Here is a 138,930-nt window from a genome sequence, read left to right as displayed (position 1 = left end):
TTTAGCACCTGATTGTTCACTATCATCCTCCTCCTCCCCCTCATTTCGGGATGCCACTTCTTGTGTCTTTTCTGCATCCTGGCCACTAGCAGGCTCTACCCCTGCAGCGTTTTGGGCACAGTCCTCCTGTTTACTGGCGTCTTTTTGATCTGTTCCTTCCTCTTCTCCACCATCATTCAACTTTTCTTTGCTTGCAGTATTCTGCAGATTATGTTTTTTGCGCTTTGTCTTTTTCTTTTTTAAGCTATTGTTCAGCTCCCAAACTTTCAACGGATCGGTCCAAGGCAGTTTTTTAACCAAATCTTCCAAATCCTTTAGAGCATCTTCCTTTAAAAGACAAAAAAAAAAAAAGTTGTACTTTGAAGTCATACCCTCCTTTAAAAACTTTTTCAAGTCTCTCAAACTAGTTTCCTCAACATGTAACCCACTACACATTTAAGCAAAGCTTACAGCTTCCTGTGCTATTTTGCCATAACTAAACTGAACTGCGCTTTAAGTCACAGGACGCACAGCACTGCATCACTTGTCGCATAAACAGCTAAGGCTGAAGTAACCGATTGAAATGGCACTTCAGCGTCCTGCAGCTAAGCGTGACCCACAGGCGTGGTATCGGCTCTCTGCCCGGACTTTCCCTAACGTATACAGCCGAAGAAGTGATGTTAAGACACCACAACTGCACTTCCATTTAATGAGCCAGCGAAAAGGAACTGGGATAATACGACAAATAAAATTAAAATCCCTTGTTCATGAAACAGAGTACTTTCTGAAACTTAAATTTTAAAAAACACTTCAGAACTCGTAACAGACTGAAAAATAAGTAACTCACCTTGTTTTCTTTAAATTGATAGTCTTTGAACTCCTGAACAACAACAAATAAATTATCCACTGACCTTAGGCGATGGACCTAGAAGAAACGAGAAACCGTGGTGGCACATCACCAATCATGTATGTCTAGGGGACTGTGTTTATTGTCGTCTTACAGCTAGATGTAAGAGACCACATTTCTCCCCTGGGTCTTATCGCTCTGCATGCAATGCCAGACAGCAGACTTCTTTGCACCGACCCAAGCTGTCCGTCTGTCCACCTGCCCTTGCAAACACCAGTCTGCATGCGGCTCCTGCGCCAGCTCAGCCAGAGCGCAACTGGGAGCTGCTTCTCACAGCGCGTGCCTTTAAACCGAGCGTACTTCGCTCACGGCGGGCTCCGGCCGCGCCCTCTGCGCCCAGACCACCGCCAGCCGAGCCGCGGCCCCGCGGCGGGGGCGCGCAGCGGAGCGGGAGCGCGCAGCCCGCGCGGACCTGCGGCAGGCTCCGGGCCGGGACCTCGAAGTAGATCTTCCCGCGGTCCCTGCTGATCCTGGAGGCCGAGCCCAGCTTCTCCTGCACCTCCTCGGCCGCCGTCACCTCGAACCCGGTGGGCACGGTGGCGCCGATAACGGCCGCGAGCTCCGCGCCCTCCTCGGCCGGGCCCGCCCCGGCCACCGGGCCCAGCCCCGCGTCGCCGGCCGCCCCCGCCTCCGCCATGCCCCGCCGCCGAGGGACGCCGGCGACCGCCGGGCCGGGCCGCGCCGGGGCCTCCCGCCGCCCAACCGGCGCCGCCACCCGCAGCCCCACGCGCTGCCCTCGCCCGCTCCTTCCGCTTCCGGGCCGGGCGCCGCGCCCACGCCTGCGCACTGGCGGCGGGGCGGCAGCGCCCCCTGCTGCCGCGGGGATTCGGGGCTTCTGCGTGGCAAGCCCTGGCTGGCCGTTTCCTTTTTTTTCCCCTTGTTATAAAAAGTACTGAATTTCTTCCGTCTTCTGCCTATTGTCTTTGGCATGCTTCCTGCACTAGAATTGATTTTTAAATAAAAAAATAGCTAAACGTTTTTTTTCAGGAGACACAGAAAGAAAGAGAGACAGGCCACCCTGAATATCTTCCATGGCCACGACGGCAGCAGCACGACGGGCCGCAGAGGCACTATTTTCTCCTCCGCTCTTCACATCCCGTAGTCTTTACCTTTTCCCAGCATTGGGTTTATACACGTGAACACAACTTGTCCCTGCAGCTTGTTCTTCCGCAGTTGCAGCGCATACTGGCAACAGCACTCTTTATTTTCATTTTCCTACGTATGCTCTGATTCCGTTGTGACATTTTAATAATGAGCAGGATGCCTGAAGCACTGCTCTTGCCATTAAGCCTTCTGAAGCATCACTTTGCTTTCACATGAGAAGTATATGTGTGAGAGTGTGTCTCAGAGAGGGAAGGTGTGGGTTTATTCCATCGGTTTATTTTTAACTTGTGATTCAAGTCTGAAAATATAGAATTAAAACTATGGAATTTGGGTCATAAACATACAGGAAAAAGTTTCTGTGAAATGGCTTCTTTGGTGAGAACTTAAAAATAAGCTAAAGCAGACAGAACCACTGGGGCAGGTCTGCATCTTCTGACCCCCAGCTGGCACCCTGCAACATCTGTTCAGCGCGGTGACAGTGCCGCAATACGGGGTGTGATGGTGGCTGCACAAACTGTGTCCCCACGTGTTATGTCCGGGGCGACTGCTGAAGTAGCCCGTGACACTACGCCCTTACCACAGCGTTTCCCGTGTTGCAGACAACGTTAGCGTGGTTTGCCGGCTAGCGCAACAGAGATCATCCCGCTCACAGGCTCTGTGCCGACAGAGCGGCGCTGGCCTGGCTGGTGCAGCTCGCGGCAGCAGCAGGGAACCCAGGCAGGCCGTGTCCCGGGGTGTGTGCCTTGCTGCTCCCGTCAGTTTTTCAGCTCTGTGCTGCAAGGATGCCTGTGGCAGGGATAGCTTCATGATTCAAGTGGGATAACGAACTCGGCTTGCCGAGCTACTTTAAATAGCAGAATTTTCAGCATATTTTGGTGAAGGTGTTTGCCAGACTCTTAAATGAATTCCATACGTCTGGCCTGCCAGCCGCAGCTCTGACCCTTCCCAGCTGGTGGCAGATTGAAAGGTGAGAACCTGTAATCTGCCTGCTATGCTTCAGCTCTTGAAATCCGTCCGAGCACCACTTGCAGAATTATTTCCTGCCAGCGGCTGGGTTCAACAGTAGCTGAAGACATCTGTTTATCTAATACCCAATCGAGGCTGTTTCTTAGAACGATACCACGCTTCTCTTGCAGCTTTCCTCCTAAAAACCCCTGCTGTGCTCTGTAAGTGTGGAGCTGAAGAACCTTTCAGTTTACATAGGTGGAGGTGTTACCGTTGCGAATGACAGGCACAAACCCATTTAGACTAGCACCGTGTGGCACAACGCGTGACGTAGGCGTAAGCAGAAATGTCCGCCGAAGGAACCCTCCTCTGTGGGAGGCACACAGGCAGTGTCGTACATGTAACCGCATTAATATTTTTGTGAAGATCTTCTCCTGAGCAGGGTCCCATGCAGGGAATTAGAGGATAGTCCTCCCACGCCATCTGAAAGGTGCAGACTCAGCCATGTGAGTATCTGTCCTTGGCTGCCGCTGAGATCGTTGTATTTGTTGAACCCTTGTGAGAATTTTGCAGTTGCTTTCAGTGGGAACATGGTGACGCACTGTGGTGATGGTGTCTGCTCAGCACTTTATGGGACTGAAGAAGAAAGCTGACCGTGGCAAAACTCAGAATGGTTTCCGTAGAATCTAAGAATTTTAATTCTCATTCTTTGATCAACCATTGGTTACAGAAAGCTCCTGTATGTTTCAAAGCCTTCTTGAGTGAGCATGAGATTAAAACCCCCCTGGTTGTCAACCGTGCAGTATCTCATTTCTATCTCTTTCTGGAGAATCTGACCATAGATATCTTGGTAGTTGATGCTGCATAAATACGTAAGCTGGGACGTAGTGCCGCAAATGTAGGTAGAAAAAGGAGCTCTTGCCGTGCTATTCTGTGGGGGTCTGTGTGCGTTGTCAGGCTGGTGCCAGCATATGTATTCTCCTTTATCCAAACAGTGAATAGATTTTTTCCATATGAACAATATTTGATGTGTGTTTTGGTAGGAGAGAAAAAGAATGACAAACTGTCTTCAAGACAAAGCCAGAGCTGTATTTTCATGTCCATTATGGAGCCCCTTTCCCAGAGCCAACAGGTCGAATTGGCTCCTGAAGAAGCAGCATTCAGTTACAGCAGGAAGGTAGCGGTTGGGTAGATCTGTTAGGTCCGTTTACAGACAGCACAGTTCCTGATGAGCTGGCAGCATTGATTTCACGGCTGGTTTAGTACATACCTGGAGAAGAACGTTGCTGTCCATTTGTCTGGAAGGTTTTGTACGCCGGGTGAATTGGGTCTGTCCATTTGGAAGGCACGCTTCAAATAGCAGGCTGTATCCCGGAGGATACCGTGCTTTTCCTCACTCTTGCTCTTCAGGGTAGATAACAGAATGATGGAAATAGTGATGGTCCAGATACTATCCCAGAGTAAATTATTTGTCTCGCAATACTGGCACATAACTGAAGAACATTTGCAATAAACTTAGCTTACTAAAACAATAACTTATCCTAAAATTAGGAGTATAGGATGAATAGTAAACAAAAGAACAACCTGGATTGTGCGTTGTCCTGCACCTCAGAATAGGCACAGGACTGTGCGCAGCAGCTGGATGGTTAGTTTGCCGCTGACTTGCCGTGTGACTTTGGAAGAGTCACTTAAGCATGATTTGCAAATTTGTTTTAGAAAAGCATGACTTGGATCTCTATATGATGAATTGAGGATTTCTTTAATTTTTTGTTACTAGCTTTCTACATGAGAAAATTCTGGGTTTCTGGCTTTTTGGGTGTTTGGGTTTTTTTGAAGGTGACCTGTTAAGACAACTGGATGGATCCTTTCCGTTCATACCTAGAAAAGGCAACAGGTGACAAATCTTTCAGAAATGTACGATTTTTCAAAAATATTGTTTGACCATAGATAGCAAAGCAAGAAAACAAGGAAAAAAACCCAAAGAACCTCAAACAACTCAGCCAACTGCTTTCCTTTCTCAAAAGTTCAGTTGCCACTTTTGGACTGGTTTTGTACCACCATTCCCCTATTTTGCAGGGAACAGAGTTTTCTCCAGAAAGCCTCTGGAGTCCTTTGGTGAACAGTGCTGAATTTCAAAAGTGAAAATCAAGCAAATGAATCCTTGGTTGTCTCTAGGACAGTGTGAGAAGGATGCACTGTGTTGGGGCAAGATCATAAAATCATAGAACGGTTTGGGTTGGAAGGGACCTTCAAAGCCCATCCAGTCCAACCCCCCTGCAAGGAGCAGGGACATCTCCAACCAGATCAGATTGCTCAGAGCCCCGGCCAACCTGGCCTTGAACATTTCAGCACAGTTTTTAAGAAAGCATTAAGGAGTGCTAGGATCCCTAAATATTTGAGGCCATCACGGAAAAGCTAGAGGATGGGGAGATCTAATATCCATGACAGACCATCCTAAGAAATCTGCATTAAAAAAAAACCTTTAAAGTGAGCCAGCTGATCTTTTTCAGTGTCTGGATTTTGCTTCAGACCATCTCAACTTTTGCTTTGGACTAAAAACATAATGATTAATCCAAATTAAACATCATGATTAATCCCAGTCCTTGGCATCAGCCTTCACAGCAGAGTCTTGTGTGAGCTGCCACATGTCACTCCAGATGCGTTGGTCGTTCAGTCAAGTGAAAGCCTCTCTACATTAATGCTGTGCAGCCAGCACTTCTCTGGTATCTCTTGTCCAAAGGTCTCCTGGGCTTTATGTCGCAGCAGCAGTGTGTGTTGGGTGTTGCTCAGAGTGATCGGGGTGTTGCTCAGTTTTCGTGGTCTCTGGGTTCACCTGTCCCTGTGTCCTGGTTCTGGCCAGGATGAGTTAACTTTCACTGGAGCTGGGAGAGGAGCTGGTGGCCCCTGTGGCTGGGCACACAGCTGGGACAGGTTGCTAATTACCCCACAGCTGGGACAGGTTGCTAATTAGCCCACAGCTGGGACAGGTTGCCCAAATGAGCCCAGGGCTGGTCCATCCCCTGGACACCACGCTCTGCATATCAGTGAGGAGGGGCTGAGGGGGGCTCCTGCTGCTCTGGAGGGAGCTGGGTGTCAGGATTTGTGGTGAGCTACTGTACTGTGTTTGTTTTCTGTATCTGTTTTGTTTTTTTTCTGTTATTTCTCTTAAATTTATTTTTTGTTTCATCTCAACCTGTGAGTTTTGCTGCCTTTTCTTTCCCAGTTCTCCTCTCTGCCGCACTGGAGGGTGGGGGGAGCGAGCGAGAGACTGTGTAGCTTGGTCCTGAGCGGGGTTAGGCTGTGACACTGAGCTGGGCTGTGTTCTTGGAGCTGCTGGGAAGGATGAAGTGGTCCGGGTTTTCAGGGTCCTGCCTGCGGATAGCCTGCAGTGCCTGGTGGAGAAAACAAGCATCCTTGCTTCCAGGCATACTGCACCCAACGTGATTAGCAGAGGAGCTGTTTGTTTATTTTCACTATTTGTTTAACCTTATTTGAGGTAGTTTGTGAGGTAAACCTCAGGGCCAATGGAGCTGATAACCTGAAATGTCCTTGATTGGAAAGAAGTGTTTCAGCCATCCCAGAAATGATTCTTTGGCAGAATGGCTGGGAAGGGACCGCGGTAACAATGCCAGTTAGACAGTGGGGAAGGAAAACATGACCAGGCTAGAAGTACTGACTTCAGGGATGATCAGGACTATCAGGCAGCATTCTTGTCTTTCTGGCAATAACTGCAGATGACTTCTTAGTATCCTGTAGCAGCAGCACGCTAATCAGCACCACGCTGTTGCCTTTATTCAGTGCTGTGGTGGGAGCTGTGCAGATCTTACCTGGCTGCAGTACAAGGCTGTTCTGCGTGGGCTCTTCCTCCAGCTCAGGGCTGAGTGGGACCTTCTTTGTTTCTGGCAAGTCCCAAAGATATAACATTTTCCAGCTGTCTCTCTGTCCTTGTACTAGCACACCACACTGCAGGACAGAGCAGGATTATCTCTTGGTTGTGGTGACAACGCATTTTAGATCCAAGTTTGTGAATAGCAAAAACACAGTTCCACACATTTTCTTGTGGATATGTAGAAAGCATTCTCCCTCTGGTGAGCTCACTTAGATGTCCGTATCGGATCATACCGGCTTGCCGTCGGTGAGAGGTGATGCCCTGCCGAGCAGCGCACTGCATGCTTACACCGCACCCCGGAACACAGCAAGCTACTTAAAGCCTGAATTCCGGCAATTTTTGGAGCGTGGAGCTCCAGTGTGACCACACACTGTAAGTGGAATCTAGCCTCTTACGCCATTTAGACATATTTGAAAATATTATCCTCTCCGTCGCAGCGCTCCAGCTCTAAAACATCTCAAATGGCACTCCTCTACCTCGGCAGTTACGAGAAACTCAGTGAAACTGAAGCATGCGAATGCCGTGGTAAATAAATAAATACCTGAGGAAGAATAGTTCAAACACTTTTTTGCTCTCTACCAGCAACTCTGTATTGAGCCCCGGTGTGGTCTGGAGTCCTCTCCCAGGAGCGGCGTGCCCTGAGGGTCATCCTGTGTCCCTGCAGCGGTCTGACACCAGAAGGCACCGGGGTGGGTGCGGACACCCATCCCTGGGACCTGCGGTGGCGTGGCCCTTCCCTGCGCTCAGCTGGTCACCCACAGCTCCGCTGAGATAGCAATTATGCTCATGTCACAGCCATCGGATGGTAATTGCTCGCTCCTTCATCACTGGAGAACTGGTGATTAGCGGGTGAGGAGCCCGCTGAGATGGAGTCAGCTTTGACAGGAGGAAGGAGACTTCCTGCTTCCCTGAGGGAAAACTACACGAGCTGTAAGAGGACTGGATTTAATTGGATCCAGCTTGTTTTATTGGGAGAGGAAAGCAAAACAATAACCAGTTAGGGGAGAAATTTCAGAAATGAAATGAGGTTTGATCAGCAATTTAAAATGTGATTTAGTAGATTTCTTTTCCTAAAAGTTAATGCCAAACATTTATTCTGCTTCCTAGCAGTTTTTCCTTTCTTCCCATTGCAGGCAGCCTGCACGCTCTCTCGCCTTCAACCCGTGAGCTGAGGAAGGGTCTGAGCTGCTCTGGCTGTTCGTTTATGGGCTCAGTCCTCAACAAGTGCAAGAATTTCGGAGAACTTAGAGAAGGTAAGTTTGGTTTCCAGTGTTACCAAATCCATCTGTGAGGACTTGTAACCATTGGCCTCAGAGAGATAACTTTCAGAAATACAGAGTAGATCGTCTGTGGCTTCAAATTTGTTCTCTTGAAGCCATATGTGATGTCTCAAATGGCTGCCGACTGGCTCCAGAGGGTGCTTTTAAAAAATCTGTGTGTTTTAACAGCTTGAAGCTATTAAATAGGTAGTGTGAGCTGGGCTTTTCATTGTTTCACAGCAACACCTACACTGGTCCGTTACTGACGTCAGAAACTGGCACAGCGTGCTCCTTGTCAGAGTGCCTAACTGGGGCTCTTGCTGGGTAGCTGGAAAGTAGGTTTTGTCTTGGCCTAATGCTGGAAGGACAATCCAAGGCATGGATGTTAGAGAAGGGGTTCTTCCAGTTTGTGTTCAGACAGAATAGATCCCTTCACGTTTATTTTTATTGGAACCCTTAGTGACACTGAGAATGAGAACTGTGGGGGATCTTTCAGACAAAAATCAAGTTCCTTCACTACTGAGATGAGATGTTGATATATTTTATGACTGTGTGGGTTTGGCGTACTACGTTAAAAACAATGTAAAATTCTTTGAACTTCAGTTTTAAGGACAGAGGCACTTTTGTGACTTCTGGTTAGGTCTGCTATGTGAAGCTTCACTCAGTAACTTCTGCATCCAGCCTTTACCTTCTGTTTGCCTGTAGCATAGTTTTGAAAAAATGACCTTTACAGAAAATCATCAACTGGTAGAGAATCCTTCATATGCAAGTTAAACTGCTCCTGTGATTAATTGTTCTTACTGCGTTTTTTTACAAGGAACCAGCATTTTACAGGTCTGTTAAATACAGTGCGTGCGTGACGTTACTTTCCAACGCTTTGGAGCAGAGTTCTTTCTCGTGTTGTGCTGGGTAGAGTCCAAGTTGTCTCCTTGAGGAGTCATTTTATATGAAAAGGAGAATGTTCCAACGAGAAGAGCCACCCCCTGGATTAAGACTGCAGAATTCCTGATACTGCATCAGGCTCTTGGCCCCGGTAAGTCAGATCTCTTATACAGAGGAACATACAGCAGAATATATTTTCTCATTTCCCATATGAATACATCGCCAGGCTGTGACACGTGGCAGAGATTTTTTTTTTTTTTTTTTCTTCCAGCTCCTGCAGCTGATCAGGTTACAAATTTAAAGGTAAAAACTCAATTATTGCTTCACATCCACAAACGTTCTGAGTACTTGGGAACACTGCTCGGCCAGTTTTGGAGAAGGACATTCTGGGTGTTACTGAACTCTAGTTTTTTTTGTATTTCGTGTAACCTGTCAGTGCTTTCCATGCCTTCCTTGGCTGAGGAGAGCCTTGCTGTGCACTCAGTCACTGCTGTCAGTCACTTTCCAGTAGCTGCTTACAGGGGACAGAAGTTCTCTGCTACAGCAGCAACAGCAATAGTAATACCCACAGTGAGACTGTGAGTGCGGAGGGGAGATGAGAATACAGGACATCCTACACAGTGAGAAAGTCTGTCATGGAAATAATACTAATTAGGGTATGAGAGAGCAGAAATAAACTGGCAGCAGAGGACTACAGGACCTTGTAGAGGACAATGGACAGAATTTCCTTTGATTTTTGCATAGTCCTGTGCCCAGAGGCACCAGGGCACTGTCGTGTGGGTTTAGTGGCGATGTGTACAGTTTGCACTGCCTGTGACACTGGGGGATCAAACAGAACAGGTCTCAAGAGTGACAGCAGGGACTCAGTGCCTAGTCACAACTTCCCTCGTGTTTGTAAATGCGAGGGATTCCTTAGGCCAGAATTTCAGCTTGAGGAATTGATAGTAAAGAATGGCAGGTTCCCGAGATGAAATGGGCAATGATAATCCCTTCATTACCACAGAGAAGAGGGGAGAGGAGCAAAAAGCCCACAAACCATGCTCTGCTGGGACCACGTTGAATTCTCCTGGTCATCTTTTTGAAATAAGCTCTGTTTTTCTGAACAGAAAGGCTCCGAGCAACCTGATCTGGTTGGAGATGTCCCTGCTCCTTGCAGAGGGGTTGGACTAGATGACCTTTGAAGGTCCCTTCCAACCCTAACCATTCTATGACTCTCTATATTACCATCAAACATACCCAGGCCTCGCCGTTGTCAGTAGAGGAGGTCGTTAAATTCCTGCGGTGGGTCTGCGGTGTCACTGCCAGGACATGCCTATGTTTGTAGAACGTTCTCCGTTCTTGGTACTAGCTTGTCTGCTTAGGAGTTTTTATGGAAACAGCAAAGCATCACCAGGTGGCTGCTAAGAGAAGCACCTCCTCATTTCTTTGGGTTGTCACATCCTTCTGTCATCAGTCAAAACTTCCCCATATGACCAGCGCAGGTGGCTGCGAAAAACCAGTATTGGCGCTCGGAGTGTTTCTGTAAATGGCATTATGCTAGCTGCAGTGTTGTCCACAGCACTCGGAATTTGTTAAACTCTGTAAAGGTGCTGGTTCTTTCATCAGGAGGCTGTTCAAGTCTCCTGTCCGTGCTGGTCTATGTACTGCTGGACTTAGGGCAGAGTCCTGGCTTTCTGCGCCTGAGCGCGCGCAGGGTAACAGCGCGTCGCGGTGCAGAGGTGAAGGTGCGGTGCTGGTGCAGGGAGCTCATCCGCAAGGCCACAGTTGGAGGTCCAGCCCCAGGTGCTGGACTCCGTGGCTCAGCCCATGGGGTCCATGGGTATTGCCGTATTCCACTTTCACCCAAACAGACACGTTCCCCCGCAGCTCTCTGCTTCTGCCCCAGCACGATGTGGCCGTTCCCAGCTGTCTGGTGTTCGTTTTCATCCGCGGGAGCACGTGTGCATCACAGAGTTGCCTCCTGCTGGGCCACCTGAGTCGGGAGGGCTTTTCGGATCCTTCCTGCGGCTGAGGGCTTTTCATGTGCGTTTCAGCTTCAGTCAGCGTTTCAGACCGAGCCGGCTGCGTTCACGTGTTTTCCATAAAGCAGCTGGATCAAGGAGACCACATGCAGGAGATGGGCTGCAGGACGAGGCCGCTGCCACTGGCCGGTGGATGATTTAAAGGAAGCAAATCTCCTGCTTTCTCTCTGCTGCTTTCAGAAAGTTGTTTAATTGAAAGGTAATTGTAATAACGAGAATCTAAAGTGGAGATGGCTTGTCCCAGTTCCCGCTGTTCAAACTGCAGCCACTGGCTGTGTCGGTGGATGCGCTGTCACAGGACACACATTTCTGAAGCTGAAATCTGTTTAATTCTTCTGTGAGGCGAAGTTTGAAGGCAAAATGTTATCAGTTGGTCTAATCATAGCTGTAGTGGGAGGAGAGGGGAATAAAGCCCATGGAAACTTTTTGGTTTGAATTTTACACCCTCTTCTGTCCTCTAATAAAAGAAATTCTGCTAAATTGAAATCTTCAGAGCTCCATCCTTACTCCAGCTTTACTGCTAGCTCCTCTGTGGCTTCCTGCAGCTCTGGCGAGGGTGGTGTTTTGGCTGCGTGTAGTTGTGGTTGCCCAGGCTGTGAAAGGTGCGGTGTCAGGTGTGCTGCTGGGGCGCAGAGATAGCGGAGGAACCACGCAGCTCGTGTGGAGCTGCCGTCCTCGTGCCCAGCCAGCCTGCCCTTGCCCGCTCTGGGGAAATAGCGGCACTGAAAGATCTGCTGCGTGATGAAGGAGGCGTCTGCCTCTCCTCGCGAGGCTGACCGGGTGAAGGTGGCGGAGCTGGGCTGCCAGGCTCTCCCACAGGAGACTGTTGTGTATCTGTGGAAGAGAAATGAACAGTTTTGGAAAAAACCCAGAAATCGGTTCCCTGCATGTAATAGCAAAGTCCTTTCATTGACAGAAGTGATTTGTATCAGTGGGGGGCTAGCTGTGCCTGCTGGGGATCTCTTCCCCATCTGAACTGGAATACCATGCTAACCTCATTCCAGAGGAAACTAAGCCTGGATGACTTCTCCTCACTGAAACAGTTTCGTCTTCCGTGAAATTTCTGAATCTCTAAGTCACTGTAAACTTCTTCAGTGGCCAGAACTGGATGATTCTGTAGCAGGACAGGAGACCTCACAGATGTTGCTAATTAGTTTGATGAAGCATGAAATTCAGTCTCCTTTTTAGCATCCACTTTTATTTTTCCTTCTGCTCTTTTTATTCCAAGAAATTATTTTGAGTTTCGCTGAGTTTCTTCTCCTCTCATGTTCTTTGACAGTACGTTCCTCAATCTGATTGCATTTTAAGGGGGTAGGGAGCACATCTTCTAATGGCTGTTGAAATTTGCCACTGTTTTTATTTATTTACTTACCTATTTATTTATTTATTGTTGGTTTTGTTACTGCCAACATCATGAGCTTCCCTTCTGCCTGTCTTTGTCTCAGGAATGTTGGTTTTAGTATATTTTTGTAACATACCTTCTTTGTTTGCTGCTGAGGGTGAATAGTCCTGTTTTTGTCTGTTGTTCTGATCTCACCTTGCCTTTTCCTGAGTCCCCCTACTCCTACAACCCTCAGCAAGAAGCAAGCTGCCCCAAGCACGCGTGTTGCGCTGGGTTTGTGACCCGCAGGTGCGATCTGAACACCAGAACACGGTGCGTTGGCCTGAAGCTGGCTCCTGGTTCTCCCATCCCCAGGGCCCTTGTGCTGCTCGGTGATACCGGCCCAGGCGTCCTGCGGTACGTGATAAGAAATGCGAATGCTACTCGAAGAACAGAGCGGGCTTTATGTGCTGGTGTGGCTGCTGCAGTGTAATCCTTCTCTCTTACATGGCAGGCACGTGGAAATCGCGTGGCAGGGAATGAGTCGAACACGGACACCAGCTACAGAGGTGATGTGACCCAGCGCGGATGCAGGGCGGGGATGCTACGCGAGGTTACTCCATCCATCTGTGTGACGACCCAGAGCAGTCTGCACCATTCTCTATCCCCGTTACGTTACGTGGCATCCCACAGTCACACCCTTCTGCCCCGCTACCTCTGGTCAGTATTTTCATTAACGGCATGGGTGATAAACTAGAGAAAAGGCTTTGCTAGGTCTGCAGATAACTCTGAGCTTGAAGGGACTCCAGGAGCATTGGAGGAGAGGATTAGGATTTGAAATGAACTGAAAAGCAGAATGCTGGTCAGCAGGGCTGAGTGCTCATTTTAAAGACAGAGAGAACAGGGGAAATGTCCATTTTAAATTTTAAAAAAGTTGTGATATCTTTCTTGCTTTAAAAAACGAAACAAAACAAACCACCACCCACATGTGTGAATGGTTTTGGAACCTGGCTGCGTTGTTCTGAGTTTGAATGTCTGTTACAGTGGGGTTCCTGTTCTCAACCATCGCTTCTGCAGCCACACAAGGACGCTGCGACTGTGCTCTCTGCTCGCGTTCTGTATGAACAGCTCTGAACGGCTGCTGGGTAAATGCTGGCTTAAGCCAATTAAAAACCCAAAGACAGTGTTCAGACCCTGGTTGTCTCCTCTTGAGTGCTTGACAGTAAGCGGAATGGACAGCCCGTCGCAAGCGGGGCGCCCAGGACGTTGCTGTTTCCCCTCCCTGGGACAGCCGGGAGGAGGGCGCACACGGTCCCCGCCGCAGCGCAGGCACAGGGTCTGCCCGCCAGATGGGAGTTGCCCGTAAGGACCTGCTGGAAAGCTTTGGAGCAGCTGAGGAAAATCTGTGACTCTTTCCCCTCCCATTCCCTCTCCACCGTGTTTATTCCACGTGCTGGCAGCTGCTGCTCGAGTCTGTGCCTCGACGTGATGCATGTGCCTTGCCGCGGGGCTCTCCTCTCCCTCCTCCGCAGGCTGAGGGACTCTGCTCTCGATCTGGTCTGCGTTCAGTGCTGGTGTTGGGAAGGTGCCTGCTTGCCACGTGCTCCCCTTCTCCTTTGGCCGTGTTGCGTGGGGAGCATTGTGATGAGGAACAGCAATGTGCAAGCCCCGCCTTTTCTGCTCTTTGCTCTCTGCCAAAGGTGGTGGTTCCCTCGCGCCCCGGTACCCGCACAGCTCGCACGGAGCTGTGTGTGCTCCGTAGTTCTGTGGGTGGACACGCCTGCCTCTTCTAGGAAATCAAGTAATCCTGAATAGCACCTATGCTTACTGCTACACCTTCATCCTAAATCATTTTAAAAAGATGAGGATGTAAGATGAAATCTCAGGTCTGACAGTTAAGGTTCCACCCCACACCTGCAGTCACCATTGGCTCTCCTGAAGCACCGCTGATCGTTATGAATTCCTCATGCATTCACCTGCTCTTTTAGGCCAGAAACAACCTCTTGCGTGTGTTGGTTCATGTACGAACGTTTCAGTATTGTGCTGTGATGTTCTCTCTGAGCAGACACCTGACTGACCGCTTAGCAGGTTCTGCAGCACGGCGTTTTTAGGAGGCCTTCCCAGTTAGATGTTGCTGACCTCAATCTGTGAAATAGAGCCCCAGCTATTTGGCTTTAAATTATGAAGGTACTTTAAAGTGAAACTGGGAAAGTTGTGCAACTCCACAGGGAGCAGAGTCTAGAACCAACTCCAGCTCTACTTTTCTCACTGTTTTCTGCGACTTAGTGATTTGTTTGTTCTATATCCATGACTACGTAGCTGTTAGAAGCAGACCTTTTTCATCAAACGTAGCTCACAGGAAATAGTTGCAGTCGTCACGGTAATTCCCAGTTCGTTAGTCTCCTGGGCTGCGGATACCCAGCCTCTGGCCAGGCCGGCTGCTTCCCAGCGCTGCCCCGCCAGCACGCCTCGCCCTGAGCTGGAGGGGATCTCTGCAGCGCAGGACAGTGATTTGTCTTAGCCACAGAACAATGACGCCAGAGAATGGAGACTTGTGATTTTGGAACTCTGAAACATGACGGACCCTCAGGCTCTTTCATGGGGCCGGAGGTCGGCCCTTTTGGAGTAACGAATCCAGTTTCTGCTGGTACAGGCCATTCGCCCAGGTTCCCGTCTGTAAGGTTTTCTGGTTTGGAGGGCACAGAAATCCCCCCCGCAGACAGGGCTACCCCCGTTACCCGCGTGTGTCTGTTGCTTTTGCGGTTTGGTAGCACGCTGTTTTGTCAGGCGGGATGTGTGCTTTGGTTAACGCGTGTGCGGTACAGCTCCCGGGGACCAGCTTCCCTGTTTTGGTGAGGGCTGCAGTGAAAAACAACCTGCGGTGTTACGCTGCTGTACGGTGGGTGCGGCTCCCCAGTGAGAATGGAAAGCGTTGTTCCATCGGTTGTGCCTTGTTTTGTGGAACTGAGCTTTAGGAAGGCGCCAGTCTTCCAAATTTGTGACTTTCCATGCTCAGCAATTCACGAGGTAGGAGAGTGTGGAGGTGTCAGTCGCTATGTCTGCTGACCTCGTTCATCGTTTTTCACCCGGATGCTCCGTGACCTGGAGCTGTTTTGGATGAGAAGTGGCAGCTGAGGGAGCAGGGAGCAGCAGCTCTTCCCCATGTTCAAATGGAACCACACTTGCAGAGCAAGGCACGTAGGCATTCGGCTATTTAACTGTGTGCAGAATATGTTAAAGTAAAAATCTTGTAGTGTTGATGGAGAGTTTCTGTAGCGTTTTTAAAATGGTTGCAGCACTTTAAAAGCATTTGCAGTTGAAGGTCTGCAGTGTTTGCATGCTGTTCTGCTGTGGCCTGGCCGCAGTTTGGTTATGGAACGAGTGACACTGCCGCTGATTTTCTCAGGAAGCAGTGCTCCCTGCCCTGGCCTGGCTCTGCGCGTGCAGCGTTCTCTCTGTTGGGCTGCAGCGGGCTCTGATGCCGGTGTCAGCTCTGTTTCCTCCTCTTCAGTGCATGCCAAGGGCAAGATGCCAAAGGCTGGCGGTGAGACAGCTCGGGGAAGAACCGAGACTGGGAGCGAAAGCGGACGCGGGAAGGATGCCAGGGCTCACAGAAAGAAGAGACAGGAACTGCCGGGACGGTGACTGAGGAAGCACCGCGTCTCCCAGCGCTGTTTTCCTTACCCCGGTAGAAGGGAAAGGAGTTGTTCATACCAGAGACAGCTTCTAGTCTGTAGATATTTCTGGGCTATCGGTGAAGGAGAACGAGCAGATGAGCACACGTGAGAGGGGAGGGGGTGGTGCTGCGCGGTGGCTGCTGCTCGTGTGGCCGTGAGGGGCTGAGAGCTCCCGCAAAGCTCGGGCCACGCTGCCCGGCAGCAGGAGGCTCGAAACTTGTTTGTCAAGGAGGAAGGGAGGCTGAACGGGCCCTTCAGCCCGTGACACGAGGAGAGCTATGTAAGTACAGCTCTCTGAGTTATTTGGGAGAGTGAGTGTGAGAGAGAATGGAAAAACAATATCCTGAGTGCAGGTAGATCGGCATCTCGTGACAAGAATAAAGTGTGGGCTTATACGTACGACTGGGTTGCCGTTTTATGTGTCGTAGAGAACCCAGGCTGCAAGCGTTAGAAAATCACAAGTTAGTCCTTGAAAACCGTGGTGCTTCCTTTGGAGTAACGAAATCACAACTGAAACAGCAGCAGCTCAGGGCACTGGTCGTATTCGACACTGGAGTCTTTACTGTGCTCTTGGGTTATATTTTTAATGATTCTTCTCGCCAGCTTTGAGGCAGGGGAACTTAATTAAACACTGAAATGACTTTGTTATCACTGGCCGCCAAGCTCTGCCTCAGCCTTGGTCCCGGGGCCATCACGCTTTCTGCTGGCAGGTCGCCGTGTCTCGCTGCGTTCCCTGGGGCTGCGAGGTGCGACCCGCTCCCTGGCCTGGCCGGTGCGCCAGGCTCCGTGTCGGCTGCCGGTGAGGCTGCAGTGTAGGGCCGCCTGGCCTGGCCTTAGAGCTAGGCGTGGATAAATCAGCGTACATCCCTCATCTGACGCTTGCTGCCGGGCAGTGGCTCGGTTGGCGAGCGCACGCCTGAAGCTGGCGGCGTGGACCGAGGAGCAGGGGGTGCGGGACCTGTTCTGGGCTCTGCTGCCGATGTGCTGTGTGATTTTTAGTGAGTTTCGTGCCTTTGTTCCCTCTCACCTCATCCTGTCTGTTCTGATTTTCACTTTGTCAGGACAGGATTATCAGGATTATCTCTTTCTCAAGAGCTAAATACCTCTTTGAAGTATCCTAAATTAAAAAAGGAGCTCTTCTCTCTTCACTCCAGCCTTTAAAGTAATTCTGAATTAAAATCTCCCCAAAATGTTGCCTCTCATACAAATGATAACACTGGCCTCGAGTCCCTGCGAGCAATCAGGCTGTATTGTTGTTTGTGTTACTGTTGGGGTTGCCAGTTCGATCTGACAGCAACATTTTGCACCGATTCTGGGCGTGCGGACAGCTGGCAGAGCACCGGTGAATCCTGTTTTACACGTGTTTTCCTCCACTCCTCTGCTTTTGGAGCGGTTGCGTCTAGTGTATATCCCTTGAACGCCAGCGCTTTGCAGTGGCTGCCCCGCAACGCAGGGAGACGTCGTGTTCTCGCAGGGAGAGCTCGCCGGCGTCACGCCTCTGCGCGCTGTGAAGCTCCCGCGCAACGGGACAGGCACTCCTAGACCCGAGGAAGGTAGTCAAGGACGCTGCTGTATTTTCTGGTGGTGAGATGAACAAAAAAGCCCATCTGGCTGTTTGAGAAGTTGAAACCCAACGCACGTAGGCTGCGTTTTCACTGTGCCTTTGGAGATAGCAGACTCGAGCTTTCACTTTTGATTTTCAGGGAGGTCAGTGCCTTGATTTCTGGGCTGTGTTTTTGGAGAGTCCTCAGGAAATGGAAGCTTTCCTTTGTGGAGCACCGTAGTCCTGAGAGGTCTTCTGTGCCTTGGGAACGCTGCCACTGGCGTATGCACCCTGTCACTTTCTGTTTCAGAAGTTCTTTAACTTGGGGGAATCAAAAAACCGCAGCACTTTTGGGGAAGGTTTGGTCCTCAGCCAGTGCAGTGTGGTGAGCTGGGTCGCTGCGCTGCCGTGGTGCCAGCTGGAGGAAGAGGATGGAGAGGAACGGTGGGGAGGCACAGGCAGCGCAACCCTCCCGGCCGCGGTGTGACAGCGGGTTGCTTAGGCCCGGCGTGAAGCCACGCTGATGGTCTGCCGGGTCCGGCAGCTCAGCCCCCAGCAGGGGTTTGCTCACGTGCATCTCTCATTAAGTAGCAGCACCTTTGTTTTGCCAGGGGAATAAGTAACGGTGGCGTCCTGAACCCCTGTGCTCCTGCAGCCGGCTGGTTCATCACAGCAGCTCTGGCTCAGCTTTTCATTCCTCTGCAACTGCCTCTCTGAGCGTCGTTGCACACGGGGAGCTTAAAAAAAGGGAAAGGAGAAACCACGCATCAGGGTGTAACTGAACAGCAGGGCTGCTATTTTTGTCAGAACTCTTCGAGCCCTCCTGACGCAGCCCTGCGCGGCTGCTGCCGTGCCGGCAAACACGGCGCTTCCCCTCGGCGCAGCGCAGCTCTCCAGCCAGAACCTGCTCGAGTACAACTGGCTTTACTGCTCCTGATGAAAACCCCTGCACCCCTGGCTCTCCCAGCTGGGAAAGCCTCCCAGCTGATGGGTAGCGTGTCTGTTATGTGACACTGGTCTGTGCTCTGAAGCTCTGCCAGCCACGCTGGGCAGCGTCTCATCGCACGGTAAATCTGCCTCAGCTGCGCTGGAACAAAAGCCTAATGTAGTGTGCAAAACACAGAGGGAGGCAAAAGTGATAAAAATGAAATTAGGTTCACTGTGCACACAGGTTTTCAAACCCAAAGCAGCGTGATGCTGGGAATACAGGGAAGAAAACAGCTTTAGCAGCAAGGCACAAGGCAGATTCCTGTCCTTGCTTGGCTTCTGGAGCCGCTCTGCATTCTGCTGGCGCAGCCAGGGGACACCACAGTCAGGGCCCGGCAGATGTGCCCACAGCTGGCTACCGCGGCGGTTTGGAATGCCACTGCTGTTCCTCACCAGCTGGCCGCTCCCACTCCCGCGGCAGAGGCAGCGTCCCCGCGGCGGTGAGCGGTGCGGGGTCTGCGAGCCCTCGCGCTGTGCTAGCGCAGAGCCCGGCACCTGACGGAGCTGCGGCGTGCGTGAAGGTGCCAGGACGTACCGCGCACTGCGAGGAGCATCGCTGTCCTCACAGCTGAGGTGGGCGCCAGCGACCCCCATCAGAGCGGCAGCAGGTTGACCCCTGATTGCCGCAGACGCCTGCTGGAGCCCTGCTGCAGAGCCGGGAAGGGCGCTTGGCGAGTTCCAGGCGCGCTGAGGCAGCGCACTTTAGCAAAGCGCTTGTGTTGCCTCAGCTGTCCAGGGAAGCGTGATCATGCTGCTGCAGCAAACAGCCTTTCTTCTCGACGGAAAGGTCCGTCTATCGGCAGGACCCCGTTGGGTCCGGGCTTTCCCTTGGCAGGGCTGTGCCTCCGGGACGCGGGAGCAGAGCTAGCCGGCAGTGACCGCGTAACCCTGGCTCTGCTGAAAGGACGACCGCTTGTGTTTTGTTGCCTCAGTGTGTGGTTGGCAGAGAGCTGTAAATGGTGGCGCTCGGTAAAGACGTTTCCCAGATGGAAGAGAGGAGGAGAAGCAGCCGCTCCCTTGGAAGGGGCCACAAGACCCCCTTGCGGGATGGGGCGGGGGGTTTAGGCTGCCCTGGCAGGGAGCTGGCAGAGGCTGCTGGAGGGGGTGTGGGGTGCGGGATGGGGGGTGGATCCTGAAGTCCCTGTGCCAGGAGCCGCTGCCTGCCTCCGCCTGGTTAGGATTCACTGCCGTAGGACGGCTCGCGTGGCTTTGGCAGCCTCAGCGCTGGTTTGGAGAGCGGCTGGAGGGGTCGCTGCTTGGCCCGCGGAGGCAGCGGAGGAGACGCCGTGGAGGCAGGAGCGGACCCGGGAGAGGCTGTGCGGGCAGTGCGGGTTGGGCGCAGAGAGTGAGAGTGTTGTGTGGACCTTGTGATCAGCTGTGCCAACGCCAGTGTGTTACCCACCCCAGTGCGGTGCTGAGGGGGACAATAACACGAAATTTCTCATTTTGATCTCTTTATTTTCTTTGCTGCACTTCTTTTTCTCATGTTTTCCCCTCCATCAGTGCTTTTCACTGTCCTAAACATCACTGAAACCGTAACAAGAACATGGGCTCCTCTGTTTTAAGAGATGAAATTATTGGTGTAATAATTAAACAGGTGAGCAAGATCCTCTGTGACCATTCTTTCTCAAAAGAAACAAAAAGCGCTGAGCGCTTTCCTGCCGTCCCTGTGCGGTTTGCAGAGCTGCACGGCTGAGCCACGGACGGGAAGGGCTTCCTGCTCAGGCCCGTGCTACTGGGAAGGGGTGCTGCAAAAAAACCCCAAACCTTCCACTCTGTGTTGGGAAATGACGTGCCGTGCTGGCGTGCACAACGAAGCTGTGAATGGGGCTGGAGCGGGCCCCTTCGCCGGGCTGCATTCAGCTCTAATGAGAGCGCCGGGCTGTCCCTGAAAGGCGCGCTTTCCCCTGGCCCCTTCCCCTCCATCAATCGCTGTCACTTTGCACAGAAGGCCCCGCATGCGGCTTCCCTTTGGCTTGTGTGCCGCTCCGGGGCCGCGGTCACCGAGGACAGCCTGGCCTACTAAAACGCGTCCCTGAGCCCCCCGAACAATAGCGCTTTGTGTGAGCAGCACAGTGCAGGCTCAGTTTCCCAGGCTTTTCCTTTTCTCCTCTCCCCGCTCCTGCTGGAAGCCCCGCGATGCGGGCGCGGGCGGCGGCTGCGAACAAAGAGGCGAGGGGCTCGGGAGTCCCCGCGCGGGTCCCCTCCTCCCCAGCGCCTGGATCCCGCGGCGGGTGCCTGCGCATCCAACAGACCCTGGTAACTTCAGCAAGGAACGCAAACCAGGGCGCAAACAGGGCTCCAGCCATCGCGCGAACAGCGGCGCAGGCACTTGGGATGCTGTGCCCCCGGGGACAGGGGACGGGGGTGGCCTGGGCTCGTTTCAGCAAGGGTGGCGTGCCGTGGCACGCTTACGGTCTGCGCCCGTGAGCTGCGGTGTGGCTTGCCTCCATGGCTGCGGGTGTCCCTGCTCTCCTGATGCCGGGATTTGCTGCTCTGTGGCGATGTTCAGGGGCGCCCCGTCCCCTGGCAAAGCTCCCGCGCCGCTGCCCCCAGCCGTGAGCAAAGCGGGTCCAGGCTCTGGCCATCCTGTGCTTACGAGTTCTGGATCCCAGAGTGCTCGAAAATGCAACCAGTGGGTTTCATAGTGCAGGTGGAGACATGGAGCTCCTGTGTGAGGAAATTAACTGCAAATGATAAATAGCAGTGACCCAAATGGCAGAAAGCAAGTCAGCGCCCGCTGGCATGCTGGAGTGTTTCCTTGGCTCCAGCCGGCCCCGACGCGCGCGCGTCCAAAAGGCCGGCCTTGCGGAGCGAGCCCCGGAGCCGCTGCAGCAGTGTAAACGGATCAAGGAGTAGCTGCATCTCGCATATGATGCGAATGGGCTCAGTCCTATGGAGGGAAACTGCCGTCGTGTGAGCTAGAGAGCGGAGCTGCAAACGGGGCGCGTTGTGTGATGGGCTCCGTGTCTGCAGGGCCTGGCCTTGGCTCCGCAGCCGTTGGTGCTGCGGGCCGTGATTGATTGTCCACAAACTGCAATTCAGGGATGATAACAAGACGTTGTTAAAAGAGCAGCAAGCTCCTCCTCTGGTGCAAGTTCTTTTTTTGGTCTGTTGCTACAGCAACTCTCTGCTAAGAACAAAGATGACAGCAAGATATTAAATCTTGCAGCAACTGAATTGACTCTTGATTTGCCTTCTTTTTGCGTTCAGTAACTGAAGCCTACTCGCTAACTGTGTTAGATTTCAGGTAGAAATCATGCCTTCCTCTGACAAGAATTCCTGCCTTGCTTTTTCCTCCTTCCCCTTAGAAACCAATTAAATCAAATTAACTTATTTAAATCCAGCGGATGATTATCAACACTACATTTCTAGGCTTTATTTCTTTTGCATGGGGACATCATGTATTTTAAGCCGCAACTCACATTCTGCACCAAAATCCCCAAAGCCTTAGTGCTCTTTAAAAAGAAACGGACAGTTCTTGGCGAGTTGGGCTTGGCAAAGTTCAGTGTATGCCAATGGCGTCGATCAGAAATGTGCAATCGGAATTACTGCAACAGAGGCCGGCGGAATCTTTTAAAGCAATGCTGCATTTCAGTTCCTTTTCCCCCACCCCACAGTTTTCATTTCTCGTAGGGCAGCTGGCGAGAAAGCCACGGGACCCGCATCTCTGCATTCACTTCTGCACGCGCAAAATCCCCCCGTGATGGGAGAAAGGAAGGGGGGTTGTCCGTCGCACACGAAATACGTATGTATGTAGATTTACGCGTCGCTAGCGGGGGTGCGAACAGCAGCACAGCTCAGCTCGGCGTGCGCAGGAGGGACCGGCCCAAGGAGAACCCCGGGCCGCCATGGTTTCAGCACAAGATTAAATCTGAGGAAGCAGAGCAATGGGGTGAACCAGAAACGAGGTTCCTCTTGCTTTCCCCTGAAAGCTGTTGTGCAAAAGCACTTATTTGTGACTTAAGCAGTGCAGGGCACGGGACTCCAGCCTGTCCCTAGGACTTGGACAGCTACTTGGGTTTCAGATCTGCACCTTGGATATTAATACGCAAACGACAGCGCTGGGCAGGCCACGTCCTCCCCAAAGCACCCGGGACAACGGAGCCTTCCACTGCTGCCGGGCAGCGGTGAACATGCCTCTCGGGGAGGAAGGACGCGGGTCGGTCTGCAGGCTCCCGTGCCGCCCCCCAGCCGCCCTTCGCGGCTGCCCGCCGCCCCGTGCTCCATGCCGCCTTTCCCTGAAGCACCAGCAGAATTTGCAGATCGCAGCAGAGAAGTGAACGCGTGGCGTTGACTGCATGGTCGTGGTCATCTCCCCAGGGAAGTAAGAGGTCTCAGATCTTCAGCAGGAAACTGTCAGCAAGAGACCTTTCACAACTGCTTAAGCAACTGCAGCGCAACCCTGCCCTTGCGTAGTCACGCCCAATCCTGAGCAGATTGTGACTGAAATGCCTCTCACGGGAGAATTATAGCTCCTGGGAAGGGCTGCCGTTGGCAAGTTGTTTATCACAGTACCTTGCACTTTCAGTCACAAGTAAATATTCCCATTTCTTACAGTGATTGAATTATTGACCAGCCTGATGCTAAATGCTGCCGTTACTACAAAGGCTTAACGGCAACAGTGAGAAAAGAGAGGTATCCAAGTGGGCTCCTGGCTTCGGAGTGCTCTTTTTCTTCTCTGAATATTAACGTCTTCAAAGATCCTACACTCGCATTTTTTGAAGATAAGCTTCTACTTAGGACTGAGCTGTTGGAAGCCAAAATAAAATAAAAGTAAAAAGCAAACTTCTGGGATGCTGCACCTGAGAAGGAACACGTTGGCTCCCAAGTTACACCCTGCTGTGCGGCTGTCTGGGAGGCAAAGCAGCTCTCTGCTAAGGGCTCCCGGTAGAAGCAGGCTGCTTACCTGTGGACGCGAGTGAAGGTAAGCTGCCAATGACCTGGAGAATTGCTGCTGGAAGCAGCTTAGAGGAAATCTGCTGCACCAAGTCCTGTTTGGCACTGTCCACAGCAGATCGCTTTTCCAAGATTCCCAGCGCTGCGGTGTTGGCTCAGGGCCGTTGCTGTCGGATGCAGGGAGAGCTCCAGCACGGATGGGCCCTGACTCTGCCACCGGTTTTCTCACCGCGGTCGTGCTGAGCATCGCTTCCAGGACTGCTGAAGGAGGGAGTCTGGACCAGCTCACATTCTTCTTGCAGATCTGCACTGGCAAACCTGCCTGTTGGGAGAGAGGCCATGGGTGGGAGCGGCAGCAATTGCTTCTGCTTCCCTTTTTCCCCCTTACAGTTGCAGCTTTCCTTGCTCGTCACCCCACGGAGAGCTCTCTCCCGTGCTGTGTGAGGTCTGCACTGCCTCTCCAAGGTTGTGCTGCAGCAGTTACGGGGCTGGGGTCTCCTCGTGCTTCCTGGGGGCTGCTGGGAGGGGCTCCAGGATTCGCAGGCTGTGCCTAGGAGTCAGGGCTGGCGCCAGCGGTGGGCCCCGAGGGCAGGAGGCAGGCTGTCATGACCCTGCTGCAGCCGCGCTGTGAAACACGGGCAGAAAGCGGCTGCGTTTTCCTAATCTGCTCCCTTGGTTGTTCTTCCAGCTCCGTATCTGGTGAAGGAGCCATACCAGTACCGTCCTAGAGACACGCAACACGTTTTTCATCCGAGCGGCTCAAGAATGCCTTAAGCCTTGCAGCCTCCCAGGAAAACCTACGGCATACGGAAATCAAGCCTTGTCTTTGGACGCAGTTATTTTGGGTGCCAAGGCAGGACACATCGACGCAGCTCTGCCAGGGCCACGTTACTACGGCTCTTCACCACACGCAGATAAAACTGGGCACGGAGGGAGGACTAGGTCTCTTGCCTGTTAATATGACAAGATAACAGCGCTTTGCTGGCAGGAAAGAGTATCTCGGGTTCAAAACCCGAAGGTGACGCAGTGCAGTGCAAACAGCTCCTACATTACCTGTCTCCAACCAGTTACCAGCAGTTCAGCTAGATTAGTGAGTGCCCTGCAGAACCCGCAGAGCCGCCAGCCACCATCCCGATTCCCTGCCTCATAGTTCTGAGATTTTATTCCACAGATGATCCCACTGGAGCCGAGTGCTCGCTTTGAGCAATCTCTCCGAGTCTGGCGGCTCTCAGCGGTTTGCTGCCCGAGGAGGAGCCCACCTCTCCTGAGGAGCCGGAGCCCTGACCGGAATAGCTGCTCACACCAAACGGGTCTACGGCAGCTTCCCAGACAGGTCGCAAAGGGTCCAGCAGAGATCACAGGTAAAACTCGTCCCCCTTCCCTGAGCCATCAAACCAAGGTGTGGCACGGAGAGTTCCGCCTGTCAAACACCTCAGGAAGGCAGAAGGAGAAGGGCGGTTTGGGGCCACACGGCATCAGCTGCCTTTCTCCGGGATGGGTCGCCGGCGGCAGCCCTGCAGCCGTGAATCCTGCATGAGGCTTTAATGAGGAGCTCCGCGTCCATGTCAGCTGGGGCTCGGCATGCCCGCCCCGCCTGTCCCCAGCCCACCTTTCAAGGCCTGACCCACGTCAGTTGTATGGCCAGGGCTCTGCCCGACTGAGGGCACCGATACGCCAGCACGGCCCTGGGAGCGGTACCCGCGCGCTCTCCCGAGGCCGCTGCGCGTGTTAAACGTTTCATGAAACGCTTACGGTCTGAAGCCAGAAACAAAGAGTGCAAGACAGCTTCTGCCTAAAGAATTGTCCTTAATTTAGGAATTGCTTTAAGCAAACATTACCTCTGCTTCCTGAGCACACACAAGGCTACTGCCCTGGAAATAATCTGCATTAGCCTTACTGGAGTGACCACGTTGCCATAGTTACTGTTGGTTTCTCTGTTCTCAAGCCTGAAGTATTTATTATGATTAAATCCCATCCCATCCCATTCTTCATTTTAAAATTCTGTGTTGAAAGTGTCACCGAGTGAATTATAATGTAATCCTTCCTTTTAAAAAGCTGGTTTAAGTAGAAATTCCACAAATGATCTTAGACATTGATATTTATTAAAGATCATTAATTCCTGATTGGATTATTTTTCTTCAGACATTACTGCTTCTTTATTCTTAGTGATACCTGAACAGCAGCAAATCATGATGCTGTTATTTCATTTCATGATGGTCTGAGTTTTTTTCTTTCACTACGGCTCCGCGGACCATTCAGATAAAGGATGTCTAACACCCTCAGGTACTCAGCTTTGACCTCAGAGGCAGCCACACGTGTCTGAACCAATTTGGCCAGGAAACAAAACTCTGTCCTGTGGCACAGCTTATTGGAAAATGTTGGTACTCGCTCGCCTAACACCCGTGACTGTTACAAGGAGAAGTAGCTGCCTCTGGGGTTAATCTGTGATAACATGCTCCCTGCTTCTCTTCTTCAAGAAGCTCCGAGCTGTAAGGTCCCAACCACACTGGTCCTTGCTGCAAAGGAACACAACATCGTTAGCCCCGTGCTTTACGAGCACGTAATTGTTATCTAAGTTAGCTTTGGGAAATGACACACCAGTCTTGTATACGACAGATCTCGCCCCGCCCCAACGGCACCCTCTCCAGAGACCTCATATTCATTCTGACAGCCCTCAGCTTTCCCTGCGGCCCCTCTCCAGCCCCGCTCCGAACCCAGCCCCGGGCGCTTGTTTTCTCAGGAGGCCAACCCCCGGCTCGGGGTGGGACTCACACACGGCATCCCAGCCCCTTCCCGGGTTCCCCAGTGGGGAACGCAGCCGCCGTTGCTGATCACACAAAGCCAGGTTTCTGCTCAGCCGCGGCCAGCGGCAGCCCTCTGCCCCGACGGGCGCGTGGGGGCACGGGCCGGCAGCGAGGGGCTTCCAGCAAGGCCGACAGCTGCAGGGCTGGCACTTGGCTTGCAGAATCCTTGTTGTTATTCTTCTTTCCCACTGGAGCAGTTCTGCCAGCAACAGGGTTTTTATGCAGAGCGAGATTTACTAGCGAACTCATGCTTTCTGAGCAGCAGATAAACACTGCGCGTGAACGGTGCGGAGCAGCAGCGCGTCAATGGAGAGGATTGCGCGCGTTCTCTGTAGCGGACTGAGGTTTATCTCCTGAACCTTTCGTTGGAAAGGTGATTTATTAGAGCCAGTAAAATGCCCGAGACACTCCCATTTTCTCCTTTCTCAAGTGACAATGTTGTACTGTTTTCTCACACACACAATCAGCTCCCAGCCCTGCTCAACCTGCTCCTCTTTTAAGGTCCTGACGCATCTGATTTCCCGGACAGAATCTCTCTCAGCGAAAAATCTTGCCGTGTTCCCATTCTGTACAAATTTGTGTTATTTTTCTGTTTTCCCTTATCACAGCCACTAGGAGCTTAATAGATCTCTGATCTCTCTTCCGTTTCCCCGCATCACCCACCATCAGAAGTTCCTCACCCAACCAATGCAAAATGTTCGGGTGAAGTTTGTCTTCTGGCCACCTCCCTGCACGCAGCATTTTGACTCGTCCTTGTCTGGCTTCTGCGTTGTCCATTCTACTGAACGACAACGTGCCATGCTGCTGGCCGGCTCATTTGCCTCGTCCCGCCGTTCTCAGCGCTGTGAGGCTGCTCAGACCACGCTAAATTGTGTTTCAAAGATGTTCTGACACAAAACATTAAGGGTGTCAGCGAGCGACACAAACAAAACCAGCGCGAGGCAGAGGCAGCGCGCTCCCCGCACCACGAGGGTTCACAGCTGGCGGGTGGGCACACCTTTAGGCGCAGCCTCCTGGCTTCCCCATCCCAAATTCATAGCTTCCCCGCGTCTCGCCCCTTTTCTTTTATCTCAGTGGCTCGGGGTTCGCAGGCCACACCGCTGCTTGACCGGGGTGTCCTGGCTCGCCCCTCTATGTCTGCAGCCACCGATTCGGGGACCCTGGCCGCTCTGCGGGTCTGCACGCTGGCACAGAGTGAATCCCACGGAGCAGCTCCACCAAATCGCTTGCTTGTGTCCCCATCACCTCGCGCCTGGGTGCCGTCCCTGCTTGCTCAGCTCCCGGAGGGGTTTTCCAGACCGCGGGCGGTTGGAGCAGCGCTTTGCCCTGCTCCATCCAGGCGCACCACGGCTCCTGGAGACCAGCACCAGCTCTCCGGCTGCTGCCGGCCCTTCCAGTGCCACGGTTCCAGTGCCCCTTCCGACCCTGGGCCCCGCGCTCTACCTCTCCCTGCGCCCGTGGGTGTCTCAAGCCGCTCGCTGCCCTCCGTCTGCGAAAAGCTCGGAGCTCTCAGCGCTGACTGGGGCGGGCAGGGGCGGCTGCTCAGCCCGTGGCCCCGAGCCTCGGCGCTCCGCGCGGGCTGCCGCATCCCCGGCAGCGCTCCTTTGTCTCCCTGCTCTCTGGGCCTTTTTGCGGCTGCTGGAAGCGCAGAATGCTCTTCTGTGCTGCCTGCTAGGGCTAGGTAAATTATTTGTTTAATAGGCTTGGTTTATTTTTTGTAAGCTGGCAGAATAACTGTGAATCATCAGATCTCCCTGAATTCTCTCCACACAAGACACCAACAAAAGGATTCATTGTGCAGAGCAGCAGCCGGAGCGTAGCGGGGCTGGGCAGAGACACCGCACAGCGGGTCTGCCTGCCCCAGAGCCTGCAGACACGGGCGTTGCCAGCGCGGGGACCAGTACGTGCCGCCTTGAAAAAGGGTGCGGGATTTGTCATGGCACTGGGTCCCAGCTCCTCTTTCTTACTCAACCAGAAAATCCCTGGAAAAGAGCCTTAAATAGTATTGTTGCTTCTGCGAGAATGAACTTTTTTCTCTTTTTTCCTAATGGTTAACAAAAAGTGACAAATCTATTCCAGCGCAGCCCATCTCTCCAAACAGCTTCTGCATGAAACCGGAGAGCTCTCTGGGGCCAGACCCGAGGTGTGCGAAGGGGATTTCTCTCCCGTCGGCTCCCTGGTCTCCGTTCGTCACCCCCGGTCTAGCAGGCGGCTCTGCACTGATCGGCTGCCCATCACACATTCTCCAAAGGTGATGTCCCTAAAACCCCTGCATTTCAGTGGCTGCCCAGGGAGCCAGGGCCGGGGTTAGCGTAACGATGGATTCGGAGAAGGGAGAAGGAAGCGCTCCCTCCGCACGCCGGCCTTCAGCCACACCAGGAGGTGATGCTCTGCAAGGATTGCCCAAAGCATGAGTTTCTCCGCTCAAAACAGCCCTTTTCCTCCGCGCTGGGCCTGCTCCTGGGGCTGGAAAAGCACAAAGCAAACTTCTGTCTGTTGCTCTCACAAGGGGGTTGCCGTGTGTTGGGGCCTGGAGCTTTCCCCACGGCGAGAGACGGCGCCGCTCAGGGCAGCTGGGCAGCCTGCAGCGAAACCTGTGCCGCAAACCTCTGCTGCGCCGCGTTCCCGTTCCTCGCGGCCTCTGCCAGACCCCTCGGGGCGCAGCCTTGGCCCGCGGGCACAGCTCAGCCCGGCGCTCGGCAGGCGGGGAGCTGCGCGGGGCCCTGAGGACACGCGTGAGGCGGGCCCGAGGCCGGGCCCCCGCCTGCTCAGCCGCGGGCTCGGTTTGGGTGGAAATCTCGTGCTATCGGACCCGCCCGACCCAGGAGCGCGGCCTCGGGGGCGAGGGGCTGCCCCGACGCGGGGGGCCGCTCCGTGGGACGGCGGCGCGGGCCCCCGGCCCCCGCACCTGCGGCTCCCGGCGGCGGCACACCGGGCGCTCGGCAGACGGGGTACGGGGCTCGCCACGGCCGCGGGGGCGACGGCGCTGCCGCGCCGCAGCGGGGCGGGGCGGGGCGGGGCGGGGGGCACCCTCCCCGCGCGTGACCCCGCCACCTCCCGCGGGGCCGACCCCGCCTCTCCGCCCGCGGCGTGGGGAGGGGAACGGGTGCGGGCCATCTGCCCCGCCCCGCCCCGCCCCTCCCGGCGGCCCCGCCCCTCCCTCGCGGCCGCCCCGCCCCGCCCCGCCCCGCCCCTCGCGCAACCTGAGCGCGGGAGCGGCGCCAGGGCCCCGCCTCGGCTGGCGGCGGCGCGGCTGGGCTGGGCTGGGCTGGGCGGGCTGCGCTCCGCTCCGCTCCGCTCCGCTCCGCTCCGCTCGGGGCGGCTGGGCTCGGTGCGGCTCCCGCCGAGCTGCGGGCGGTGCGCGCTGTCTCCGGAGCCGCCAATGAAGGCAGCCGCGGGCGGCGGCGGGGCCGCGGCCGGGTGAGGCGGCGGCGGTGGCGGTGCGGTACGCGGAGCGGGCGTCCCGGCGGGGCCCGCGCCCTCCCGCAAGATGTCATCGCAGGGCAAGTTCAAGAAGGACAAAGAGATCATCGCCGACTACGAGGCGCAAGTGAAAGGTGCGGAGCGGGGCGGCTGCATTGCGGGGCGGGCGGCGGGGCACGGCTGCGGTGTGTCCGCCTTTGTGTGCGGGGCGGGGCGCGGGGGCCGGGCCGGCCCTGGCTGCGGGGTCTGCGCCGCCGTTCCCGGGCAGCTCCCGCGCCGCTGCAGCCCCCACCCCCCGCCCGGTGCCTTCCCCTCCCCGCGCCTCCTCCGCAGGCGCGGGCACCGCCGCCCCCAGGGCCGTAGCCGCCGCCGGGCGGGGGGCGGCCCCGGGCCCCGCGGAGGTACCGGTCGCGGCAGCCCCGGCGCTGCGGGTGCCGGTGCCGTGGGGCCCCGCGCCGGCCGAGTGAAATCGCGGGTTGTCGGCAAACCGGTCTCAGCGGCCGGGCGGGAGGGCGCCCTGCGGAGCCGGGGTCCCGCACCCGCCTGGGCGCCGCCTCGGCCCCTCGGGGGGCCTGCGGGAGGGTCGGTGTGGTTGCGGTGGAAGAACCCCGGGCCAGGCCTCCCGCGCACATCGATCTTGCGGGGCTTATGTAAGGGGCTGCGGCGAGCGTCCGCCCGCGGCTGCGGGGGCCGGGGTCTTTACTGTGCGAGCGCGGGTGCTGCGGGGTGAAGGGCGTTGGAGGCAGGCCGCTTCATTGCTCCGTGCTCCAGAAGGAGACAGCGAAGGTTGTGTCTATTGAGACCACCGAGCAGCAACCATGCGGCTCCGAGTTAATTTTAATTACGGGTCAACTTGCCCGGGAAAAGTTGGTACCCCGAGGGGCGTCAGGAACGCCTGCAGCCTAGTGAAGGCCTGGCTGTGTGCGGCGTGCGGTCCGGCAGGAGAAATCAGTCGGTGCAGCCGTCTCTGGTACGCAGATAGGATGTTTGGTATCTGTAGCAAATTGCATTAGCCGATACTCGGGATAACTTCAGTTTGTGAATCTGGTTGTTATTGCGGCAGCTCCTCGTCTGTCGGTCGCTGACAGCTCCTTTCTCACTGCCAGCCTGAGGATGCCAACTGCCTCCTTCATGCCGTTTCATTAACGCGCCCCCTTCGAGTCCCCCTGCTATTTGTGATGTACAGCTGGCTCCGATCTCCCCTTGGTTGGTTGTTTTATAGGTATGTGTTCACCATCTTGTTGTGCTTAAGTCTCCAGTTAAGACAGAGTTAATTAAAAATACAAAATAGCTTTTCTGCAGCGTGCAAATGGAACAGTTTCCTATTGTCTCGGGAGGTCACTCGGCGTGTTGGATCCTGAGCTCAGCTGAGTGATGTCCTACCCGCACGCGCAGCGCTTTGAAAAAGTAGCTGCTGAAGGGCTGCAGGGCCATGCCAGATGGACGGATTTTGGGGAGGGGGCTGTCTGTTGATTCTGTGCCATTGTTTACTTTCTTGCATTTCAGTCTTTTGTAGCTGGCTTTGAAGAGTGATGTAACAGTCACAACATGCTCTGCTCCGTGCCAATTACCTTTCTGCTTGTGTGTAATTTGGGCAAATTGATGTTATTGCACCCTGCAGTTAAGCAGATGAAATATTCTTTTAGCCTGTGATATTGTTCTGTTTTCCTGGGAGGGATTTGCGTTTCCTCACAGAGGCTGTCCCACGGCTCCATGTTGTTCTCAAAGGTGTCCTGGGCCGGCTGGTTCCTGCTTCTCAGATGCTCGGGTAGCAGGAGGCGGGGCTGGGTCTGATCTCTTCCAAAAGCTTCACTGCAGACATCTCCAGCATTTTTTCTTGTTGTTTGTAACTGGAATCCTCATTTGCCGTGATCATTCTTGGCCCGACTTCTGTAGCCTCATGGTTTCCATATGTTAGACTGTTAACGCTGGGGCTGTGCGTGAGGGTGTTTTACTGCACCGCAGCTGGAACACAGACAGAGTTTGCTGGTGAGGTGGTAATCATTTCCTTTATACTATTCTGTGCCTAATTATACCTCCAGAAATGCCCATTTTCTGATTTAGGGTACTCAGTCTGTATTTTAATCTGAAAAAAGATTAATTTGGGTGTGGCCAGGGTTTAACCACACCTGAGGCTGGGGCGAGGTGGGAAGAGTCAGGCCCCAACGCCTGCCCGCTGCCTTCGAGGTGGTGCCAGCTCTGTCCTTCAGATGCACCAGGTCCATCAGAAGACCAAGGTGGTCTCGGGGTGACCTCGGTGAGGTGAAGGGGCTCTGGTGCTCGCAGCCGTGTCCTGACAGCGGTCACCCTCGCTGTCACCTCCCTGCGGGGACCAGGGCGGCTCTGACCCCCTGCCCTGTTGCTGAATCGCTGGCGGAGGATGAACATCCGACTGGAGGAGTCGGTGCGGGGGCCGATGTAGCCTGTGGCTCATCGTTAAAGAGGGGCATGGGACAAAAGGTGACTGGACTGGCAGGCTTAGTGAAGCATTGCTGGTTGGTCATTACGTTAGCAGGGACCCGAGGAGGTCCGGCTGCCGAGGGCGCTCTGCGGAGGGAATGGGTCTTTTCAGCGGTGAGCGGTGTGTGGTGTGTGCAAACACAACAGATCTGTGTGTCGTTGGTGTCAGCAAAACCTGACATGTCGCCATCTAAACCTTTTTGTGAGGCTGTGACAGTGACCACAACCACCCACGTCCACTTCTGCTTCCTGCTGCGAGGCCCGATCTCGCTTGGCTCGACCTCGGGAGTTCATGTAGGCCACCTTGCTGTCCCGGATACCCTGCTGGTTTCCTTCAGGGGTTTAGTCGTTATTCTGCTCATATCTAAACCCCCGCTGAAGATGAATACTGAATCTCCAGAGAAAGACTGAAATGGACCAGAAATAGGGAGAGAGAAAAGGCGGAGCGGCAGCAATGGAGACTAACAAACAAAACGTTGGCATGGAAGAGCTGACATATGAAGATGATAAAAGATGAAAATTTGAAGAAGTGAGTTTTGTTATGGAGGATGGGGCTGAGATCGGGACACAGCACAGCGGTGTTCCCCTGGCATGGTCAAGAAAATAGCAAGGAGAAAGGTGGAAAGCCCTGCACGTGAGCGCCAAGGAATATAAGCGTGAGTGGAGGTGAAAGTGATTCCCAGCAGAGATGCATTTGAAATGTGTTTAAAAGATGGATGTCGGAGAGGATTGGAAAAGGCTGGGGTGCTGCCCAGTGCGACCTGCCAGGCGCCCCGAAAGGTGCAAGGTGTCAGCCAGCGCCTGGGGCTCCCGCAAGAGGGAACCATCTAGCAGTGCCTGAAGCGCATAAAAACCCTCAGCTGCCCAAGTGGTACCAGAGGAGCCTGGCGGGCAACGGGGAATAACATGGCAGGGAAGAAAAGAAAGGATGTTGCTTAGACTGGTTTTTAGGAAAGCTTTGCTGAAAGCCTTCTTGCCCAGGCTGTTGGGAAGGAGAGCAAAGGCCCCGAATGGTGTGGGAACAGCCTGTCAAGAACTGCGGCGTGGCAGCCGAGTCCTGCCCCGACCTCCTGTGCTCCGGGGTGCTGTGGCCTCCGTTAAAAAAAATCAATGAGCCCACGCTTTGTGTGGGGAGCATGATTGGCATAAGTAGAGTTTAACTGGTGAATAATCTCTGTGCACAGGGGTGATTTATCAGCCATAATGACGCTCTATCTTCCTCCCCTCCCTGGAGAGTTATGTCTGCTTTTCTCATGGTGGGAAGGAGTCGTCTTGAAAATGCTGTGAAAAGATAGCGGGTGTGTGCCTGTGCACGGGGTCTGTGCGAGTGCCGGCTGCTGCGCACGCTCTTGCTGGCTGTTGCAGAGGGCTGCGGGTGCCGATAGCTGGGGCACGGGTACAGGGTGCTGGTAATGGTGCAGGGTGCCTGGGGCTTTGGGTCGGTGCCACTCCGTTGTTAGGAGTGGGAATACCTAATCCTTGCTGCCTCTGGCTGCTGCAGGCTGGCTGTCCTTGCAGCTTTCCGCAGTGTTCGCCGTCCGCCTGTGCGTGGGGACCTCTCTCTGTGACCTCTCCTGAGCACGCGCACCTTCCCCTGGCGTGGTCCCCGCTGTGGGTTATGGTGCCCTGGGTCCGTCCCATCCTCCTGCCGCCATCGGGGAGGAGGGAGCTGGCCCCAGGCCGGGCAGCAGGTGCTCGCTTGACGGCACCAGAAAGGACAGACCAAGGGTACCTTCTAGGAGGCAGGTTTTGTTATTTGTCTTTCGTAGATCTGCAGACAGGAATGGTTGCATTAAAAATAAATACCGATAAAGATACGGCAGCGGATTTACAACTGCACGTTACAGCTACTTGCGGAATGCAGGGTACCGTAGATCTCGAGATGCACGGTTTAAAGCGTTTTCAGATGTACAGTTTTAATTGGTCTATCTGGCCAGAAAGATAAATAAATGTCTTTTCTTCCTCATTAATGTCAAATGCATGATTTGTTACTGTAATGCAGCAAAATAACCGGTTCTAATTATGTAGGTGCAACCGTCTATGGTACAGCATTGTAAATCTTGCAGGAAATTGGGCATCCTGGTGACTAGCTGTTTAATTTCATATTGCTTCCTGAAGCTTTTCTTTAACCCTGGCAAAATTCAGGTCACTGTATGATCTGTTTGATTCTTGTTGGCAGGAAGACTGCTGTGAGTCGATAGCATCTTCTTCTGTCATACGGCTGGCAGGTGAGAAGCATCCCTGTGATCCCGAAGATGGTGGTCTTTACGTGGTGCATCTGGCTGCCGAGCGGGAAAGGGATGATGTACCGCACTTCTAGGCCTCTTGGTTGCTGTGCAAATTGATAATAGAACTGGAGTTTTGATGGATTTAGCATATAGAAACGTTAAAAAGGCTTGCAGAGCTGAGGCCAAAGAAAAGCAATGTGTTTTTTCCCACTTTCCTAGGAGAACTGCATCTTAGGTTAATTTATCACTGCTTGGTGGTTCCATGTTACTCGTTCTATCACAGCAGCTGCATCCCTTCTTTTGTCTGGCCTCATTTCCCACCTATTGATCTCTTTCCGCTTTGCTCAGAAAATTTTGGGAAAATTCCCATACCAAATTGTTTCCTGGGATTACAGCTTGCTCAGGAGGGAAGCTTGGTTGCCAGTTGGAGGAGGCATGGAGACTTGAAGCCTGAGAGCCCATTTAATGAAACGGTTCTGTGCAAAATAGGAGAAAGTTCCACCCTTTGGGTGGGCTGGTAGGAAATTGCTAAATGTTCATCGCAGAAACAGATCTAGAATTGCCATTGGCTTAATTGTCTTGCTTAACAAACTTTGGGGAAGTGCGACCTGAGGGCCAGCTGGTGTGCCTTGGCATAGCTCCGCTGGCTTCGCTGGGGTAATCTGCAGCAGATAGACCCTGATGGATCTGATCTAGCCTCTACTGTTAGACTTCAGCAAAACCGCTCAGCGTCGCTCCCTGTTCAGTTGATTTCCCTATAGATGTATTTGTTGTTGTTTTCCACTTGCCCTCTGTGTTTCCTCAGTGGGGTCTGATAGCACGGTCCTGGCAGATGGGTTTCGTGTGAGACTCCTGTGCGCAGGAACTGGGAGGGCCATGTGCAGAGAATAGCAGAGAAGTATGCATGTGATTCAGAATAAAGATTAATTGGCAGTCTCTAATGGAAACAAATTGAATCTACCAGAGATGTTTTCCTGCTAAGCTGAAGTCCCAAGTGCTTTGGCCGAGGCCGGGATGGTTGGACTGAATCAGCAGGCTCCTGCACGTGGCCACCCATCAGCGGCTCTGTACCATTGCTAGTGGGATGGACCTTCCTAAAATGCCTTGGATTCGGGCCCCTTCTGTGGTCGGAGGGCAGAAGGAGCCACCAGCTCATGGTAACTGATCAGAAATGTGTGTCCGTGTGTGCCTGGCGCCTTGCGCTGGGTCAGCCACAGCCGGAGTGCGGTCCGGGGCTCCCGCCACTGGCTCTGTGTGCCCGCTGGGGCAGGAGCGTGGGTAAGGCCCTGGGCAGCTGGCCTCACGGTGCTGGAGCGGACGGTAGAAGTGGAACGTGCCAAGGCACCGTGGCTGCTGCTTCTTGTCAAGACATCGCCAAACCCAAAGACTCTCTAGGTGTGTGACTCCACATGGATGGGGAGCTGGACGGGGGCCTGTGTGCTGGCCTTCCAGCAGAATGTGGGGTGGTATTTAAAAAAATGGCAGGTGACATCACTAAAGTGGTTTTTTCCTGGTAAGACTCAGCTCTTTGGCCCCAGCTGAGGCTGTTTAAGCAAACACAGCAGAGTGTAGGTGCCTCTGGCAGGATAAGCAGGAAAGCATTGCTTTCCTTCTGGAGATGGAGAAGCCGGCAGAGAGAGTGGCCAAGGGACAGGCTGTGAACCTTTTGCAGGGCTTGCTTCTGCCGAGTTCAGATCCCCGGCACTTGTGGAGTACTTACACGGCTGGATTGTGGGGGTGGGAGGCTGTGCTGCTCCCGCCGCGTGGTGAGGGCGGGGGAAGCTGAAGCTCTGGGTTAAAGCTCATTAGTGTGGCATGACCCCCAGAACGGGGCAGAAGTCACATTTAGTGGCCGTGCTTCTTAAACCCTCGGGTTCACGTGGGAGCATCCGTATGAAATGGAAGCCAACGGCTGTTCCTAGAGCAAAGGGCCTCCATTGGGCTTTGCTTGGCTTTGGAGGCCTGCTTGTGTCGCTGAACTCCTGGACCTCAGGAATCGCGTAGGGACCAGGAGCGAGCGTGCGTGTGGTGTGCACGTGGCCCATGCACCCTACCTCGAGCGGGTCCCTGCGTCCTCAGCAGTGCCTCTGGCTTGTGTGCCGATGGCCCAGCTCTCTAGCCGGGATGGCCCGGATCTCCAGCCTCTCCGTTACCTCTGCGCCTGTGGGTGGTCTCGCTCGTGCTCAGAAGCTCTGGACGATAAGTCCAGCCCAGAGGTCGTGGCTGGTCCTGGGGAAGGTGTCTGGAGGTGTGCAGGAGCTGGGGTCTGAGGCTTCTGCCGAGAGCCGATGGCCGTGTTTCAACAGCAGAGAAGGGTATTTTGATCATTGTAAGCCTGGCTATTTTCTTTCCCGGTAGCTGGCAGGTGCCTGGATGCAGCAGACGTTATTTATCAGTCTGCTCTTCTTCCTGAGAACAGTGAAAACCTCGTACAACGCTTGTTCGTGGCCTGGAGCTAGTCCTGGTTCCAGGTGAAGAGTTTTAAGGGCTGCGAGAGTGCAGCCCCCAGTGCACTTCAGGTGCTTAACAGATATTTATAAGCCTCTGCGGGGTGTGATATTTTAAGTCCTGTGTGCACAGTTTCAGCACCTGTCAGGAGCAGGATTTACTCTCCCCTTCTGCTGGCCAGCTGAAGGTGGGGGGAACCCCCCCCCCAAAGCTCTTAAATTTTTTCTCGCCTGAATTTGGCTTTGTTTCAGTAGCTGTTTGTCAAGCTACCACCCACGGCAGCAGCAGTAATCACCTCCTGAAATGCATTTGCTGACTTCAGAGGCATTCAGACCCGGTCAAGCGGCCGGTGATGGAGCGGCGCGGGCAGGTAACGCCCGGTGTCGGGCTCGGGGCTGGAGAGGGACGCGGTGGTGCGTGCAGGCACGTCCCTCATGCGGCTCTCCAGCAAAACTGGCGTGAAGTAATCTCCCCTTTCGTACAGCCTAGGTGGCTATTTAATCTCAAATATTGATTTAATCCGAGGAGGCTTTTGCAGAGCTGGCAGCAAACCTTCCTTTCTAAAAAAGATGAGTATTTCTTACTAATAACCACTGCGTTGTGCGTGCCCCACCTCTGTGTGTTTTATTGGTGTGTATCATAGCAGCAAGGGAGGGCGGAGAAACAAGTAAACACGTGAGCCTGCCCATGCAGTGACTGGTAATAATGGTTTGTACTGGTCACGGGTGACCTCCTTTAGGTTTCCAGTCTTCTTCCAGTGCTCCTGCTTTGCGCCTGTGGTAGCTGAATGCACTTTGAGCCGTTTGTGTCTCCGAGAGCCTGACTTGTAAGCTTTTTTTCTGAAGAACTGGCCCAAGATGACTTATTTTGGTGTCCCTTTTCTCACCTCTGGAAGACAGCTGCAGTGGTTTGAGAAGGGGCAGCTGCTGAACAGCAACACGCAGTTTTAAGAGAGGAAGTGGGGTATCAACACAGAATTACTGAGGGGGTTATGTGGTTGTGGTGCGAGTCCCTGGGCTGGGATCGGGTTGGTGCGATGGGGCTGATGTGTGCCTCGATGCCATGGTGCTGTGGGAGCGTTTAGGGACTGGGAGTGGTCAGCAGCTTGGTTTTAGAGCTCATGTGAAAAATGGCGCTGTCAACAGCACAGCCCTCGTGTGCCAGGCGGGGAACACACAGCCTCGTTATTTGTCCCAGGGCTGCCATTACTCATCAGTGAGGAGGCAGCTGTTAGGATCCCATCCATGGCAGGGCGGGAGGGGTTTTAAATCATCCCCTTTGTGTTAAATCATCCCCTTTGTGTTAAATCATCCCCTTTGTGTTAAAACCAAAGATAAGTAACAAGATGCGGTGTTACAGTTCCCGAGGGGAAGCTGGCACTTCCGTCCCAGTCTTTCCTGGAAAGCGGGTCCCCAGGCTTAGCTCTGTGGGCACAGCCGTGTCGGGGGAGCGGCAGCAGTGCCTCTGGGCTGGTATCATATTGTGTTTGCTTGGACGTGGCTGTGGAGTGCTGTGTCTCTCTGTCCTGGTGTGAGTTCCCCTGTTTAGGAACCCCCGGCCTGGGAGAGATCGGGGGACCAGGGAGCTGGAAACTGGGGGAAAGCTATGGCTGTGAGATTCTCTTGCTTGCACATCTTGCATTGGCCTTAAATCAGCGTGCCTCCCTGAGTGACCGAAGCGTGCGTTAGCTGCGCTGATGTCCTTTCTGGCTGCTGCAGCCAAGCTGACCTTCAGGGGAGGTTCTCCATGGAGCCGTTTGCTGCTGCAGGCTGTTAGTTTGGGAGCTGGAGAGTTGGGGAGAACTACGCAGCCTCTCTGTGCCCAACAGCTTCAGAAAGTAATTTGCATTAGTGTCTATCATTCTTACTTGCTTCGCAGTTAAGAATAGCTTTGAAGAGGTGGAAACAAAAAAACCAAAAAGGTTCTGCTTTCCTTTTTCACCGAGGCCTTTGGAGGAACAGTCATGTAGGTGGCAAGGGACTGCAGTCACTCTGACGCATCTTGGCTCTATAAACTATTGCTCTGTCTCGTAGCAGTGGCAGGTGTGCAGGAAAGCTCCAAAATTCTCTGTTGGAACAACTGTAGAGTTGAACTGTCTGCAGGTTCTTGTGTCTGTATCAGACAGATGAGAGAGGAGAGGAGCTTGCTCCTTGGGTGAGCATCCCTGATTTTTTTTCTCTCTGTCCTTCCTGACCTCTGAGCCTCAGTGGCGTGTCTGTAAGTCAAATAGAGAAGAGGGGGTGCAGCTTTTTGGGTGGCTGCTAATCCTGCTGCTCTTAGGAAAGCTCGGAGCCACCGCTCTCTCGGGCGAGCATTTTATCCATATGGCTCTTGCTCTGGTTATTATCTAGAGAGCAAAGCTAACGGTGGTGGTTAGGAGAGACTCAGTGTCGGTTTACTACCTTGTTTGTATGGTAAGAGTAGATATTTAATGAGAAACTTCCCCTCTGAGGACCAGCCTCACGGAACAGTATCACACACTGGAGGACCACAGTAGGACTCCCTGTCATGGAATTCATGAAACTGTGGCTTCCCCTTCACCATGGGAGAGCCCCAAGGATTGTTTTTCTTTCAGATGTTGTAGCACTGATTACCTTTGTTTGTTTGAAGAGTTATTTGTGGTTGTGAGGCTATTCTGTGGTGTGGTTAGAGCCTGAGGTGATGTTCTACTTGGAACAGCTGTTTAGAGAAGATGACCTGAAGAACAGATTTCTCAGCTCAAGATCATCAGTTAGGTAATTTTAGGTTGCTGGCCTTGTGTGTGTGCAACATTTTTCTTTCTGTCAAGCGCACTGATTATTTGTTTCATGGGAATAAAACCCCTTGCACTGGAATGAAAATGCTTCCTCCCCACCCAAGGTGGCTAGAAGTCCACCTTACTGTGTGGTGGAAGCAACATACCCGGATCCACGGAATGCTTTTCAGAAAAGCTGCTGTCTGTGTAAGCTTGCAGCCTGCCAGCAGATGAGATCTGAGGGAACTCGCAGCAGCGAGTTACTTTTTCTGTTGATGGTGACGTTTAAGGCTTCTGGCTCAGAGAGGTCCTACTGCAATCGGTAGGACTTGCTGTCTACCATCAGTGACGCAATGGCTTTAAATTAACTTTTCTTTTTTTTGAAGTCTGTATTTGAATATACCTCTTTTTTTTTTTTTTTTTTTTTTGTAATGCTTCATGGAAATTTAACTCTGTGATGATACCATAATTTAAACATTGAGATTGCAGAAGACGGCAGAGAAGAGTAAGAACTAGAGATCAAACTGCTGGTGTGGCAGTCTAAAGCTTCTGTGTTGGCAAAGGCTCTAGAGAGGATGAGAGGATTCAAGATTTTCTCTGTGTGAAAAAAGGTTAATTGGTATTTGGGAAGAGTGTAAATGATGTTTCATTCAAGATTGTTAGTGTTTGAAACTTTACAGATACAGACTTTTGTCTGATCAGGAGAGAAACAAATCCAGCTGTCGCTTTCCAGTACTGGCAGTGTAGCAGGATAGAAGCTGCAAGAGAGCCCGGAGGTTGGAGTTGCATTGCTAGGCAGCGATGATCAGGAGGCAAAGCCTCGCACCGGTGTGTCCTGTTCGGGAACGTAGCCCTGGAGTGGGAATGCAGTGTGGAACAGAGGGCTGTAGCTCAGGACAAGATGGAAACGGTGCTGTTGACCTTTTTGCAAACCGCGTTGTGCCCTTCACGGGAAGCGATGCACTAAAGCTGTATGAGAGTATTGAAGGGCTCTGTGTTTAGCTGGTGAGTTAGTGAAGGAAGAAATGCTGTCTGCAAGATTATCGTGCCAGGAGTAGAGAGTATATTTAGCTTTTTCTTAAACTCCCCATCTCCTGTTCTTGTTTGCCCTCAGAAGCTGATTAGTTACTCCAGATTTGTGCTGGTGCTGCAGCATGTGACACGTGGTCCTTGTGGAGTTGTGTCTCTGCACCTTGTACGCCGATGGAGATGTCTGCTCCACAGCGTCTCTGGAAGGATGCTGTGGACCACTTATCAGCGGTGACCTCCGCTGGAAGGAGATATGCCGTTAGTTGATGAAGATGTATCAGGTCTTCTAAGAAAATGTTATTGTAGGCAGCTGTTTTAGCCTCTCTGCTATGTGTGAGAATGTGCTAACTCCTCTGGAGGGACAGCATGCCCTAAATGACCAACAAGGGGTGGGAAAGTCCTGCTCTGGCCAGGAGACAGTTTTGTTTGAAAATATGACTCTGCCGCTGTCGAACTTGGTGCTGTGGGTTTGAAGCAAGTCCTCTTGAATGGGTGGGATATCTCCCGTTGACTTTGGTGCGTGGTGCTTCATGCCCTTGAGATCGTATGCTAAAATCCCTGGCTGTGGGAGAGATCCCGCAGTGTACGTTGCAGGGTTAGAGAAGAGTCACCTGGCTTTTCGTACCACGGTGACTGACGCCTGTCTGCATCAGCCCCTCCAAAATGGGCAGTGGGGCGAAGCCTGGCGAAGGTCTCCTCTGGAGTGTCTCTTCCTGCAGGTAAAATACCTTCTTGGCTGTCACACTGAGTGCTTCAGCAGTAACATAGCGTACAAGAGGGTGCTAATTGCCAACGGGGAAGTTATTTGTATGCTGCTGCTCAGCATGGTTAAACTCTACCAAGTGTAGGTTGGACTATCGTGATGTGTTTTTATTTTGCAGTGTTGCCTAATGGTTTTTTCTTTTTGGAGATGGGCATATTTTCAGAAGGGCTGAGTTGTTTTACAGTCAATATTATGTACAGTGAAGCATGCTGAGGTCAGCACAATCAAATATCATGCTTCAGGGTGGAATGTGATTGCTAGAGATCAGAAAACAATTTCTATCCCCATGTAGAGCATTACACAATTGGCTGGATACATTATGGTTTCCCCTGCAGCATCAAAGCGTCGCTCGGAGAGGGGCTACTGGATTAAATAACACGGGCGTTTCTGTAAATACTCATGTAATAGTTTTGAAATGTTTAAGAGTATTAATGTTTTTATTTTCCCAGCGCTTCTGAGAGGCAGGCGGGAGCATTCTGCCTGTTCAGCTGTTTCCATCTCTCCCATCGGGGAGATGCAGAGGTACGGAGGCTGGGCCAGAGGCGGTGGTGAGGAGCAGGAACAGAAGTCAGGCCCTTGAACTCTGCATCTTGCACAAGGATCAGAAACTGCCGTGCGCCGACCGTTTGCTGTGGTCGGATGTGTCTTCTGTGCTGCCGCAGCACTTGGGCAGTGTGTGTGCTGTGTGGTTCTCCTGTAACCATCTATTTGAAGCGTGGTTGTTTTGTGAGATCTAGAAAGCGCTCTGATCGGCTGATCTGTGGTGATAAGTCGTGCCGGGCTCCCTGGCCGCCTCTCGCCTGTTTGACTCAACTGCTGCTTCCTGTTTTCAAGTGAGGTGGTTGGCTCCACGGAGCAGGACAGAGCGTTCCTCTGTCAGTGGTGCAGAAACAGATGGATCTTCACCACCACGGCACAGGTAATGCGTAACTTCACAGTTTAGAGAGGTACTGCAGCCCCAGGAGAGCAATCTGAGATTACATCCATCGTGCATTAGGTGTTGTACAGAAATGGTGAGGACTTGGGACAGCTAGCCTTACTCTGCGATGGAAACAGGTTCGTTTCACACCCTCGGGGAGCTGAACTGTGTTTGTGGTAGGGCTGGGTACGTACATCGGGCAGAGAGAGATGGAGAAGGCAGAGCTCCTGTGCGGGTCACTCTGCAGCGAGCGGCTGGTAAGCGCGCTGTGAAGGTGCGAAGGTCTGAGTGCACTCGGGGCTGCACCCAGAGGAAACTGTAGGACTGAAGTCCCAGTCAGAGCTCTTTGAAGTGACTGGAACAGTCATATAGAGAAACTCTGCAAGATGAACCTTTTATTTTGCCAGATTTTCCTTTAACCATTCTTCATTTTACTTTCCACTAAATACACTATATGTTTTGTAGGGACTTTTGTCTTGCCCTGGGTTTTTTTACCACTAAAGAGCATGGGACTTCTACTGTTGTAATAAATGAAACTGGGTATCAGGATCTCTACTGTAATTGTATTTTTCGGGTAGCTCAGGTAGAACCTCAGGTGGTGTGACAAAAACCGAACAACAATAAATATCAGTGCTGAACTAGTTTTACCTTGGAGCATATCAAGTGAATTGGGAAGCACACTCTCAGCAGCGGGTTCCTCCAAAGCATTTTTTGTTTCTTTTAACATCCTTACTTGATGGCGTTCCAAGAGATTCATGTTTTTAAAAGCGTTTTTTCCTGCACAGTACTTCTGTGCTCTTGACCTACTCTTGCTAAAATCCCTGAAGAAACAATAAGCAAACATACTGTGAGTGGAAATGTCATCTTATAAACCGCTGAAAGTGAAACCATAACAAAAAGAGTACTCATGGAGTCATTGTTCTTGTGGGATGGCAGCTTGAGATGCACTGTTGGAATAAAAATAATCTGTTTTGTGCAAGAGGTCAGCTCAAAACTCAGGGTGAGTGGGAAGAAAAGGAAAAAGAAATGCACATTGTTTGCTTCTCCTTCTAATCATACGGCATGTTCTCGTACATCTCGTGGATTGTGCTGTTGATGTAGCTCCCTACTGCTGTACAAATGCTTTTCAAATGCAATGAGATGACGTCCGTGTCAGATGGGAGAGGAACGTATAGCAGATGGCGTACTTCTCCTGAGGCCTCGGGCGGAAGGAGATAATTTTGCAGGTCACAAAACCAGAGAAGAACTTCTTTGAAATTAAACTTCCATTGGGGATTTAAGTATTCAAGAACCTTTCATGGAAACTACTTCATACAGATTGATAGATACGAGTGTTTGCTTGCCATTTTCCATTTCCAGACCCAAATGAGATTCCAGGCACCTCAGAAGACATAACGCCGGGGCCCTGACAGCTCACGGCAAATGTCCTTTTTCACTCTAGAACTGATGTAGTGTGTCTAGCTAGCTGTGCATCTTACTGCGATCAGACACATCGTGTGTCTAGTGCTGTGGCACTGTGGAAACGTGGGGAGCGGTGGCTGTGCCTGGGGTATGTTTTGATGTTGGAGGGCGGGACAGGGACCCAGCTCTGCACTCCTGACTCCTGTGCCAGGCTTGAGAGTGGGCTGGCACTGTGGCTTTGAGTGGTGAGGGTGCTTCACACCGAAACTTCTTCACCTGGAGAATGAGGTTAATAATGCTGTCTCTCTTGTAGTGGGTGACACCTGAGAGATTTCATGAGGACAGCATTCTGAGGGTTTAAGGCAGTGTATTAAAGATGAGGCACACCAGCAGAACTGGTTCTTTGGTTTGAATGTGGTGAAATGGGACCCTTGAGAGCATGCTACAGCTGATAAACATTATGGAGGTAGTCCAGCTGCTCTGACAGTTTGTTTGCACAACACTGTGGTGATAAGCTCCACAAGAGAGTGGTGGTTGGTCTTGGCGAGAGTCACAGCTCTTCTCAGGAGTCCTGTGACTGCTACGTGAGAGCCAGGCATGAACCCCGGCTGCCACGTTGGTTCCCAGCGCGTGTAGTCTCTTCCACGTGCCAAGAATTCATGTGAAGGCTGGTCACATTGTCCCTGGTGAGTGTCTGCTGCCGTGTCCTTGTCCATGGTGTACCTCACAATGACAGTGAAAAAGACGTTTAAGGGCACCAAACTAACTGCTGAGCGTGCAGAAATGCGTGGTGGCAATATGCCTTTGAAAGAAAGAAAAAATCTTCAATGACCTCTTGCTTTGCTTTTTGGGGGGTCTTTAACAGACTGCATGTGTCCAGAGCTCATTGGAAAGAATTTAACTCCTCATCCCCAATAGCATCTTTGTGTGCAGGCTCTCAGGTTTCCCGGTAGCTTAACTACTCCTGGTAACCTACCATCCAGATGACTTGCCAAGATGAAGGGACAGCTCATCTTTGCAGGTTCTGAAGTGCCAAGGTGTTTGCTGTGGCTCCAGTTGCAGCTTGAAAGGGCACCAGACATCTGGGAGGTGGAAGTGGCTTGCTTTCTCCTGGAATCACCCTGGCAGTGCTGCTGGGCTTTCCCTTCTCCTAGGTGGCACCATTAGGCCTGTCTCAGGAGGAAACCGTTTGCGTGTCGTTGGTAGCACTTCCATCGCTCTCCTCCGCTTTCGTCCCTCTCGTAAAACCCGTTCAGTGTTGCACACTGTGGGAGCTCTGTGCTCTTTAATTGTTGTTTGTCATCGTGGGAATAGCTTGTTCTGAAACCAATTACAACCTGACAAAACTGATCTGCCTTATTTACAAATACATCCATCTGCTTGTGGACTGCCTGATGTCACTGCCTGAATAATCGGGCCTTTATTGCTGCTGCTGGGTTATTGAAGGGTTCCCACGCCCGCATCGTCTGGAGCTGCGCGATGGCTCGCTGCATATGTGTCTGCGTGCCTGCTCTTCGTAGGACAGAGGGAACGAATGTTTAAAGTAACCAATCCGATGTACACGGAACAGAGGTAAAACACGAGTGCTGTATCTCGTCATCGGCCAGCGCGGAGCCCCGCAGCGTGTCTGGAGCGTGCGATACGAGGGAGGGTGCTAAGGCGGTGGCTGCAGAGCCGCTCTTTGGGGTGCCGATGCCTGGTGTGTCCAGCGGGTGGGTGAGCCCTCAGCCGTGCTCGGGTGGGGACAAAGTGCAGTTGTAGCTGTTGGTGTTGAGGAGCACGCACGCGCGTGTGCAGGGGCTGGGAAGGTGAGGAACCCGGATGGTTTGGAAGGGGCCGGTGGTAGATACCGCCTGGTGTGTGTTCTGTGCCTCTTGCCTGCTGCAACAGTGGCTGGAACCAGAACTGCTGGCCGCATTGGTTGGTTCCTTATCTTCCAGAAACTCATTTGATAGCTGAGGTAGGACTGGCTGGATTCCTCCTTGGAAGCTGCAGTCTCCTGATAGGTTTCATGTAGAAAATAGGCAAGAGAAGTAGGCAGACGTTTGGAGTGCGAGACTGCTATTTCTGTGTGTGTTCTGGGAGATTGATTTTGAAAAGGCTCAGGAAAAGAGAAAAATGGATGGCTGGTGTCAGGACATTGGAACTTAAAACCAGCAGAACCGGTAGCCAAAACTGTTTCAGACTATTTTCATTTTTTCTATGAATGTTCAGTTGCAGCTTAAAAAAGATCTGAGATGTTATGAATCAGTACTGATTTCACCCTCAGGCCAGCGGTTCAAAGCTGAATATAGTGAATTTTAGAAGCATTCACTAAAAGCCTCTGTTCCTTGTTTACTATGTGTGTTATCCACAAAGGGTAGAAAACAGAGACATACGTGTGTAAAAAGGTTATGAGGGAAACAGGGAAGAGTTGCCCCTAACTTGAGTAATTAAAATTAGGATGGCTGGGTTTTGACATATAACTGGAAGTGAGTGAATTAGTCATTGTGAATAGTATATGTGATAAATTCAGGCATATTTTTGTTTGTGATTTATCTAGGAATGAACTTTAACTTTTATATTTATAAATAATCACTCAGTTTTTGCTGGCTGGCTGAATAACTGAAAATTCATAAATCAGTATGAACTGGAAGTACAGAATACTGCAATCTGCATATGAAACCTGTGTTTACACAAATCCAAGTTTTTTTCTGTTCCTTGTTACCATAGCTACAGAACATTTTCTATAATGGTGAAGTACTCCTGCAATGTGAGTGTGAGATAGGGCACTTCCATTTCTCTCCAGGGGCCGAGATGGGGGACCAGACTGTTGAGGTGCCTGGTCCCTGCTGGTCCCATGATGTGGGCTGTGAACGTGCGGCGTGTGCAGTCAAAGGGGTGCTGGGTGGCACTGCAGTGAGTTGAACCCAGATCCTTCTGATCAAGGCTTGGTGCCTGGGTCTGTCAGTGTAAGAAAACAATCTCCAGCTGTTGGACTGTCCTGGTTCTGGCTAGGATTGGGTTAATATTTACCTGAGCTGGGTGGAGAACTGAAGCTGGCAGCCCCTATGGCTGGGATAGTTAACTAATTAGCTAACAGCTGGGGTTAATTTACCCAAATTAGCCAAAGGACTATTCCATCCCCTCTGACATCGTGCTCAGTATGTAAGTGAGGAGGGTGCTGAAGGGAGCCTCCTGCTACTTGGAAGAAACTAGGTGTGGAGATTTGTTGTAAGCCATTATACTGTATTGGTATTCCATCACTGTTTTGTTTTCTTCTGTTATTACTGTTAAATTTACTTTTTTGTTCAATCTCAACCCACGTGTTTGTTTTTTTTTTTTCCCTGGTTTTCTTTTGTTTACTGAATCTCCCCCTGTTCTCTCGGAGGGTGGGGGGAGCGAGAGAGAGACTGTGTAGTCTGGTCCCGATCGGGGCTGAACTAAGACATGGACCATTTAAAGTTCTGTTTGAGAAAATATGTTCTGGCCATCATTTGTGGCTCTGTAACGTGGTCCAGGCTGGGCAGTCACATACGTGGTGTGGACAACTTGGCAGTCACAGCCCCACCACGTGCCGCTGACTCTTCTGGCACGGTGGTCCCGGCCCACTCCACGCTCCCTGCCTTGCTTTTAGGTAGTGCAGAGTTGCTCTGCGGCTCCTGAGTGGCTTTATATCCAAAATGGTGGAGAACTGCCCCAGGCCGTGAGCATCGGGATATAGCCAGCAGTAGTCCATGGTTCACAGTGACTGGGTCGGCAGTTTTGGTGACAAATGTTCCCCAACAGGTCAGAGCTGCTCGTGCTCGTGGCAGCTGCTGGAGCCGGATGGGACCGGCCGCTGCGCCTGTTCTTGTGCTGCGTTGCCCCACGCTAGCAGTAACGGTGGTCTATGGACCCTCTGCCTTAGCTCAGGTCTGTAGTATCATATGAGTGTGACCTGGCCTCTTTAAAATTGGTAACTCCTATCGTACCGAAGCTAGCGTTTGTGTTACAACCTGTGGTTTCTCCATCATTCTCAAGCAGTACCTGTTTCCTGTTGCTGGCTGGGTTATTAACAGATTATTCATAAGAAATTTTCTGAAATTCATTAAAGACAAATAGCAGCCCTTTGATTTCCTCCCACCTCCCCCTTTTTTTTTTCCTCCTATTTAACAGGCTGTAGTTCATTGCTGAAAAATGCAGATATGGTGCTCCAGGGGGGAAAACATTTTTTTGACAACATGATTAATGTAAATACACATAGCTTACAGTTCTGAGTGACAGTTTGCTGGTAATCTGTTGGCAGGGGTATGTTCTGCAGTCCCCCAGCCTCTTTTTTGGTCCTTTATAAATATCAATCCCATAAGGACGTACTACTGAGTACAGAGGACAGCTAAAAACAGGAGGACGAGGAAATGCAAAGAGAAAGCAGTATAGCACTACGAAAAGAGAAGTCTCAACTATCATCTCTTGTAACATGAGCTTTCAGTATGCATCAGGGCTAAGCTCTTCTGGCCTCAGCGGCTGTGAAATAATGCTGTATTTTCTGTTCCTTCTCTCTTACGAGAATCAGTACTGAAAGTGGCTGTGTCCTGTGGGCAGGATGGATCGCGCTGTAGCGTGGTTATGAAGATTTCGGCTGACATCCTGTTTCTCAGTAGCTGATCAGCATGCCTTGGCTTCGGCCGAATCCCTGCAGCCTGCGAACGCGTGTCTCTGCTCTGCATCGCCTCTTAAAGCGGGCCAGAAACGTGGAGATGCTCGCAAGGAGACAGAGGCTGTAGAGCGTTGTTAGCATGGGCGATTGATTTTGTTCGCTAGTTTTAAATGCAAATAGGAAATCTTACTTCCATTGTGATGATCTTTTCCTTAAGCTGTGGTTACAGCTGTGTATAACTCAGCTGTTCTTTATCTAGCAGTTAATGGAATATCCTAGCTGGAGGCAACTTACTGGACATAATTTATGTGTAAAGGGGTCTTGTGACATTTTTTGGTGGGAGAGAGGGAGAGAAAATAATCCATTAACACTTACAGTAAAATTGTTAAGATAAAACACATGTATTTTTAAGAAGTTCATTTGCTTATAATTATTAATGAAAACTATGTCTGAATTTACTTCAGTATTTGCACATTGCTTAGTTTCGACATTAAAACAGGACTGAACAACTTCCCTACCTTATTTTATTCAGTTTCAGTGTTGGTTTTGAGTTAAAGGCTCCTAAGTTAAAGGAGGATTTTTCACTGTATTCAAGAGTTTGGAATTAATCCCTAATAAGTTATAGTCACATAACATATAGACTGACATTATTTCAGGGAAATGTTAATGTGAAACCTTCTATCTTTTCATTGAAGTGATAGTATTTTTATTTGTAGTTTACTTCTAAAAAAAAAACCTTTCACTAAAAGTATAAATATCAATTTTGATCTTAAAATGACTTTACCAGTGTTGTTAGAAAAATAAGATTGTTGGTAGGGGTCTCAGATGTTTTCTTTCATGTGCTCTATCTCCCCTGGTTGATCTCTCCCTAGCCTGCTGCCTTCCTCAGCTTCAGCATGTTTTGCTTAATTAGTTCCCTAAAGGCCATTATGTGTGATTTTTCCTAAAAAGGGAACGAGCACAAGGCCATCAAAATGATAAAGGCCTTGAGAGCTCCGGCTGCTGCTTTGTGTGCTCAGATGAATGAGAGCCTCCCCATCTGAGAGGCAGCCCGTACCACTCTTGGGAGGAGTTTCATGTTTATTTCACTAAAATATCATTAGCTGTACCCTTTTTTTTTTTTTTGTACTAATAACGGTTATTTTTGTGTGTTTGTAAGGGGATTTGCAGACTGCGAGCACCCCAGGTTAGCTGAGTGTTCCCTGCCAGCAGGCCCGCCAACATGGCGGCCAGTGCGTGCCTCAGCGGGGCAGAACGGGGCGGGCCTGGTGTCCTCGGCGGGGCTGGCTGCCCCCGTGCTGGGAGGGTGGATGGTGCCCTCAGTGTCCCCCGGCTCTGTGGAACGGGCTGCTTAGCCAAAAAGATTTTTCAACCCCCCCTGCCTTCAAACTGATATTTTAACACATGTTTAATCAGCCAATGGATATTTCCCTGACAAAACCTCTCTCCTGTATCCTTAGATCTTCCTGGCAGCGTGGAGCTTCCTACCAGTGCTAAGGCAGCACTTAATGTTTCTTCTTCTTCTGGTGTGCCATTTAATCCAGTTAGTAAGTAGTGCTGTGTGAAGCTATTCAGTTTAATAAAGTTTAGTGGAAATTATGAATGTTAAATGCGTACTCGGGGCGGTGTGCGGGCCTGGCCGTGCAGCGCGGTGACAGCCTGCGGCGTCGCCGTTGGTGGCTGGTGCAGGCAGTTCCTGCTCCTGGCCCTGCAGGGACACCCGGCTCCGCATGGCCACGCGGGAGCGGGACGGTGAGAGTTAACGACAAATATCTGCGTGGGGCAACCTCCTGTTTTCTTCCTCTTCTTGGCAATATCTTCTTTTTCTTGGTAGCACTTTCTCTTCCTCTCTTGGTAATCTCCTCTTCCTCTTTTTGGTAGTATCATGTATATTTAATAATACGTGCCCCTCTAGGATTTTCCTGAGAGAGAACCAGCCTTTCTTTGGCCGCGGTAAGATCGTGCTTTAGACAAAATGCAGGAGCTATGCTTGTATTGTCCCTTGCCATACAGAGTAAGTAACTCCTTACTCTTCAGCAGGGATGCAGCTGTCCTCTCTGTTCCTTTGGCAGTGTTCGGTAGGTGCCCTTTTGCCCGAGCAAGTGTCATGAACCAGAACTGTCTGTGCTGGTAAAACTTAGCTTTTTGTCCTATTTTGCATTTATTAGCATGCACTAATTAGTCATAGGGATAATTACCCTTTACCAATTCACTTTCATTTAGATCACTTTTGAAAAGCAATCAAGAGGAGCAGGGAATGATAATACATCAAAGTGAATAAGGATGTGGCACAAAAGAGATATGGTGCATTTTTATATAAGAGGCCATGTCAAGGTACTGTCAGCTTTTTCCTTCAAACTGCAATTATTTGAACTCAATTTGATGGTTAGTGCTAAAGGTCATCTGTTAAATGTGCTCCCCACCTGAAAAGTCCATTCATGCTCTTCATCTCACTTCTGTATCTCTTCAACAAGGGAAAACCTCATCTTCTCGGGCGGCAGCATGAAAATGGACAAAAAGATGTGCTAGATCATCCTACCATTAAAAAGTTGCTTGTTTGTCCCTGAAGAGGCAGGTTTAAATTCTCCAGTGCTTTTATTATCAGGGAGCATCTGAAGTTTAGGGATGCAACAAATTCTCGCCTGCCCTTGGCCACAGAGATGGGCACTGAAGCCTCCTCTTCACACAAAACCATGTGTTTGCCCTTCTGTAAGGGCACAAACGAGTAGGGTTTGGCAGTGCAGTCAGATCCTGGCGTTTGTTTCGAGGATCACACGTCTGCGGTGCTGTTAAATGTTGCTGTCTCTAGATCTAGATCACCACTGGTCTTTCCTGACTTTGAACTGGGCAATGAAGAGGAAAAACCTAGTGTCACATGAAACGTGTGGCCTAAAGATAAATGCTACGTTTTTTAAATCTGGGTTACAGTGGGTGGATGCTGCTCTGAAAGGCAAATGTGATGTGATGGAATAAGAGTGCCTTGGTAGGCAAAGATACCAAGTGAGTAATCCTTAGAGAAGGGCACGAAACGGCGAGATTATGTGTGGGTCAGAGGACAGAATGAGCAGTGGAGTGTGGATGGAGGCTTCAGTGGCCATATGCATATGGGAGGAGAAGAATAATGGCCTTATATTGTTTTAGTGCTCGCTGTGCTTCAGCAGTTAAAACCTTGTTTTCTCAATTCAGTGAGATAAATCTCTTCTGTTTTTCCAATTAGCTTGAAACCGCTCCTGTGCGTGATGGCTGCCAGTGTTTGATCAGCTGGCCCCGCTCTGCGGGAGCAGCCTGATGGCTTTGTGTGGTACCGGTCAATATTGACTGTTCGGAGCCAGCACAAATCATCTTTTATTGCGAGTGTCTGCAAAGAGGAACGGTTCTTGCACAAAAACCAAACAGTAGTGAGTTGTATCATATATAGCTCCTGGATTGTTTTGCTGACATTGACAGAATGTTAGTGACTGAGAAGACATCTCCATTCAGGAGCATTTGCCAGGGTATCGGTGACACACGTCACGTGCCGGGGAGCGTGGGTGTCACTTTGATTAGTCTCAGATAACGTGGTGTGTCGGTAGATAGGGAGCTGGGATGCTGCTCAGGCTGATTTCGTGTGTTCTGCTGCAAATCATTAATACGCTGTAGCGCATTCCACATTCGTTATTGATGGCTAACTAACTGAGTCCCCTAAGTTTGTTTGTTTGCTTCTTCAACTTTATGCTGTCAGATTCAAAGAAGGACATGCTCTGAATCTGTGTGCTGTGTCACAGAGTGATTTGGGTTGGAAGGGACCTTGAAGATCACCCCATTCCACCCCCCTGCCCTGGGCAGGGCCCCCTTCCACCAGCCCAGGTCGCTCTCAGCCCCGTCCAGCCTGGCCTTGGGCACTGCCAGGGATGGGGCACCCACAGCTCCCCCGGGCAACCTGCGCCAGGGCCTCGCTGCCCTCACAGTGAACAATTTCTTCTTTATATCTGATCTAAAGCTGCCCTCCTCTTCTCCTTGGTCTCAAAAAGGATGGACCACAGCATGGAATCTTTTAATTGTTCCTGACAAACAGGAGGGTAGGTGGGAGAGATGTCACTGTGCTGGGTTCCAGCGAGCGTTGCTGGCGCAACAGGGCTCATGCCAGGGCAGCAGTGCTTGCGGCTGGAGCGCTGGGTGTTGGGAAATGAGGAGAGTGCAGGAGGGAACGGTAAATGGGGATGGGGACGAAAGAGCGGGGAAGGCTGAACCCCATCCTCAGTGGGAAGGGGAGGAAGGGATGGGTGAAAGGCTCAGTGTTGCTGTGTGCGGAGAGCACGGAGGAGGCTGCCCGTGTGAATAAAGGTGGCAGGATCGAGACCGACAGTTTCTGTGTCATTGCCGCAAGGCTCCTGTGGAGAGCTGTGGTTTGGTGCTCGCCCATGGCCCCCGGCATGTCACCTGCGCGGCATGTCACCTACGTGGCGTGCTGGAGCTGGGGTGGCAGCGGCAGGAAACGTCCACGTGGAAAGCAAGCAGAAGCCGTAAAAAACAGGGATACTTAAGTAGAGGAGAGAGTCTTCCCAGTAAAACATAGAGCAAAGTATACGGAACATGAGATAAATGGGAATATTTTTAGCTAATCCTTAAGGCTTGGAATTCGTGTTTGCAAGGAGGAGCAGGGGAGAAAGGGAGGGAGCAGTCCGGTCCCCTGGAAAACCGAATCAGGGGAAGCTGGAGGCCGGGGATGAGGCAGGGCTGGGATGGTTCTGCAGCTGTCCTGGAGCCCGGAGCCCTGCCCTGCGGCCAGCTGGGGTGCCTGCTGTAGCGGGCTGGGGAGGCACGGAATGCGTACGGATGCTGCGATGTCTTGGGGTGTTTGTTTTTTGGAGGCATTGCATGGTCTTGAAAACAGCAATGCAGAGGGTCCCAGCAGCAGTAGGCTTCCTGACAGTTGCCAGGACTGGGCAGTAGTTGTGCTGGGGAGGTCGGTGGTGTGGGGGGCACAGAGGGAGACAGCGTTTCTCCCGTGAGTACTGAATGGCTTCATTTCTAAGGACTGGGCTGGAGGAGACACTTGCTTTCCTGTTGCCCCTGCTTTGCTGTCAGGCTTTTCTTTCTGGTGAAGGCATCTGCATTGTTTACTCTGTTGCTGTTGTTTTTCACGAGCTTAACTAGTTGCGAGTTGGAAGTGAAGATGCCTTGTACTCGTGTAGAGGCAGGCGGAGAGGAACCTCCCCGGGCAGAGCGTGGCTGGCCCTGCGGGTCACGCATGACCGTCCTGCCCTGCCGTGCCCGGCCCCTTCGCTGTCTGGATGTACACAGCTTTTCCGTGCCTGTGCGAGCGAGCGCGTCTCTGCCTGCCTGCCCGGTTACGCGCGTGTTGTGTGTATTTACCGTGACTGTGCAGTAATGAGGATGTTTAAGTGCGGGACTTGATTTACATTTGCCCTGTACTCAAGAAGGCTTACTGTATGGCTATGACCGTGCATGCTTGTTGTGTGGCAGATAATTTGGAAATAAAGGGCTTACAGGCTTCACACCTGATTTTCCCCTACCTTGACAGGGCAGTGCGTCTCCAGTCCATGGGTGCGTTACAGAGTTTAATGAGTGTGAAACATTTTGATCCTCCCACAGAGCTGTCGGCGGAGGAGTTGGTGCTGTTGTGTTTGACAGCGGAGTTGAAGCAGCCGCGGCTGGCAGAGGTTTTGGAGCGGTGTGCCTTAGTGCTGGGTGCTGGAGGGGCACTGAAGTCGCAGTCAGAGCTGACAATTCAGAAAGATGAAAGGAGAAACAGTGTTTTGATATGCTTTGCTGTTGAAGATTGTCTGGCGATAAAATCGTTACATGTGTTACATAAAATGTTTATTTGCAAGGAGATTTGTTTGTGCAATTGCTTCCTTTGCTCCTTGCAGTGGACATCTGCAGCCGTATTGTTCAGATGGGTCGTGGAGGGGGCCGACAGGTGAGTTCACCCCACTGCTGCGGGGTTGTGCACCAGCACGCTGCCCTCTGCTTTCCCCGCTCTGGCTTGAGTGATGCAGGGATGTGGTTTCTTGCACTTCCCTTTTAGTCTTCATTTCAGTATTTCTTATTTTAGATATTTTAGATATTTTAGATATTTGCTTTATTTGGAATGGTCCCCGCGTGCCCCCTGCTCGCCTCCTCGCCCCGTCCCGCGCTGGAGCACCAGAGTGCTGCTGCTGCCGGGTGGGTGCTGGGCGCCCGGCTCCTGGCCCAGCCATCCCAGGGAACCGGCTCTGCCGTCGCGGCTTCTGCCAGCCGGGCTGGAGGGGAACCGCAGGCAGCGGCATGGGTGCTCTCAGGCCCTCCGGGCACAAACAGGGCGTTCTGCTGAGTACCAAAATCTGTGAATTTTGTCCTGGAGTTCCTCCCTCTGTCCCGTGTTGCGGTGCTGGTGCGCGGGGCGGCAGTGGCATTGTGAGGGGTGCCAGTGGCTGATTTCATGCCTGCCTTCCCTGTGTGTTTTGCTAAAGTTTGAATTTCAGGTGGGCGGGCAATTCATTAGTCTTTCTGCACATCTATGCAGATTGCACTCTATGCTTATTTTAGAAGGACAAAAATCAGGAGCAATTAGCAATCTGCCTCAGGAGGAATCTGTTAAAACAGCAGACATGAGCGCTGTCGCATGCAAAGGACGGGGCTCTTCGCTAACTCCCAGCCAGCACATCCCCTCGGTAGCCTGTGGGGCTGAGTGGGCGTCCATCGGTATGACTTCTGCGTGCAAGCATCTCTGCTGACAGCTGGCAGTTGAAATAAAGCAATTACACATAATTAATATGGGACTTCCTGGGCTTCCTTTTTTTTTCTGATGTATTCTGGTTATAAGGTGCAGTCTCAGTCTCAGATAAAAGAAGGGAAATGTGACAGCAGTGCTGTCAGGAGAGGCAGAGGTGTCCACAGCGTGAGGTTCAGACAAGGCTCCAAGCCCCCGTGAGGGGGGCAGGCGGCTTGAGGACGTCCCGATGTCCCGCGGCGCCTCCTGACCTGCGCTGCCACTGGAGAGCTCGGGTGGGAATGCCGGTGCATGGGGTGGGACAGGCAGTGGCATGTTCCAGGTGACACCGTGTAGGAGTTTTGAGCAAAGATTAGATCTGTTTCTAGGTAGGTAGCAGTTCAAACAAACAAATAAAAATCTTTATTTGCTTCACTCTGCTAGGATGAGGTGTTACTTTTTTTTAAGCGAGTATCATTATCTGATTGGTACCTCACTCAACCTGAAGCCCCGTATTTTTGCCTTGGATGAAGGGATGTGAATTCAATGAATTCTACGCATCTGAATGTTGGCAGAAAAGAAGGAAGGTATTTTCTTTTTTAGACAGTGCCTTAGCAGAAGGAATGCTCGCAGCCAGATATTGTCTTCCTTGCGCCTGTGATAAAGGGCAAGCGTGGCGGGGCAGTCCTCCAGAGAGAGCACTGCAGAAATGCTGGCTGGGCGCATACCGAGGGAACAGAGTGAAATACTGCAGGGATTATTTTCTAGAAGTGACGGACACCTGCAGAGACAGCTGATCTTGGCCAGGGCGGTAGCTGCTGGGGAGCACTTTCTATTCAGAGGCGGCTTCAGGAAAAAGCCGCAGGCATTGATGCTTCCTTGTATGAGCTGCCCAGGTACCTTTGTAGCACTAATGCCCTTTCTTATTTTTGGGGTGGGAATTTAACACTTCTCTTTCCTTGGAGAGCTGTTTGATGGAGTTGTCATCTTTAATAATTATCTTGAAAGCCGTTGTGACTCCGGGGCAGGGCCGCGCTCCATGGTGGAGTGGGACGTTTGCACAGCAGTGTGCGGTGCTGCACAGGGATGAGCAGGTTCTCGGTATGGCACGCTGCCTGTGCGTCGTCCAGCCCTCCTTTGTGTGCTGTCGTACACAGTGTTTCTCAGCTGGGCTTATTACCGCGGGAGAAGAGCACGGGAAACGTGTCTGCGTCCTGCGGTAGCGTGGGGATGCTGCACGGTGATGCAGTGCTGGGAAAAGGAAATGTCGGGTGAAGAGTAAGTGTAGAAGAAGCGATGGGATTACGGTGCACACCTGCGCCATCTCCCTGCGAGGACAATTAAGCAGTGTGCTCCAGCGTGCTCGTGTGTGAGCCTAACGAGGTTGATCATGGCCTCGCCCACGTACAGAGGTGAAACGCCCCAGGACGTGCTGGCCAGCTGGAGGTGACATGAATCAAGTGAGGAGGCTTCTGTTCTGGTGAGTGTCCATTGTCAGCTGGCCCTTCTCTTCTTGCTCTTGGGGATGTGTTGTCGGGGAGGAGGAAAGCTCTCGTACAGTGCCAGGCTATTTCTCTGTTTTCATTTGTGCTGTTTATCCACAACCATCTGGTTGTGTGCCCACTAATAAATAAAGCCTGGGATGCTGGGGAAGATGGTGAGAGGAGACAATATGCTTTATGCTGATTTTCCTTTTAGAAGGGAGTGATGTGATCACTTCGTACCAGGGGATGTGATGACTCTCACAGAAATGAAGCAACCGAGGGTGATTATCTCTGCTTTGTGGGTGGCAGCTGCACCACCCAGTGATCCCAACACGATGCGTATTATTAGCCTCAAGTTGAGCTGTCTGCAGCCCAAAGCATGCTCCAGGTCTGTAGTAGGTGATGAATTGTGAAGTATTTGGCTGGATCCTGTCTGGTATGGAAAGCCGTTTGGAGCCTGTCTCCCCACAGCTGTTGGTTTCTCTGTCACACATTCTTTACCTTCTGAATATCCATGCGGTCCTTTTGCAGTGCAGCAGTAAGATACAGCAGGTCTTACTTCACCCTAAAACTGAATTCAGTTAAAAATAGACCAGTGTATAAGAATGGGCACCCAAACCTGCCCCAGTTTTGAGAGCAAACCAATCTAATAAAACATTAAACTGCTCCAGAGTGCAGCGCTGCTGTCTGCGCTGACCGCCCATTCTGGAGGAAATGTTTCCCTTCGTTTGAAAGGATCTGCTGATGTGGATCAAGAAAGCCCATCAGTCATCTATTAACTGCATCCCTGTGATGAAGGTTGTGATTGGCAGGCCTGCGGGCTGTGTGTGACGTGAGAGGTGCCCTTTGGCTGCCCCTAACGTGAACCGCTGCCCAGAGCTGCCGTTGGGATACGGGGGTCTCTGCCTTCGCGTGCCGATCAAGAGGCTTGTCCCGGCTCCAGCAAGGAGCAGGTGCTGCTGTCCTCCGCGAGCGTGCGATGTCTGTCCCCAGGGACGAGGATCTGCAGAGACTGGGGCCCCAATCAGAACCGTATTCATCTGGTTTTACAAAGCCCAAAACAGGTCTGTCCCCTCTCTCTCTCCTGTGCCAGAGCTGCCTGTGCGGTCTGAGGCTGGGTTCGCAGATGTCGCAGAGCGTTGTGCTGGCTCTCGCCTCTCAGAGGCACCGAAAGGTGAAATTCCTCCTTATCTCTGTGCTTCCTCTCTGCAGCGTCCGAGCTGGCTGGATCGAGGAACAGACAGTGTACTTTCATTGATCATGGCATGGTTTTCCCTTGCTATTCTGATATTCTGCTGTTTCCAGGAAAGGAGGAGGAGTGAAGAGGAGTGTCAGCCTTGGGCTGGTGTTTGGCTTATTTCTTCTGAGGCAGAGGCTTTGGAGGACGCAGCACCATTGGCTCCCTGGCAGCGGCTGAGGCTTTCCTTGCCTGTGTGCTGCTGAGGGCAGCAGGCAGAGCAAGCTGCGCCTGCCCTCGACACGTCTCTTCTGTGCTGGCATTGCAAATGTGCAGTGGGGACAATTAACTGAGGGCACAGGGAAGAGCAGTGTTTCTAGGTGATCAGGACGAGCTTCCAGTGAAGCACAATCAGCCCCTGGAGATGCACAGGACGTGCATTTATCCTCCTTTTATCTGGAGGCGTGATTTTCTTAAACCTGTCACTTGGTACCGTGCCGTCCCTGGCTTGCCCTGCCTGGGTCTGTGCACAGCAGTTATGCTGCCAGGTGATGTGGTTTTTAACCCTTCTCCTGTGGGATACACCCAGTACCTTCATTTCTAACGAGTCTGTCTTACAGAGCCACTGGTTCGGGCGTTTCAGTGGGAGGTTTCACGTTTTAGTTGCGATTGCGTCGCAGAAGCTGAGTGAGGTAAGCACAACCGCTTCCTTTGGCTGCAGGGGGAGAGTGTCGCTTTGTATTCAGCGTTACTGCTCCTGTCACTGCGTTTCCTCCGGCCTTACAGCTCGTGGTGGCAGCTGGAGAGCCTCGGCGTGCTCTGGGGAGCTGCTGAGCAGGGGCTGGTCCCGGCCTTGGCATTGCTCCTGCTGGGCTCATGTCCTCGCAGGTGGGGTCCCCGCGCCCCAGCGGGCTCAGGACATGAACTCAGCTGATCCCACGCGTGGCCCTCAGCCCTTCACGCGTCATGGGATGTCGAAACTTTAAAATGGGGGAACACTTTGGTGCCCTAAGGAAAAGTTGTAACAGTCCTTGGGATCTGGATGAGCCGTGAGCTAATGCACAAGGCATCCACGCTTGCCACAGAGTGGAGAACAATTGGTCTCTTGTGAAATTTGGTTCGTATTTATGGAGAGCGTGTGTGCGGGGTGTTCACGTGTACTCTCACTCATTCATGCGTTCACTTACAACGAGAAGTGTTGGGCAGCCTGACGTACGTGTGGTGCTCCACCCACCAAGCGTGAGGGATTGCATGGAGAGGCAGGTACGTAGGGTGTATAAGTTGCCTTCCGAAGAATTTCTCACACCAGGGTGTGGAGTGCTCCAGTGGTGGGTTACACCGTCCAACAGTTCACCTTCTCCAGGGCAGCCCTACTCGGGCTTCTCTACCCTGAACCTTTCCTCTAGCATGGTTTGCAGGTTGACTCCCTGCGTTTTATCTCCCTCTTTTGTAGAGCGCTGTACTTGGCTCAGCCTCTGCAGCGGGATCGTCACGTCCATGCAGAGCAGTAGGACTGGAGCGTGGCGATCTGTCTGTTGTGCTGCTGAGCTCTCCCCTACTCATGCACGGCTTTCAGGCTGCTGTCTGTGGTGGTTGTCCTTTCCCATCAGCAGAGACCGGCTCGTGGGCTGTCGCGGGCATTAGCTCACCTTGGGCACACCCAGCCTTAGCCTTGAACTCGTGAAACCGCACAAGCACTCTTGGCTAGGGTTGTCCTTTTCCTGGTTGACTGTGCCTGGGACCAGCCCGTCTTGCTTTGCTGGGCGGCTGAAGAGGTGAGGTGGGCAGCCCCCTGAGGCTGGCTGGGACGGGGCCCTCCCTCTGTGGCCGTGGGAAGGGGTGTGACGCCCGGCTGGCATCACTGGGGAGTGCTGGGCACGTCCCTGCAGAAAGCCTGTTGCCCTTGATATTTTTGGGAACATTAAATCAAGCAAATACAAGAAATTGGGTAACTGTTGTTGTCAGACATGATGATTTCTACACGCTCCTAAATTTGAGTCTGCTGTTTGGCAGTTTGTTTGTATTTGTCATTTTTTGTGTCCTCAGATGGTAAGCAGTTTGGCCTTAGAGCGAAGTTCAGGCTCGTTCCCACTGCAGAACGGCATGCAGGGGGACAGAGCGGTGGCAGAGAAGTCCAGGGAAGGACAGACTTTGTTTTAACCTATCTGTAAAATTAGTGCGGTCGTCCTTCCCTTTCTCAGGGGTTTTGAGGCTTACATGGTTACACTTCATGGGGTGCTTTGAGATGTTAGATGAAAAGTTGTTTAAGGCATTATTACACATTTATAATGCATGTAGGGGTGCAAAGCATTAGCCTGGAAGAGAGTTGATCCAGTAGATCCACAAAAGCACGGATTTTTCAGGCCAGAAGGCGCTGTGGGATGATCTGACGTGACTTCTGCGTGTAACGCTATCCTGTCGCTGCTGTGCGAGAGGCTGGGTGGCTCCTGCGGTACCGAGGCGAGCTCTGGTAGCGGGCTGCAAAGCTCCGCTCTCCTAATGGCCTGTGAAATCTCTCCGTGTCTGGATTAAGGAACGCGAGGGGCTGAAGTGAACTATTTAATGATCTTCTCCTGTATTCCACCTCAGTGACTTGGGGCGTGATTCGCATTCTTGGACAGCTCTCTGTCTTTCTCCGGGTGTGAATGCGTTCTGCTTTGCAGCTCGGTAGCCCCACACCACAGAGCTCCGGTTCGGTCGCTGAGGGGCACCGGGTGCGGGAAAGCCTTTCTGAGCCCAGTGCCCCGGGCCCGCGCCCTGCGATGGGTGTGCGGGGCTGTTGGTCTTGTGTTGTTAGGCATTTCCTTGGGCTCGCTCCACTCTCAGTCCTATAAAGCGTCCCTCCCCGTGCATCAGTGTGACCTGTACAGGGCCACGTAGCCCAGACAACCGGGTGTGTCAGGGAGAAAATGAGACTGGCTTCCTCGGTGTTGCTCGCCGTCAGACAAAAGTGGAGACAGACGTGGCCCGTTCAGCCTGTGCGTAACTTTGCTGTGCTTCGCAGAGGATACGTGGGCTGCCGAGGGAATGCACGCTGCGCATCTGCAAGTTTTAGTGCAGAATGGCCCGTGGTGTCACAGAGTGCTTCTTCTCTTTAATGCAAAAAGAATAATACCTTTTGCTGTGGTCTGCGTGGTTTCTGCTTAGAGCCGGGTGCCCAGCCATCACAAAATCTAGGAAGAGGAGGAGTAAAGGAAAGAAAATATGGAGAAATCCAGTGTTTACAGGGATGGGTTAATTAAATAAAGGAAAGAAGTATAGAAGACAAGCAGGGATGTCAGCAAAGGGTGTGACTGGAGTGGGTCATTAACAATCTCATAGATGACAGCAGTAGGGGATTTGTCGGTTGGACCTGTCTGTGTTTGCAGGGTTCCTCGTGGTGCAGCCCTGCACCGCGGTCCCGGCGGGAACTCCTGTGGTAAACCACAGCTCGAAAGTGAGGGTCAGCCACTTCAACGTCTCTCTGACAAGGACGGGGTAATACCTGCTGCGTGGGCTCCAGCTGCGCACATCCTGCCCTTCCTGGAGAGAGGAAGGGAAAAGAACCAGTTTGGGTTAATTTGCTCAGTTTCTGTGGTACAGAGTGAAATAAAACAGGCCCTGTGCTGAGTGCCAGGCAGTGCTGGGAGTTCCTCCAGGCTGGGTCTGAGAAAGCCAGCTCAGATACCGCTGCTAAATGGCCTGAAAAGTGCAAAGCTCTGCTGGAAAACCGCTCTGTGGAAACAGGTTCTCCTGTGTTGCTGCAGATATTTCTTTTGGCCGGAGCAGGCTCCCGAGACCTGGTCCCCTCTGACTGCGAACCGGGGCTGGCGGGGTGCCTGCTGGCCACGCAGCCGCCCGCGCTGGCCAGGGCATCGTTTCCCGCAGAGCTGCCATCCACACAGAGCCCGTGGGTTTGCTCTGGTTTTTGCGTGCCAAGGCTGATTTGAATTCTCATTTGGTTCCCCCTTGCCTCTGCCCGTTTCCGTTCAGCCAGGCACATCTCTGCTAACGTATGCTCCGCACCACTCAGAGGCGGCTGCAGAAAGTAGGTGTATTTTAAGAGATTGGTTAAACGTGCTCGTGCTGCAATTCCTTTGGGCTGGATTCCACCTTCAGCAGCACTGGAGTAATCCCGCAGTAGTCCCAGTGGTGGTTTAGGTGCAGTATGTCACGTTTTTCCTGACTCTGAATGTTAGAGCCTAGCTAGTTGAAGTGGTGAGCAAGGGACTGGCTGAGTTACTTACATTGTCATTTCTGGCTAACTGACACGGCAGTTTTTGTTAAGGAAGGAGGAGAATTATTCTCCAGGAAGAGAGGGTTTACTCTGAAAAGGAGGAAAATTTTTAACTTGGATAATTCAGTGTCCTGACCTGTTTTTTAAGGTTGGCTTTTCTGGGCTATTCACACAACCTTTGGCCAAACCTTGTTGAGACTGAAATTGAAGAGGAGGCCTTATGGCAAAGGCAAACCCGTGTTAGCGTACGGGTTTCAACTGTTCAGTTGCTCTTGAATTGCTCTTTGACCAGATCTGCAGCTGGGCCAGGAAGCAGAAGTTCTGTCCACCAGCCCCAGTCTAGAGGCGAGACTGCGCCGAGAGCTGGGCTGAAGTCACCGTCTGTCCCCGCTTTCACCGCTGTGGCTCCAACAGAGATCTGGTCAGAGGACACGCGGCTGCGATGGACTTCTCGGCACTCACGTGCTGGGTAGGGGACAGCGGGGCCGAGGATGAGAAGTGATGGTGTTTGCAGTGGGGGTTCATGCCACAGCTGAGCTGGGCTGGAGTGCTGCAACAGCCCACAGATCAGAGCAGGGGTCTTCGGGTGGCTGAGGGAGGCTGGAGACCTTGTTTCCACAAATGGGGAGAAAAAAATGTCAAAGCACACTGGCAGTTTGACTGTCTCGGCATACGAAGCTGTGTCACCAAGAAGGATGATGTTACTGGCCAGTGGAAGCTGAAGGTGCTGGAATCGGGCTGCTGCTGCTGCAGGCTGCTCTCTGGGCTGGAGCTTCACCCCTTCCAGCAGGTGACTGGGCAGATAAATGGAAAAATAGTCTATCAAGAGCTACTGAACCAGTACAGGTCTGTGCCAAAGATATCTGAACAGGGAGGAGTGAGGAAAGTGGGATCCACGACTCCTAAATTTTGTGTGAGGTCATTGTCCAGCTGCACCCTCAGCATCACCGCTACCCTGGGACTGCTTGGTCCTCGGCAGCAGAAGAGGTGCCGGAGCTCTGAGTGATGCGTCCCTGCTGGGGCAGGACAGAACTGGCTCCGTTCTTGAGGGACTCATGAAACCTGCAGCATCCTGTGGGTCTGTGAACAACTCCAACCCCGAAATGTTTCAGACAGGAAGCTTGGATTCAGACACACGGACTTGGCGGTCCTTCCCGTCAGTCCTTGCCGTGTCATCACCCTGCCTCTGAAGGAACTGTGCGTAGTTATCTCGATGGGACTGGGATGTTTCTTCAGTTATTGGAAAACAGGGTATTAAATGACTAAATTCTGCTCTGTTTTTCCTCTCTTCTCTAATAATGCTGAGCATCTTGCCAAGATCTTTAGAAAACAGTGCAGTCATCAGCGCATTGAATTCATTAGGGGCTGGCATTTAGACAGTGCATGGAGCAGCTGACGCCCCGTGGAAAAATCTGCAGTACATTCACTTGAGGACCAGTTTTGCTTATGGATTTATCTGGGTGATTTTTGTCCAAACTTGAATTTGTTTTTCTTGGTAGGAAGATATTTTGCCTCTGGAGTTCAACTCTTTAATTTATTGATTTATTTTTTTTTTAAGAAATAATTTCCCTTTGCTAATTTTTATAGTCAGCAAGCAATATCAAAATAAGTTTTTGTCTGTGGTAAAGCATAGCAGCCGGGTCGCATGAGCCGTACTGCTCCTGGGGACCTCTCCTGCTCTCCAGCCTGCTTCCATGGCACGGCAGCCTTTCCTCCTCCGAGGGGGCCTTCTCCTGGTAGCGGGTTTGCCTTGTATCATGTTGTCGAATCATGTCATAGAATGGGTTGGGTTGGAAGGGACTTTAGAGATCATGGGGTTCCACGCCCTGTGCCCTGGGCAGGGCCCCCTTCCACCAGCCCAGGTTGCTCTCAGCCCCGTCCAGCCTGGCCTTGGGCACTGCCAGGGATGGGGCACCCACAGCTCCTCCGGGCAACCTGCGCCAGGGCCTCACTGCCCTCACAGTATGGAATTTCTTCCTTATATCTGATCTAAACCTGCCCTCCTCTTCTCCTTGGTCTCAGAAAGGGTGGCCCAAGGCATGCCCCGAGGATGCTTTTTTGCGCCGAGAGCGCCTGGGGCGGTGGCCGCTCTCTGCTGTGGTCGGTGTTCCCAGAGTGTGGGGACACTGCGGCCGACGGCAGAAACGCCTGTCGGTGTTTGGTGCTCCCGGTCGGCTCCCCGGACGGTGGGCTTACGCTCCCCATCTGGTGCGCGCGTGTGTGGTTTGAATTTCTGTTTCTGTTTTTAAATTTAACGTAATTGTGACACACCATTGTACTTGTTGTCAGACAGTCTTTATCCATGGAGGGTTTTGGTATTGAGGCTCAGCTGGAGTTAAGAATAAACTTTGGGTTTGGGTTTGGGTTTTATTTGTTTGGTTTTTGGTTTTATTTGTTTGGTTTTTGGTTTTCTTCCCTTCCCTGTCCAAGGAACACAAGCTGTCCTAGCAGGGCAAAGCTGCCTGCGCGTGGCAATGCCGCGTGCAGATGGAAGAGAGCTGGGCGCTCTGCTCCTCCCAAAACTCGTATTTGTCCCTGCTGCTGAGCGGTGCCTCTTCGTCAGCCAGGCCAGCAACCACCTCGCCAGCTGAGGCAGCTGCCGTCGTGTGCATGGGTCAGAAGAGAGGAAACGGGAATGCGTGGAGAGCAACGTGCCAGGTCCGCTGCCGCAGAGGCTCTCAGGAGAGCTTTGGCTCCTTGTCCTTAAATGCTTGCCCAGCTTATTTGTAATGATTTCAAGACTTCATTGCTGCCACCTCAGCTTTGATCTTTGTTCTCAGACATCAAGAAGTTGTCCTCATCTGCCTTTGCTGTGCGTAAATCGAGGGGCTGCTGAGGGGCTGGTGTGAGGGGCATCTCCCGTGGTGAAGCGGGCCGAGCACCTCCGGCCCAAAGAAGCATCGGCCTTGCTGCTGGTGGTGGTGGAGTGCTGTCGTGATGGGGTGGAGAGGCTGATGGAAGTAATTCTGTTGGTTGTGAAAGCTTCTTTCATCCTATGAACTGGAGTGTGAAAGAGCCTGGACAGACCACCTCCAGGGACTGGGAGGAGTCCACTGGCAGCACTGGTGCACACTCAGCAAACAGTTCAGCATTGGCCATGCTGCAGCTCAGGCCCAGTAAGTTGTTTTGAGCAAAACCTTGGTTTTTCAGGAACATTCCTACTTCCAAAGTGATGGTGGTCTGGGTGCATGAACTGGGCCGGTTCTGCCGTCCATTATTGCTACGACTGGTGGGAGGGCTTGTGGCTGGTGGCCATTGCGTCAGCGCTCTCGTAAGCGTGGCGTCTGCTGAAATGAAGGTTGGTTTGATCTGAGAGGTTTCCTGGGGAAAAGGGTGACGCTATGAAATTTTCAGTGAGAGGTCAGAGAAGAGTTGTCATTGCATCCGTGTCGTGGTTTTTTTCCTTTTTTTCCGTGGCACTGCTGACTAATTTAAAAGCCAGTGATGATTTTAATTTCCGGTTCTGCACAACAGCAAACGCCTGGGTGAGACAAACCCTGTGCGTGCAGTCTGCTGCTGCGGGAGCCTGTGCTGCCGTACCGCTCGCGTTTTGTCTGTAATTATTTTGTGGCAGTAGGCTTGTTTGTCATCTAGGAAGATGTTTTATGACCTAGAAAGGTAGGTGACTTCTGGTGTTTTGTTTCTGGTGAGATGGAGTTCCCCTCCGAAGCGCCGGTGAACGTGAAACAGAAATGGCTGTTAGCTCTAACAGAGTACGGGAAGGCCATCACCTGATTCTGGTCAGGTTTGCTCTACTCCTACATCTGCTCTTCTCATGAGGAATGCCTTGCTAACTTATGTTCTTAAAATATACAAGTAAAAAACAATAATCAGTTTCTTTGTTTTAGAAATGTTATGACTCTTTCATTTGTGCTTTGAATATCAATGTGAATAGTGGGGAAAAAAAAAATACTGGTGTTTTCTTAAATCTGGCCTAAGCTGTTGCCTTTGCTGCGGTGGCTTCCTGAGGAGAGCTGGGTGCTGGAGGGTGAGTGAAGCGGTTCTCGAGCAGCAGTGCCCCGCTGATGGGCGCTGTACTGGCGCTGGTGTTGGCCTCTGCTGAGGCTGATGCCAGCTGAGGGGCTTGGCCCTTGTCAGCATTTGGCGTGAGAAGTACTGGAGCCAGGGGTTACTGGAAGTGGGGGAGACTTGCAAAATAACTACTGGAGAACAAGATTGTCTGACTCCATGTGCTGCCAAGGGACGAAATCCTGTTCAGTTGAAGCTGGTGGGAGTTTTGCCACCAGCCAGGATTTCAGCACGGCGTTTGTAAGTGCCTGAAACTCGGAGATTCTCCTGCCCAGGAGAATATGTGAACTGTATGAGGACACAAGGAATAAGTGAAGAATAATAACAGTAGTAAGGAATAGCCCTGGTAAAAGTGGTGTTGATCTAGTGGCATTCATCTAGAGTTTAATTGTTATATTTAAAAAATGAGACCATATGGAAATTATCTGTCAGCAAGCTGAGGGTGGGCCCGGTCGAAGTAGCAGTGCGTGAATAATGAACTGGAGCTGAGTGTGCTGTCTTCATCTTGACCTCTCCACATAAGCATGTTACTTCTAATACGAGTACTCAAACTGGCCACGATTTGTCCCAAATAATTTTGTGCTTTGTAAAGCACTGCGTCATCGTGCTGTCAGAGGTATGCTATGCGGATGCTCGTCATCGTTCTGGGGCTCTGCACATGGCTGCCAGCATTGTCCTCGCTGGAGAACACAGGAGGTGGACAGCCTAGGAGAGGAAAAAACGGGGTTTACCACGATCTGCTGGCCGAGATGTCAACATTAACCGAAACAATGATTTTCTGAAGTCTTGAAAAAGTTTGGGAAAGTGCTTTCACTTTACCCTTTCATTGGCACACTGGTGAGTATCGGTTTCCAACGCAAATGCAGAGCTCCCTCAGGGCACGAGAGCTGGTCTTGCCGTGGTGGTGAGTGCAGGAGCTCCAGGAGCTCTGAAGGTCTGAGCCTTCAGAAGTTCAACAGAAGTACCCCAAGGTTCAGCTTGTCTCGGTACCCTGCCGCTCCTGGGGGTGTGCTTTGTGCCGTAAGCACGGGGTTCGCTCATTGTTCTGCTGCGGGTCGGGGGACGGGGCTCAGCCACAGCCGGCAGGGCCGTGGGCATGCGGGACGGGGCATAATGCCAAACATGCCACCCGCCAAGCCCCTGACCAGCTGCGGGTTCATGGGGCCCTCAAGGACAGGCTTATCCCCACTCAAGCGCGTTGGCCCGTGTGCAGCGCTCTGCGTCGAGGGCCTGGCTGTGGTGGTCATGCTTGCTTTACTTCTGCGTCCCCTCCATCGCTGTTGGACGCCTTTCTCTGGCTTTCAGAGGATGTGAGCGTTTTTGGGGGTCTTTGTCTGCCAAGCGCCTTCTGCTGTATTTGGGACCTCAGGGTCTGGGTGACAGCGGGGCCTGTTGCTGGGGTGGCGCAGGGCCGTGCTCCCCCGTTGGGCCGTGCTGAACGTGGTTCTGGGGGTGGTGGTGGATGGATGGTCGCCGTCCCGCCCGCGCCCCGGCGAGGCTGCCGGGCCCAGGGCTGGAGCGCATCTCCTCGGGGAACCTGATCACTGCTGACATCTCACGTGTTACGGGCACGGCTGAAGAACCACGAGCCGCCGTCGGCTGCGATACGGGTAATTGATTTGAAAATATTTACAAAAGGCAAACCCCAGATCTGCTGGTTGCAGATGTTCCTTCTCCCGGCTGGATCAGCGGTAGCGCAGCCCCTCCTGAGTATTATTGCTCTCCTTGGTTTGCCAAGGAATTTTGTTTTCTCCAACATCCCTGCCGCTGTGCTTCAGAAGAGCTGAGGAAATCGTATTTCTTGCATTTTCCACCTCTGATTCTGCATTTTAAATAGGAGGACTGCTCACGCTGGAAACTCCTTTCTTACGAACAGAACGAAACAAGCTGGGAGGAAGAAAGCAGCACATCTCAAAAGCCGGTGGAGTTCGAGGGACTCGAGGAGCTTTTTAGCACCCTTGTTTGCAGAGTGGCTCGCTGTGTTCTCCTTTGGCACTGTTTGTGGTTTCATATATTGTGAATTAAATCATGGGAGCATTTTAGACAGACTACCATGGAAACATGACCAGCTACACGATTTTATTTAATGTTTTGCTTTCTGCTTTTTGGCAAAAGCTTTCAGCTCTTCCTAAAGGAGGTTGGTAGGTTTTTGTTTATCGATTTCTGCTGGCAGTTCCTATAAATTCCAAGCTCAGAAACACAGATGAAACCTTCACCTGAGAGCACAGCTGCTGCCAGGGAGCAGGGAGGAGGAGGTCAATCCTCGAGCGATGGCAGGCACCAGTAGGATTTTATCAGTTTAGCTCTTTGTTTGTGGACTTTACCATAGCCCAGGAAAACGTGAACTTCTCTGTTCCCGATTGCCGTGCTCTGGGCTTGTCTCACTCCAGTTGTTTCTGGGAGCCGGCTCTCCACGGGACACATCGCTGAGCGCCTAGAGACGGCAGCACGATTAGTGATCTCTTCCGGTGAGCGTCCTCTGCTTTCGAGCTCTGTCTCCCAGAGTTTCAGGTTTAGAGGTCAGGCACTGAGGAGATAGTTGCCTAACATGGAAAACATAATTGGCACTTGGTTGAAGGTTATAATTAAAAGCCCCCTATGACAAACAGGACTGATCAGCTCGTGCTGGTGCTGCTGGGCAGCGGATTGCTTGCAAGCAGTGCTGGTAAAGATGGGGTGGGTTTCGGTCTGGACTCTCGGCTGATGCCTGTCGGGGTGGGACCCTGGATGTTGGCAGATGCCTGTTGGGTCTGGGCTCCCTGGGGATGCGCGCTCTCCGTCTCTGGTGCGTGGCCAGGCCGGGTCAGAGCAGAGGATGGAAAGTGTGGGGATCAAACAGCAAATGGTGGCTGCTCCCTCGGTGGGGCTGGTCTCCCCCTCCTCCGCGCGGGCGGCAGAAAATGGATGTCCTCCCAGTGCTCCTGCCGGTTCCCTAGGCAGCAGGCACGGAGGGCAGAAAAAGCCTTTTTTTGCCTGCCTGTTTTTTTTTCACAATTATCTGAAAAGACTACTTAAGAGCAAGCTCATTTTAATTGAAAGGAGGGTGCCTCTTAAATGCAGCAGCAAAGTAATGGTGGAAGCAGGGGAGCGGCAACGCAGGCGCTGTCGGGGGCTGTGCTTGTGAGCGGCTGACGCACGGAGACCTCGGGAGCGCTGAAGAATGTCCTTTTCTCTGTTATTGCTGCTGTCTCTGCATTACTGATGCCAGCAGCCCTTGATTTTGTTTTCTCCCACAGACCTTTTCCATTTAACATGCAGCAACAGCTCCTGGGGTCAGTGGCCATCTCCATTTGTTTGTGTGGCCGCTCGTAGCCGAGTGGCTTTAGGGCCGCGGCTGGTGGGCTCTTCGTGTCTGGAGAGGCTGCCCTGTGCCTCTGCGTGCTTGGATGGCACCACCCTGGCAAGCTTAGAATCACAGAAGGGTTTGGGTGGGAAGGGACCGTTAAAGCCCACCCAGTCCAACCCACTGCCAGGAGCAGGGACATCTCCAACCAGATCAGGTTGCTCAGAGCCCCGGCCAACCTGGCCTGGAATGTTTCCAGGGATGAGGCATCCACCGCCTCTCTGGGCAACCTGGACCAGGATTCCGTCACCCTCGGTGTAAAAATCTTCCTGCAAGGGAAGGTTAAAGTGTCAAAGCAACGCATTACAGGAGTGGCAGAAATAAAGAAGTTCTGTTGACGAAAGTCAAAATGTGCCTGTCTGATGGCTGGGTGCCCCAGAGTGGAACTGACCTGCCACTGCTGAATCCTTGGTACGTGGGGCGATGGGGGAGAGCGAGCTGAGGCTCGTGCTGTGCTTGCGAGTGTGTGATGAGTGTGCAGGAGGCGGTGACCCTCACCGAGCTCACCGTAGAGGCTGCTGGCTGTGGGTCCGATGGGCACCAACTGCAAATTCCTGTTACTGGGAGCAGGGGGTAGTGGAAGCTCCAGGAGCCTTGGTGAGTCTGTGTTTGTGGCTGTTGTCTGAACTGCCTTGAATGACCCCTGCAAGAGTCAAAGAGAAATCGTTGTGCCAGGGACGAAGATCAAATGAGCAGCAGTAGCTCAGATCTGGAAAAAAATAGGAAGAGTTAGGAAACAGAAAAGCTTGCAGAAGCGTTACTGACATTCCTTGTATTTCTGTGCATTGTCAGGGTTGTTAAGAGCTGTTCCGGAGACCACCTTGGGTTGTAATCCGCTAAGAAAAGAGAACTAGAGATCAAATCTGTGGGTTTTTTAGGAAAAAAAACGCTATATCAAACTTGCTCAGGAGAGCAGAGCTGTAAAGCCAGTCCTGTGTTGGCACCAGCAGGAGAGGGAATGTAAAATCCATATGGGATGTAATGAAATTTCCACTGACCTTGTGTGGGAAGGAAACGCTTGTCAGCAGGGGAATGTGAAGGCTTTAAAAATGTTTTGTTATGAAACTGGTACCTTTGTATCCTGCAGGAGCGTAGCAGCAGGTTTTTAGGAGGCTTAACTCAAAGGCGGTTACTCATTGCCGCCCTCAGCGCCAGCGAGCGCCGTTGTTAACCGCAGAAGTTGTGTGAGGGGAAAGCGCTCGCCTTCCAAAGGGGGTGTGCGTGAAGCGGCGCTGAAACGTGGCAGCGTGCCGTACCCCGGGCAGCCGTTCCCGCGAGCTGGGCGGATGACGGCACCAGCCTGCCGTCCCGCATCCTGGCTCCGCTCGGTGGAAAGCAGGGGAGCTGGCAGAGCCACGGCTGCGTAGGTGGCCGTCTCCCATTGGTCCCATAAGGCGTCGCAGCTCTTGCACAATGCAGAGCCCCTGAAGAGCAGTCTTCCTGGTGAAATCAAAGCTGCAGTGCTGCGTACATGTGATTTTTCTGTGAAGCCCAGGCTGTTTTTCAGCAAATGTTGGAGTCCCAGCTACCAAGGACTGGACCAGCTTTCGGGTGTGATGACTGACTGCTTTCTGGAGGTCCGCTCAGCTCCTCTGGGCATTCCTGCGTAGCTCTAGCAAAACCAGGCTAAATATTGCTGTGTGGCATTGCAGCATCCTTCCTCTGCCTCTGGAGAAAGTGCCCTTGCAAGGGGAGCAAATGTGAAGAATGGGATGGAGAGGCAGGGTTGTTTGTGAGGTGTGCAGCTGCTGTCCGGCATGGTGCTGGATACCGTAGGAACGGGATGCTGCTTATTTTGGTGCCCAAGTAAAGGCGAAGACACTCTGAGACCTCATTTGCAATGAGAATTTAATTTCTTCTGTGTTCTAGCAGCCACAATTCTATTTTTTTTTTTTTAAGGCTATTTCTAGCGTTGCTTATATAGTGGCATTGCCTTTAATTTCAGGGAGTTTGTGGCTCAGCTGTGAATGAGGGCTGGTGTTCGTGTGCGGCCGATGCCGCGAGTCGCGGGGCAGCCCCGCGCGTGCAGCACCGCCTGGGTGGAGGCAGCGGTGGTGCTGAGCATCCCTGCTGCGCCTCACCCTTCCTCCCGGCTCCCGTGCCCGCGTCCTCCTGCCTGGAGATGGGAGGGATGTGGGTCAGAGACGAGTTGGGGTGCTTTGGCTACCGCAGGGTGGTTACACGCTTATCCAGACTCCAGAAATGGAGAATAGCTTTGGTAGAGGCCGCGTGCGGTGCGGCTGCACCACGACACTGTGTGGGCCTCAGATGGGTTTTCATGAACAACTGTGCTGTCCTCTCGTAAAGTGCCAAGGACACGAAGGAGGCGCTGTCAAAGCGGGGCCCGTGGAGGATCCCACACAAGGTGACTGAGTAACTTTGGAGTGTTCAGCGTTCCCTATTTCCAAGGAGCTTTTGCTTTTTAGGTGACCTTCACACGGCCTGCAGCCTCCAGTCCCATTGCTGCCACCGTTAAATTACCCGGTAATGAGATCGCTGCAGGTGTCCTTGTTCCTGCGGCTCTCCACGTCCACCTGCCGGGCTGCGGGTGGCAGGGCTCGCATGGGAGTTGTTCTACAAAGAAATGTTGAAAAATATCAGATTCTTACAATGGCAATTGTAACCTCCTCCATGTGGGATCCTCACAGATTTAAAGAGCTTAAAGCTGTCTGTAAATCTGTTGTGATTTTCATCAGCACTTTGCGTGATCATTGCTTAATAGTTGTATCAAATCAGCCTCCAGTACGGAGCGGTGACTGTCCGGATGGGGCTGTGCTGTAGCCGTGGAGTTGTGGGACAGCCCGATGCTGGCCGGGGACCGGTAGGGCTGGCCTGCCCTGTGTGTATGTGTGTGTATATATATTTGTATGCACGTACCCAGGATTATATCACACATCGGAATGACACCATTGTGTTGTCTTGGTTCAGGTCATTGAGCTTCCCCATCACGACGCAGCAATTTCATGCACGTGTGCTCTGGCAGTACCGGTGGTGTTAGTTTGCTGTGGCTCTTGCGGATAAGTTACCGTGTGTCATCTTACCGTGCTGAATTTGCAGAAGGAACCAAGGGTGAGGTCTAGCCCTCTTGCCAAAGAGCTTTACCAGTTTTAGGACTTACTTCTTAGTACAGACTGCGTCCTCCTCTCGCGTAGGCAGTGATGGTTTGGCGTGCTGCAGCCTGGCACCGGCAGTTGAAGAACGCACGGCTCCCGGAGCTGCAGAAGGTCCAGGCAGGAAGCTGCCTAAGAGCCTGCGTCTGCAGTCTGCCCCGGTGACCCTCGCGGGCGGCCGCGCAGCCCCTCGCAGCGCGGGAGCATGGGCCAGGGCTTGCACGGAAGGTGCCTGCGGTCCGGCGGGGCTGGCAGTGCCCTGGGCTCCCGTTGCCGGTGGCCAGAGGAGGCCGCTGGGAGCTGCTCCCTCCGCTGCCAGGCCGGCGCGGGCTGGCCAGGAGCGCGCCAGAGCCCGCCGTCCTGCGGCACGGCGAAATCCCCAAGCTGCGCGGAGTGCACGTGTGGTGGTGGGCACTTGCTCTGCCTCGTTTGGTGATGCGCTGGGTTTGGGAGCTGGCTGTTAATGCGCTACAAGCTCGTAAGGTGGTGGGAGAAAGCTGTGGCCTGGGCACTGTCTGAGCAGGGACGTGATGCTGGTTGGAATGGTAAGCCTTGGTGCCGCCAAACTCATGTTCTTACCCCAGGTCCTTACGAGAAAGCAGAAAAACCCTGGGACAGATGGGGTCTGTGGCGCTTTGCGAGCTGGAGGTTGGAGGGTCTGAAAGGCTTTTCAAGCCTCTGGGCCAAAGACAAGTCTGATTTCCCCGCTGACCTGGCAGCGCGGCGGGGCGTGGGTGCGAGGAGCACGCGTTCACGGTGCCGGCTTCCTTCAGGGCTTTGTCAGCCCCTCTGAGGCGCTCAAATGATCGCTTGTCAGGAAATAGCATGTCAGTTTATACGCAAAGAATACGGGATTTCAGGTAGCACTAGATAAATTGAAGGATCACTTTCTAGTTTCAGAAAGGCAATTGAAAAGCTCCAGGGTTGCTCTCTGTGTGCTTAGGCAGCTGTTGTTTGTTTTGATAAAGAACAAGGTTTTAATGTGAGCCCGGTGAATGAAATTCTTCGGCTCTCACTTGGAAAAAAATCCATTGGCTTTAGAAGCCTTGAATTAAACCAGAGGCTTGTGAGGGAGCCTGCTCTAGCAGCGCCTGTGCGATTTGCCCCAGGGGCAAGGGAAGCCAGCCTTCCTGGCCAGTGTCTGTTGCTGACGTTGTGTTTTCTTCTTCTGTTCTCCTGTGTGCACGCAGAAATCCGGACTCAGCTGGTCGAGCAGTTCAAATGTCTGGAGCAGCAGTCGGAGTCGCGCCTGCAGCTGCTGCAGGACCTGCAGGAGTTCTTCCGCAGGAAGGCTGAGATCGAGCTGGAGTACTCCAGGAGCCTGGAGAAACTGGCCGAACGCTTTTCCTCCAAGATACGCAGCTCCAGGGAGCATCAGTTCAAGTAAGCCGGTGTTTCCAGGGGCAAAATGGTGCAAAATGGACAGAGACTGCCTTGAGCTCTGGATGTTTGTTTGTGGCTGCACAGACCAAAAGCAGGATAAACCACCTAGCATCAGTGGTGACCTCATCTGTCGTATCAGTGTGTAGGGCTCACAAAAAGAGCCAGAAATGGCTTTGTCCAAGACTTTCACCACAGTGTTACTGACCTGTGCTGCCTGAGTTAGACTGCTGTGCGCTTCTTCGAGCAGTGCCATGAAAATAGGAGTCATGGACTATGCAGGAGTCAAGCCCCTTGATTTTTTTGAGAGGCTTGAATTTGGACCCTGATTTGACTGTGCAAATAACGGCAGGCCCACTTCGCAAACCCTGGTTTCTGTTTGTAGTCCGATTGTTGGATGTCAGTGTTTCACATTGCACGCAGATCTGCTTACAGGCTGGAAGCAGTTTCTGGAGATGCAATTTATTTTAGTTTTTAAAATGAAGTGTGTATGTTTTCTGTGTACACAGTCGTACAGTGTTGAAGCTGGGCAAATCCACAGTGGAAATATTTTGAAACAGAGCTTTGAAGTAGGAAATATGAACTGGATGTTGGAATTGTGTGAAACTCGAACTGATGATGCAAATTGTAAAATCCGTGAATGTGTGAATATTTGCAAGTTTTCAAAAGCAGCCTCCTTTCAGTTTAGCTGTACTCTCAAGCTTGACTAAAACAAAAGAGATGAGATAAAAGAAAAAAGAAACCAACTCGAGGTGGAATTTAAGGCTGGAGATGACTGTGTTCTGTGGTGAGCTTGTGCCGTTACCATGGCTGGCTGGCGGCCGTGGCTGCTGTGAATGCCACTGTCCTGTCGCTGTTGGAGGAGCTGGTCCGTGCTCTCCGGGTGCACTCGAGTGGCCCGGTCGGAGGTGTCGGGCTGGGCTCCACAGGACGATGCTCGATCTCTGCACATGTGTGTTGGTAGATGCCAGGTTTTTCCTCTGTGCTACTCGCTGTTTTCCTTGCCATGACTGGCTCTCCCAGCGGTCTCTCGAGGTGCGGCGGTCTCGCTGGGCAGCCTGAGCGGTGCTGAGCCATGTCTCTTTTTCTGACAGCGGTGTCCATGAGGTATTCTCCCAGCTGGGATTATGGCCTTCGCTCAAGTTGAAACTGGTGTCATTCAGTTCAGTGGCCAAAGACTGCAGCCTCTCTTCAGCTCCCTTCCCAGAAAATTGAGGTTTTTGCTTGTCTGATGCACGTAGCCTTGCTAGCCCCTGCCTTTTACAGTCTCTTTCTTTCTCTAGCCCCTTGTGATTTTCTTTTTCCATTTCAGCTGCAAGAGCAGCAATTTCTGCAGTTACATTACTAAATCCTATTTATTCCGTATTACTAAATCCCATTTAATCTCTTTACTTGATCTCTCCGGTGAGCAAGGCTTTACTGTTGTCTTATGCGGAAGTCTGCTCAAAATTCAAATGCTGTCTGCTCTTTTTGCAGCTGACTGCTGCCTGTTGGCTGGATGGGGCCGGGCTGATGCTGCTGTGCCGTGTGTAGGGAATGACTGAAGGCCTTGGCCAGTACGGGCTTGGGAAGGGGCTCTCGTTCAGAGATGGAGCCCATGAAGGCTCCCTGCGTGCGTGTGCCTCGCCCATCGGCTGGGAGCGGTACCAGAGCTCTCCCATTGCTTGTTGTGCTCCCAGTACTGGAAGGGTGCTCTGGGTGGTGTAGTATCGGCGGGTGACGATGAGTCTCCACCTCTACAAAATGCCCAGGCATGAGTGCCGGGTGGTTGTGGTGGCACTGATGGTGCTAGCAGGGTCAGCCTGATTTCGGTGCGCGCCTCTGCCAAGTCCTCACTGCTCACGCCATGCTGAGAGAGAATCCCTTCAGAGATTTTTCTTCCACTCTCCTTTGTACCTGCCCTTTAGTTGGTTCATCTGCACTGTGTTTCCCTGGCTCGCTCATGAATGTCGTTATTCTGAGGAGGCTTGTGACACTTGGGGAACACGGCACCTTCAGCCCTTCCTTTGTCCGTGGGTAGCCGTGTGCAGCGGCTGTGCCCAGCCCGTGACAGCGGTAATCGCTGCGGTGCTGCTGCTGGGCTGGTCCTGGTGATGCTGGCTTGACAGGCGCGTTCACGCTTTTATGTGCAATTGCTGTGTCTGGGCGTGCACGCAGAGATCTTCTGGAGTCACCGTGCCTTCCTCTCCGTGGGTTCAGTGGTGGGGTGGGCTGCGCCAGCCCCAGCGCTATGGGTGAGAACATCTTGGGTGAGGAGGAGCTGCCTCAGTTAGAGGATCTATCCCAAAGTGTCTCAGTTGGACAGTGTGAAGTGTTTTGTTTCAGTTGTATCATTTCTGGAAACTGATTCCCTTTTGGATGGTTTGCTTCAGTACTGAAAGCAGGGCAGGTTCTCTGTGTTGAGATGGAACATGTCAAAATTAGTTACACTCTAATCAGATGTGAAACATTCCCTGAAATTTCCCTCAAAAGCGAGTTTTTCTGACCACCCCTGGCTTCTGGGTGCGTTAGGGTCTTGGGATGCCCCTCAGGAGGGTCTCGCCAGTGGGGCCGGATGGGGATGTGCTTGCTCGCAGGGTGCTGCCTGGCTCCTAGGACTCTTCAGGTCACCCGCCCCGACGCCTGCTGCCGCTCACAGCGATTGCTTTGCTGTCTGCAGCACAAGCTGGGTTAAGACCGTTGTAAATATTCAGCGTACACGAATATATTCACGTTGTGCACAGACGCTTCATGTTAGCATTGGATGCACAAGATTTCTGCAGCACTGTTCAGTGGCCTAAATGCGGTACAACAGATTGCCTGGCAAATGGGAGTGGCAGCCGTATTCACAGTGCATAGCAGGAAAAAGAAGCAAAACTCTCTCTCCCTTGCAAAGCATGGAAGGGATTGCCGGGGCTCGCTTTCTCCTGTACCATCTTCTGGAGCGCCTGGTTTGGGAAGGGTCTGATTTGGTATGTGTGCTCGTGTCCCAGTGGATGTCCCTGCAGGGAAGTGCTCGAATGGCTGAAGGAAACTCGGGAAGAAGTTCCTGGAAACCGGAGCAGGGGCACAGATGGGTTCCCAGCCAGCCGGAGCAGGCCGTCGCGCTCACAGCCCTGTGCGGGAGCGGCTGGCTGGCTCTCCCTCAGGGGCCCGAGGGACCGTTGGGCATTCGGCCAGGTGCTGCGGTGGTTTGTGGGGAGGGGAGGCAGCCGGGAGGAGCTCTCACATGTTCTCTGGGGGTGTGACGGATTCTAGCATAGGTATAGGGTGGAGGGAGGCAACGTTGATACGCTGATAGCATTCATTTGAAGATTACATTTTGACTTGTTCATGTGACCTTTCTGATTTTTGTTTCCAATTCCCCAGGAAAGACCAGCACCTGCTTTCCCCGGTGAATTGCTGGTACCTGGTTCTGACGCAGACCCGGCGAGAGAGCAGAGATCACGCCACCCTGAATGACATCTTCATGAACAACGTCATTGTCCGGCTGTCGCAGATCAGTGAGGATGTCATCAGGCTCTTCAAAAAGGTAACCGCAGCAGCTATGGAGTGTTCTGCTCAGTGAGGATCCATCCGTGCATTTTAGTCTAAAGTAGAAGCTTATTGTGGACTTCTACACAAACTGAGACTTTTTTTTTTGTTATCTTGGTACTCATTATGGAAACGCTTAGACTAGAGATTTTCTTGGGGGCGATGGTAGTATTAGCAGCCCTGAGGAGCCTTACCCAAGGGAACTGTCATTAGATGGTGCAGAGCAAATCTGTACCAGGGGCTATCACTTAAGTCTTTCCAAGTGATATTTATCCAAGAATTTTAAAGAAATTGAGGTATAAAACTGTCAAGCGACTAGCAGTGAGGTGTGACCTAAGCTGGCATCAGTGCCACAAAGGTGGAAAACACGCTGACTTTTTTTTTGAAGGCTCTTGGAAGGCTTGGAGAACAGATCAGCACCCTGACTTTAAAAACAGACTTGTTGGGTGAAACTTTAGTAGAGAGCAGAATGACAGGCATGTAGGCAGATCCAAGAGAGGAGTCAGCGTGGCTTTCTGAAGAGGAGACTCATGCCTCAGAAATCCAGTGGAGGTATTTCCAGGAGCCAGTGATCATGTGAATGACTTGGCACAGTACCCTCGATGTCTTACAGGCTTAGGAAAAGGTTCCTCACTGAAGTTCATGAAGAAAAGAAGCTGTTGCAGAATAAGGAGTGGTTGTTTTCTGGATTAATGACTGGTTAAAAGACAGGGAACAAAAGGAAGGGGAATTTCAGTGGAGTTCCTAATAAATTATTTGGAAAAAGGATGAATAGTAAGATGACAGAGTCTGCTGATGATACAGAATTATTAATGATATCCCAGTGAAAAATGAGCATCAAAGACTTGCAGGAATCTTGCAGTCAGGTGAACCAGGACTCTTCAGGTGAAAATGAGGGGCAGTGTGTAATGTGGTAAGAGCATGAAGAGTCACAGGCGGTTTGTAGGAGTGAGGACCTCGCCGTGCCTGGCGGCGTAGCCGTGGGCAGTCAGCAGGCGCCGGGCAGAGAGGGAAGGCGAAAAGGAAAGACTTCTAAACATCACTAGTACGATATATAGTATTACATTTCCAGTATTATGGATAGTGCTGTGTTTGTTGCCTCGTAGCATGTTTTTGAAAGCCAGTGGTGTAACCCGAGTCCTCGGGCAGTGGGACAGGGTGAAGGAGTGTTGTTCCCTACCGGCAGCCGTCCGGCCCTGCTGCCGGCACAACATCAGCTCGGGAATCGCAGCCCTCAGCTCGTCACCTCGTGAACGTGCTCGGAGGCATCACTGGCCCAGTTCCTCTGCTTCTGACCATTTGCTAGCAGTCACCCTCAGGGATACCCTGCCGGGCTAGGTGGACACCTCGGCTGGCTGTATCGCTCTTATATTTTTCTTTGTTGCTTGTTTTCAGCAGGGGTAGCTGGAGAAGTGCGGCTAGTGAGCAGGTGAGCCTGCTGGGATGCCTGCTTCTCCGGACAGGAGTAGGGCTCTCAGATCATTGGTTATCTTGACATTTTAGCCTGGCTGGAGAGTAAATTTAATGTGGTATTTTTATGGCCAGTTTCCTCTAGTGTATAGGTCAGATCTAGAAGTTAAACCACAAGGGCAGGTTTGGATTTGCTGATCTGATATGGGACATCGTCCCTTTTCCTGGCCTGGCCTCCAGAAATTGGACAGATTTGGGATCTATTGGTTAGTTCCGTTCTAAGTCTGTCTCAAAATCTCCCTTCCACGTATATTTTCTTCTGAACTTGTTTTTGAGATGTATATTAAGACTATCCTTGTGCTTACCCCTCCTAGCTCTGTGAATGTTACCTCTCACTTTGAACCACAGGGCAAATCCAGTCAGCATTCAGACAAGGGCAGAAATAGTGTTTGACGTGGTTGTCTTGCAGTAAGTCTGTCCTCAGCCAGGACAAGATGAACAAGTATTTAATCCTTTCAGCAGAATTATTTCTTTGTGTTTGCTTTTCCATAGTCCCTCCTTCCCTCTTTTTTGAATTTAAATTTTAATTCTTAAGGCACAACACTTTCTATTCTGTAAAAATTGTTGCTCCTTGTTTCTCACTCCCCAGTCTCTGCCAGGAGAGGTGAGGCAGCAGGGACTCCATCTGCAGCCTGCCAAAGCCAGCGCCTGCTTTAATCAAAGGAGGCTTCACAGCAGAGTTGTGGGGACCTGCGATTTCACTGGCATTTGTCTCTTCAGGTTTAAATTGCAGTGGATCTCTCGTGTCCCTGGAAATAATGATCAGCTAAATCATGGATAAGGCCTTGTTTTGTGTCACCATTTGCCCTTAATGTGGATAGGGTGCCTGACGCTTTTGGGGGTAGGCAGGTTGTTTGTTTTTTTAACCTAATGCGCACCGTGCCCAAAGGGGATCTGGGGCTGCGCTTCTCACTTGGCAGCAGCGTTTGGTGAGAACTCGGGCACGTGTGCGGGAATAAGAGCACCCTGCTAAAAGGCTTTTGGAGACATCCATGCCAGCCTTGCAGCTGGTCCGAGATTGCTCAGAGGAGGAATCCTTCAGGATTTTATCTGCTCTGGTTCTGAGTAGGATGAGTTAAGTGCCTGAAGTACTCTTCCTGGGGACACTGTACCATGGGGGCTATGGGCAAATAAACTGGCTGCAGAAGGGTTAAAGACATCCGCAGCCGTGGTTCAGCTGTTCCGTTTTGTTGTAGATTGCTCTTTGATGGTAAATCAGGGTAACATTTTTTTCCAGAGATGTCACTTTTAATTCCTCCCATCTAGAATTTATTAATGGGCTGTGACATGCCGTGGGTACACGGAGGGACTGGAAGGTTTTGTGTTTTGTGCTTTCATTATGTAAATGTAAACAATCTCGGCAAAGGAGCAGGGATGTAGTATCTGGGGTACAAGGATGCGCATAATAGAGAAAGCAGTTGATCAGTGTGGTTGTTTGCCAGGAAAGATGCCGGGTGCCGAGCTTCTTCTTCCCTCAGCATCCCTGGGTACGCAGGGCAGCAGTGGGGTTGTTCGTCAGTAAACTGGGGTGTTGTGTTTTGTTCATCTCCACTGAGGTGTTTTTCCCCTCCTGGTGACCGGCAGCATACCGTCCCTGGCTTTCGGCCGTGCGTCGCTCAGACGCGCCTCGCGCCATGCCTGGCCGGAGAGCCTTCTGCCTTACCGAGAGAGAAGGAAAGCAGGAGCTGCTGGCGGCTGAGCTTTTAGCGTTTGAGTTGGAGACATTTAGCTGAGCCAGCCCCAGGTCTGACCTCGCCTCAGCTGGGGCTGGTAACGGCTCGCATCCCCCAGACTCAGTGGTTAAACCAGCTGAGCATTGTCCTTCTGGCAGTGCCTCAGAACTCGGTATCTAACATGTTGTTACAGTCCAGGGCTCCGACTGCGTCCCATCGCTGTGGATGATGTGAGGCAGGAACAGGGCTGTAAATTGGGTGTTTTCCTGACACCTGGTCCTGCTTCTGTGACCCTCTGCTCTGAAGCCATGTGTATATATATGGCAGTTTTGGTGGTGGGAGTTTCTGGAGCCTGGAGACCCGAGCCCACCGTGTTTCATTGGCGATACCAAGGCTGGGGGCTGTGCTGCTGGGGGCGGTGCAGTGGAGGGAGCCTGCCAGGATATTAAATGAGTCTCAGCGTTTTTATGAAAAGACCCAGTAATGATATCATTTACTTGTTGCAGCGACGGGTTATCGTTGCAGTGACAAAGGGCAGTTGTCCTCTAGTGGGTATGGTTTCTTGCTGCCCAGAAACGACTGTTCTCCAAAGCAGGGTAACAAATTCCTACAGAGAGACTTTCGAGTGGGGCACGATGTCCTCTGGAGACCAGGAGCTGTGTGTCCAGGCTGAAAGAGGAGCACAGATGTTTGCCACAGAAAGGCCATGGTGTTGCTGGTTAAATGGTTGTGGGTGTCACTGGGGTGCAGGGTCAGCATGGTTACAAAGGGGCGAAGAAACTGTTGTGTCTGATTTGAATCTCTCAGTACAAGATGTGAAAGATGGGGTGCATCTTTTTCACCTCCAGACTTTTGCCATGTATTTGAGTCAGTTCTCTGGACGTGTGTGGAGAGATGGACATGTCTGACATGCCCTCCGGTCCATGCTGACGCCCGCCCTGGAGCGGGGTTCGGCTCTCCTGGTTCTTTGCAGCACGCGCAGGTAGCTCAGCTGCAGGTGTGGCATTGCAGATGCCGAACTGGGGCCAGTGAAGCCCGTAAAGACCTTTGCTGTTTCTCTCATTTGGTTTGGCTTGGCATGCTGGGTCTGACAGTTGGTGCCCAAGGTGTTTTCCATCAGAAGAGCATCTATGAGCGCCGGGAGCGGCAGACAGAGCCAGAGGAGGCTTTCTGAGCTGGGATTGCTTTGAAGAACCCAGGGGCTGAATGCGGCTCAGAGCCGCTCTGGGTGGCTTTGTTTCGGTGGTGGCTCAGCCTGCAGCTCCTCCTCGCAGTCTCCCCTGGTGTCACACGTGGCTTTGAGAGGTGGCTGGTTTGGGTGGGGGGTGCAGAGCTGCAGGGAATCAAGAGTGGAAGTGGGGTTTGACTCTCCAGCTCTTCCTGGCTCTTCAGCACGGCTGGCAGGTGAGGTGAGCTGGGGTTTGGGGGACACAGAGGTCAGCGTAGGTGTGGTGAGGTGAGCTTGGGTGGCAGACGTGAAACACAGGGAACGTGTGGCCTCTGTGGTGTTGTCTCCTCTTTCCCAGCAGGAGCCTTCCTGGGAAATGTAGGACCTGTAGGCAGAGTGCTGGTCTCTTGGGGTGAGATGCAGTCTCCCATCTGCGAGCGCTGCGGAGCTGCGCAGATATTTAAGGGTGTCATGGAGCTCCTGCAAAAGGGTGCTGCGGGGAGGACCTGCGGGCAGGTCTGGAGCTCCGCAGGCAGCACTGAGGACTGGTGTCCCCTGTCTGAGCATCCCTGGCCTGTGGCTTAGCCTGTGCCATTGAAATGAACAGCCAGCCTCCCTGCCTGCTCCGGCAGACAGGCGAGCCCTGCTAATGGGGAAGCAGAGGAAGAAAACTCAACTGGGCAAATTTCCCTGGAGCTTCCAGCGTGAGTCACGTTCCTGGCACAGGAGATGACCAAGGTGAGTGTGTTAATGTTGCTAGTAGGCAGGCAATAAATGGGGATGCTAAGATATGTTGCCACAGAGATCTGACTTGATCTGTTGTTGGCGCGAGTCTCTGTCACCATGAAATTTCACAACGTGTCCTCCTGGCAGAGGCAAACCCCGGGTGACGGCACACCACCGGCCCCTCGGCCAGGCAGGTGTCGTCTCCCCTTTTTCCTCCTGCTGTGGCAGAAGGGAGTAAGTTTGCTGCTTCTTCCAAGTATGGAATACAGGAAATTATACGCTTGAGACAGAGCATTGCGATGTCCAAAATAACCATGCTACGTTATTCCCCAGTGTGAGATTTAATTAAGTTTCGTGACAGTGAATTTAATTATGCCCCATGCCGCAGTGCCCTGGATGGAGATTTAATGAAGAAGTGGTGTCTGTCTGGAAGGGAGGTCTTTTCTTTCTCTTTAAAATAAGCACTCTTCGTTGCCAGTAGTCTATGTTGCTGCTTCCCCTTGCTTTGTCTGCAGCAGCAGGAATTTTAATAAACCTGCTAAACTGAAGCCGTCGCTGCCCCAGCAAGTAACTGTGTTTTGTAGCAGGAACGGAAGGCATAAAGCAAGCGGCTAAAGTGGAGTTTGGGCTTTGCGGAGGGTGCCAGGGAGCTGGAGTGATGTTTTGGCGTTGTCTCCCGTAAACACAAATGTAGTTTCTCTGTTATAAAAGGGGAGGCAGCAGATTCGGAGGAGAGGCGCGTCCTTCAGCTTCCCACCTGCCTGCCTTTGGCAGAGGCTCCGGCGTCACGAGGTTTGGATGCTGCCCTCCTGGATGCCGGGAGACTTCTGACGATGCCACGGACCACTCTGGTCTGCAGTGGCAGGGTGCAGGGCGTTTGGTGTGCAGGGTCTGGAGGAAAATGGGTCTTTAAATGTGGTACCCACCTGTGGTCCCCCCATGTCAGCGGGACTCGTGGGAACGACACGCTGCTGGCAAGTGAGCCATTTTTGGTTGCTCTATTTAGGAGTCTAAAATTAGGTTTGAAAATTACAGCTTTGTGGCGTTCTCCTCCGCCAGACGGGAAATGTGGGGCAGAGGCAGGAGCTGCAGCCGACTTTGGGCCCTTGCTCCGGCCGCGAGCCCGTGCGCCTCCGTTTGCTTTGGGCAGGCCGGGGCCTGGGCTTGGGGCAGGACAGCAGGGCTGGCTGCGGGATACTTGTGGGACTGAGCGGCAGGCCTGGGGCCCCGTCTGTAGGCCCTGACTCAGATAACTCCTCTCCTGGACGTGTCTGGAGGCGTGCACAATTTTAGTAGCTCTTGTTTATTAGCAACCCACCGTGAGATTTTCCAAACCAGCCAGTGACTGCTGGTGTCAGCAGGAGGGGAAGGGATGGGGGTCTCCAGGTGGCTGGGGGTACTTGGCACCTTCTGGTAGCTGGCATCTTCTTGACACCTCGTGCGCGTAAGAACGGGGGCAGTGTGCATCAGCCGCAGCTTCTGAAGAGGGGACTCTTCCGGATCCCTGGCGCTAATTCACAGATAAGCAGTAGGTACTGGGTATTCACGGGGTGTGAGTGCTTTTACTCTTTAGATTCCTTGCTCCACTCTTTGTGTTCAGGTCTAACTTTTAATAATCTAAGGTTAAACTTTTAGAGTATGTAGGTTGTCCAGTTAGCTTGTAGTTAGGAGACCTCTCTGTGGTGGCTTCTTCAGCCACCCAGCCAAGAAGGTGATGGGCTGTTGTTTTCCCTGACTGCACAAAAATACATGGCGTTATTTGAGGAAGTCTGAAGGAAACCGCTCAGTTTTTTGGTTTGGACTTTTTTTGCGGAAGGGAGAGGAGGGTGTCTATACTTAGTTGAAACACATCTTCAAGCTATAATAAATGTTTCCTAGCCAAGAAGATTCCACAGAGAGATTTGGGCTGTAATTAGAAGGGAGGCGGGAAAGCAGCGCACGCACATCTGCAGGAGCATCAGCCGCTGGGTTTCGGAGTAGGAGCTGGCTTGAGCTGCAGCCAAGCTGGGATGTTCAGCGGCTCCCCGGGCTGCGGCCTCTCCCGTGAAATGCCGTGATTGTGCTGGAGGAGGTAGGTGGCTGGATCTGCTTCATCCTGCTTGGCAGGAAAAGTGAAAATACAAACTGATAATGGGATTTCAGCGGACAGGGGGGCGGAGGGAGGGAGATGCCGTGAGTTCTTACACTCACAGTGAGCTTTCTCCTAAGCTTGCTGAACTTTGGCTGCTGCGGTTGTGAAATTGGAAACTTCATTATATAACTGTGGTGTAGCTGTTTTGTAATAAAATGTCTTTTTTGAGAGAGACTTTGGTTCACTCAGGTCAGAAGAGTGAAAATGAGCTACCAGAGGCAAATCGGGGAGAGTGGGTCGTGGTCAGGGCGAGCCTGCAGCTGGAAGTCCTGGGGCTGGGGAGCCCTGATGGTCTGCGTTCTAGAATACCAACACTGGCTGGAAGCTGCAGTACAGCAGCACGTATCTTTAATAAACCTCTCGAACCCAGGTAGAGTGACAGGGGATGCTGTGTGATGGGAGAATGCCAGTATAAGCGATTTATTGCGTAATTTAAGTGATGCTGGCGAGTTAACGTAGCACTAACACGTCGCCAGCTGTGCGCGGAGAATGCAGCAGCCACTTACCCTCATCCAGTAATGCAGGTTTTGTGGAAAAATAGGCAAAATCAAGCTATAAAACACTCTTCTGGCTGTGTAGTAGGCCCAACTTCCATGCACTCTGCCAGTCTTGGCGTGAAACAAGTTCCCAGAATGGCAGCGGGCGTTACGTGTTGGATCCACACCGTGGGTTTGCTGTGGGCTGGAGAGAAATACTGCCAGTGGAAGGGCAAAGCGATATTGTCTGTAATTCCGGATTAATCCCTGTGTGTTTGCAGGATAAATAAATAAAATTGTGTGGTGTTCCTCATCGAGGCCTCTGAAACCCAGGTTGGGTGATCCGTGGACAAACATCAACCTCAGACGAAAATGCAGCGATTGTGAAACAGCATGAGGGTTTGCTGTACTGTGTGCGTTCGTATTTATAATCACGCATTTTATTTTGTTAAGGATTTGTAGAAAATTAAGGGAAATCAGAATGCCAGTTTACTTTGAAACTTGTCACAGGCAGCTTGGGAGAGGAGGCCATCTGTATTTTGGTTTTAATGTTTGGAAGTGGAGAAGACAGAGCCCAGATGTGGACTGGCAGCCCTGCCGATGCTGTCGTTCCGGCTCCCGGCGCAGGAAGGATATTAGACAGGACTTCTGAAGCGCTGTAAATAAGCCCCTGGGGCATTTCTCATGCTACGGGGCTGTTTTATTTTTTTTAAGTAATATCTAGAATTAAAATGTAGATGGTTTTGTGAACTCCAGTGCAGAGCAAGGAGTGGCTTGTCTGGGGTTTGGCAGGGGAGGCAGGAGCGAGCAGATCTCCGAGGGGGCAGAAGGGATTTGCGACGGGCAGTGCCAGCAGCCAAGGTCCACCCACTCCATTGTCAGCTGGAAGGAGGGAAGAAAAACCCTACAGGCAGGAGAGAGGTTGCTGTGGTTTTGTTCTCTCTGGGATGAGCGTGAAAGCCTTTGGGGATTAGCTTGGACACAGGGGTGGAAGGGCTGGGCACAAGCACTTCTGGCTTTGTCAGCATCAGGCTGGTCACTTGGTTTAGGAAAAGAGGAGAACAACAACTCGCTGCTTCCCTGTCCTACCAGCTCGCCGGCATCCCCAGGCTCTGTTCCTTCTGCTGGTGCCATGGTGTCCCATACCAGGGCTCTGGCAGCGCTGGAGACCTTCTGCCTACCTTTGGCCAGCTAGTCGGGAAAAACCCATCACCTCATTTCTCCTTCCTGAGTTTGAACTGGGCGTTTGCAGGGCCCTGTCCACACCTCCTGTCTATGCCTGGAGTGGGATGCCCTTCGAGTGGTGTGAGGTCCTCTGGAGCCATGGTGTGCTGGGAGTGAGGGCTGAGTGGCAGTGCGCTGCTGCCAGCGCTCAACCCGGGCGGGGCCTAGAGGGCAACGCGCTTCTGCTGCTGAGCACAGCTGAGGACATGCTTCTGGCAGGGTAGTGCTGTCACAGTACCGTCCACAGCGTGTGCAGCCCGCTCTTGTGATTGTGGCTTGGAGAAAAGGGTGGATACGCATATGCATGGAGTACTTGGAAGTCATACAGTTTTACTCTTCCATCCAAAATCTGTTTTCCTTTCAGAAATGCATGCTGTGAGCGTAAGAGTCTCAACTCTTCTTCTTTTTGTCTTCCAGAGTAAGGAGATTGGCTTACAGATGCATGAAGAACTCCTGAAAGTCACCAACGAGCTTTACACAGTGAGTAACGAGCTGATCCTACCCATGCCTAGCCTGTGCAGCGAGGGGAGCATCAGCAATGTAATTTGTTAGAACAAAATGTCTGTTCAATGTTGCAGTGACTTGAGAAGGCTCTCTCCCTCCCACCGTCCCGCAGCACAGCCTGTTTGTTCCTCTTGCCTTTGTTAGCAACGTTTCACTCTTCACTGGTTTTGACGGCAGCAAAGGAGGGTTTCCCAGCGGTCCTGCTGTGAAGGGCTTCTGCAGCCACATCAGGTGGCGGATCGTGCCACGTAACTGCTTCACCGAAGTGTAAATGGGGATGTTCTGGGCATGATCTGCTGCGATCCCTGGTGTCCGTAACGCTCTCACCTGCCGGGCCTTCTACACCGTGTTCCTTTGGGCGCCTTTCCATTTTCACCCAGTTGGTGATGTCTTCCAGGCACTAACGGCTCAGAGGTTGTGCTCTGAGTTGGCGATGCTCGTTCGTGGCTGAAACCAGGCCTGCTCCCGTGAGTCTGGTGGCCTGTGGATGATGGCTGAACATGACCTTCTGCTGAGGAACGTGTAAAACTTTTTGCTTGTGTGTGTTCAGCTTCACCACCCTGCTCCAAGGAGCACTTTGGTTGCGAAGCTGTCTCTGCGCCTCTGGTGAAATCGTAAGCTGCTATTCAGGGCATCGCTCTTCAAGCAGGTTTTCATAGTAGGGCAGTAAAAGCCTTTGTGTTGCTTCTGTCTCTTGCCTCCTAGCAATTGTCTGTTTCTCCTTTTGTTTGTGGTTTAGCATCAACAAAGGAATATTAAGTCTGTCTTGTGTGGGAAAATGGAAACGATATATTAGCTTTCTTTAGTTGTACCTCTTACTGGTACATAAATAACACTGCAGTGAGTTTATTCCTTAACAACCACTTTATTCCATCTTTTTGAAAAACAGGCCTAAACAACAGAGCGTGAGTGATATTATGTGAAATTTCTGCCATAAATCTTCACTTAGCGGGTTTATTTCTGCATTGGTTGTTGAAGGATTCAGTTTTTGCGAGACCTGCAGTGTGGGTGGACAGCCAGGTTGCATTAAAAGACTTGCCTGAGACTTGGGAATGCGCTGTTGATGGTTGAATGTCACAAGCTGTGTTAGTGGTGGTGACTAATTGAGATTAATTACAACGGCAGCATGACAGATGCCAAACAAGGAAAGACTAACGAGGACTGGGCTGAGCCTAGTATCTGTGGACCAGCACACTCAGAACCCAGACCCAAGACAGGGGCACCACCTGAGGGACACGGGTAGGTCAGCTCGAGAGTCAGAAGCGGGCTGAGGTCCAACGTGCGTGCAGCTGGCCAAGGAAGAGCATAGAGAGTAATTTTGCTCCCGCTGAGTCTGTGGCAAAACTCATCTTCACTGGAACTGAGATTTCCCCCCCATTCACTGCTTTGCTCCCACACGCTGAGCAGAGTGTGTTTGAGTGGTGAAGCAGACTGGAACGGCTGGAAGAGCTTTGTGTTTTCTTTGAACTGACCTTGCTGCTAAGATAACAAACCGACTGTGTCATCTGGCTGGGAAAGAGCGGGGAAGAGACAGGCTTATTTCAGAAATGACGATGAAACATGAAGAAAAAGCAGGCCCTGTCAGCAAACAAGATCATCTTAAATCTGTTCAGTGTACACCCGCTCCCCTCCAGTCAGTAGCTTTCTGTCCTTGCGACATCAGGTGGAGCAGGCTTAGTTGCACGCTTGCTTGCTGGTTGATCGGGCGTGCTGGCGTTGTTCTGGGACATCCTCAGGACTGGCCCGGCGTTGCCGTGTTCATTGCGACACGTGTGGTGCCCAGGAGCAGTGCGTTCAGTAACCGTGGCTGCTGACAGGATCAGACACGGAACAGGGACCCCAGCTCGAAGGACACTGAGCTGCTCCTTGCAGAACGTCACTTGGCTGCTGTCAGTGCAAGGAAGCAGTTTCTCTTGCTGTGGCCAAGCCTTGTATCCGCAGTACAGCCGTGCCCTGGCTAGGCTGCTTTTTAAGCCTTTCGGAGGGGAATTCTGAGCACTGTGTGGAAACTGTATAATTTTTTACAGGCTTCTCGGGCATTCACTGTCTCAAACTTAAGCCAAAATAACTGAACTGATTTTAATTCAGCCTTGCTGCTGTTCTGATGTAAGTCAGCCTGTGGGCTCCCTGTATGGAAAGAACTAAACCCCAAACCCATGCTAATTTTAATAAAAAAGGAAGTAGTTGACTTTCGTTCTGAAGCAGGAGTTGCTTGTGAGCAGTTTTGCGTGGAACTAATCTAGCTGTGAACGAAGCCAGCTGCGTTCTTTGGATTCCTGCATCGGACAGGTATCGAGCTGGAGTGGGTAAAGGCTGGAGGTTCTTTGTTCCACTGCTTACCGGTCCCTTTCTGTGTGAATGTGTTCCCATCAGAAGAAGTCAAGACAAAATTGGGATGAGAAAACCAGTAAGCCCAGAGCACCGTTCTGGTGGTGGTTTCCATCAGTGGTGCGCGATGTGGTGCGTGGCTCTAACGACGTGCTGTTTGATGTGTGGGCTTCGTTTGCCGTAACGCAGGGACACAGCTGGAGCTGAAGGCAGCGCGTTCGAGTTCAGAAAAGTGCTGTGATGTGAGCGGGTGCGATCCTTTGTCACAGGGTGTCATGGAATAGGATCAGTAACTGTGAAATGAATTGTATTAATTACAGTAATATCTACAGATACATTACCCAGGTTAAAAATAACGAGAATAGTCATCATTCCCTGTGTAGCAGGCCGTGAGCTGGCTGGAGAAAGTCTTCCCTTTCTGTCGGGAGCGCTGCGATGGCGGAGGCCAGACCTCCACGGTTAGCGGGTGCTCTCTGTGAGTATCAGGCCGTAGAAACCACTGAGCATATCACGTGGTGGAAACGCGTTGGTGTGTTGCTCTGTATCACGCTGTAGGAGTACTCTGAAAATAGCGTGTTTGCTGCCGTGCTTTCTTAAAAGACCAGGGGGGTGGAGGTCAGCGCCCATCGGCCTGATGGATTTGTCCCTTTCTTAGCACTTCCGCTGTGGTTGTCCCTCAGCTTGGCCACAGGCTCCATCCAAAGAGGAGCGGGCTGGGCCTGCGGCAGGCTCGCGCCTGTGGCCGTGCTCATCTCCGCTTCACCCTGTGTTTTGGTCTCCTCGGCTTCAGGAGGGCCTGAGCCTGTCTTACCACGAGTCACTGGGGTTTTGATCTGGCTCCTCCGCGGGGTCAGAACCTTAACGACAAGCTGTGCAGAAACACAAAGCACTTCCAGCTGAAGACAGCAAACAGTGCTGTTTACAGCCGGTGTTTTGGCAATGGCCTCTATCCAGAACATGTTATTAATATTGGAAAACACAGTTTGTGTTGTTAAATAACTAATGAACATTGGAACATATTTTTCTCCCTCCACTGCAGCTAATTAACTTATTTGCAGAAAAGCTCCCAGGGACGCAGCTGTGGCAGTTTTCTTTGACACAATAGCGTGAAACAGGGATGGCGTGACTCGATTGCAAGTGCCAGGAAGCACGAGGGAATTGGGGATCCAGAGGGCCGATGGCTGCGGTGCAGGTGGTCTCCATCCAAAATTAAGGCAGATATTGAACTAAACAGAAGTATCCCCCAGATTTCCAAGGGCGAGTGGTGTGGCATGGCAGCTCATGGGAACACAGTCAGCACAGCGAGCTGCTTAAGGCGTCTGTTTCAGCAACATGGATGCTGAAGTCTGGGGAAATATTTGAAGGGGTATCGGCTTCTTTGCACTTTGTTAAGGAGGTTTCAGAGGACTTCTAAACCTGGCTCCCATGCTACCTTTTCAGATTCAGGCAGGGGGAAATATGGAGGAGGACCAAGGGCCTCCATTAAGCGCGGTTTCTCCGTTCGTATAGCAATAAGTCAGCAGGAGCCTGTGCAAAGGTACCAGATTGCAGTGGGGCTCAGCTTCCTTGCAGCACTCGGTGCAGCGGAGCCTTGCCTTGCGCTCCGGCTGCCGGCATTCCCCTTGCAGCCGCGGGAGCCGTTGGAGTCAGCGGGAAAGGGGCGACAGCAGCACATCCCCAGGCCTGCGGCAGAGCAGCGTAGCCATGGGTGAGCAGAGACAAGCCATGAATTGTGCTGACATTTTTCTGGTTAGGAAACTGTCTCATAACCTTTACATTTCACAAAAGTCATGCAAATTGGACCACTGTTGAATTGTTGGGCTTTTCTCTTGCGTTGCGTTAGGGCCTCTCTGGGTGCTTGGGGAATCCTCTCTCATTACTGCCCGACTGCGTGGAGTGCAGGACTTTTTCACTTTCCTCTGAGTTTTTCACAGAAAGTTGGAGACAGGGAGGATGAGGAGGGCTCAGAGAAGCCCTCTTGTCTTTCTCCGTAGGAAAACCCCAGAAATTGTGCATTTCGTGTATGTCCTGTGAGCTTCATTGCAGAAACTGCAGTTTGAGATACTCAAATTGATTTGGCTCGATCCTGTGTTAGAATTTGCAGGATTTTGAAATAAAGCAGCTCAGAAACAAGGCACAAGCCTTTGCTTACTGTTCCTTGCCGTCGCCTGAGATCGTGGCTCCCAGCGATGGCACGTCTTTGCAGGCTTCGCTGCGGCATTAGGAGCTCACTGGCAGCTGAGGTTTGTGCCTGGCAAGAGGAGAGATCATATGTTTCAGCCTGACCTCGTCCAAGCTAAACACTCCTGCTTCCTGCCGACAGCCACAGCTGAGGAAAACTCCGTATTTTCTTCATTAATGCCTGTGCAGAGTTACTCTGCTTTTGTGGGTTCCTGCTCCTTTTTAACTCGTGGCTGTGAGGCGAGCCCGTCCCCGTGCCATTGCCGGCGGTGCCCGGGTGCTTCACGTGGCGCTGGTCTTCAGCGAGAAGTCAGGCATCTCAAGCCTTGTCAGGGCGATGTGAAACAAAACATCCGTGTCCTGAGGGAGATGATGAAAGGGGACAATGTGACTAAAGGCATAAAGAGAGAAGAGCAGATGTGTTCCTCTTGCCAGCTCCATTAAAATGATCACAACGTGCCCTTTGGGCTCTGGTATCTGAAAGGAAAGGCTGTGGTAAGAGTTTTGCCTGCAGGAGTTTTCCTGGCAGTAGATCAGCATCGTCCATCCGGAGCCACTGATGGCGATCTTGGATTTAAAGGACGAGGTGTTGCTGCAGTCCACCCTGGCACTGGCTGTGCTTACCAATGGCAACAAGCGGAGAATTAAGTGCTGATGGGAAACAGACTCCGTTTCTGCTTGGAAATTGCAGCTCCTCCAACTTCAGGATGGGGTCTCCTGTCAGGATGCTAGAGCAGGGGTTATGCTGCTGGGTTGGCTTAGCAAGTTCCAGTGTAGGAACAGAGCAGCTGGGTCCAAAGTAACTTCAAGTTGACTTTGGTCTACTCACAGTCTTGTTGTGGAGACCCTTATGCCAGCTGCCGAGCTCGGTTAAGTGTATCTTCCTACAGGGCAATGAGAAATCACAGTGCTCTTTGAAGGCAGGCACGTGCTGGAGGCTCACCTCAGCCTGTCCCTGCAGCGGGGACAACGGTTCTTACACCAGCTCTGTGCCGTTTTGAAATAGGGGTAGTGATGGGGTGAATTTTATGGAGTTTTCCTTCCCACCTTGTTGTTCCTTGGTGCCATGGTGGCCTCAAAGAGCCCTGGCACAGCTGAGACTGCTCCACACTGCCCATGGCCGTCGTTGTCTCTTTGTACATTTGTACTTCACATGGTCGTAGGGCAGGGCGACTCACAAACTTCTCTTTCTTCAGGTGATGAAGACCTACCACATGTATCATGCAGAAAGCATCAGTGCTGAGAGCAAGCTGAAGGAGGCGGAGAAGCAGGAAGAGAAGCAGTTCAACAAGTCAGGGGACATCAGCATGAACCTGCTGCGGCACGAGGACAGGCCTCAGCGCCGGAGCTCCGTCAAGAAGATTGAGAAGATGAAGGAGAAGGTGGGTGAGAAGGAAGGATGGGGGAACGGGGCTGGGGTCAGGGCTCCCTGCGGGCACGGAGATTTGTCTGCAGCCCTTTCCGTCTCAGTGCAGCCGTTCCTGGATCCCTGAGAAGGGGTTAGGGAGGATGTGGGCTTGTGTGTGTTTTGCTGAAGGGCAGTCTGAGGAGGCCACAACGAGTCTCTACTGCTTCCTGGCTGTGGAGAAGTGTCAAAACCAGCCGGCAGCAAGGATTTGACCCAAAGTCGGGCAGATGCTGCTCAACAGGAACTGGGGATGGGGGACATTGGGCAGTGCAGCCTTGGAGGAGGTGGTGGAGCCACGTGGCCACCTGTGACGGCTTGCAGGCTGGCTCTCTGGAGGGAGGGCTGAGAACGGCGGCTGGAGGCTGACGGCTCTGAGAGCACACGATGGAAACGGGCGGTGGGAGGTGCTCATACCCCAGCTGCCTGTGGCTCTCGCTGGGCTGGAACCCGGGAGGCTGTGCTGACGTTGAGGGCAGCGCACCAATGTGTCTGGCTTGGCACAGGGGTGCTTTCTGATCCAGACACAGGACACTGCTACAGGGCTGTGGTTTGTTCATGTTTTACTTTTAAAATCAACGCTTTTAACAACAAACAATAGCTGTCCAGGGTTCCTTCAGTCAGAGGTGTGAGGGAGCAAGAAAAGGGTTTGATACACAAACCAGCAGTGTTCTTCCTCTGCAGGCTGCCTAGGAGTTAGAGCGCAGCATTCAGTTAGCTCTGCTAGCCAAGGCACTGAACTCCGTTCCAGCATCGGCAAGTCCCCCCAGATCTTAGGATCTCCAGAACTGATTATTTTTTTCTGTTAATTTCTAAGAATAAGCAATAGCTCCCCCAGCCAGGAAGCTTTCGCGTGCATGTTGACCCAGCACCAGGACGTTGTCTAGTGGCAAGCCTCTGGGAAGGGTTAAGCTTTTGTGCTAACCCTTTAGAATGGTGATGTGCCTGAGCGAATGCCCTGGATCCAAGCACATCTGCTTTCCTATGGAGTTTTGGGCCCTGTTCTAAATTCTGTAGCTTGGGCCTCTGGGCCAGATTCCACTTTGATACAGCTGCATAAATCTGGAGCAGGTCCAAATGTACGTCGGCGTATTGAGGAGGAAAATTTGGCCCACTGCTTTTGATTGATGCCAGAACCTCCACGAATGCGCAGATAAAGGAGGAGCAGCTGTGCTCGGGGTGCACTGGGCACATCTGAGCAGAACGCGCTCGTTGTGCCTTGGCTGACAGTACCAGGGATGTTCAGATGTCTTCTCCATCCTGGCAAGGGTGCCTGTTTTCATACCTGATAGCAAATTTTATTAATTAACATGTCACACCCTAGCTGCAGGGTGCTGTGGGGCCCTGCGGCAAGGGAAGTAGCATCCTATTTGTGTTCTAATGCTCCATTTTGCTTTTTCAGAGACAAGCCAAATATTCTGAAAACAAGCTGAAGTGTACTAAAGCCAGGAACGACTACCTGCTGAACCTGGCAGCCACCAACGCGGCTGTCAGTAAATACTACATCCACGACGTCTCTGACCTCATTGACGTAAGTGCTCCCTCCCTGCCTGCACCCTGCCTGGTCTCTGCTGCGAGGTGCGCGGCTAAACCTCCAGCGTGGTTTGGTCCTTCAGCGTGCTCTCATGTGGGGGTGATGAAGGGGTATTTGTTGAGGCTTTAAAATATGCTTACCTGGGGCCTGAAAATGTGCTGTACATGTGGATTTTTTTTTTTTTCCCCCTGTGGTGGTTTTTTTTCATCCTAGCTGCATGCGTGCGTTTGACTTTTCTCCCAGTTGGTGTGGGCATGTATGAGCAGAGCTCGAGCTGCTGTTATGTAGAAGTCACAAATCAGAGTGCTTTGGGTTGGAAGGGACCTTTAAAGGTCATCTCGTCCAGCCCCCTGCCATAGGCAGGGACATCTTGAACTCGATCGAGTTGCTCGAAGCCCTGTCTGACCTACCCTTGAATGCTTCCACTGATGGGACATCCACAACTTCTCTGGGCAACACTCCCAGCTGGCCTCCTCTGAGCTTTGTGGTGGCCACATGATCACACCACAAAGTAACCGATCCATGTTTATGCTACATAGAAAGTTCTTTCATCAGTGGCTGGAAAAAAAAGATGGAGTTTTTCACTATAACTGCAGGGTATGCACCAGCCTGGACCAAACACTTTCTGAGCACATAAGCAGGGGGTTCTGGATTGAACTGCACATCTGATATACTGTTACAAACTAGAAATTGCTTGGGTGTTTTCTGTGCCTTTCACAAGCGTGCTGAGGTCTGGTTGCTGGTGTATGTTGGCTCTGCCTTCAGAACCACGCAGATGAAGTGACGGCTTCATCTGCTGTGGCTCCCTCACAGCAGGATGTCCTGCAGCTGGAGCTCCTCAAAGTGCAGAGGCTCTGGAGGAGAGTTTGCCTTGGGGCAAGCCAGATGAGCCTGAGGTTTCCTCCTGGTCCATCGATTAGTCTGCATTTGAAACAGATAAACTCCTAGGAAGATCAGATGCAGCCTCTTTATTGTTGTTGAAGCAGATTTTTCTTTCTACTACACACACTTGCAGTTCCCATCAGTAGGAGCAGGCACCCCGCTCTCCTTGGCTTTGGTGGCAGTGAAGCACGCGCAGGCAGTGAAGCACGTCTGGAAGTGCTTTCCCAGCTGAGTTGTATCTGAAGTGCTCCTTGCATGAGATAGCCGCAGGGCAGGAACTGCTGGAAGCAGGTTTCAGAGCGCTGGTAGGAATTGAACGCGCGTGTGTATCAGCGCCTCCGACACACTGCTTTTAAATGATTCAGAAGAAGGGATTTCCATGTCGTCCTTTAATGGGCATCTTCACAGTGATACAGATTGCACTGTGCAGAGTTTCTTCCTGCTAGAGTTGCTTCAGTGAGCACACAAATAACTGTTCTGAGTCCTGAGTTAGTCTTCTGGCTTAATCTTCACCTAACTGTGTAGTTTAAAAATGTGCTGGAGTGTTCATCTCCTTTACTAACCCACTAACATGTATTTATTCTTCTAAGCATTGATTAAAGTAAGTCTGATGCAAAACCCCTGATGATCTCAAGATTTTGAGATACAATAAAATGCTCTTGGTATGTCCTTTATGTTTCTTTTACTGTTTAGGATGTATTAAGCCATATTAAAAAACTACTAACTTGATCATGGAGACATTTGAACAGCAAGGTATGATAACACCTTGATTTATCTGTGGGGTTTCTGCTTTTTGTTGTGTGTATTCTCCTCTGTCTCTCATTTATTTATTTTTTTAAGCAAGAATGACATGTTTTCATGGAGTTTTGGGGACTTTGATTTCCTGGAGAGTTGCCCAGTTCCACTTTAGTTCTGGCTGTTTACGGTGTTCCTCCCAACTTTATTTCCTCGCTGACACTTCCACCGGAGTCAGCAGATGGCTTTTCTTCCGCACTCCAAGAATCCCTTCAGGGGACTTCAGCTAAAGCACCCTCCACTCTGTGCAGCTAAATTCCCCTGATTCTATGTTCTGCTCACCAAAGGAAACAGAATACTGGCCGTGTGAGCTGCACACAGGTGTCCTGATTTTAAGTCCCCAAAGGAAGGGCAGTGTATTTGAGCAGGCTTTTGTACAGATTCAATGTATTTTGCAAAAGCATGGCAAGAAGGGTTTCGGTACACTGCAGAAGAAGAGGATCCCATTCGCTGTGTCCCACTAGTACTGAGAGTGGCTGAAAGAAAAGACAGCCAGAAAAGACAGTGTTGGGCTTTCGGTAGGTGTAGAATCCATGGAAAACTAAGAAAACAGATCTTTTTAGATGTGGTTATAAAGTTAGTGTGCTGGTCTCAGACGATGCCTTTCACTCTGAGGAAGGACAGTGCTGTCTGTGAGCACCGGGTCTGTACCACGGCGGGACGTGCATCCTCTGCCCCGTGGGGCAGCTCTGCCGTTTCGTGGGGCGCAGCAGAGGGGCTCTGAGCAGAGAAGGTGAATTTTGCCTTTGACCGAGAGCCAGCAGGGCCCTTGGCCGCAGCAGAGCGGGCGATGCAGGGCGTGGGGGTCCATGCCCGACGGGAGGAGCGGGTGTGCAGGAAGAGAGCGAGTGCGGAGTGGCTTCGTGGTAGGAACAGAGTTTTGGTTTAGCCCAAAGCCTGACTGGCCGTGCTTTAATAGGGTCCTAGCGGGGTCCATGTATTGCAGTTATGCAGATTCTCCCGGCTCCTCCACCCCACGTCACCAAGGGGGATGATTAACAAGGTGCTGGGCTGTCTTCCCGGGACCCAGGAGGGGCGGTGGGGACTTGCGCACACCCTTCCTATCAAGCACAAATTGCCATGTGCAGGTTTTTGATTTGTGCACAAATGTGAACCATCAGGACACTGGAGCAGCTAATTTAGCAGAGTTTCCCCCAAATCCCAGATGGCCCAATGTCATCTATTAGGCATAGCCTTGACATTTCTTGTGCCCTCAGCATCACTGCAGAATGGCGACTTTTATAACAAAGCTGTTCTGCTAATCTCCTGCTCTGGCGAGAAAGAAGGTCCCAGCTGCTCCGGGAGAGGGCAGAGCGTCCTCCCAGGGCTGTGGTTTTAATGAGAAATGTAAAACTCGATCAGAGCAGCCGTGAAGTGCCACAGAGCGCGTCTGTCCCTCCCTCTGTCTCCAGTGGCCTTTTTGTTTTGTCCTTTAGAAAAGAAGAGAATATAGAAACAGATCAAATGAGACTTGCACTTAAACTACACTGTTGAGCCTTTTCCCGTGAAAGCAGCATGTGTTTATGTTAAAATGCCTGGGTTCGTCTCTTGTTTCTGTCATTAACTATGTGACCAATTTAATCTCTTTGGCCACGTATGTGAGGTGGAGATAAGGCTGGAGTTCTGTGTGAAATGGCCGCAAGAGATTTTGAAGCGGTCACATGAAAGATAGCGCTAGGTTTAGCAGAGTGAAGTGTCGCAGTCGGTGTGGGTATGTACTGATCCACCAAAACTTGTTCAGCCTCCTGTAAATCCTTTTGAAACAGCAGCACGCTTCTCTGCGAGTGGTGTGTTTGCCACATCTGGGACAAACAAGTGAAGGAAGAGCGTTCTGAGGAATTTAATATTACACGTTCCTGCTGAATTGTTCAGTCCCTAGAAAGCTTAGCTGATGGCATTGTCATTTCTCACGTGGGCAAGTGATGTTGGTCAAGTTGGGAAACAGAAAGAGCAGTCAAAATTGTTATGCCAAAACTCTTCGGTTGGCTTTATGTACCTCACAGGAAAGCTTTAGGGTTTGCAGCAATGTCAAGAGAGTAGAGGCCGGAAAATAGAATCTATGTATAAATACATAATATATGTTTAAAGAAAAAGGAAAAAAAAGACCAGAGCAGAGCAAGTGAGGAGATCTGTGTGTTTCCAGCTAGTGCGGGGTCCTGTGGAGGACTGGGAGTTGGGGTGCTGTTGCCTGGGAATTGCGTGGTTGGTGGCAGACTAGCCGGGATGCTCAGGTTTGACTGGGATTTGCCATTTGCCGGAGAAGGCACGCGGTCCCGCGCCGTGCCGACGGCCTTGGCGAGGGGACTGGCTGCACTGGGCTGCCGGATACCGTGGCTGTGTTTTGTGTGCGGGGTTCAGCCTCTGAGTGAGAGGGAGACTGGGAGGTGCTGAAGCCGCAGACCACTTCAGCAGGACCTGGGGTTAGGCGTCTCGTGCAGCTCATGTCATTGTTGTGCCCATCCGCAGCTGATTGCCTGTGCACGTCTGTGCGTGCGGAGCCAGCGCTGGCAGCAGCTTCGCTCGGTGCCGTCCTTTCCCCGTGTGATCGCACAGGGACGTTCCCTGACCTAGGCAGCTCTGCGTGACGCCACTGGCCTTACTGAAGAGATACTGATTTATACAAGCAGAGGGCCTCTTTGGGGGGTTTGTTCTGTTGTTTGAAGCAATTTTTCCAGCATAAAGAGCCTTTCAGTTCCACAAAGGCACAGAGGTTCCTCCCACGCTGTCCTTTGTGTGGGCTTTCTGCCAGATCCCGACTCCTGCCAGCCCGAAGAGCCAGGTACGTTTTGTCGTGGGAACTCCACGCAAAGCACCGCCGTCACTGCGCCGTCATGCGGAGCAGCATCTGTAACTCAAAACTCAGTGCTCTCCCAGGCCTGTTCCTCAGCTTACCGTGCACTGCGTCTGCACCTATGAGATCTGGCTTCAGAGTATTTCAAATAAAGCCAGCAGTGCAGCAATAAAATAGTAAACAGCTTCCATCAGGAGGAGTTAGGCTGTCTCGAGGCATGCGGGGCTGGCTGGGATGCCCCAGCTCCTGTAGGCCGGTGAAGAACCAAAATCTCCGCTGCTGTGGTTGCAGAGTTAACCCGTGGGCTCTAACGTGGGTGCGACAAAACACGCCTGAGCTGCAGAGAGCCCCGGGCAGGAGCGCGGGCGTGGGCAGTGCCCGGGCGGGGCAGAGATGGTCGGTGGAAATGGGTGGTAAAATCAGAAATATCCATATGCCTTTAAAAGCTTCATGCATTTTAAGAAAAAGGATTAGGTTTGTATGATCTTTTTCAGCGCAGAGCTTCTGTGAATGAAGAGAGATGGGAAAGCAGTGCACTTGGTTGATTTCCTTTCAGAAACTGGACGTCACTTTGTCGTATAGCAGCACTCTGGTCTGCTAAACTTACATTGCTCTTCTCTATGCAGGTTATTAACAACAGCTGCCTGCCTGTAAGCAGGAGCCAGAAATCATGATACTCTAGTAACAACAACGATTTTTACTAAGCTGTTCTTAGAGTTCTGTATTAGACTGAAAGAATCCAAGCTATACATGTTTCTTAAGTTGTGCTGGCCCTGGCTTTAATAATCTGGCAAAACTACATTTTATGCCAAAGTTTGCTTGTCGAAAACAATTTATTCCTCACGTGGATACCATGGACGTTGGGATTAGCTTGCTAAGTTAATTAAGCGCATGTGCTGACTGTTTTATGGTTTAGAAGTGTCACGCAGTCTGTAAATTTTACTGCCTGGAGATGGCGAGCAGTCTGGCTGATAGGCCTTGGTAGCTTGGTACAGAACAGCATCAGTACTTCCCTTTGGAAAAAAGAATTTCTGTTTGATACTTTTGGCTGCTTTTCCCAGTTGTTTGAAAGAATAGTGTCAAGATCTTGATGTCCTTTAAAAGATTAATTTACCAATGTATTCATCTTAAAAAAAAACCAAACAAACAAAAAAAACCCCAAAAACAAACAGAAAAAACCAAACCACAACACCCCCCCCAACCAAACAAAACCCCTGACCCCCAAAACCCCAAACAACCAAAAAGCCCATTTTAAAAGCCCTAAGAAAATATACCTGGGGGAGGGAGTTGCTGTAGAGAGACTAAGGAGCAAAATGTTGGTTAAAAATCCTCTGAAAGAAACCTGCTCCAGAGCCCACAGAGTTCATTAGCGATAGCTAGATTTTTAAATGGACTACATAATATTTGGCTCTGTAATATTTATAGTTAAGGAACCCTTGATTAGAAATAATCAAATCTCATGCTTCAGGGCATGAGTTGATTACTGCAAGGGTAAGGGAGGATCCTGTCCTTCTGCAGCCATATCCACATATCATTCCCTGTCTGGCTAAAAATAAATCAGTTGTTCGGGAGTTCTTATGTCGTGGTTGCTGCCTCAGGCAAAACACTGAGCCCGATGGACCAGGACTTGCTTTGGGAGAGATTTACGGTAACAGTCGAGCGCCGCAAGCCAGGCTGAGGTGTGCATGGGAGACCCTTCATGCCGTTCAGGAAACGCTTTAAAACAGGGCTCGTCATTCCTTGTGGGAGGAAGCCGGCCTGGCAGCATACATCACATCCAGAGGAGCTGATCAGGTTTGGCTAGGCCTTGAGTTGCTAAAGCTTAGAAGATGTGGTCAGTCTGGGGGATATTGTCTCTGTATTTAAAATAGTGCAATTCCTAGGGCTGCACCCATTTTTCAATGCCAAAAAGTTCAGTGAGCCTTGAGCCCCCAGGTGCCGTGCGGTGAGCGCCTCCATCGCTGCGCCTCCTTGCCCCAGCGCTGCTGCGCGCCTCCGCGTCCCCTCAGCTCCCACCTGCCATCGGACTTGCTGGGGCACCTGAGGAGTAATACTCATCAGAGGGGACGGCCTTTTCCCGTCCTTTCTGAGCGGTTCGTTGTGGCTGCTGCTGCCTCTCGGCCCTTTCTGCTGGCTCCCAGCCTGGTTTAATTTCCTGTGCTGCCTGATCTGGTGCGCAGAGCCTGTTCGTCGTGGTGGAGCGTTGCTTTACACGCGCTTACCGTACCTTCACTGGAACACCTTCTGTCCCCGGGTTTGCTTCAACGCTGTTTTGCTTTGAGGGAAGTGCAGCGACTGAAGGCTGCAAAGGTGCAGCTGTTTGGTTTTCTGCATTTTTAACACGCGATAAAGAAACGTTCTCCATAAAAACGGATGGGAACAGAAGCAGTTTGTATTCTCTTTGAGTGCTCCTCCTGAGAGCTGGAGATACTTTCAGGTATGAGTTAGGATCTCACATGGTACCCAGCGTTGTCATGGCCAAGTGCTGTCCTGGTACAACATTATTTCACGCTTTCTGACAGATCGGTTACGTGTATTTAACTGTTTAACCAGTGAGGAAGTGATACAGGTGCCTCAGCACTTTGGGAAGCATTTCATCCTCTCTGGAGCCCACTACCGTTGCACCTTGGTTATGTAAAAATGCTTGGCATCTCTGCAGAGCTTCGGCATTCGTATCAAACCCCGTCAGATTCCTCCAGGCCCGCCAGTCACCGTCCCCGCTGCCGTCACCTCTCTCGTGAGGATGGCGTCGGACTCGTGGGGCGTAGGGCAGTTGGCTGGTGCGCGGGGGGAACTGCTGTCACCCTGCCCGAGTACACGAGGAGGGCGAGCGGAGCAGCAGCGCTGTGCGGGGACATCTGCCTGCCCACGGGGATGGGGCGGCTCTGCCCGCTGCTGAGAACGGCTGAAGCTCACTGCTGGTGTTTGGAGCGGTTTGGGCTCCCACGTTTTCCACTTGCTGGGTGTCGCTTTGTTCTCAGAACGTTGCTTCGTCTCCCATGCTGGCGCAGTTTGGTGCCTCGGTTGTGGTCAGTGTCATGGCTTGCATACCGCCCCGTTGGCTCAGACCATCCCAGGCCCGATTTTCACAAGAGCTCACCCTCGGCACAGCGCTGTGGCCAAGTCTCGGGGAGAGCTGGCGCTCCCTTAGCTGCCTGATTGTGGTTGCCCAAGGGAAGACGCTGAAACACTTGTGCAGGGTTGGAGACTCGCCGGCTTTCACAGAATTGGAGTCATTTAGGTTGGAAAAGACCTTGGAGACCATCAAGTCCAATTGTAAACCTAACTCTGCCCAGTCCACCACTAAACCACGTGCCACATCTACACACGCAAACTTTGTAGCATCTCTCTGTTTTCTCTCCTGTGTCTAAAATGGGGTTACTGGCACTGGGATTAATGGCCAGCAGTGGTTTTCTGCAGCCCCCGGCCCCTCCACCGGCGCAGCTCTGCGGTGAGACACACACGCGGATTTGGCTGCTTCCATGGTGTTTGGGCCAAAACCAGCTTGCTGAAGCTCTGGGGTGCTGGTTTGTTTCTCAAGTTGAACACTGTAATATCTCCCCCTTGCAGGGGTGTTACCAGATTTAGTAAATTAATATAGGAAGAGCTTTGAGCTCCCCAGATGAAAGGCGCTGCAGAGGAGCTAAGGATTATTATGTGTGGTTCTAATTTATTTTCCATCAAAGGGATGAGAGGGGTGAGAAAATGCCATTTGTTCTGGAGCTGGGAGCAGGAGTTTGAAGTCTTTTTTTCTTCTTTCTTTTTCTTTCCCCCTCCCCTTTGTGTGTTTCTCTGGGAATTCAGTGGCAGTCCCTGCTCTGCCTTTTTTTCTCTGGGCACTGGTGTGTGAAGCAGCCGGCACAGTGCTGATCACCAGAGACTTCAAGGGCTGCACCATGTTAGGGAAGTGCCTGCCCTGGTTTTCAGTGGCCGCTGATATCTGGGCATCGCAGATAACTGCTAGCTTCAGCACGAGTTCAGCGTTCAAAACGAAGGGAAGATTTCCCATGGAATTCCCAGCTTCTCCAGCTGCACAGCATCCAGAGGCGTTATGGAACCAACGCAGAAAGGCATGGAAAGGGATTCTGCACCAGAACATCAGTATTGACAAACTCGAGCTGAAGTAGGAAAACTCAGCTGGTGCCACGAGCAGCTCCAACCAAAGAGGCCATCTCGTGCTTTCCGTGGATCTGAAGAGACAACCCTCAGCTCAGACCAAGTCACATGCAGAGCTGAGTTTTGGTCCAGTCTGCGATAAAGAAGCAGTGAAATCACAACGGGGCCGATTCCCGCTCACGGATATACGAGCGCAGCGTGCCTGTCCCCATCGAGGCCTTTAAAGCAGTGAAACTAAGTGAGGGAGGGAGTCCCGACAAGTTCAGTGGGACTCCCAGCAGGGAGTTCTGCTGCTGTGGAAAAGTTGGTCTGGTTTTGGGTCATTGGGATCACGCTAGCCATCTTTCTTCTCTTTTCTGTAGCTTTTTGTGCTGGCAGGGGTTTTGGTGGGGCTGCACTGGGGCTGAAGCTGACTGACCACTCGCCTGCCCGTGCCGTGCCGGGCTGGTTCTGGTTACAGCTCGGACAGTGAGGACTTCCTGCTCCTCCTTTGATCTGGGTGGCAGCCAAGCATCTGAACTTTGTAATATAAATTGTCCCTTGGTAGTTTTCAGGTAATAAAAGTAGTTCATTGGCAAGGGTTAGTTTGGTGCTACATGCAGGTATTTCTCACGGGATCGCTCCGTTTCTCCCGTGGAGGTGTCCCTGTGACCCGCAGCCCTCCTGCGCCTGGGCCCATCTCTGCCGATCGCGGTGCTTGCACGCAGAGGTACCTGCGCAGCTCTGGGCAGCGCGGGTACGGCTCTGCTGACCGCTGTGCCGACCAGGCCGTGCTGCACCCCGCAGCAGAACCCGTGCTGTGTCAGGGGCATGGGGTTGTGAAACTCCTCACAGAGGATGAAGCCATAATTATCTAACTTTACGTCCTCTGTTGGGAACTCCAGCCCTCTCTTACATCCCAGAAATAGATGTCCTTCAGTTTTGGACTGCAGCCCTTCTGTTTTGCTGCACTCTCCTTACAGCCCCACGAGCGTGCTCCCGCTTCCAGCCTCCTCTCTGTCTTGCCTTTCCCCACAGAGCAACATCTGTTGGCATCCAAACTTTGGGTGCTTCTTGGTGCCCATCCTTGCCCCGCACTCCTGGGCAGGCTGCTCGCGGCAGAGCCTGCCGGGCGGAGCCGGGCGCCGCGGGGGTTTGTGCGGTGTCGGGGCTGCCGCTGGGACCAGGGAGGAGAGCTGCTGAGGGTTGCTGAGAGTTGCTTTTTGCTCAGCTGTGATTAAGCGTTCGTAGCAGCACATCCCTATGCTGTTGCTGTACTTAACATGCCAAACTCAATTACATGGAGAGGAGAGTTTAAAAACAAGCTTTTGTCTAATGTACAGTATTTTGGCAGCAGTTGGCTCCGAGTTTTATCATTTTCCCCAAGGTGAACGTGAGAATGATCAGTTATGCATGAGAAGCTGCTCTGTTGTGAGAGACGAAGGCCGCTTCCCAGCGCGGAGAAAGGGTCTGCACATATTGCAGGGCACATCTTTCAGTGCCATCTTGCTTAACAACCGTCTGTATTGGATAACTTGGGCAAATGATTTCTTTGTGTAAAAAGTGCTTGGATGATTTTTTCCTCTGTCCTGTCCGAGAAGGTCCCGTGCCCTTCCCAGTAAAATGAGGGTTATTAAACCGTGGGGCCGTGGCGAGGGTCCAGTGCAGTCAGTGTACTGTCTGTTCCCTGGTACCTCTCCTTCAGTCCCCTTTCCTTCTTGCCTTTTCACGTGGTATTGCAGTATGCTGGTAAATATGGCCTGGTACAACAGGGCTGATGTTTCTCTGGGGCGAACAATGCTTTTTTGGGCACTCAATGTACACGTGACCCTCCAGAGCAAGGGTGGGAGTGTTTGTGTGACCAGACCCTTCTTCGGTGTTCCTCAGTGCTGTGACCTGGGATTCCACGCCAGCCTGGCTCGGACCTTCAGGACCTACCTGTCTGCCGAGTACAACCTGGAAACCTCCCGCCACGAGGGCCTGGACGTCATCGAGAATGCCGTGGACAACCTGGATGCGCGGAGCGACAAGCACACCATCATGGACATGTGCAACCAGGTCTTCTGCCCTCCGCTGAAGTTTGAGTTCCAGCCTCACATGGGGGATGAGGTAGCGTACTCACCCGGGGGGCTGCAGAGGTGCTGGCTTCCTCCTCTTCTCAACCATCACTGTTAAATTATTTCTGACTCCTTATGTCTCGGTGCTGTCTTCACGCACTGCTGTTTGGTTGCCTTTCTTAATGAGATACTTGGCTCATTAGGGCTCCTCCTTTCAGCCTGCCTCTTGCTCCATATCTCTCCCAATTAGGAAGCCTGTGCTTTAATCCTTAGCTGAGCTGCCCAGCAGGTTTGTAACGTGGAGCTTTGCTTTACCTGCTGTAATTGGAAGACTTCAGAGTGCAGCTTTCAAATGCAGGGTAGAAAATGCTTTGTGCTGGCCGGGATCCGGGACACTGCTGATTAGAAACTGGACGCTGCAGCCTCCCTGGAGGCTGTGAGGAGCTTGTGGGTGCTGGAGAGAATCGTTTGGGTATTTCAATGTGTGTGTCTGGTCAGTGCACGGCCCCCTGAATGCTCTCCTGTCTCTCTGGCTCCGCTCTGCCTCAGGTGTGTCAGGTCAGTGCCCAGCAGCCTGTGCAGACCGAGTTGCTGATGCGGTACCACCAGCTGCAGTCGCGACTGGCAACCCTCAAGATAGAGAATGAAGAGGTAAGGAGTCGCCGCGGGTCTCGTGTTCGGCCTCGTGGGCAGCGTTGCTCAGCTTTTTGCCTGTTCCGCAGGGGGTTTCTGGTGTGGAGTCCTCCCAGTGACGGCGCTGAGCGCTCCCATTGAGCAGCTAGCGCCAAGGGCAAGTCCAGTACTTCGGAGCTGCCTTGTTGGCCAGTTGTTTCGGCTCAAGATGTGCCACTTTCCCACTCGGCTTCAAAACCATGCTGTCTTCTGTTTCTGATAGGTACGAAAAACTCTGGATGCCACAATGCAGACTCTGCAGGACATGCTGACGGTGGAAGACTTTGATGTTTCAGACGCCTTCCAGCATAGTCGCTCCACTGAGTCGGTCAAATCGGCTGCATCAGAGACCTACATGAGCAAAATAAACATTGCCAAGAGGAGAGCCAACCAGCAGGAAACCGAAATGTTCTATTTTACAGTGAGTCTCATCTCATGCGAAACAGGGCACAAAGCATTAATTGCTAGGGCTGAGGCCCGTTTTAGGTGCTCATTAGTGAAGAGCAAGCACCAATTCCGTCGCTTTGAGTATTTGTCTTCTGTCTGCTTTGGGGTTGGAATGTGTGTCTCAGTGGCAGGGCAGTGCATAGGGACTGACAATCCAGCATCTCCCTTGTTCTTCTTTTTGAAGCAACAACTGGAGCAACCAGCTGTGGCCGAAAGCTCACAGAACTCGGTAGGAGTGGCTCGGAGCAGGGCAGCGGAGTCCAGCCAGCCTCCCTGCGTGTCACCATTTGCTGGCTGTTCCTGCAGGCCTTTACAGTTTCAAACCATCTGCTAAGCCTTCCTTTTTTGGCCCACATAGCTAAAATCTGCCCTTGGCCCATGGGTTACCTGAGCAGTGGTTTGCATCTCGTGCAGGGTGTTGGAGGAGGCTGCGAGAGCCTGGCTTTGCTGTGCCTCGCTGTCGTGTGCGTGCTGGGTGGAGGCAGCCGTGCTCCCGTAGTTCACTCCAGGCAGAGCTAAGGTTCTCTGTTACAGTTCGTGCAATGTAAGTAACGAGCCATCAGTTCAGCAGAAGTAGCCTTCACTTAAGCATGGCTAGTTGGCTAAAGTTAACAGCAGCTTGTGATATATGCTTAGAAAAAGTGTCTAATTTCTCTTAACAGTATTATTATTCCAATTCAGGGGCAGCAAAATTGCAGGTTTTGTTTTGAGTTGTGTTTGGGATTTTTTTAAATGCTTTTTGCAAGAATTTGACCTTTCCCATTCTGTCTTTCATTTTCCATCTCTGTCTCCCTCTTACCTATAAAATTGCTTACTCTTGAACGTTACCGCGTGTCACACAGTCTCACGATGAAATGAGAAGTTGTGCCGCACAGTTAGTGTTGCCCAGTGCAGAGTGTCTGATGGTCCCTGACCTGGGAAGGTCGCGCGCACGGGGAGTTCTCGCTCTGCATCACTTGTTTGCACAAAGGCAGAGCGCCTGGCAGTGGAGAGAAAGCCTCTTTGGTTTTGCAGGCCATTCCCAGAAGCCTGACAAAAGAAAACTCGCTTTGAACTATTTTCTGTGGAACTCCTTGCGTTCCCAGGCAGGAGGTGCAGCACCAAGGAGACCGGGCTAATGAGATGGTCAGGGCTGCGGCTGGAGCAGCGAGACGTGATCAGACCCTGCTCAGCCCCACGGCACGTCTGATGGCTGGTTGTTGGAGCCCGTCAGCCTCACCGAGCCCCCTCCAGCAGCCCCCCAGGCAAAAGCGTACAACAGTCACGGACTGTTTTTGCCAAGACTCTTAACCCATCTTCTTTGTTTGGTTTTAATTCCAGAAATTTAAAGAGTATTTGAATGGCAGTAACCTTATCACAAAGCTCCAGGCTAAACACGACTTGCTGAAGCAGACTCTTGGAGAAGGTGAGTCGCGGGGCTGGGTCCAGGGGGGAATCTCCCATCACGAGACAATTTTAAACCAGGTGTCATCTTCCAGTCCTACCTGCTGTCTGTGTTTTCCTGAGTGACTGAGGGCTTCTGTGGTTGGCTGCTACCACGCAGTTTAACCAGTGACATGCAAAATCATTGTTTCCCTGGAATATTACTCTTTTCTCACCTTTCTTTGGGGGTGCACATAGAGAAGTGTCTTTGAATCTTACACTGCGTGCCAAAGGGCTGTGTTACTTCTCCAGCAGCAAAGGGGTTCCCGTCTACACCAACCATCTGCCTTTTTCGTTTCTCTCCCCCTTCTCCTCTCGGTGCAGCCCTGAACACGCGTGTTTTCTCGTCCTTGGGGCTGTCCTTCTGTGTTACAGATTTGCCAGCAGCCTTGCTGATTTGAGAGGCCCCTTGCCCCTCTGGCTGTAGCTTTTTGACTTGCTCTAAACCAGAACTCAAAATCATCCTTTTTTTAAAAAAACTGACTTTTCCATAGCAGACTTTTATTACTCCAGATAATTTCGCAAGTTGGGTTTAGAGCACGTACACACAATCAGGCTCCATACAACAGAGGGGCAGTAACTCCTGAGGGAGGCAGGAGTGTGTGGCTCCAGGTGGGATCCGCCACTGCTGAGGTGGTGATGTGCCTGGGAGAAGATTTTAGCTCTTTTAAAGGGGTTTTTAAAATTGCATTATTTACAATGTAGAGAAGGTGGAGATGAGTTAGTGTCCTGATTTTCCAACAGGAGAGAATATATTTAAATTAAAAGACAGACATGGTCCATGGTCGTGTTTTAACATTACAAAAATTGTACTCCTCAGAGTAAAAAAAAAAATTTAGAAAAGCTTTTTGTTGGCTATTTTGCCAAACATATTTTCTTTGACAAACTCATTTAGCTTTAAAATCCACCTTGCAGCCAGTGATGTGTTCCATTCAGTGAACACTGAGCCAAGTGAAGGCGCAGGATATAAACGGAGGACGGCTGCAAGGGTAGGTACATAGGGCTCCAGTAAAATATTTCTTTTCCCAGGGGTTTCAGTGCTCCCTGCGGAGCCTTAACCCCTTGTCACCCTGCCTAGCGGGTCAGGGCAGCCCTGCCAGTGCCACGCTCGGAGGGCTGCATGCGCTGCCAGGCGGGGCTCCTGGCTGCTGGCTCTGAGCTTGGACGTAGGCAAGGGGATGGAGCTGCAGTTCACAGGAGTTGGACCCATCTAAGCTCTGCCCAGAGATCACAGATCTTAATGCAGAAAAGAGCTCTGTGTATGGAATAAGACTCCTGTGGATCTGTGCAAGAAGTGACGGATCTCTTGGAGATTCATTTGTTCAGCATCCTGGTCTCGAAGAAGAGCCGTGCTAGTGCCATACTTAGGAGGAAGAGTGCAGGGGGAGGCATTTGAATTCTCTAGAGAAGTGCAAAAGCAGCCATGGAAGACTTTCACATGAAAACTTTCTGAATTTCTCCCAGGCCGTGGGATGATCCTGCTATGTAGGCGTTCAGCAAATATTTAGCACAGAAATGCCAAATGCTGTGTTTCAGCATGAGCTGGTTCTCATTAGGAAGAAGTATGGGTTTGCAAAACACTCGTGTGGAGTTCCGTTATTTTTCAGTGAGGAATTGGCTGCAAGCTTGCTTTCCGCAGGTGCCAAGGGAGAGCAGGAAGGAGGCCTGTGCAGCCAAGTGCTTCCTTTTATGTGGCTTAGAAAAAGGAAGAATAAATTGGCTTCCCTGGCCTTGGGAGGAAGGGGCAAACAGCACGTGAAATTAGTTCAGTTTTTTTTCAGTGGATTGACAAATACTTTAAAAAATGAACAGATCTTATCAGTGGTGATGTGCTGCCGTTTATATGAAATCCAAGCACTAAAAATACACGAAGGGAATGAGAATATCGACAGCCAGGATGCAGTCTGTCTGGTCGTGATTAGATGGGCTGTTATCTCCCAGGAGAAGCTGGGGAACTCAATGCTCCGCTGCGTTCAGGTGCTATCGGTGGTCCTCTGTGAGGCAGTTGGATCATCTCCAGCAGACTGCCCCTTTCCGGCTTGGGTTTGGCCACCCCAGCTCCTGTCCGTGAGCCCTTACTGCCCGGGACCTGCAGCGCATCTGGTTATTTACGAGATGGGCTTCGTATTGCAAATAAACCTTCAGTATCAGTGGGAACTGGAGATGCTTTCCCTCTCTTGTGGCCGAGTCTTGGATTTCTAATATGTTTTTTAGTGGTGGGGGCTTGTACAGCAACAAGCTTGGCATCTCCCCAGCCTGTGGGCACTCGGGCACGATCAGCTGCTTTTTGCCAGAAGCTGTTAATGGGGCTTACAGAACCAGGAGTGAGTGTGTGAGTGCCTGTGTGAATGTGTTTTACGCGTCGTTGGGTGATGACTAGTGTGGAGAGATGATGGAAACTTGTCTTTCCTCGTAGGTGAAAGAGCCGAATGTGGAACAACCAGGTGAGCAGCTTCTCCCACTTCATCTGCTTTTGGGAAGGGCTGGCTCTGGCGGGAGGAGGGTGGCTGTGGAAGGGAGGTTTGCTTTGCTGTGGTACAGCTTGGTGGGGTTCAGATTTAACCCTCTCCCAGCTGCCCTGCTGGGAGGGTGGGCAATCCCAGGCTTCCCCGGTCACTGCCCTGCTTCTCAGCTGCATTGCCTGAAGTGAATTAGTTAGGGTGATGACAAACAGGCCCTCATTTCTGCTACTGTGTGATTTCTAGCTGGCTGGCTCTGAAGTGCCTGGAAGTGCTGTGTCAGCATGGTGCGGTGCATCCTTGCAGCATGGCTGAGATGGGCTGTGTGCAGACAGGGCAACGCAAGGGTGTCCACCCACTCCCTACCATCCCTCTTCATTTGAGGACTTTGGTATGTGCCCCAAAGCCTCTCCCAGCTTTGCCTTCTCTGCACAGGAGTGCAGAGTGTGCCTGTATCCACAGACCTCCATCCCTCTGCAGCAGGAGATAGTGCTAGGGATGAACCTAACAGTGAGGAGGCTTCGATCGGTGTCCAGTCCATAAAACATCTCCACAGAGCTCTGGCGGATTGCTATGGGTGTGCTGGTTTTCTAACAGTAAGACACGGGCCAGCAAAGCCTCGTGACAGCTCCCCAGAATGTGGACAACCTCTCTGTGTTAGCTTTTCAGAACCCTGTTTCACTGTTTAATAAAATCTGCAGTGCCAGCAAAAAAGCCCCATTCCGTGTTAGAAATGCTGAGGCAGATGGCAGAGCTGGGCTGCCTTTCCAGGCAGGAAGGAGGCTGCGGTAGCAGGGGGCCCGGGGCAGCGGGATGCCTTCCTCTCTGGCCTTCTGGCCGGAGGGCACCGTGCCGCCGGTGCCAGGCCGAGCGGCATCAGCGCTGGGCACCTGCTGGGGCTGCAGTGCGGGGCAGCGAGGTGCCGTCCGGACAGAGAGGGGCCCTCCCTGCCTCGCGCAGGGCAGAGGGCCGGGACCGCAGAGCATGTCGCTGCGCTGATGTGCTCCGAGGAGCGGCTCTGGACCGCGCTCCAGGTGCCCTTCGGATCAGGCTCGGCGCCCCGGGTGGGTGTGCGAGCGCGTGGCTGGCGGGGGTACAGACAGGCTGTGAGGTGAGCTGCGGCCCCTTGGGGTGCCAGGCAGGGCTGCCTGCTGAGCTGGTGGGGAAGCACGCCCAAAGCGCTGGGTGAAGTCACGGGGAGAGTTTGCTCCTGAGTACTGCGTGCCAGGAGTGGGTGCCCAGGGAGCGGCGGTGTCCAGGCCAGGACAATCAAAGGAATGAATAACAGCCTCCTACGTGAGGGATGATGGCACAGCTCCCTGCTGCTTGTTTGCTTTTGGTTCAGCAGTTGCTTTTACTTCACAAAGGAAAACAAACGAGACAGTCTCCTTGTGTGAGGCAGGGCTGTAAGCGTAGGCAGGACGACCTTCCTGCCGGATACAGCCGGAGGCTAGGCTGCCCTGCCCGCCCTGCACCGGCGTGTCCCAGGAGAAGAGATTACACGGCAGTGAGCTGCACTGGGTCTCTGGGCACTGGGATGGACAGCAGTCATTTCTGCTCCTCAGTGATCTGTTCAAGGAGTGGTTAGAAGCTGTACAGTCAAATTGCTTGATTAAAGGCATCTAATTAAGGAAGCAGTGGATCACAAGTGTCACCTCTGCATCGCAGCTCTGTGTAAATTGTACGTGTCCATTTGACTCCGCTCTGTGAGAACTTTGCATGAAGGCTTCTGGCACTCATCTTTGTTTGCAGTCGTGATCTCTCCTTTCCTGCCATCAGTGGAGCCTGGGGGTAGAGGACAGGTCCGAAATCGGTTAGAGATTTTATGCTATTTTTCTCCCTTTTCTAGATCTAGGCACTTGGGTTTTAATGTCCTTCATTATCTGAACAAGAAATCACAATGTGAATAGCATTCATGACAGCAGCCCTCCAAAGTCCTGGTCACTGCACGAAAATAAGTCACGCGTTTCCGTGGCCGCATTTCCAGAGCAGTAGGTGTCTGTGACCAGGGACCGGTGAGGACCCTCGATCACTAGCTAGTGGGTAGGGTCACGCCACCTCCCAAAGCGCATGCCTACCTTTTCTGTTCTTAGAGAGCTGCTGGTGGGTTTGCTCCTGTGTGTTGAGCTTTTTGTTGGGCAATTTGAGTATTGGGAGTGCCTGCCAGAAAGAGATGAGAGACCATTTGCATCCCCGTGAGTGCTTCCCAGACAGAAGTTAGCTACAGAGAGGTGGAGGTGTTCCCACTTCCCTCTTTCTGGCCATCTCTGAGCAGAATGAGGTCCATTTAGGAAGAAACAGGAATACCGCAGTGTTTTCCAGGGGTAGCTGTGGTTTATTTTGGATATATCAAGGAATATAGCTGCAGGCCAGCTCTGCTGCCCATCAGGCACCTGCCAGCTGCACCCGGGCTCAGCCTGGCCTTTGGGACCTGCAGAGGCGAGCCCGTCGCGGCACTGCCCCCAGAATGAGTTACCAGGTTAGTGCTAGGGTGGCCCGCCCCAGGCTGCTGGACAGGGCTTTGGAGTAAGCAGAGGGCACGTCCCTGGGAGCCGCGGGCGCTGAGCGTGATGCGGAGGCGTGGAGCCGAGCTCTTTGCAGGGCCCCTGGCTCCCGGCGGAGTGGTGTCCGTGGGGGGACGCAGCGTGGGGGATGCTGAAGCGTGAGCGGCTGCAGAGTGTGTGGAGCCATGTGCCGAGTCCTCACAGAGGGATTTTTCTGTTCATTTATTTTTTATTCTTGGTCATAACCTTTGAGATCTCACCCTGTCATTGCATTTATGTTGGTGTTTTGTTGATTTCTTTTGTTCCATTTTCTCCCAGGCCCCCCTGTCTTCCCCCTAAGCCACAGAAAATGAGGAGACCTAGGCCTCTCTCAGTCTATAATCATAAACTCTTTAACGGCAATATGGAAACATTCATTAAGGTACTCGCTGGCTGACAGTAAGAGTCTGTGAACGCTGTGAATGTAATGGTGGCTTTCCTGTCCCAACTGCTGGCTGCTTTCCTTCCTTGGCGAGGTCTCTCCAGTCCGCCCTGCACCCGGTTGACGTGGCCAGTGCGCGCTTTGCCTCGGTGACGATTTCTCTCCGTAGCTGTCCGTGCCCCTCGTGCACTCCTTGTGTCACCTGTCCCGTCGCTGCCTGCGTGCCCCGGGGCGAGGATGGCACTGAGGACCCTCCTGGCTGGTGGCCATTGGCCGTGCTGGCCGGCTGTGCGGTGCCAGGCGCTCTTAGCTGAGCGTCCCCCTTGTCCAGAGCTGCTTCCTCCCATCCTGGGAGGGAAGGTCAGACAACGAGGACAGCCCAGCACCCTCACAGAGTCAACAGAGCCCCTCACCTTGCCTTTTTCCACACATTTTTGGTGGTTGTATTCCTCCTGGCTAAGGGGAAGGTTAAATGACTGATAAGCTCCCAGAAAGTGTCTCCCAGCTGTAGGGACAGGCAGCCTTGAGCTGAAATACTGTGCACGTGGGTGGCTGCGCGGGAGGGTAGACGTGCTATCCTCGCCCTTAAAATACATTAAAATAACCAGCCCAGCTGGCTCATCTCCGTGCCAGCTGCTGGTGGTGGCTGATGCCATCTCGCACAGCTCCGTACTTACTGGAGTGTGAAGGCCCCTTCCCGCAGCCTGACGAGGAGCGTTAACTGGCAGGGAGGGCTGGCGAGAGCCGTGTCAGCGCGGAGCCACCGGCTTCTCCCGTGGGAGGCCGTTAGGAGAGGAGAGGCTACGGCTGGCACCCTGACTCTGACCCACGCTGGCACCTGTCTGCGCTCGGCCAGGGCCCAGGCCCCAGGCTTGGCTTCCAGCACTGGAGCAAAGTGATTCCTAAATGCCTGCTGAGCGGTCTCCAGACCATCGCTGAGAACGTGCAGCGTGCAGCCTTCGTTAATGTGGGCAGCAGTGTTTTCGTCGTTCAAGCTGGAGTGAGCTCAGATGAAGTCAATAGCAGTGCAGTCCCGATGGAAGGGGGCGTTTGACCTGCTCGTCCCAGGAAATTACCCAGAAGGAGAGATCTGAGGAGAAAAATGAAGAGATGTGGGTGTGGGATTTGTCCCAAAGGATACCTCCAGTTATCTAGGTGCTGATCCTCCAAAATCCAGCTCTTTGCTGCCTGGCTGCTGGAAGGATTTCCAAGGGAAGCAGTAGCAGTAGCTCAGTGTTTAATCCTGCGCTGAAGAAGGCTTTAGTGAAAACACTGTAGGAAGCAGTAATGACAGACTGTTGGATTCGGTGAACTAACAGGCACTGCCCAGCTCCCGTGGATTCTCTTAGGCTCTTTCGGTGCAACTGTGAGCCTAAGGGCAGTGTTTATAAACAGCGTGCTGTCACAAGTCATACACAGGCCCGACTGACAAAGCCAGTAATCTCTCTAATACTTGTAATTATTCCTTACTTAAACTGATTTTTAAAAAAAGTAAAGCTTGTGGAAGTCCAGCCTGTTCAGCACTGCAAAGGAGGAATTAGCTGCAGAGGAGATCTGTCTGAGCGGATGGACATCCTGCGCCGCAGAGATTCCTTGGGGGATGAGGCGGTGCTGCCGGCGTGGCCCTCGGGCCGGGGAAAGGCGCAGGGCACGGGGCTGCAGGCGGCTCTGCCTGTGCCTGGGCAGGGGCTGGCCTTGTCCTCGGGCTCCTGCGAGTGCCACAGGTTCAGGGAGGGCAGAAATCCGAGAGGCTCTTTCTGTGTCGTCACCGAGGCTCGGGTGCAGCGTGCCAAACCGGGTTTGGGAGGGAGGGTGGACAGCCTGAGGGCCTGGCTTGGACCTTGCTAAGCTGCCATTGCATTTGAGCGTTCATGGCCTCCGAAGGAGATGCTTACCTCTAACTGAACTTATCCTTGCTTAATCTTTTCTTTTTTTTCCCCGCTCTGCTGCTTTTTTGTGTTCTCAGAGGAAGGAGGAATGCGCGAACGAGAAATCAGGTATTTACTGGAGGCCCGTCCACGAGACGGAGTAAATTAACCAGAGAGATGCAACTGTACTCTGCTGGAAAATACAACCAAAGAAAGCCCCTAAGGAAAACAAGAGTCCGCTTAGGCGGTCAGACATGGCTCGCCTTCCCCCTTGGGCTCCTTCCACGAAGCAGCTTTGAGACAAAAGCCAAAACTCGTCGCAGGTTCAGATACAGGCAGTGCATTTCACACTCTAGTGTTTTGTGGTTTGTTTTTTATTTTTTAGCATCTGCTGACAAAGGCTCTTTCTTTAGGTGGAAATATTGTTGTAAGCTCTGTCACTGGAAGCTTATTTCATCAGACAGGTACAGCACATGTTTTATTTTGGCTCAGCATTACACTTCTGAAATGGAATAGCCGTGATTCCATTGCATCAGTCCCCTGCCTCAACCAGATAGCGAGCAGCAGTCTTTCACACACTTCAGTGAAAGCTTTTTTTGTGCGTAATTGACTGCACATCCTATACTCAGCACTTTTTGATGGCTTGATGTGTGTAACGCCTCCTTTTCTTGCCTGTCCTCTTACTAAACTCACTGGCACTGATTTTCAAATCTCTGTTTCTGCCATCTTTAAGGCATTTCCTGTGCTTTGTTATTAATAAACCAGTAATTTTGTACTTTTTCCTTTCCTTCCATGAAGGATTCAGGACAGGCTATTCCGCTTGTAGTAGAAAGCTGCATTCGTTACATCAATTTGTACGGTAAGTTGATTCGGCAGTGCCAACTGAAGCTTTGTGCAAAGGGAACGGCGTGCTTGTAGTTAGCGGTGAAATGCAGTAGAGATGCCCGCAGCCCTTGCTCCGTGGGCTCGGGTCATAATTACAATGGCATTGACTGTGATGTAGCATTGGACAACTGGCAAATATTTAGGTCTTGTTAGCACTTACTCAGGTTAAATTGTTCTTTCAGGCCCCAGGCCAAGGGGAGCCCTTTCAGCGCTTCCATCTGGGGGCCTTGGCTGGAGAATATGAGCAGAAATTAATCGTAGCGGGCTGTCCCCTCCTTGCTGTGAGCCTTTCGGGTGGATCGACTCCCAGTTTCTGCTGTTCTTTACCAGAAAGTACCGTGTAACAGTAACAGAAATCTTAAAATGTTGTTCTTTTCCAGGCCTTCAGCAGCAGGGCATTTTCAGAGTTCCTGGCTCCCAGGTGGAAGTCAACGACATCAAGAACTCATTTGAGAGAGGTGCGTGGCCAGTGCGTGCAGCTACAGCTGGGACGCCGTGTCTGAGCAGAGATGGCTGGTGGGAGCTCCTGTGTGCGCTGGGTGCATTAGATGTTGTGTGAAGCCTGTGCCAGTGGCCTTTCTGCTGTGAGAAACGAGGAGGTTTTATCCCCTTCTAGGTATCTCAGTGCTGTATCCCCAGCAATAGTGCAGAGGCACTTAGGGACGGAATGTGAGAAGCAGGGGTAGGTGCAGAGATCCTTTCCAGGGCCATTCATTCAGAGCAAGAAAGCCTCAGATGGGAGCTGTAAAATAGTTCGTTGGGGATCCATTTTCAAGGAGCTTTTGTCAGTTCCCAGGACAGTACAGAAGTATTAGAAAGGGTTGGAACGTTATTTCTGTGCTTTTGGGTGTTGGTTTAGTGGTCTGACAGTATTTGTGTAAACAATGACATAATCTACCTTTGTAGGGGCGGAGTGTAGTAATCACACAGGGCTTGCATGAATTTTCCTCCCCCCTGCAGCGCTGTGTTGAGGGAGGAGCAGCGTGGCCGCGTGTACCTGGTGGCAATGCTGGTTGTGGAGCTGCCAGTGATTAGGCTGAGAAAGGTGTAAGGCTGGCAAGACAGGGCAGAGCGATCCTGCTGTCACCCAGTGAAGGTGAAGCTGTGAAAGGGACGATCTAGGTGCGAGTAACGGCCTTGGTGGCATTAATCTTTGAGCAGCATCAGAAGGATCAGGTTTGAAGGTGGCCAGGCCAATGAATAAGGCAGTGGTGGGACTGTCAAAGGCTGGAGGATTTGCACATCCAATTTAAGAGGCATCAGTATCCAAATCCCTTAGGTTTTGAAAGCCCTTTATAGATTCGGTCTATTCCAGAGGCATAATTGCCTCCTCCAGCCAAGCCTGTCTTCTCAGGCTTTCACCTACCATCGTTTAGATCTGCTCAGCTCTCTGAGCTGTTGCCTTAAATACAAAAATGCACTGGGCTGGAAACTGTGAAGGAGAACCGATTAATAACACCCTTATCTTCAGGAAAGGTTTAAAATCTCCACAATAAACCGGGCCTTTGCAGGTAGGGCTATAGCGTGGCTCGGCGTGATGCTGTGTAACAGCAGTGCCTCACTAAACACTCCTCTTGCTGGCAAAACGCACAGCATTGCCATTGCACACACGGGAGGGTTTTCTGAGCTGTGGGAAATTTGGCGTTTCCACTGAGTTAGGAAAAAAAAAATCCCTTGTTGTGTTAGTCCAACTTGACAGTAATGCTGGAAACGAATCTCTTCTCTGGGCAGGTGAAGATCCCCTTGCTGATGATCAAAATGAACGTGACATTAATTCAGTGGCCGGAGTCTTGAAGCTGTATTTCCGAGGACTGGAAAACCCCCTCTTTCCTAAGGAAAGGTTTCAAGATTTGATATCTACTATAAGTAAGTACATTTGACAGCTCTTCTCAGAGAACTGGGAGGGACGAGAGAAACAATAAACGGGGAGCAAGTACACCCGAGTTTTGCACGTAGCAGCTTATGCGATAAGAAGGGCTGTAGGTCTGCAACAGAAGTTGTTAGGAAAAGCCATTAAGCGTGCGCCTTGGCAGCGCTGGAGGTAAGGGAGAGGTAGAACATCTTGCTGTGGCTCTTTTAACATCTTCCTAGCGTCATGAGAATCACCAGAGAGTCATCTCCACGCTCAGACCCGTGGGCTGCACGTGCAGTAAGCCTGTATGCACAGTGTGGGCTGCATGAGGGGCCGTTGGGTGCGTGAGCAGGGCCGGCTGCTGTCTTGCCTGCACAGATCTCTGCGGGTGAGGGCGGTTCCTGTGCCTGCCCCTCACGTGCCGTGCAGCCGTGGCTGCTGAGACCCACAGGGGTTTTGCTGCCTTAGCTCAGTGTCCTCTGCTAAACAGAAAGTGAAGGTCAATAACTCTTAACTTGGAAAGCTTCTCCAGCCCTTGAGTCTGCAGGCTTGGCTTCAGCCTCACTCAGTCAGCTGTTCTCCAAGTGTTTGCTGTGTGCATTTCCTCTCAAAGAAAACCAGAAAGTGCTTTGGGATGTGAGTGGAGTCAGAAGCTGAGGGTTTTTAATTGTGAAGGGTCTGGGACTGATGTCAGGGAGAGCCTGGTTGCTTCTTGTTCTGTCCTGAATTCTCCTCCCAGCTCCACTTGTTCCTCTGCAACTGGAGAAACAGAAATCCCAGCTGGGGTTTATTGCTCCCAGTACCTTGTTGTGATGACATTTATTTGTTGGCAAGTCGTGGAAATTACTCCCCTGGGAGCAAGGAAGAAGGCAGAATGAATGTGTTGTTTCAGAGGTGATGGAGGAGCGTGTTGCACGCTTTGGCTACGGGATGATTTTATTTCACAGGAGAGGCGCTGGGGTTGTGCGGGGGTTTGAGTGTCTCAGGGCGTGGGAAGCTCCAGGGGGAGAGACGGGTGAACATGTGCTGAAGTCCTTCGTTTGGCTTTCGCTGTCATGGCTCCTTCTCCCTTCCTCGCCGTCAGTGTGCGTAACTGCTAGAGCTTCAGTGGCGTCAGGAAAGACGGATGATATCCAGAGGGGAATGACGCAGGGACGGGCTTGTTCCAGAAGGAGAAGAATGTGTTCTTGTTTTTCAGGAACAGTTGTTTTATGTAGTAGCTTTAGGAAATTTGCTGTTGCCTTGCAGTTTTGATGTGCAGAGCAGTGCAGCACACCTGTAACGCAGCAAGCAAAGGCAGCTGTTTCTGCACCGGTTTTGTGTCCGGACAGGGAGCTGTAGCCTGGCCCGCAGCGCTCGCGCTCCCGGGGGGCTTGCAGCAGGCAGGGCAGGGAGCCTGGGGGCACAGCCCGCAGAGACAGTGACGGGGCCCTTCGGTGCTGGGAATTGTTCCCGGTGCTTGGTGATGTGACTGTGCTTGCAGATAGGCTGGTGCTTTGGAACCATCCCTAATTAATGCCAGTTTGCACCATTTATTAAGCTTTTGGAAGCTCTTTGTTGCAAACATCATCTGTTAGATTTCTGGATAGTATTCTCTTCTCTCTTTCTTTATTTTTTCTCATTTTAGCAGGAATCCTGCTTTTCTTTCTCTTCCCTCTCTTTTCCTGCTGCTGTTGTTACCTTTCGATTAAGGATAGATTTTAAATGCATTAAAGTGCCTTGTTCCCGTTAAAAACCTGACCTTAAGTGCGTCTGACTTTCTGCCGCACAAGTATGGCTGCCCAATAGGTGTCCCAACCTGAAGAGATGGAAGAAACCTCCTTCCTTTGAGACCCCGTGCTGGAGGATGCTCTGTCTGTAATTTCGGCAGAAAGGCTAAACACAGCTGAGCGGTCTGGGCTCTCCACCGCAGAGCATCACCAGTCACTCGGGTTTCCCTTGGCTCCTGGTGAGATGTTCCGGGAGGTTTTGCAGCAGGTGCTGCTGCGCGTGTCGCGGGACCTCGGAGCGCCCCGGGGAGCTGCAGAGCCGCCTCGTTCCCTGCGGACGTGGTGGGGAGGCCAGGCTGCCGGGGCAGCGGAAAGGCTGGCTGTGCCTTTTGCCTTTCGGGGAACTGCGAGTTTGCAGGGAAGCGTTTCTCAAATGCACGTGAGAACTAGAGGGCCAGAGAAGGCACTTTGTTTGCAAGGGTTCTTTAGGGATGTGCCTGCAATGCAGGGCAATTGATGGTCACTCCATTAATTCCTCTGAGTTACAGCCAGCTGAAACATTTTGCTAAGGGAAAAAATGCAAGTGCCTCAAGGCAATTTCTTCCTGTGGGTCTCAGAACAGATAGCCATTGTTGCAGGCTTTGTGTTGATGTGGGATCGGTTCAGATTAAATTCCTGTTAAGACCAGTGAGAGACTGGAGTAGAAGGGCTCAGAAGGACCTGATGATTAGCCCATAGGAGTAACGTGAATAAAAACCTGATTTTAAAATCTGCACTAGAAAAGCAAGCAGCGCTCCCTTTTCCAGTGCCAAATCGACCAAAGCTTTTGAGAAATAGTTGTTGAGGAATAAACTAAATAATGCATAAGCAATTATTTTAAAAATAAAACCATGGAAGTGTTTCTTTTGCTGTTCATACTGAACCTGAGCATAGATACGAGCTCACCTATGGAAGAGCGCTATGCCCAGGTTCTCTGCGTGGACCTCAGTGCCACACCAGTGGGTGAACTCTGGAAACGGGCTGTTGTTTTCCGTGTGTTGTGGCCACTAGATCTGGAGTGAGGCCCTCTGGTGCTCTGTTGTCTGCTCCTGCGAATGTTTAAAAGATATGCTTTTGTCCATGTGTTCCAGAAATCGAGAGCTCCACCGAGAGAGTGCACCAGATCCAGCAAATCATCGTCACTCTGCCCCGGGCTGTCATCGTTGTAATGAGATATCTCTTTGCTTTCCTTAATCAGTGAGTCTTCTTTCCTTTTTCACTGAGTTTCTCCTTACCCTCCTTTTATTCAGGGCTTCCTTGTCTTTGTTGCATGACTGTGTTTTGGTATTGCCACGGAGAGTTGTATTCTGCTCCTTCCTCCGCCTTGCCTAGCCGTGGCGGTGTGTTCGGGGCCAATGTGCCGCTCAGGGATGATTGCTTTCTTAGGCGGTGGCAGTTTGTTGGTGGGAGACTCTTCTGAGCAAACGGGGAGGGTCAGCACCGCACCTCCCTAACGTTTGTGCTTGCAGCTTGTCGCAGTACAGTGATGAGAACATGATGGATCCCTACAACCTGGCCATCTGCTTCGGGCCCACTCTGATGCACATTCCAGATGGGCAGGATCCGGTGTCCTGCCAAGCCCATGTCAATGAGGTCATCAAAACCATCATCATTAATCACGAGGGCATCTTCCCCAGCCACAGAGAGCTGGAAGGACCTGTCTATGAGAAGTGCATGACTGGAGGGGAGGAGTACTGGTAAGAGGCGGGGGCAGGACTTCATTGTTGGCAGAACTTAAAGCCAGATCCTCACATTAGGGTTATCTTCTGGCACTGTGCGTTAAGAGCGTGACAAAATGCAGAGCTTTGGCTTGGTTCCTGGTAGGCAGAGAATTGATGAGTGTAGGACAAGGGCTCTTGGGAGCAGGTCCCTGGGAGGATGGGGTGTGAGGAGAACTTTGGGGAAGTGCTGACTTCATGCTCAGGGCAGCTGAGCCTAGGCTGAGCATGGCGCGGGGGTGAGTTTGCCCCTTGGCAGAAGGGGCATGCCTTTTTGCATTTATTCCTGTTAAATGTTAGGAATTAGGTGTGCAAATGATACAGATTTGAAACGCTTGTGCAGTTTAAAATTGGTTAAGAATCTTACTCCATACCAAGCTGTCTGCATAATTCTTAGTTATAAATACCTTCATAACACTAAGACTAACATAACACTTTATCTTTGTTTTGCCAAATACAAGTAAGATGCACGAGCAACAGAACGTGGTGTTCTGGGCCTGAGGGTCGTGGTGCGAGTGTCTGCTGCTCTCAAAGCGAGTTCAGAGATCTGCTATGATTTAAAATTGCCATCTCAAAACTGAAACCATAACTCCTTCAATAGCTGCTGGGGCCAGAATTTCCCTCAACAACTCACTTGTGCTAAGTACCTTAGGAACAGCTCTTGCCCTCTCTTTGAAAGTGTGCTGTATTTTATTTCAGTGACAGCCCGCACAGCGAGCCAGGCACCATCGATGAAGTTGACCATGACAACGGCACGGAGCCGCACACCAGCGATGACGGTGAGCAGAAAGTCGGGTCTGTTAGAGCTGTGCGTGCAGGAAAGCAGCCTGCACTTCGCCCCTCACCCGATGGGGGGCTGGATTGGTGTCTCGCACTTCAGTGGGGGACGATGTTTTTGTGTGCTCAGTACCGAATGTGCATTTAATAAATGTTGCGTATGGGTTGTCACCACAGGATGTGCGTGGACCTTCGCGGTGCTCTGGCTCCGTGGCGGGATACGCGGGTTGGTTTTTGGAGCTGTTCTATGAGATTCCATTAATCCCATATATGATTATTTTTTTTTCCCTTCTCCTTGGTGCTTACACACAGCCATGTGATGGGGAGGGTGCGCTGTGTGAAATGTGAACAGGAGGGGAGACAGGGGGTGGCAGGATGGGACGAGCTCTGTGTGCTGGGGGCCCTTGGATGCATTGCAGGGAAACCAGAGAACGTCAGCGGCCCCGTTGGGATCCTCGGGAATGAGAGCGCCTTTCAGCTGATTTCCTTAGGCTGTGGTCCTCCCCTGTCAGGCAGCTGTCTCCTTGGCAGAAACCAAATACCTGTATCGAGCAAGCTGCGCCCGGTTTCCCCGCGGTCACTTCTGTTCCCTTTGGTGACAAAGGACCCCCCTGCTCATTTCTGCTCGCATCAGGCCCGTGGCGCTGGCCGGCTTTCGAGCGCGAAGCAGGACGTGCTGTGAGCCAGGACTGGGTGGATGGGTGTAGCCGGGTGCGAATCCCTTGCAACTGGGTGTATCGTCGGTGTTTTGTAATGCTCTGGAGGAGGCTTGCATCTGGCTTTCTGCAGGCTCCCATCTCCCTGTGCATCTGTGTAAACCAGCTTGGAGTTTCGCGTTTGGTGAAAGCTTTTGAAGCTCACGGCGGTCACAAAAGCAGGCGTGGAAAGTGGGGCACTGGCAGAGCCGGGCAAGAAGCGTGTTTGCTGCAGGACGCGGTACCACAGCGGGAGGAGGTGCTGTGCTGCCCGCGCCCACAGGCACCGCCAGCTCGTCCACCCCACGACACCCTTTAATGGCAGGACTTTGCTGTGTGGAAGGGCACCGGGCAGCCCAATGCCTGTTCCGCTGTCCTGGTGGCCACTGTTTCCTTGGGTGCGTCCTGCCCGACAAAACGCTGAGCCTTCCGAGGCTGGCGGGCGGCGGGAGGGCTGGCGGCGCCGTGGGGAGGAGGGGAAGGGCGCAGCTGGGCCGCGCAGCTTGGGGCCTGCTTTCAGCTACAAACAGCAGCCGACAGGACTAGAAGATGGAGGAGAGCAAGCTGCCATTTAGCCAATTTTATGCTTGGGTGGTCATATTAATAGCTGTGATTGGAGTTTCCAGGTGATTAACTGTGGCGCAAGTGTAGAGAAGAGGAGCAGCTTTATTTTGTGAATTTACATATTTCTCATTCCCCTCGCCCCACATGCCCTCCCTGCTGGGAAAATCAATATTTGTCAGTGCTGTGAAAGCCCTCCTGGTAGCCTCCCCCACTGCGTTTCCTCCGGAGCATTCCTGGGATCCTGCTGCAGTGCTCCCAAGCATCCTGCCGCTCCTCTTGGTGCAGATCTGTATTCAAAGCTGGGGAAAATCAGTCTGCTGAAGCGACCGGTCCTGTCCCATGTGAGCTGAGGAAGGGCGCAGGGGTCTGCCCACATCTTCCTCTGGCGTCTCCTCCTCCGTGTGGGTTTTGTCACTGGGCAGACCAGCGGGTTGTGTCCCGATTGCTGCCGATGCCGAGCCCGTGGTTAGTGACCACGCGCACGGAGCAGAGCAAGTTTCCGTGTTTAATGAGAATGTGACAGAGCTGGAGGAACGGGGCCATTTGCCCTGTTTAGCTTTGTCATCGCTTGTCTACCCATCTCCAGGTGGGATCTAAAATGATCAGTGTCTCAAATAATCAAGGTAATTAACTGCTTGCTTGCTGGCTCCCATAGCAGCTAGAGGTAGTGGAGCAGCAGCAGCCTGCATTTTCATCCCTGTCTGGGAGTGAAATGAGGCGGAGTGTGTTTGCTCCTGCCAGTGCGGAGAGAAACGCTGTCGCTGCCTTGCAATCACTGCAGCTGTTTCTCTGCGATTCAGTGCTCCCAGCTGGAAACAGATTTGCAGAGCAGTTGGGCTCTTCTGTGGGCTCCTCAGTGCCAGCCAGGCTCCTCTTTAGGTGCACCAGCAGCTCCCGTGGTGGTGGCCTCAGCCAGGGGCTCAGAGGCTCCTCGTGCGCTCGCAGCCTCCCAAAGCGAAGTCCTGCCTCAGCCAGTTTGAATTTCAGGCCCTGAGCTCCCCGTTTGTGAGTCCCTGCTGTTTGGTAGAGCTTAAATTAGAAGCAGTGAGGTGGAGTGCTGAAGGTCTGCAGATGTGGGGGTGTGGTGCAGAGCAGCTGCCCGGCCAGAGCCGGTGTCATGGTTTCCATGGGGATCCCCAAAGGGGGATTCGTTACTCGTCAATAATTCAGGGCAAACTGTCTCCAGGATAAAGAAAGGAAGAGAAGGTAAGCAGAGCTTTGATCACAGGATCTGACACAGCTTAACAAGATCCCAGTCTGGAGGATAATGGGGTTCTGTAACTGAAGAAATCCCTTTATAGCTAGAAAATGGGAGCACGGGTGGCGATGCCATATGCACATAGAGAAATTTCAACTGCTCCCCATCTGCTTTGTAGCTCTTTGTAATTGCTGGTAGTGTGTGAGTCTGAGAGAAATTCCAGGAAGGCTGGGAGAGCAAAAAGAACTGATGAGTCTGAAAAGAAAATGGTTGGTACTCAGTGTAAGTTGCTCTCAGGAAGCCAGGGCAACAGCATTACTGCTGATCTGGTGAGATGTCTCCTTCTAGGATTTATTGTGCCCTGTGATTGTTGAACTAAGCTTTTCTGTGTCTGTGCTTCTCTCCCTTGCAGAAGTGGAGCAGATTGAAGCCATAGCGAAGTTTGACTATGTTGGACGATCTCCACGAGAGCTCTCCTTTAAGAAAGGGGCCTCGCTCCTCCTGTACCATCGGGCATCAGAAGACTGGTGGGAAGGGAGACACAACGGTGTGGATGGCCTCATACCCCACCAGTACATTGTGGTGCAAGACATGTGAGTAAAGCGGTGTGTGCTGACCCAGGGTGTTAAAACCACGTAATTACGTGAGGTCCATCTTCAGCCACCTGAAGTAGGTGGTTGGATTTTCCCAGGTTTAACGACTTTGGTGAGGAATCTGGACCTGTTCACGTCTGCCTCTCTGTGTGTTGGCTCAGATTGTTTCTCGTCCAGGCTGATAAAGCCAAGCACTAAATACTATACTTCCGTGTGCCTGAACCCCACCTATCATCGATGTCCCAAAGCGGCATGACGCAGGCTTCACATTGGCCTTGCCCCCTCTGGGCGTGGACCTGGCATGGTTCAGTGCTGACCTGGCCTGCAGGCAGATCCCAGGGTCCTTCGCAGGAGCCACTTCTGTTACAAGTACTGTGCCTGGAGCCATAAAATGGCAGCTGCAGCGGAGGGGGATAAGGCGACCCTTTTTCCAAGCTCCAGGTGCTTCTGCAGTGGTGGCGTTGGTCCAGCCCGTTGCTAGCAAACTCCAGAGCTGCTGGAGTGGTGGTGTTCAGATCCACGTTGTGGCTGGGCCCTCGCCTCTCTCCTGGGGCAGAGCCCCGTTGCTGATGGGGGTCTCCTTTTCCCAGGGATGACGCGTTCTCCGACAGCCTGAGTCAGAAGGCGGACAGTGAGGCAAGCAGCGGACCGCTGCTGGACGATAAAGCCTCCTCCAAGAACGACATCCAGTCTCCGACGGATCATATTATGGACTATGGCTTTGGGGGAGTGATGGGCCGGTAGGAACCTCTCATTTTCCTACGAACACAGGCAATCGCTGTCGCGTGCGGGAGTCAGCGTGTGGTGTAGGGCAGGACGGAAGGGGAGGCTCCAGGAAGCCCTGCAGAATAATACGAGCGCGGAGGGGGGTTTGCATGTGCATTGCTGATGTAGATCTGAACAAGTACAGGAGGTACAATGCTGTCCCTTTCTTGGCACTGGCTAAAATGTCTGTCTTCCCTCTTGCCTTAGTCTTCTGGAGCTGAAGGGCTGGAGTTTGGTTTGAGCTGAACTCTCAGAGCTGAGCAATTGTCTTACAGCATGCAACCAGAGGCTTTTGATCTGACGGACGGTGACCTAGTCTTGTGATGGATTCTTTGCAGAGTGAGATTGAGGTCTGACGGCGCAGCTATCCCTCGCCGTCGAAGCGGGGGGGACACCCACAGCCCGCCCCGAGGGATGGGTCCTGGCATAGACACTCCTCCTCGAGCAGCGGCCTGCCCTAGCAGCCCCCACAAAATACCTCTTACCAGGGGCAGGATTGAGAGTCCTGAAAAGCGCAGAATGGCAACATTCGGCAGTGCAGGCAGCATCAATTTCCCAGACAGGAAGGCCTTGTCTGATGGCCACCCGCTGAGATCAACCTGTGGATCGACTAGACACAGTAGTCTCGGAGATCAGAAATCTCTAGAAGCAGAAGCGCTTGCCGAGGTAAGAGCGTTGTCAGTGGCTCTTGGTCCCCAGGGATCGAGAGGCTGAAATAAAAATCACTGGGGTAGCGCCACAGAGCCCCTTCCCTCTCAACACACTTCAGAACTGCCGTGCTGTTGTGGCTGCGATGGTTTAAAGGTGAAAACGAGCAGCCAACAGCTTCCCTGCTCTTCCAACTATCAGTTGGTCTAATGACAGATACTGCCTCCTCCCACAAACCTTATTTCTTTGAAACAATCGGCAGAAGCGTTCGATCCACCATGGAAATGTGCTGGCAGCTCCTCGCTCCTGCAGGGAGGGAAGCGCATTATCTCCATCTGGTGCTCCGTAAGGAGCTCAGGAGGATTTGCCAAATCAGAATTTGACTGATGCTCACTCAGAGTTTGGAGAAACACGCTTCAGGTTTGTTACTGGCTGAAGCTAGGACCTCAGAGTGTTAGTCTGATCCCAGTATGATGCCTCCAGCCAAGCAACATCATCAGCATCACATTAGGCCATGAGTTCCGGGGTGCTCGTTAAATTCCTCCAGCACAGGCCGCAGGTCTCCTCGCCCCGCCGCTGGCAGGAGGCCCCTGGCAGGTAGCAGTCAGGTTACGCCAGCGCAGTGGGTTGGGCTGGTTTGGGCCCAGGGGCTGGGAGCGCTCTGGACAGGCTGCTCAGTGTCCCTGTTCGCAGTTCCTGGGCGGTTTGCTTCACACCACCCTCGGGCTGGAGCAGCAGCCGTGGGATGGCCTGCGGTGCCCAGGATGAGGGGTGCAGCTGCTGGGGAGGCTGCTGCCCCCCACCTGGCAGCCCCTCGTGTGCCCCAGGGTTCGGCAGGCTCTTGGGTGTCAGATCAGCTGCTTTCAGTGGGGTAATTGGTGATGACTGCAGAAAGGAAGAACTCTTACTGTCCTGTTTGCTTTTCCACCAGCCACGCTCCTTGTTCTCTTGCTCTGCGGCACGCTACCCAGCTTCTCTGTCCATCAAGAGCTTGCCTTTGGCGCGATCAGTTTGTACAGGCACGGTCGTAGCGCAGCGTGTGCCCTGGGTGACGGCTCGAGCTGGGGCACCGCGCCCGCCTTGGGACAGGAGAGCAGCATGCACGGAGTCCCCGGGCTCCACGGGCGGGCAGCGGCGTGGCACCCCACAGCGGGGCCAGGGGGCCCAGGAGCCTCCAGAGGGAATACTGGGGATGGAGCGCGATACGCACAGTTACCTTGGGGTTTGGGGTTTGGTTTTTTGGTTTTTTTAAAACCATGAAAAAGATTCTCACCCACTGGATGTAAATAAATACCTTGAAGTCGGTAGGACCGCTGGACTCGGTAGTCCTGAGGCTCAGCTCTGGGAGAATATTTTCCCTCCTTATCTGAAGAGTTTAATAAAATTAATTGGAGCTAACTTGATACTTCCCTTCTGCTGATCTCTGAACGTTATCTGAGGCTCACCAAGCGTTTTGTACACATTACAAAATGGAGGACTCTTCTCCAGGAGAGCAGCAGGGAGAGTTAACCAGAGCTGCCTTTGAAACGACTGATCCAGCTGCCTTACACCACTTCTCCCACGGTCTCTTTCCCAGTTAGTGCCTTAGCTCAGTTAGGGCAGGTTTAAGGGAAGGGAAACTCGGCCTCTCTGTTCCTGAATGAGAGGATTTAGGCCATTTAGCTAATTTACTGTAAATGAGCCCCTCTAGCTGAGCTGGGTTCGCCTTCTGGAGGCTCTCCGTGGACAGACCCGTGGAGGCCGTGCCTAGGAATCCCGGCCCCGGATGGGCAGGCGGTGAGGGCCTGGGGCCACGCTCGCCTCTCCTGCCTCCCCTGCGCAGGGAGAGCCCTTGTCGCTGCCTCGCTGTTATTTATGGCGAGCTGCTGTCGCGCTGCTCGCTCCGCATACATTGCTGGGCATTTCCACCCGACTCGTGCCATTGCCCTGCAGGCACAGGGACGGACATCTGATGGGGGCTACGGGGCCTCCTTTTTTGGGGAAAAACCAGTCTCAGTGCTGCAGGGGAGTGTGGAGATGTCCTGCCTCGTTGGAGGTGTGGACAGGCTGGTGTTCACCGCATCGCTCCTGGTGCTCAGGGTTTTTTCCCTTTGGAGCTGGTGACCAAACTCCTGTTGACTTCAGAGACTTTGGGCACCTTTGTGTGGCCAGAGTTTGGGCTTTAGGTCTTCTCCGAAAGCTCCTGCTCTGCCTGCGGGCTCTGTTTTAGTTCAGAGAGTCCCCCACGCGCAGACGCGCATGCCAGGGCGGGAGGCCTCTCCCCGGGGTGGGGTGCCGGAGAGCGGGATGATGCTGTGGCACGGTGCTGACATCTCTTTGTTGGCGGCGTTTGCAGGACATCGAGAAGACTATGAGCACGGCGCTGAATGAGCTGCGGGAGCTGGAAAGGCAGAACACGGCCAAGCAGGCCCCGGATGTTGTCCTGGACACGCTGGAGCCCATGAAGAACCCTCCGATGGGCGCTGCCAACTCGGAACCCGCCAGCCCGCTCCACACCATCCTGATCCGGGACCCTGACGCTGCCATGCGGCGCAGCAGCAGCTCCACCACGGAGATGATGACCACCTTCAAGCCAGCGCTGTCGGCCCGGCTGGCCGGGGCTCAGCTGCGGCCCCCGCCGATGCGGCCAGTGCGGCCGGTGGTGCAGCACCGCTCCAGCAGCAGCAGCAGCTCGGGGGTGGGCAGCCCCGCCGTCACCCCCACCGAGAAGCTCTTCCCCAGCGGCTCGGCAGATAAATCGGGCACCATGTAGGCTGGGGCGTGGGGAACGCGGCACGGGAGAGCCAGCGCCTGGACGGCGGGAGCGGGGCCGGCAGCCGCGGCAAAGCCTCGCCCGGCCAAGCAGGAGGTCAAACCCGTGCCCAAAAGGAGCCTCTCCAAACGGGGAACGAGCGCGTAGCCGAGGCCTGATGGCTGAGTGTACATACGTGTGTGTGTACATGTGTGTGCACACGCCCCATCCACGCAGAAACAGTTCCCAGGCTTGCAGTCTGACGGCAGGAGGAGGCGGCAGGTCTGCGTGTTGGCACTGGAGAATACACGCTCTATGTAGAAGTATATATTAAAAAAAAAAGTGTACAACGTTTGGTGACTTTTAAAAAAAGTAGATTTACCTCAGAAACTGGCTCTGAAACGTCCTCTCTAGAGATGTCGGGTTGAGTTGGGATTTTTTCCAGGCTATTTGTGTGCGTGTGTGTGCGTGGAGGTACGTAGCAGCTGTGCATCGAGCAATACAAGGCCAATCCTGGAATTTATTTTCTGCACCTCTTGGCATTTAAAAAAAAAAAAAAAAAGGGGCGGGGGGGAGATATAGTGGGTTTGGTTTTGTTCACTGCTGGCCGACAGAGAAGAGCTGGAAATTGATAAACGCCAGCGTGCGTCAGGCCGGCCGGAGCGTCTTTTCAGGCTGAATCCCGAGATGCCTTGGCATGCGCCGCAACGCCCAGCGGCAGCAGGGACAGAAAGCGAGGCGTGCTCCGTCCCTTCGCGCGGGGAGGAGGACGTGGCTGCCGTGCCGGGGCGCAGCCCTCCGGCGCTGCGGGGTCCCCAGGACTCTGGTTGGCTTGAAGACTTCAGGAGGAACAAGGACCAGTGACAAACCTGTGGTAAAGCATCGAGTAACTTACACAGGGCCGAGATGCTTCATTTCCCTTTCCCCACACAGTTTTTTTTTCCTTTTTTTTTAAAAAAAGAAACCTAATGGTATCTCAACAGATGAGACTAAACAGGCGAGAGGCTTTGGTACGACAGCGTTGCGTTGTTTGAAGTTGCACAGCAGTACAAGAGGGTCTTGGTTCAGACTGCGTCGTCTTGCATGAGAAGCATGAGCCATGTGTGACCGTGTCGGCTGTGGCGCCGGTCTGAGGGGCGGCATTTTGCACTTTCTGTACTGTACTGTAGAATACAACAGTTGGAGTTTATGCAAAAGCATCTACATTTTGTTTTTCCTCTGAACATTTAACCCAGAAAAAAAATATGCAGAAGGAGCTGGGGATTGCATGGTACTTTGTCTGATAGCCGAGTCTCTTCTGTAAGCGCTGAATTCAAGATGCTCTGTGCTGCTCCTGCGATTTTTCTCTTGTACAGATTTCCATGCAGTGACCCGTGGTTTCATTTGGTCCCTTCCACACGATCGCGTAAACCCCAGCGTGAAACAGGCCGCAGGGAGTCTCTCGGCGGCACAGAGAAGCCGTGCTGATGGCTCCTCTGTGTTCATCCGTTCTTCCCGCGGTCCCTGATTTCTGCTGTTGTCTGTCCCTGGCACAGCAGCCGGCGAGCCCTCCTGCCGCAGTCGGCGGTCGCTGCCCCTGCCCAGGGCTTGCTTTTTCTGTTCCCCCCTTCAGCTTCCTCTCTCCAGCACTGCTGCAGAGCCCAGTCCGCGCCTGGCCGGACTTCCAGAAGGCAGCGGAGGTGCCGGCCGGGGGGCGGCTGAGCCCACCCGTCCTGCCGCAGCTTGCTCGGAACGCGCCCGCGCGTGTCAGCCGCCCGTGGCTCTGCGAGGCGCGCGCCCGGCGTCGCACATCCCCGCGGGAGCGGCCCAGTGCGTGCGCCAGCGCCGAGCACGCGTCCCCTCCGCGCGGCCGCGCCTGCCTGCCAGCCTCTGTATATATTGCTGTTCGTGCTTAAACGCTGAAAGTAACTGTTAACGTGTAAACTGTACAAAACGTAGGGTAAGATTAGAGGAAAGCCAATGCCACTCACCAAATCTTTGCACTTAGTAGGTAGCTCAATGTAAAAATAAATCCCGATAATAATAAAAAATAAAAAAAGAAAGCCGCGAAGCTAACCCTTCCGTGTGTGGTGGGGAAGTTCTGTGTGTGGTGACCGTCGTTCCTCCATGTAACGCTGTGAGGGGAAGCGCTGTCCATGTGCCTGTCTAAAGCACCGCTGGCATTTGTAACCACCACAGCTGGTTCGCATGGATGTTCGTTTTTCTCCACAATCCCCCTTCCCCGCCTCAGGCTCCCCCGAGCTCAGCGCCCCTGGTCCGGGCAGCAGCTGTTCTCCAGCCCGGTCTGGTCAGCACCCAGCAGATGTGCCTGGGGGGAGGAAACCCGGTCGGCACCAGAGCTGTGTGTTCGTCGCCAGTATTTGTATTTTTTTTCCATTTAGTTCCTGGAGAACATTAACTTTGCCAGTCCTCTGGATTTTTTTATATACTTTCAAAGATTACTTGATAGCAAACCCGTCTTTATTGGGAGTTTCTTTTCCCCTCCCTCGTTGCTTTTGAAGATACGGTACAAGTTCCAGCGTCTATTAAATTATTGCCTTTGGTTTTTCCTTTGGTTTGTTTTGTTGTGGGTTTTTAATGCAGTTGGTTTTGTATCTTTAAGTGCCTTTTTGAGCACCAGAACAAATGCTTGGCGTTAATGTCCTAGGAGCTGTACACATCCTGGTTTCCTTTGTGCAGTTGCGTTGTGCTGGGGGTGATTGCTTTTAAAGTCCTTTTTTTTTTTTTTTAAGAAAAAACGAGATTTTTGTTGAAGAATAAACTGCCCCCTTTTAACATGGTATTCAAGTTGTAGTTTTAACTACTGTAAAAGGGAAGAGGTGTATTTTTCTGAGAGCTAACTTGGCACAACATTGCCACCCGCACGTTGGAGGAGTGTCGAACTGGAACTGCTCGCGCGTCGTCAAGTCGCTTGCCCGCATCCGCGGTGCCTCTGATGGCCAAGGACCGAAGGCTTCCGAGAGTTCACAGAGCTTCGCTGGAAACGAACGCTGGGGTGGCTGACGTGAGTGGGGGTGGGAGCGTCCTCCCTGAGGGGCCGCGCTCTGCCTCCCACTGCCTGCGGGCCAGGGTCTGGAGGGACGCGGCCCCTCCTCGGGCCATGGCAGCCGAGGGGACGGCGTCTTCCCCCAGCGGGTGTTTCTCTGCCGTGCAGAGCGAGTGCTGATCTCCGGCTCCTGCAGACCCCGCCGGCTCCCCACAGACCTGCCCCGTCCCGTCCCGCGGTGCCGTGGCCACCTCCGAGACGGGCAGGGGGCTCGGCGTCACCTTCGCTGGTGCTGACTCAACAGCGATGGCACCGACACCGATCTCTGCAGACTGCAGCAGCGCACAGGGGCGCGCGGGGCCGGTGCGGGCAGCGCGCTCTCTTCCTTAGGTGAGGTACCCCGGCTGGTGATTTTGGCAAACCCCGGCTGTGTTATTTTAACGAGCGGTGGTGTGGTTTTCACGGAGCGGCTGAGGGTGTCCCCGATCTGATCTGCTTCCCAGGGGCTGGGCTGCGTAGTCTGTGGGGACAGGTTTGGCGACGCCAGGAAGCCATGGGAACGCGGCGGCTGGCTGCCCTCTGTAACGGTCGTCCTCCTCCTCTGGTGTTGTCTCCGAAGCTTGTGGTGCGATGCCGTTCAGCTCGAGTGTCTGAGTGGGTCCTCTGTCCTGTATGCTGGTGATGCCATGTAGATGAAGCCACTGGTTGGGTGTGGACTCATCCCGTTGAATAAAACCACTTAACTTTTCTCAAAACGCCATCTGTGGTTTCAGAATATTCACTGCCCTGCGAGCCGTGGGGGCCGGTGCCCCTGCCTGCGCCTGCACCCGTGCTTGCGGCTCCCCATCCCTCGCCCCCCGCACCTGGGTCGGAGGCCGTGGCCAGGCTGCTCGCCCAGGGCCGCCGTGCAGCGGCCCCGCAGCCCCTTCCCCGCGCCGGCGGGCAGCGGTGGTGCCGCGGGGCCCCCAGTAGCCGCGAGCCAGGCCCGCTGCGGCTCCCCAGGGCTGGCCGCGTGTGCGCGGCTGTGTTCGTTCAGGTGAGCTGCTGGGAGCGCAGATGGGCCCTTTCCCAGCGCTGCGCATATGGTGAAAATACACAGGGAAGGGAGCTAGGCCAATTAAAATAAAAAAAACCCAAAACTCAACATCTCCAGAGGGTGTAAATTTGCCCATTTCCGCTGGTGTGCAAGGGCCTCTGCTGAGCTACACCAGAGGCATCGTTTCTTCTTTTAAATTTTATTTAAAATGTATTTAGGTGAAAACAACGGGAATGTTCTTCCGTTTTCCTTTCAAACAAATTTCGCCGTGAGGAGGCACGGAAACCGCAGTTGTTGGAGGCTGAGGAAGGTGCTGTGCCTCCTCCCGGGGCGAGGGCCGGCGGGCCCGGGCCGCTCCGTGTTCCCCGGCCCAGGAGCCACGTCCAGCCCTGGGTGCCCGCGCCCGGCTTCAGCCCAGGAAATGCCCTGGCAAAGCTGCTGCTGCGGGCAGCGCCCTTGGGTGGTCTGTGGCCCGCCCACGGGGGAAGGCTGTCTCGGGTGGGGAGCCGCGGCAGGCCAGGGTGGCGGCCGAGGAGGCGCGTCCCCGTCTGCTCCGGGGAGACCGCGCCTTCCCTGCCTGCGCGCGCCCGCCTTCGGCCCCACGCGTGCTCGGCCCCGCGCGCCGCCGGCAGGTGGCAGCAGAGCCCCGCCGCGCGCTGAGCGGCCGGACCCCGCCCCCGCGGCGCGGGTCCCGCGTGGGTCGCGCGGGGGAGCTTTGCGCGGGGCTTGAGCGTCCCGACGGGCAGCGGTCGCCATCCTCCGTCCTTCCGCTCGGGTCGGGCCGCCGCGCCGCGCTCCCCTCCCCTCCCCGCGGGACCGGCCGCGCGTGGGGACAGGGCCCCAGCCCCTTTTCTGGCCGGGCAGGAGCGCAGGTGCCTCGCCGGCGGCTGCCACGCGGGGCCGTGGGTCCGGGGCGGGGTGCGCCTGTAACGGTGTCATGAGCTCTGGCCAGTGCTCAGCCTGCAGCGGCTGGCGCCGCGGCCGCGGGGGAGGCCGCCCGTCCCTTACCCACGGCTGACCCGCGCGTGCGGGCGCTGGGGGGCTGGTGGGTGTCGGCGTGGCCCCTCGCGCACCTGCCCCCGTCTGAGCGCGAGCTGCCCGGCTCCAACCCCACGCGGCCGCGTCTGAGCACGAGCTGCCCGGCTGGAAGCTCAGACCCACGTCACGTCTCCCCAGCAGGACTGGTTACGTGGCTGAAGCGGTAATAATCGTTAGGTATACGCAGCAAATTGAGCGTATTTCTTCATTTCTAGGGGCCAAAGGCAGCATTTGCATTTAAATTAACTTTCCACACTGCTGCACGCTCACTCACGTGTTGATTCCCCTCTGAAGTTAAAAATACACGCGAATGTGTGCAAGCCCTCCCCAGCGCGGTGTGCTGGAGCTGTTACTGGTCAGACTGGTAGCGTGCCAGGCCTGGGACGGTGCAGCCCCTCAGAGCAACGCGGGGTTTGCCACCCGGAGGAGCCCACAGCGTGAGGATGCCCGCGGGGCCCGGCAGCAGGCTGGGGCGCTGGACCGGGTGGGAAGCCTCCTCTGGGCGTCTCTGGGACAATTAATTGCCAAGAAATGCCCAGGGGCAATTTGCCTTTGATTTAGGTGAATCCAACACCCCAGTACTTGTGTGGAGCCAGCGCCTGCTCACTGCCGTGCCTCGGAGACGCCCCTGAGGGCAGCCTGTCACCCGTGCTCAGAGCTCGTGAATGGAAAAATGACAGCGAAAGGCACCGTGAAGGAAATGGCGGCAGAATTCAGCGTGATTAATGCGCTGAACCTGGACGTGAAGTGCAGCAAGTGCTTTCAGTTTTGCTGACTGAATGAAATAATCCAAGTTAGTGATACATTTTAATTTTTTTTTCTGCGTAAAGACATTAAAGAGCTTTTAGCAAATGAGGTGAAGATGTCCCACCCGTGTTCAAAACAGAGCCGGAGCACTGTGCCGCGCCATGCCCAGGGCCTGCAGCCAGCCGTGGCGCGGGGCTGCGCGCGGCCGTGTCCCCCCGTGCAGCGTCTCCTGAGCGCCCGTCGGTCTGAGCGCCCCGGTCGTGGCTGTGCCGGTGCCGCGGTGCCAGCGGTCACCTGCACGGGACAGCGGCTGCAGAGCCAGCGCAGAGCCTGGGCCAGCCGGCCCTTGGACAGAGGAGCATCTCCTCCCGGTGACACGTTGGGGTGGTCTGGGGACACCCGGGGCGGGGAAGGGGACTCGCCCCAGGCAAACAAATTTGGAGGGGTTTTACAGACCCGCTGCTGCCTTAGCTCTGGGGCACGGCTGTGGCTGTGGGGCCCTTCGGGCAGCGGCGAGCTGCCGGTCGCTGCTCTGACCGCTCCAACGCTGCTCTGCGGTTCGCAGCCACTCCGTTGCGTTGGCTTTGTTGCTCAGGGTGGATATTAATTGCTCAGGGTGTATATTAATAATTGCTCAGGGTGTACATTAATAATTGCTCAGGGTATAAGCAAATGCACGCTCCTCACTTGTGGCTGGACCCACCCTGGCCATTCAGTGCATTTTTCGCAGGGCTGTCCAACAGCTCTGGCCTCCCAGGGGCTCGCGCGGCCGGGCAGCGCGGCGGGCGCAGACGCAGCCCGAGTCAGGCGGCGGAGGTTTTCCTGAGCGGCTGCTTTGGAGACCTTCCCTGCGAGCATATGTTTAATTTCCAGTGGAGAGAGGAAAGGATTTGCCAGATGAGATCGACTCTTGAAACTGGCAGAGTATTTTTAAAAAGTTAATTCCCCCTGGGTCTGCCTGGAGATAGCAAGCCAGTGTGGGGAAACTGGCCCCAGTTAGCGCTGCTGTGGCACATGCTGGGTTTTGGTGCGTTCTGTTTTTAGTTTGAAATGTAATATTTTTCTTTGAATGTCTCCGGTCCTGCCCCAGCACGTAACCAGAACAATTTCCCCGTCTCGCGGAGCTGCAGCGCTTCCCTTGGCTCTCCGGCACTGATGTGCAGCGGCCGCATCTTGCAGGCGCGTGGGGAGCCCACCCGCGTGGCCGTGCCCCCGCGCCGCCAGCCGAGCGCCCCGGCTGCTGCACCCCCCCGGCCCTGGCTGGGCGCCCGTAGGACGCGGCGGCGACGCTGGGCCAGCGCGGTGCCTGCTCTGCTGCGCCGTCCTCCCGGCTGGAGCAGTGCGTCTCGGCGGCCGTGACGTCCCGCTCCGAAGGGACGTCCGCAAGGCCGGGGGGTTTGTGCGGAGCCAGCCCCGCAGCGCAGGGCCCACGTACCCACAGGACAGGTTTCCGTGCTGGAGCGGCTGGCGCGCGCCTGCTGAAAGCCTGGCAGCCGGCTGCGAGCCGGCCTGCTCCCGTGGGGAAGGCGTGGTGCATCCTGCACCCGAGCTGGCCGCTGTGGCAGAAGGAAAAATACCAGTATTCCCCAGATTTTCATAACTTTTTCTTTTTTTTTCCCCCCTTAATGTACACCGACAGGCTCGCTCTCTGTTGAAACATTGGAAACTAGATCTGAGCAGGCTTTAGGGACTGCGGCGTTATCCATCTTCCGTAAATACCGCAGAGCCGTGTGGAGTCGGAAACCGTTTTATGGTTGCGGCTCGGCTGCCACGCAGCGCTGCCTTCCCGGTGTGCTTCAGAGTCACCCCGCTTCCAGGCGGGTGGGAGGCAGCTGCTGCTGCAGCGTTTTGGTTTATGTGCGCAGGAAATGGGATTTACTGAATTTTAAATACATCTCACGCATCGAGGCCAGAGTAAGCGCTGCAGGTAAACCAGTGCTCCTCTGCACCACAGAGCCGCTTCGTCCTTCCCCAGAAATCTCTGAGAGACTTATGCCTGGAGTGCTTGCTGCTTCAGGATCCGTGGAGGTTCGCGTCCTGGAAACGAAGCTCCAGGACGGAAGCAAAGCTTACCCCGGCCCTGTAGATCCAGTCGTGCTGGCAGTCAGCATCCAAAGGCCAGGCCCCTCCTGACAGCTCCTGCTCCCACCCCAGAGGCCATCAGTACGAGTAAGCCACGTCTCTGCGGACACCAAGTGTGTTTGGTTCTGTTTAACAAAGATAAATATCTTAATTACCATAACCAGCTGCCTGGGGGATTCTGGAAAAGAGACGAGCGTGAGCTCCATGGCGAGAGCTGGGGTGGGTGTTTGGCTGCTCTTCCGGGAAGCTTGAGCGGTGGCTGCCGGCCGTGGTGGGACGCGGTGCTGCGGCCTGGCCAGGGCCCCGTGCCAGCCGGGAGGCTCCTCGCGGGGAAGGGGCACGGCTCCTTTCCCACCCCGGTTCCTCTCGGCCGGCAAGCAGGGCCCCGGCTTGGCAGCTTTCTCTGCAGTCCTGGGACCCCCTACCTGCCCCACCACGGACATGGCCGAGGCGGAGGGGGTCCCAAGAGGCCTCCAGGGTGGGATGCCGCCTCTTTTTTTAAAGAAATACTAAAAAAAAAAAGTCTTACATAAGTCAAAACATCTGCTAGTGCATGACTAATACCTTCCCTTCTCTGTCCTCCCCAGCGTGGTAACAGAAGTTCACGGGAATTATATAAATGATTGTTTCCGGCAGAAAGTTATACGCTGCTCGCAGGTCTTTCGGGGACAGAGCTGGCGCCCAGCCGCCCATTACCCCGCAGTGTTTACTCGCGGCGTTGGGTCCAGCTGACGGCCGTGCTCTGCTGCACTTCTGAAACGAGCCGGGGACAACAGAGCCCAGCCTACCGCTCCCGGCGCGGCTGGCGCGAGCGGCTCTGCTCCTGCCAAAGGCGACGTGACGGGACAATTATCTGTGTTTTAAAGCAGGGTTATTGACGTGCAGCGTTGACAGCCGCATTAGCGGGGCTCTGCCGGCGTGCTCGGCGTGGCAGCTCCGGCCGCGCTGGCCGTGCCCCCCAGACCACCGTGCCTGGCGGCGCAGGGGTCCATGCCTTCCCCGGGGATGGGCGATGGCGGAGCCGGGGATTTGCGTCTCCAGGGTTTAAGGGCGTGTACTGGCCAGCTCCTGGGAAATGATGTTACGGTTGGTTTGTCTTCAGAAAAGTGCAAGGAAGGGTTTGAAGAGCTGACAGCCACACCAGCCTCGAGACGTGATTTCATTCCAGACTCTCCCGTCCTGGCAGCGCTCCTGACTTCTTTCCTCACTGGTTTGCCTCTTGCCGGTTTGAACCTCTGATGGGTCCGGCTGGCTGGGGGGGGGCAGCAACTGGGAGGGGATGACGGGCTCCCTGCCCATCTTCCATGGCTGCCAACCTCCCCCCGCCCTCCGCGTCCCAGCACGAGCACCGCTGCCAGTCTGCCCAGTACCAGCCAGTGGGGAACGGGGCTGAACCACTTTTATCCTGCATTTTTAATGATGTGTCTTGCTTGAGTTTTGTTCTTGTTTTCTTGCATGGATCTCTCAGTTCTGGACATTCTGGGGCCGTGTCTCTGATCAGACTAGTGTGAGGCCACGTGAAATCCTCAGCCCGAGGATTTCAGAGTCTTTTTTGGAAATGAGCTCCTTGGCACACGGGGCTGCTCCCCACGCCACGGTGCGGGCAGAGACCAGCGCTCCTGGCAGAAGCAGCCGGTGCCTGAGCGCCCGCAGCTCCCCTTGTCTGGGGGGCTGGCGCGGGGACCCCGCTGCGGCCGGTGGGGGGAACCGGCTGGGCCTGTTTCTCACAGCCGCTGCCTTTCCCCGAGCCCTCGTCCTCCCGGGCCGTGGGTGCAGAGCCGAACAGCTGCAGCGTCTCTCTGGTTTCCAAACAACGCGCTGCCGTGGGATGGGGCTCTGCCTCCCTCTGCGCGGGCGCTGAACGCTGCCAGCGGCACTAATGGGCTCCTGCTCTCAGCCCGCGCGCTGCAGGCATCTGCGCTGCCGCAGAAATCAGGGAGTCAATTAAGTAATTACCTGCTGTGTCGGTTGTCAGCATACCAGGCTTTTTGCTTTTTTCAGCTGGCCTCAAACCCGACCGGCGTCTCACCCCGACTCACCGGTGGTTATTTGTCCAACCGCCCTGCCCCGCGGGTTCGGGGTGGACGCCGGGGCGACGCGCGGGAGCCGGGGCACGCTGCTGCCCTTCGGCGCTTGCCCTGCTCCGCTGGCGGGGTTTGGGGGTGGGAGAGCCAGCAGAGCCGGGGCCGTGCTCACTGCTGGTGCGCAGTGTGATCCCCGGAGAGCGGAGCCGTGTGCGTGTGCTGGCCAGGGGAATCCAGTATCCCAGTCAGCTTCTGGGCACTGGGGAAGAATGGGCTTCAAGCCCCAAGCATTTCATCACCATAAGAGGCCCAGCGCATCACGGTGCACCCAGCACCGTGAACGCGAGTCCTAAGGCTGCCGATGCTTTGGCACATTCCTGACGGGAGCCATACGTCACCGCAGGGACGTGCCGAAGGCGTCTTC

The 138,930-nt window shown here is 52.8% G+C and overlaps 2 protein-coding genes across 5 annotated transcripts in view; one reads left to right on the top strand and one right to left on the bottom strand.

Annotated features, from left to right (window-relative positions):
* The window catches only part of THUMPD3 (THUMP domain 3 tRNA guanosine methyltransferase), a 4,625-nt gene extending 3,017 nt beyond the window's left edge, over positions 1–1,608 (bottom strand). The window contains exons 1-3 of one of the 2 annotated variants that reach the window (XM_086755837.1): positions 1,299–1,608; positions 827–904; positions 1–327 (exon numbers count right to left, since the gene is read on the bottom strand). The exon at positions 1–327 is cut by the window's left edge and continues 210 nt beyond it. In XM_086755837.1, the coding sequence (XP_086611963.1) occupies positions 1–327; positions 827–904; positions 1,299–1,523 (630 nt within the window). In that variant the 5' untranslated portion in view covers positions 1,524–1,608. The remainder of the gene's footprint in view (positions 328–826; positions 905–1,298) is intronic. The other variant, XM_086755836.1, reaches the window with a different exon arrangement.
* A 27,944-nt stretch (positions 1,609–29,552) lies between these two features.
* SRGAP3 (SLIT-ROBO Rho GTPase activating protein 3) lies at positions 29,553–131,315 on the top strand. 3 transcript variants are annotated; one of them, XM_086755191.1, is made up of 22 exons: positions 29,553–29,774; positions 73,484–73,676; positions 77,022–77,184; positions 86,472–86,534; positions 92,264–92,449; positions 93,875–94,003; positions 104,457–104,678; positions 105,176–105,277; positions 105,522–105,719; positions 107,066–107,150; positions 109,584–109,611; positions 114,518–114,548; positions 115,218–115,278; positions 115,685–115,762; positions 117,036–117,170; positions 119,996–120,101; positions 120,374–120,601; positions 121,322–121,401; positions 124,269–124,449; positions 125,040–125,189; positions 125,553–125,880; positions 128,198–131,315. In XM_086755191.1, the coding sequence occupies exons 1-22, from the start codon at positions 29,708–29,710 to the stop codon at positions 128,612–128,614; spliced, it is 3,231 nt and encodes a 1,076-aa protein (XP_086611317.1). In that variant the 5' UTR covers positions 29,553–29,707; the 3' UTR covers positions 128,615–131,315. The 3 variants fall into 3 exon arrangements, with proteins under 3 accessions (XP_086611317.1, XP_086611316.1, XP_086611318.1); XM_086755190.1 differs by lacking the exon at positions 114,518–114,548 and adding an exon at positions 112,449–112,551 and having other exon boundaries at positions 29,554–29,774; XM_086755192.1 differs by lacking the exons at positions 29,553–29,774; positions 114,518–114,548 and adding exons at positions 30,738–30,862; positions 112,449–112,551.
* Positions 131,316–138,930: the final 7,615 nt, after the last annotated feature.

The sequence above is a fragment of the Chlamydotis macqueenii genome, chromosome 10 (assembly GCF_036417535.1).
Source record: "Chlamydotis macqueenii isolate bChlMac1 chromosome 10, bChlMac1.mat, whole genome shotgun sequence".
In the NCBI taxonomy this organism is placed as follows: domain Eukaryota; kingdom Metazoa; phylum Chordata; class Aves; order Otidiformes; family Otididae; genus Chlamydotis; species Chlamydotis macqueenii.
The sequence above is the reverse complement of the archived record's forward strand: the minus strand, read 5'-3'. Positions and strand labels throughout refer to the sequence as shown.

Bases quoted from the DNA above. Each gene is read 5' to 3' on its own strand.
- SRGAP3 (XM_086755190.1), top strand. From the start codon at position 29,708: ATGTCATCGCAGGGCAAGTTCAAGAAGGACAAAGAGATCATCGCCGAC. The intron at 77,185-86,471 runs GTAACCGCAGCA...TTTGTCTTCCAG, and splicing joins TCATCAGGCTCTTCAAAAAG to AGTAAGGAGATTGGCTTACA. The intron at 109,612-112,448 runs GTGAGCAGCTTC...ATTTTCTCCCAG, and splicing joins GCCGAATGTGGAACAACCAG to GCCCCCCTGTCTTCCCCCTA.